Source organism: Poromitra crassiceps (genome assembly GCF_964638095.1).
Source record: "Poromitra crassiceps genome assembly, chromosome: 17".
NCBI classification, from domain to species: Eukaryota; Metazoa; Chordata; class Actinopteri; order Beryciformes; family Melamphaidae; genus Poromitra; species Poromitra crassiceps.
In genome coordinates this window covers 2576393-2707107 of record NC_139635.1, presented here as the reverse complement: position 1 = coordinate 2707107, position 130715 = coordinate 2576393, and the positions used below count along the sequence as shown (strand labels likewise).

General features: G+C 44.4%; 1 protein-coding gene across 1 annotated transcript; it reads right to left on the bottom strand.

The window, feature by feature from the left end:
• Positions 1-38418: 38418 nt before the first annotated feature.
• cul1a (cullin 1a) lies at positions 38419-128066 on the bottom strand. The gene is made up of 23 exons (XM_083653420.1): positions 127930-128066; positions 126653-126901; positions 122996-123045; positions 120551-120728; positions 111212-111379; positions 107273-107323; positions 104489-104579; positions 98100-98263; positions 93112-93274; positions 82353-82483; positions 80855-80962; positions 80314-80420; positions 79460-79508; positions 78984-79115; positions 66246-66363; positions 64859-64935; positions 62273-62404; positions 55532-55624; positions 51847-51894; positions 48555-48637; positions 43139-43244; positions 41653-41766; positions 38419-39298 (listed from the first exon to the last, which is right to left on the bottom strand). Exons 2-23 carry the CDS (start codon positions 126740-126742, stop codon positions 39218-39220), a joined length of 2334 nt encoding a protein of 777 aa, XP_083509546.1. The 5' UTR covers positions 126743-126901; positions 127930-128066; the 3' UTR covers positions 38419-39217.
• Between the last annotated feature and the right edge of the window lie 2649 nt (positions 128067-130715).

Below are 130715 nucleotides of genomic sequence, written 5' to 3'. Positions count from 1 at the left end.
TGCTACAACCCAGATTTTACGAGTGAGAACGAGAGCTCTCACTAGTGCCTACAACGCTGCGTACGCAGCCCTATGGAAGACTGTCATTTTGCTCCAAAATTACTTTTCATTAAAACCGACCACCCACCCGTAGGTGGCGTGGTGCCCCCCTGGGGCTGACGCGGATCCACGTGACTACGTCACGTCCTGTCAGCCCAGGGATAGCCACTCTACATTTCTTCCAGCCAGCTGAGATCCGACGCACCCCGTGACGCATCAACGCAGCAAGGCTGGGTAGTGAGAGCTCTCGTTCTCACTCGTAAAACCTGGGTTGTAGCACAACCCTAACGTTTTACTTCGTTTCGAACTCAAGCTCTCACTAGTGCCTTAATTCAACCGACCTTGCTGCCGGGGGCACCCCACAGGGCGACCCGAAAGGCACCGGTGAACCACGGCCGTATGGCAACGTTCATGCCTGACCGTCTGACATATTAGAGTGGCAACGATACTACTTCCTTGCAGGCACGTGCACACATAGACATGAAAGGGGGCTTGAGCCCCTGCCTTTTTTTCAGTCTGTAAAAAGTGCGTTTTTTTTTTTTTTTTTTTTTTTTTTTTTTTATTATTATAATACATTTTTCATTTTCATTCCAACAACACATGAACAAAACAAACAGCTCAGACACATTAAAAAATAAAATAAAAAGTGCCCTTTCCTGACCATGAATGCATTTCTAATGGTGCTTTGTATGGAAATTGCCCTTTCCATGCCGTCACTGAAGGCAGCATTCAAAGAGAAATGCCTTTTCCGAGCTCTCTTGGCCTTGAATGCAGCATTTGTAATAGGCCTCTGCATGGAGCAGTGTTTTTCTAAACTGCCCCTGAAGGCACCAACCCAAAAATTAACCCAAAAATGAATGAATAAATAAATAAATAAATAAATAAACCACCCAATAAATAAATAACCCAAATATAGGGAACAAATGCAGAATTGTTGCTCTTGAAAATATTTTTTACTTTACACTATTGGAAAGGGATGTTGTGTTGTTGAATCCGCAAAAAATAAAAAAAATTCTAATACACCTTATCTAAATCTTCTGTCTTGCTTTTTAGAATTATGGTTAAAATGCATGGTATATTACAAGCCTCACTCAGTATCGTTCAATGTTTCTGCCTGTGTTGCTACCTGTTGTAGTACAACAACCTAAAGGGAGAAAAGGAGCAAATACATATTGATGCTTAAATGATTTCACAACAGTATTGCAACAGCATGCAACTTTTATATACTAATATTATTCAGTTATGGAGTTATTTTTCCGTGACAAGTCTCATCCTAAAATGAGATATTCCTCTAAATCTGGTTAAAATCGGAATATTTAAAATGAGTTATACCCCTAAATTGGCCTTCAAATTGCCTCAAATTTCCTGTAGTGCCCTTTTATGAATTTGAGCCCCTGCCCCTCTAATGTTCTGTGCACGTCCCTGCTTCCTTGCCACCGGCAATACCGCGTGCGCGAACCGCGCACCAGACACGTCGAGACTGTAGTACCTAACAAACGCGTGATGAGAGGACCATGAGAGGACACATGTCCTCCCCTGAACACCGCGCAACAACGCAGAGGATGTCGCAACACCCCGCGTAGAATGCGCCTTGATACCCTCCGAGGGTATCTTACCCACGGCAGAGTATGCCAAAGCGATCACCTCCACTATCCAGTGTGATAAGCGATCCTTGGAAAGGAGGCCACCCTGGGCCTTCTGCCCAAAGCATACCAACAACTGGTTTGGAGTGCGTAATGAACGCGTCCTGGCCACATAGGCCGAGAGCGCCCTTACTGGGCACAGCATGTGCAAGCGTCACTCCTCACCCGAACTGAACGGCGGGGGACAGAATGCTGATAAGTCTATGACCATAGACCTAAAGCTGGGTTAGGTCGCAACGTAACCCTGCGCCCATCATTCCCAAAACCATACAGGCCTGCTGCACCGAGAGGGCAATCAGGTCACCAACTCTCTTTCCTGACGACAAGGCCAGCAGCAGCGCGCTCTTTAAAGACAGAACCTTTAAATCGGCGGAGTCCAAGGGCTCAAACAGATGACCCGTTAGCCCGTCCAGCACCGTAACCAGGTCCGATTTGGGAAAAAACGCACCGCGACGGCGGGCGCAGTTTACGCGCCCCCTTCATGAAGCACGAGACCAAAGGGTACGCCCCCACGGGGCTCCCTTCAATTCCCATGTGGCAAGCAGAAATCGCGGCTACGTACACCTTAAGCGACTGCGGGGACTGACCCGCGTCAAGCAGGCTCTGAAGGAAACAGAGAACTGGTCGCACACTGCAGTTCACTGGATCCACGCCCTTACTTGCTGCATAGTGCATACCACATTATCAGGCAAGCCCTGGGCTAGCAACTGGTCCCGTTCAGGAGCCAGACTGCTAGCTTCCACCTGCCTGGGGAGGGGTGGAACACCTCCCCCTCTGCCTGGGATAGGAGATCGGCCCGTACCAGCAACGCCCAGGGCGGATCTTGCGCCAGGGAGACCAGGTCCGCAAACCATGTCTGCCTGGGCCAAAACGGACTAAAACGAGCCGGAGGCGCTGTTCCCTCACCCTGTCCAACACCTGACGGATCAGGGGGGTCGGGGGAAACGCATAGAGCCCCTCCCCCGGCCACGCGTGCGCTAGCGCGTCATGACCTAACGGGGGCTGTCCTCCTGGATGGAGAACCACAGTGGGCAGTGTGTCGCGCGCCGCGATGCAAGAGATCGACGCGGGCGCAACCAAACCTGGCCCAAACCTGTTCCATCACCCGAGGGTGGAGGGACCACTCCGTATAACGGGGATTGCCTCGAGACAGCAGGTCGGTCGTAACTCAGCCGCGCTGCCATATTGTCCGAGCGAATCAGAACATGGTGCCCATGTGTGAGCCGCTGGAAGTGTTACCTCCGCAGGCTGGGGGGACTGCGGAGGCAACGTTCTCTTTCGAGTCTGGCCGCACGCGGACTTGTCCGGCAGTGCGGTCCCCAGGAGAGCTCCCAACCAACAATGGGCCCACGGCGCCATTGATGGTGGGCTTGTCCTGAAGCAGAGCCAGGCGAATCGCCTTCAGCTCTAGCACGTTTATGTCGCGAAGCTCCTGAGCCTCCCACCGGCCGTTCGCCGAAAAATGCCCGCAAATCGCACCCCCAGAGGGAGGCGTCTGTGCGAATCACCATCCTGAGCGGGACAGGGCCCAACCGAGTACCTCTCGAGAGGTAACGGGGGTCCGCCCATATGGCCAGCGCCTGCCAGGCCTGACCTGTCAGAGGAACCCTGCGATGACGGTCCCCGGCCGAGTCCAGGCGAAGCCTGAGAAACCAGATTTGGACCACGGGAGCATGTGTAGCCTCCCCAGCGGGATCACATGCAGTGCTGAGGCCATCAGGCCCAACATCACTGTGCACTGATGCACTGACACCGAGGGCACAGACCTAACGTCCTTGGTTTGCTGTCCGCACCGTGCGAGCCTGTCACTCTGGCGAAAGGCTCGCAGGAAGTCTAGCTCGAGCCCCAGGAAGGTCGCGGCCTGCGCTGGGACGAGGCAACTCTTCTGCCAGTTCACCAAAAAACCTAAGGTTTGCCGGTGATCGGTCACCACCTTGGTATGTTCCGTGGCACGGACCCTCGAGTCGGCCGCTAAGAGAACGTCGTCGAGATATAGGAAGACGCGGATCCCCCTCGCGCGGAGGGGAGCCAAGGCTGTCTCCACGCACACCGTGAGGGTTCGCGGGCTCAAAGACATGCCGAATGGCAAGACACAGAACTCGTAAGCCTTCCCCAGGAAGGGGAACCTCAGGTATTTCCTGTGTCTCCTGACCACGTGGACATGGAAGAACGCATCTTTCAGATGCCCGGAAGTAAGAAATCCCCCTGTCTCAACTCGTTGAACAGGCGGGGAAAGAGAGCATTCGGAACAGGACTTCCTCAGCGTCTTGTTGAGACGCCGAAGGTCCAATTTTGGACGCATGGAGCCGTCCTTCTTGGGCACGACAAAGTACCTGTGGTAGAAAACCCAAGCGCACATCTGCCTTGGGAACCGAGCGAATCGCCCCTTTGGCGAGGAACGAATAACCTCCTTGTGGAGTATGTCCATGGCCTCCCCCCTCCACGGCCGGATCGGGGGTCCCGTCGAACGTGGGTGTGGGCCTGGCAAACTGTAGAGCGTATCCCTTCTGGAGGGTGCGCCGTAATGGGGACGGGGAACATAGATGCTCCCAGGCATCGAGCCTGTTGGACAAGATGGTCTCTTGTGGCCAAAGGAGCGGAACCCGTCATGAGCATATTGTTGGGCACCGGGACCTTTTGATCCGGTACCCTGATGGGGGGGGCGGGACGTGAGAGGCTACGCCCCCCTGCCGCATGGTCAGTTCCGTAGAAGCTGTGCATGCTGGGGGAGAACTTCTTACGCAAGCTCCCCCCACTGACGCGCCCCGTGGGTGTGTTGTATCGAAGTAACCCCCCCCCCCCCCCTGCCGTGCGACTTTCGCAGGCTGGGGGGACTGCGGAGGTAACGTTCTCTCTCGAGACCGGCCGCACGTGGACTTGTCCGACAGTGCGGCCCCCCGGCGAGCTCCCGACCAGCAATGGGCCCTCGGTGCCATTGATGATGGGCTGTCCTAGGAGCCTCTAGCCGAGGCCAGGCTGTAGCCATGGACCAAGGCGAGCCTTGATGATGGGTATGAGACCCTGGGCGAGCTCCCGACCGAACTCGGGCCTTGGGCACCGAGGACGGTGGGTCTAAAGCTACAAGCCGCAGGCTGGAACTGAGCCCAGCCTTGGTGAGCCAACCGGTGGGCTTGACCTGAGCGCTGCCAACCGAGGCCAGGCCGTGGCCATGGACCAAGGTGCGCTGTGCCCCCTGCCAGGCTCCCTGCGCTTACAGGGGGCGCTCCAACAAGGGAGTGCGACCCATGGAGAGCTCCCAACCACCCCGGGCCTTGGGCACCAAGGGCGGTGGGCTTGTCCTTAGAGCTACAAGCCAAAGGCTGGCACTGAGCCCAGACCTTGGCGAGCTGTAACCCCTGCTGGACGCGTAGCGCCAGCAAGGGGCGGTACGTCTATTGTAGCGGAGGTAGCTCGCGCCCAATGTACTTAGCACACAGATACTAACTGCACAGGTGCACGCCAGCTATCTGCAACAATACTATCGTTCTGTGCTAAACAGTACTAATGCTATCTGCACGTATGCAAGCTAGCTTTCACACTCTTTTGAGAGCGGACCTTGGTCCGCTCTCAAGAGCTTAGCTGTGGCCCTGGGCATCGCCCCACGAACTGCTCCCTTGGAGGGCTCGCTCGTGAAGATAGCCCAGCAGCTGCAAGACCGAGGGTTCAAGGCGCCTGTGCAGCGTGCTCATGCCCAAGGCAGAACACGCACTTATCGTGCCGGTTCATACTCGGCCAATGTAGTAATACACACGGCCCATCCCCTCGCTGACTTTCCCTGCTAGTAGCAAGAGAAAGCAGGAAGCTAATCACTAATAGCAAGCTCCCGCAGGCCGCACCCTGTTAGCGGGAGTACCGTTTAAGCAAGCTAGCAGGCTAGCAAGAAGCACAGGCTAGACAGTAAGCAACCCGGAGGCTAGCGAACGTGCGCGTGCAACGGTAACGTAAGCGGCAATAGCCCAGCCCGAAGGGGAGGCAACAATACCCACAACCTGTTAACCCGAGAGAACAGGGGTGAACAAGCCACTAGCTAAGCTAACGTAAGCACTGAGAGACAAGCGTGCGCTAACACAAGCCTGCGCACAAGCCGGTGCAGCGAGTCTCTACCCTGAGTAACACGGGGAAGCAAGCGTGACCGCAAGCAGAGGCCAGCGGCCCGCGAAGCTAGTCAATCTCAGAAGAAACTCCTCAGAGGGAGTTACAATCTAGTAGATGCTATTTGCACGAGGCAAGCAACACTTAGCAGACAAGCAAGCTGGCTAAGATGGCGTAAGAACTGAGAGAAGCGGACACAACCTTTAGCTAGCGTACTCGCTCAGCTAATATCTCAGAGTGCCCCCTTCGGGGCCGACGCCAGTAATAGCTACACTACAAGCATTATGTAGGTCCCAGCAACGCCTGTGCAGCGTGTTCATGCCCTTAGGCAGTGCACACATTCATTTCATTGTGCCGGTCGTAACCGGCCAGCGTAGCCCCACAGCTAACACAGCACCTAGCTGTTCCCCCCTCTCTCTGCTAACAGGAATAACGGGGTTACCGTGTAAGCTATAGCCTGCAACGGTAAGAAGCTGGAGTGCTACACAACACTAGATACTGGCTGCACTGGAGCAAGCTAGCTATCTAGCTAACTGAAGAGCATGGCTTCTAGCTACTACTCTCGCTTAACGCGCGCCCTACACAGAGGTAGCTGGCGCCTAAAGTACTTAGCACACAGACACTAACTGCACGTGTGCACGCTAGCTATCTGCCACAAAACTGGGTGCGTTACCCTGTCTGGGGACGCAGCCAGATAGCTGGAGTGCTACAAGCTAGTCCAAGCTAGCTGCACTGAGCAACTAGCTAACTATCTATCTAACGTTACTCCTGGAGTAACGTGTGCGCTCTGACAATATAGCCGGTGCCTAATAACAAGCACATGGACGCTAACCACAAGGGTGCACGCTAGCTTATCTGCAAGAACTGGGCTAACTAGCCTATTGTTCTAGTGCTACACTGTAAGCTAATCGCACGAATGCAACCTAGCCTAACAGTTTTGAGCGCGGACCTGAGTCAGCCCTCAATCCGATAACGCTGCCCCATCGGGGAACGTTAAACACAGCTACACGGCAGTAGCAATAAAACAGTTAACTAAAAGAAGACACTCTTAGCTTTTAGATGACTTGATCCGACGCCGCTGGTGGAGAGAACAGGATCGGGTCCCCGAAGCCTGCTTTACCTCGTTCCACGCAAACCTCTTCAAGGTGGGCAAATAAGACGGAACGAGCCTAGTATCTAAAGCTATGTTAAGAGCGCTAACTCAGAGTTAACCGCAGAGCTTTTGAAAACACGTCTCCTCAGTGGCTGGAAGAAACGTAAAGTGGCTATCCCTGGGCTGACAGGACGTGACGTAGTCACGTGGATCCGCGTCAGCCCCAGGGGGGCACCACGCCACCTACGGGTGGGTGGTCGGTTTTAATGAAAAGTAATTTTGGAGCAAAATGACAGTCTTCCATAGGGCTGCGTACGCAGCGTTGTAGGCACTAGTGAGAGCTTGAGTTCGAAACGAAGTAAAACATGCACATCCAAGGACCGAGACTTCGGGTAGGTGCTGAGTCGAAAAAATATAACAGTGAAACAAATGAAGATACGCTCGCACACTACAAGGACTCCTTTTGAATAGCTTTATTGCACCAAGTGCAAGTGGTAACGTTTCGAGCTAACTAGCTCTTCGTCAGACGATGGTTGGTTTAATGGATTTTATACCTTTTGTGCATGGTGTCACACACGAAGTGACATAATTAGCAACAAGTATGATGTCACCACAGGAGATAGTGAAGTGGCAGGCCGCCCCAACAGTAGGGTGCAACAGGGTCAAGATGCCTGCCAAAGCACGTGACGTCTCTCGCCCTAGAAGTGAGTTTCCTTTCCGGGTTGACGGGATGAAGGAGTGAGTCGCTCGTCATGTGGACTCCCACATAGTAACTTATATATCTTGCCAAATACCTTGGAACTTAAAATTTATTTACTTCATGCCTGGTTGAGAGTTTTGTGAACACAATTGTGGAACGCTAAACAGAAGAAATATGGCAGGAAGGGGCAAGTCAACTCGGTCTACCACTAAAGACTCCCACGAGGACGCTAACTCGGCTACAAACATTGGCGCAGATGCCGCACAAACAATTCTCGATTCAATCTCCTCCCTTAAAGAAGACATCGGCGCAATTAAACAAGACATTTGTGCAACCATCGATGCCCGCATCACGGAGATGTCCAATACGCTCAGAACGGAGTTTTCGTCGTACCAAGCCGAGACGCAGATAGCCATAGCCTCACTGCAGAAAACAATGGACTCACACAGCGCCACAATGAAAGAGCTTGAGACTGAAGCCTCGCGCACAGCAGACCTAACAACGAATTCTGACAAAGAAATTAAACGTCTCTCAACTATGGTCAAAACCCTCGAAGACAAATGCGATTCACTAGAAGGACACTCACGAAGAAATAATCTCCGTATTATCGGACTGCCAGAGGGTCATGAGGGACAGCGTCCCACAAGCTTTGTGAGTGAACTCTTAAAAGATATGATGAGCCTTGACAACAAACCACTATTGGATCGAGCACATCGCTCTTTACAGAGCCGACCAAAGATCAACGAATCACCCAGGCCGATTATTGTTAAATGTCATTACTACCATGACTGTGAGGAGATTCTACAACGCGCCCGAACAAGGAACCATCAGCTCACATTCCGAGGACAAAAGCTGCACATCTTCCCGGACTATACCGCCAACGTTTCCAGAAAACGAGCAGCCTTCACAGACGTGAGACGCCTGCTGCGGGATACACCTGGGGTGAAATATGGGCTCATGTTTCCAGCCAGACTGAGGATCACTTTCCCTGGCCAAGAGGAGCGTAGCTTTACGGATGCAGATGAAGCGATGGACTACACAAAACGAAATATTAAATGACCATCATGAATGGTAAGATTGAGTAAGGTAGAAGGGAAAAAAAAGTTAAAAAAAGAGTAAAAAAAAAAAAAGAGTAAATAAATCAGACTGTTGAGGATTTAATTAAACAATATCCCATAGGAAATCACCACAAATACCTCTAATTAGATTAGAGAATACCCATGCATACTTTATTTTTCCTTAGTTAGCCTATGGGTCAGGCCCATTGATCTATGGGCAGACTACTTTTTATTAATATCATTAATATCTTTTTCCTTTTATTTTTACAAAGGTGTGTGTTTATGTGTGTGCGTGTGTGTGTGTGTGCGCGTGTGTGTGTGTGTGTGTGTGTGTGTGTGTGTGTGTGTGTGTGTGTGTGTGTGTGCTGGTGTATAAAACTGAATTGGGAATAATATGACTTATTTTGTGCCAAGAATACTAACCATATATGACGAGGAATAATCTTGCCTAACTTCATTTCCCTTAAATCCGATTTGGACAGACTTGCCTTTGCATTAGGCAAAACACTCCCCCCCCCCCCCCCATCCCCTCATCCCCTTCCCCCCTTTGTGAAATGTTTGGAGTTTTGTTTTTGTCTTTTCTTGCATGTTTTTTTGTTTTGTTTTGTTTTTTCTGTCTTGTATACCCCCCCCCCCCCTCGATCGGAATTATGCCCTCCCTTTTATAGTCTGATAAGCAGTCGATCTGGCAAAACTTCCGCCCCCCCCCCCCTGTGCAATGTTTGGGGCTGTGTTTTTGCATGTTTCTTTTTGTTCTTTAGCAGGCCACCACACACACATTTCCAATTGAGATTAATATGATTTATTATGTCCCAAGCACATCAAGGTATTAGTCATCTTGTGCACTATGTATTAATGTATTCATTTATTTACTTTTTTTTTTTTTTTTTATTGTATTTATTTATTTATTTATTTTATGATTATTATTATTATTATTTTTTTTTTTTCAATCCATCTCAGTATAAAGTTTGATCCAGCCACAATTGTTGGGGTAGAATACTCCCCCAATTTTCTCCCCTCCCTCCCCCCCCCCTTTTTTTTTGTTTTTTTTTTTGTGTTTGTTTGTTTGTTTGTTTTTGTTTGTTTTGTTCTCAATATGTGTGTTTATGGGTGGGTAGGTATGCAATGCGTATATACCCCATCTCTTTCCTTACCTGACAGGTGTATTTGTGCTCTTTCCTGTAATATAGCATACTCAGTTGCGATTGGAAAACTAGGCTCACCATCATTAGCAGCACAGCCAAGTATGCTGTCACTTTCCCAATTCTTCCCTCTTTCACTCAGTCTAAACTTATGTTCAGGAACTCTTACAAAGACTGTCAAATAGGTGTTACTTTAACTAATATAATGTGGGGGTCCCATGGCCCTGTCTGACTCTTCTCCCCTCCCAGGGAGTGTGGGTGACTGCTACGCAGTTAGACCCTTTTTCAATGTGGGAGTCGCGTCGTCGTTCTTTTTCTTCGGCTAGACATGTTTGGGTTTTTTTTCTTTCTTTTTGTTTTGTCTTTGATCACATTAAGTTTTGTTATTTGTTTTATTTTATAATTGTTTTTATTTTGGGGGTGGAAGAGAGATCCGATACAGCATATAGTAATATCCTAATCAAAACAGACAATGACAAGCAGAAGTAATATATAGGCGGCCCTGAAGGTGTAACCTTTGCTACTTTAAATGTGAAGGGTTTGAACCATCCTGTTAAAAGAGGAAGAATATTTGCATATCTCAACTCTTTGAAAGCCGATGTCATATTCCTACAAGAAACCCATCTTAAAGAAGTTGCCCATACTAGACTAAGAGCCAGATGGATAGGCCAAGCATATCATTCATCTTTCTCAACTAAAGCACGAGGGGTAGCTATTTTATTTAAGAAGAATGTACAATTTAAACACATTGACACTATTACAGATAACCAGGGTAGGTTTATAATTGTATTCCACTCCTGTAACTTTGCTGAATGTCTACGGCCCTAATTTTGATAATCCAAGTTTTTATAATAAAATATTCACCCTTATACCTGCTTCCACACCACAAACAAATCTAATAATAGGCGGAGACTTTAATTGTGCTCTGGATCCCTATCTGGATAAATCCTCACAGCTAAAACCTCGAAGGTCCAAAACAGCAGAATTGCTTAAATCCTTTGCCACAAACACAAACCTGATGGATATTTGGCGAGTTTTGAATCCTACAGGGCGAGACTATTCTTTCTTTTCTCCAGTTCATAATACATATAGCAGGATCGATTATTTCCTTATAGATGCCAAGACATTATCAAATGTGCAGGCTGTGAAATATCATAATATAGTAATCTCAGACCATGCTGCATTGTCTTTCACTATCAATATGACAGATAGCACTAAAAAACATTATAGATGGCGCCTTAATCCCATACTCCTTAAAGATCCCATATTCTGTGCAGATTTAGAAAAACAAATTAAGATATTTTATGAGACCAACCAAGGCCCAGATATATCTCCCTCATTACTATGGGATACCCTTAAAGCAGTCTTGAGAGGGCACATCATCTCTGTGGAAGCTTACAGGAATAAAGTAAATAAAAATAAATTAATTGGTATAGAAGAACAGATTGGCATATTAGATAAAGAAAACATACGAAAAAAGAAAAAAAAATACGAATATAATAAAATTATAACATCTAGTGTAAACAAATACTTGTTAAATAAGAAACAGGATTTTTTTGAATACGGTGATAAACCACATACATTGCTTGCAAGACAGATTAAAAAAGCAGAGAGTGATCGTGCTATACACAGTATTAAACACGAGACTGGAAAGACCCTTTACAACCCTGAAGAAATCAATGGCAGGTTTTTACAGTACTATGAAGACTTGTATCGTTCCAGAGCTGATGATAACACCACCACAATGCAAGATTTCCTGAAAAACAGTGATCTCCCAACCTTAAGTCAACAAGATATAGACTATTTAAATGAATCCATTATGGTAGAAGAAATTAAAAAGGCAATCAACTATGGGCTCAGAATCGGGCCAAAGGTCTTGATCATTTAACAGAAGTGAAAAACATAAACTTGAACCTGAAAGTCAATACAATGATGTTGAAAAATAAAAATGTTACCTGAAAGTCTCTTATTTTTATCTTGAACTTGAAAAATACCAAAATGTATTCAAGTTTTTTTCAGTTAAATTTTTTTTGAGTATTATTTTATTTTTTCAGTTTCAGATTTTTTTTTCCATTCAGATCTTTTATTTTTTTCATTCAGATCTTTTTTTTACAGATTCAAATCATATTTTTTCGGTTTCAGATGTTTGTTTTTTTTCGCTTCTAAGTTTCTCCATTTTCGGTGACGAAAAACTTTCAAGTTTAATTTGCCTCGATCTGACGTGGGGGCGGTGCCCTCAACCGAGAGGGGCGTGGAATAACTGAGTGACAGGTCGCCCCCCTCCCCCCGCCCTCCTGCCCTGTTACGTCATCGACCTGCTTGAAGCGCCCCTTGTTGTATGCTAACTAATGCTAATAACATAATGAACCGCTCGTGGCTTAATCCAGCCGCCACAAGACCAACATCAACTCCTGGTACCAGCAGCGTGCAAGTAAGAACTGTTTTTTAATAAATTAGATGCTGGTAGATTATTTAATTTAATTCGTTCGATTATCAGAGGTGTACATGCTGTGGGTGGTGAGAGTGAGTGCCAACCGACCATGGCACTTAACTACACTAACACTTATTGCGGAAAATCGCCATTTTCTCTGCAACCGTGCAACAGATTTAAAAACTGTTTGCACCCCTGAAAGCAGCATAACTTGTGCTAGCTAGTGCATGCAAGTTTCAGTAGCATTGATGCCTTTTAAAAGATCGTTAACTGCTGCTGCTGGGTGAGGATTTGTCAGCTATACAGACGTGACAACATGTAAACACTATGAAAATGGTGAGTCTGTGACTCTCATTGTTGTTTTAGTGTTAATCTACACAATCTATGGCATGTATTGGTGATTGGCAAACCAGTTTAGAGTAAGTAAAGTACGGTAACTGCAATGGAGCCACTTTCATTCATGGGCCATTCTTAAAAACAGCTGAATCTGATGGTTATTGAATACTTTAAACTGAATGTTTACATATTGGGAGTAGACCTACCTCAGATTAATAGTTTTGTTGGATGACACTGGGTGAGTTTTCACTGTGAGAGCTGCAGTGCATGTTATATTTTGTTGATATTGCTATTATGTAAAATGTCAGGCGCTATATCAAATGGAATAGAATTAATGTATTGTTTTTGTTGTTTGACAGAATGCTGCTGATTATAATGCAAGCGTGGCTCATAGGACACAGAACCTAATAAATGCCCTCTCTCAGAACGTCATGCCTGTTCCTTTGGATAACGAAATGAGCAGGTTTGAGATTTTATTCATTTTAATTTTCTATGTTTATTTAACCACTTGAATCTAAGTATCCCTATTCTGGGGCTAACACTCAGTGAAAATAGCAGCTCTACAAGCTCTCAATGCATCAGGCTGCAAGCATTGTGAGCTACCATTTTCAGACCTAATCTGATCTGAATGTGTTGTAATATCATGTTTTAAACTTTTAATGTATTTATTATGCAGATCCTTCAATTTTCTCCCCAAGAAAAGTTCCTTTCTTGGTAAGAGAAAGTTGCAGACTCCAAAGGCTGGCACAGCATCTCCAAGATGGAGGCCTTTTAGCTTTTATTTGTATTTATTACAAATTAATGCAGAGACTACCCCAAGCCCAGAGGAGGAGTGCAAGCTTGCCCAGACAGGACTTGGAAAAAGATATATCAATATATCCAGGGAGATGAGCCATGATGAGGTATGAAGATTGATTGATTACTTTATTAGTCAGTAATGTACACTTGTACAGTAAGACATTAACCATTTAGGCCTGAGGCCGATTCTAAAAACGCCTTCTAAATCCTGACCTAATTTTTCAGCTTCTATTTGAAGCATCCTAGTGTTAGGCTGTTCTTCAAGTATGTAGTAATCTGAGTTCCCAGAAGTTACTAGGGGAGTATGTTGACATCATTGTCCTTATGCTATTCTTTTAGTTCTCCCTACTACTGAAAGTGGAATATCCGAAGATGTCGGAACTCACAGGAGGCTATTATCTCTACAAGGCTACAGGTGGGGAAAACGTGTAACAACATCCATTGTAATACATTTCCATGAATATAACTAGCCCCAACAACCACAACTTAAATCCTAACAATGTTGCGTTACAGGTGGTCAGGGTAAACGAAAACTCATCATGATCTCGCCGGATTTCAATGAGGGATACACTGGGACCCTCATTCGCAGTGTTACAGGGGGAGGGAAAAACACCCTCTATGCAGTGCCATTGCAACACGCGTTCGACCTGACTCCATTAGCTCCAGACGCACTCGAGTTCCTTCACACACCTAAAGAACAGTGCAAAACCTGCAAGGTTACTTATCCTTTGCAGATTTTGCCCCTCCATGTTCAGCAGTGTGTGGAGACTCATTCGTCAGAGGATGACTATGATGATGATGAGGTAAATGTCACCATTAAATAGTTGTATCTATGTAATTTGTTTTGTCCCTTGGTAAAGTTTTCAAGCCTGTGCTAATTATAGTGACTGACAGGGACAGACATGTACAGTATTGTCTTATTTTGTTTATGGCATGTAAATAAATAATAATAATACACCACATGCACACAGTGTGGAAGAAGAAGTCAGAAAGTGGTGGTAACACAACATTTTTAAGCAGTCACAACTGACCGGAGTCAATCTATTTGGACTCAGCTAGATGTGACTATACTCTAATCAGGATAAATCATCCATTCCCCACACACATTGAGAGAGAGCCAATGACAACTATAAAGAAAACTATTAGGATGTGAGCAACTCTGAGCATTCAGTGTTCATCAAACAATATTTTTCAGAACTTGGGTTATAGTTATGATGTGAATGCACTTGAGCTAAATATGGATACATATATGGATATAGATTTCTATACAGCACTGAATTAAATATGACTTCAAAACCCTGCTATCGTATGTGCTCCACCATTATTTCAGTGCTGTATAGAAACCTACATCCAGCTGCTTATTTGTTAGGGTCGAGGGTCTCTCTGTGTGTGGGCCCAACAGATATGTAGTACACCCAGCTAGCCGGATGTGACACCCTTTACCCATTGTGAAACTGAATACAATACATATATTTTATATGACTGTATTCATATATTTTGACCGTTCATATTAGACTTGTCAAAGTGAGGTCGAGATCCTTTCTGTGACAGCAAACCCCCTGCACCATGAGACGGCACCTCCTTTGGACACAAAGACCTCTGTTGAAGAGGTATTGTACTTAATGTTTGTTTTGTGAAATGCCTGCATTAACCGTTTTGTGTGGGGCTGGGGCAGTTAATTTTCAAATTGTTAATCTTCATCAGGTTCAGAAGGTTCCGTGTCCTATCTGCTTCATGAAGTTCTCACCGCACATCCTGGAGATTCATGCTAGCACGTGTGGAGTAAGGTATTTGAGATACCTATGATTCTTTCCCTCTTAATCATCATAAATCATCTTGATCAATGTCTCACTTGTAGCTACCTTTATAGGGAGGACGTTGTTAGCAATGCTCAGACAACTGCCGTGGGCCAGGACGGTGTAGAGGAGCAGATGAAAAGGTAAATAATGTTGTCTAAATACATACAGTATGTTTTATAACATAAACTCGTTTACATGCCTTAATTATGAGTTGTCTGGCAGTGTTGATGAAGTACTGGACACCATCAGTGGAAGAGTTGACAAAGAGAACTTCTTCAAAGTCCAAATCTCCAGAACAAGCATTCTGGAGAGGGGGCTTCTGCAATGGCAGCGTCAAAAAAAGCATTCACCAGCTGCTACTCTGTACGTTACCTTCTTTGGGGAGGCAGGAGTGGACTCGGGTGCTCTCCGAAAATAATTTCTCACAGGTAAAACAAAAAGGAACATGTTTGGATTCTTATACTATTATACTAGTCCACTGAAACAGTTTTAGATGTCAGCTTATGAATGATATCAGTTATACAGAGACTGTCATACTTATTATACACAACAATACAATAGAAAAATACTTTATGTAGATGGCCCTTGAGCACCTGTTTATTCTTCTTGGTATAAAAGAGCTTACTTGGATACTTGTATAGACAATTTATTTACGAAGTATAGTACATCTGCACTGAGATAGTTGAAAAAATGTACATCTTCACAAATGAACGGGCACATGAACTGTGCCCGTTCGTTTCTGAAGATGTACAGTTTTTCAACTATCTCAGTGCAGATGTACTATACTTCGTAAATAAATTGTCTATACAAGTATCCAAGTATGTCTTTTCTTCTTTATTGTATTTTTGGCCTGCTGAGCTTTGCTTGTGCCACGCCCTTGCTTTTTCTTCTTGGTATAGAAATGGTTGCAGGAATCGAAGGACGTTTCTTTGAGGGACCACAAAATCGGAGGATCCCACGATATTCACTGACTGACTATGACCATGGCTTCTTCAGGTGTGTTAATTTCATATTAATCAATAAAAAGTATGGACAAACTATTCCTTAAATGTAAGTCAATGCATTCATGCTCAATGTGTGTAAACAGGACTGTTGGAGAGATTTTTGCTGTTAGTTTGGCACAAGGTGGCCCATCCCCTGCCTTCTTAAGCCCATGGACTTACAGCTACCTCTGCAGTGGGCAGATGAACGCAATGGATCTCGACCGTAACGCAGTGGCAGATGTACAGTCGCAGATGTTAATTGACAAGGTATGTCCTGTCCTTTGTACGATGGAAATGCTGGGTTATGTAACAATAAGGGGGGCATTCCCTGTCAATTTAAATTGTTGTGTTTACATGGAATATTGCTCAGGAATTTTCTTTGTGGTAATTTAATTTTCAGGTTGAGTCGGCGACAGAGGAATCAATTAAAGAGCAAGACCTCACTGATGAAATCTACAATCGAGGATATACTGGAAGTGTCTCATTTGAAAACAAGGAGTCCATTGTTCGGTAAGTCTTTCTGTTTGTATAGGAAGATATACTAGAGTGTGGTTTTGTAGCTAATTTTTTCTACTGTTGCAGTTCCATCATCCTCCATGCAGTGCTGAGGTTGCAGCCCATGTTGGATGAGCTAACGGAAGGCCTGAAGCTGTATGGCCTTCTCTCACTAATCAGGACGTACCCAGACATCTGCCAGCCCCTGTTTGTTCCTGGGGATGAAGTAAAAGTAAGCAAAAACTTTTAGAGTATTTCTCTGTTGTAATAATGCCACCTGGCAATAACGTTTATACCGTTGGAAAGCCTGTTTATTTCCATTTTTTAAATGGTGACCATTTGTAAGAGTATGCATTTGTGGGATGCGCAGATGTAGTTTTGAGCTTCCTTCCTCAGGTGCCCATGATACCAGGGGGGGCTTTGTGTCTCCCCATAGGATTCCACTCTGCACAAGAGTGGGAGACAGAGCCCAGGATGTCCTCGGCTGTTCCTTTTACTCCTCTCTGGGGAAAGCCTCCCCAAAATTGAGGAACCCAGGCTAGCAGGTGTATAGGGAAAATAATGGCCTGTCCCTCGGATAAGATTTAGAGGCCTGGAGGGATATACTAACCCCCCCACTTGTGTAACCTGTGTACTCCAGTCAAACAATTTGTGCTATGTTTTTAATGAACATAATTAGGATTGTATAATTTACATTATAACTTTCTCTCATCATAGGTCAATGCAGAGTTTTTCATGGCATCCATTCGTCCGGAACTGAGTGAAGAAGGGACTAACAGGCATCAGGTGGAGATGAAGATGATAGACTCCCTTCAGGACTTCCTTTATGAAGCAGAAGGTATGTCATTTCTGATTCCCTGCAAATCCCATATTCCGTTGTCAAATTGTCCCCTGCACCCTCCGACCTCTCCTTCTCTGTTCTCTCCTCCTCTCTGTCCTCTCTGGGGGGGGGGGGGGGGGGGGGGGGTGTGGAGGAGGAGGGAGCAGAGAGGTCTGTTCCCTCCCCCGCCTCCTCCTCTCGCGTTCCCCCTGCTCTCCCTCCCCGGCACCCTCCCACCTCTCCTTCTCTGTTCTCTCCTCCTCTCTGTCCTCTCCCCTCTCTCACACTCCCGCTGCACTCCTTCCCCTGCACCCTCCCACCTCTCCTTCTCTGTTCTCTCCTCCTCTCTGTCCTCTCTGGGGGGGGGGGGGGGGGATGTGGAGGAGGAGGGGGCGGAGAGGTCTGTTCCCTCCCCCGCCTCCTCCTCCCGCGTTCCCCCTGCTCTCCCTCCCCTGCACCCTCCCACCTCTCCTTCTCTGTTCTCTCCTCCTCTCTGTCCTCTCCCCTCTCTCACCTTCTTCCTGCACTCCTTCCCCTGCACCCTCCCACCTCTCCTTCTCTGTTCTCTCCTCCTCCCTGTCCTCTCTGGGGGGGGGGGGGGGGGGGATGTGGGGGAGGAGGGGACAGAGAGGTCTGTTCCCTTCCCCGCCTCCTCCTCTCGCGTTCCCCCTGCTCTCCCTCCCCTGCACCCTCCCACCTCTCCTTCTCTGTTCTCTCCTCCTCTCTGTCCTCTCCCCTCTCTCACATTCCCCCTGCACTCCCTCCCCTGCACCCTCCCACCTCTCCTTCTCTGTTCTCTCCTCCTCTCTGTCCTCTCTGGGGGGAGGGGGGGGGGGGTGGAGGAGGAGGGAACCCCGCCTCCTCCCTCTCGCGTTCCCCCTGCTCTCCCTCCCCTGCACCCTCCCATCTCTCCTTCTCTGTTCTCTCCTCCTCCACATGTCCCATTCTCTCCCCACCTCCTTCTCCCTCCCTCTGCTCCTCCTCCTTCTCCTCTTCTCCCCTATTTTCCCGAATCCCTGCCACTTCCTGCTCTCCCCTCTCTCATATTCCCCCTGCTCTCCTTCCCCTGCACCCTCCCGCCTCTCCTTCTCTGTTCTCTCCTCCTCCACATTTTTCATTTTCTCCCCCCCCTCCCCCTAATCCGGGCCCGTATCCTACTCCCTCCCCCCCCCCAACCCTAGACCCTACCTCTACCCTGGCTCTCCCTCCCCTGCACCCTCCCGTCTCTCCTTCTCTGTTCCCTCCTCCTCCGCATTTCCCCCTGCGTCTCTCCTTCTCTGTTCCCTCCTCCTCCGCGTTTCCCGTTTTCTCCCCGCCTCCTCCCTCCCTCACACTCCCCCTGCTTCTCTACCCTGGCTCTCCCTCCCCTGCACCCTCATCTCTCCTTCTCTGTTCTCTCCTCCTCCACATTTCCTATTTTCTCCCCACCTCCCCCCTCTCCTCCGTCTATATTGCTCATTCTCTCCCCACCTCCTCCCTCCCCCTGCTCTCTTCTCCGCCACACCTCCCCTCCCTTCCCCTCTCCTGCTCTCTCCTCTTGCTCCTTCCCCACCTCCTATACCCTCCAGCATCTCCCATTCCCTCCCCACCCCATCACTCTCTCACATTCCCCCTGCTCTTCTCCCTTCTCCTGCTCTCTCCTCTGCTCTCCCCTCATTCCTATATTTTCTATATTATCAATTGTTCAAATGTTATCTTTATTCTGTATATTCTTGTTACTGTTGTGTCAGCTAGAATTAGCTAGACATACTTTCTGTGAAGCCCTCTGAGACATGCTTGTGAATTAGGGCTATATAAATAAACTTGACTTGACTTGACTTGACTAGTGTTTTAATAATTGAATTTGATTGCTTGTAGTCTTAAAAACATATCCAAGTTTCACCTGCAGTTGCACTAAAATGTTTTGATGGGAATTATTTTCCAGGGTACCCTCCATTTTAACCCATTTAGGGCTGAGGCCGATTAAAAAAATGTCTTCCAAGTCAAACAGTTTTCTGAAAAACCTATGTTTCTATATCAGTGGTTCTCAAACTTCTTCATGTCAGGCAGGGCATCAGCTGTCATCTTGTGGCTGAGATTACCTTTGTGTAATTCACTAAATAGTAAGCAGTAAAAAGGACATTTAAACTGTCACATAACACTTAAATCTATTTGCGTCAAAGCTGAAGATCAGGGGCATGCAGATGACACCAACGGTCCAAGTCCCATCACACCTGCAAGGCTTCTTCAGTGGATCACAGGTCAAGGTCACATCCCACTACTTCCGTCAGAGAAGAAGGATTTTGGTGTAGTGATTGAGTTCAACCATGATTGCACTAAAGTCTTTGGAGCGGACCACACTGTCTGTTACCCTGTTGTGTCTGCATGTGCCAACACCATTTCGCTTCCTGTAAAACACATGAGCTCCTCTGCTCAATTCAAAGCGGTTCTAACAGAGGCTTTTCATCACGGTCAAGAATTTAGCTCTGTCTAAAGAATTGCCTTAAAATTTGAGATTTGTGGCTTTTCACTGTCAACTACCCCTCAAAGAAACCGACGTCGTTTCCTGCAACCATTTATAACCAACAGCCTTTTACTATGGCGCTCAAGGGCCATCTTTATAAAGTTTTATTGTTGTGGCCCTCTTAACTTGTCACAGCACAAAAAATAATAGACAATTTCTTTATAACAAAATATCCATATCGTTTTAATTTTGTTCAGACGAGTTCCACTACTTTAAAAGTACATTAGAGAAGGGTATTGGTCTGTATGACATGTTACACAGAATATTGTCTTCAAGATGTCTGAACATTTGGTTAGGTAGTAGGTACCCATACCGTCTACTATATGGGTTGTCATAGTATGACTGATATAATTCATTTATTTAGAATTTAGCACTGTCTAAAGAATGGCCTTTTTTCTTTCTATGTAGCTTTCATTGAAGTTGACCTCAGAAGCATTTTGGGGGGGGGGGGGGGGGGGGGCTGTCCATTCGGCTTTATTGAGATGATAAATGTGACATTTCCTATTCCATTCATTGATTTGATAGATTCATTCATACCATATGCGGCCATAAATCAATATGGTTGAAGCTGATGCTTCAGAAGGGTCACAGTTAGCATACTGATCACTCCTTTTACTTCATCTTTTGTCATCCACATTAGCTATCTTTACATGCTTGATTAATTTAGTTCTTAACCGCCGTTAATCATAACCCAGTTTTTGGTCAACACATTGTCAACATCAGAACTCTGTTATTAGAATAACCTGGTTAAGCTCCTACACCAATTATGAGAAACCTGGTTACGTTTCCTGGCTAACCCCAATATTTTTTTTTGATCAAAGTTTTTTTTATTGTTAATTACACAGTATTTGTATACAGGTGTTTGTTCTGTTTTCTTTTTCTTTTGAGATGTACAACCTCAGAAGCATTTTGAGATTTTATTATTTACCTGTAACTTTCAAAAGTTTATACAATGTTTTACTGTTTACATGTTTCTACATTTTTCTGATGTAAGAGGCAATTTACCATGTTGTGGCTGCACTGTTGTCAGTCACAACAAAATGCTGGTTCTGTTTACATTGTTCTATAAAGAACCAACAGGCACTTTACCATGTGGCTGCACTGTTGTCAGTCACAACAATTAAATGTTGGTTCTACAGTTTACATTTTCCATAAAGAACCAACAGGCACTTTACCATGTGACTAGCTGCTGCACTAACAGTGCAGTCACAATAAATACAAGTGGAATACATATGTTGTCAAGTTGTTTACTTGAGTTCTGATTAAAACCTTGAAACATTTGCATCTAAGGTACATGATTCAGTACATAGTTCAGTACAGCTAAATAAATATCTTTGCCGAAGGACTCTGATGGTCTTGTAACATCAATAGTGGCCGTGAGGCCGGCCAAATCCTGTTCACAGAGAGGACATTCAACACGTGGAAGAATCACTCCAGAGCTGGTCACATCCATCTCACTGGCAGTGTCGACAGGAAGAGTTGGATCCTCCATTCCCTAAATTTAAACAATCACATTTCAAAATGTCGTCGGGGAATAAAGGAAAGCACATTTAGATCAACATGTAAACATTATACTACATTGCAAGTATCAATATAGTATCTGGTCCTCTTTTTCTTCAATGTGTCCAAAGGAATAAGACTCATACAGCGTTTGAAGAGTGCTATCAGAGGTCATTTATAAGTCTTATACATAGGCCTTATTGTAAATGATATGCTGTGAATACATTTCATTTTAATGGTTTGGGTTTTAACCTTCAAGTTCTGGAAAAAATAACGTTTTATTGGTACCTCTGCCAGTTGTGGAGGATCTACAGGATTGTGGAGGAGTCCCATTGTCCACAGTTGTTGTGGAGACCTGTTGTGCTCTGTCCTCAGAGGGTGATGATCCCAACCCACCCTGAAGACATCTAGATCCTTCTGCAGACGTGGTAGAAATACATACTGGGCGCAGTACATGTGGATGCCGTCATCAGGATCAAGCACACCTTCGTCCTCAAGGCTGTGAAGAATCTCATAGTAGACGTTTGTAACGCCGTTCCAAACATCTCGCCACAAACGCTGTATTCTGTAAAAATATATATATATATATATATATATATATATATACATCATATAGCCTCAATTTCATAAAGTATCATTTTCACAGATTATGACACGGGTTGACTGAGGCAACATCTGAAGATTATATATACCTTTGATTATGCACACTCTTTCCTGACATGAAACTGCCCCTGCCGCAGCCCCTGATGGTGAACATACATCGTGCTATGCCAACATTTTCTACTCCTTGGTCACCTCTTACTCTAAAAGAGAATATATCACACAAAGACAAAAAGAAACATGATACATTAACTTTAAACACTCAACTTTAACAACTTTCCAAATCCATAGTCATTACCAGAATAGATGGAGGAGTGATTAGGTATTGTATACTCCGCAACATTACCATAGACATATATAGTTGACTTCTTGTGACAAAAACTGTGATATTATTGTAAGTCGCTTTGGATAAAAGCGTCTGCCAAATGACGAAATGTAATGTAATGTAATATAGGGCATAGCAGTTGGCATAGTTATCTGGTGCCTCTAAAAATCGACCATTAATTTTTCCCATAGAGATTTACAACAATATTGATATCACTTATTGTAAGCCTAGAATCAAGCTATCCAGGTGAATCATGACCATAAAATCTTTGATTCTGTGAAAATAAATTATGTTAAAAAAAACTGTAATAAGACTTGGATAGAATGTATCCGTGAAGAAGAAGCAGCACAGTAAAACACTGCTTGTCGAGTTAAAAACCTTTATGTTTATTCTATGTCTTTTGCAGACAATTCCTTAATTAAAATATTTGCACCTGGATCCGGCATGATCGTCATCATTCAAGTGCAACACTTACAATTGATATAAATATTTTTGTAAATCTCTATGGGAAAAATGAATGGTCAATTTGTTTTAGTGGCACCAGATAATCACGCCCACTGCAATTGCCTATAGTGATTTAATTTATCAACTTACAAAAATTTGAACAACTCACAAATTAAGCAATGACTATCATGGTGGCACACATATATTAGTTGGGATTACCTTAATGGAAAACCATACTTTTCCACTGCCTCCGAGAAGAAATCAAGTGCAGTGGATGCTTTATTGTCGGCTGCTGCACCCAGGTACATGATCTGGAGCAGACAATATTTTAATTCAGTGGAAAGCAATACAAGCATTTGAAGACCTGTGAATCTAGTCAATCCATGTTTTTATGCACCAGTCATTTGTTATGAATGAAGACGGCACCCGGGAGCAGTATGGGTTAGCGCCCCAGCCTGTGTCTTCCGTGAGGAAGAAGCCTAACAAACCCACGAGAGGCCTCTAGGAGGGCCATTCAACCCGCAAGTGGAGCCTGCAGTACCACCACGGCCCAAGAAACATTCACACCAGAATGAACTGTTTGGAGCGGAGAGTCTGGTACACCAGGTCCTGGACCTGGTGAGACGCAGGAGGAGCCCGGCCAGGAGGCAACCCACAGAGCCTTGTCCCTCCAAGTGCCAGACAAACCCCCCACCCCCCCCCCCCCCCCACCCCTTCCCGGTCCCGGCAGAGTAGTTCTGGAGCAGCAGATTGAGTGGCCCTGTCTTGCCCTACAGGCTGATCGTGGGTAGTTATTGGGACGTAAGTCGGGGCTTGATCAACCCCGGCTGGGTCACCTGGGTGAGGGTGTATGACGTTATGTTGCGAAACCAGACCCGAAACATCCTTTGACCCCAGGGTACATTACTGATGATACGTCCCAGTTGCATCCATGTGATGTTTTTCTCTTCTAGTTATGTGGTATAATATGCATACAGATAACAGTATACAGGTATAGTAGCCTATAGGCTCATTCCTTTTAGAATGTCCTACCCATAGCAAGTTTAGCAGTAGACCTAGAATTTTAAACTGTCATCTCAATTCATGTATGATTAATGATTATTAAATAAATTACCTTTCGTGAGAAGCCATCAACCCCTCCAAAGACAACAAGGCCATATCTTGGGGGGGAGATAGAATAAAAACACTTTAAATAAATTATCTCTGTATAGATTAGTTTGATGCAAAACAAGGGTGTTAAAATATCATAGGGAATAATAAATAAAATATTTAGCAAATGTACTGTACATCTAAAATATCATGTAAGCATTAAATGTATGGCCTACCTGATGAGTTTGTGGTTTGTATCGATATGTACCAAGTAAAGAGGACCCGGAACAGAATATGTCCTCCTTGCAACACACCCCATCGCTGACAATCGTGAGACTATGCCAACTGGGTCCACACGATGCATGGATGAATACACTCTCTTCCACTGGACACGGTGTCCCATGGCCCGCAGGATTCCTTTCATCATTCTGTATCCCACGTGTGGAGTTCTGGCCTTCACTGATCTCACCAAATGATCTAGTTGTTCATCACTTACGTTACTGTATGACTGGGTTATGGAAAGACCATTATCATGCATGCGCCGTTTCACTGTCCTTTCAGATACACCTAGAGTTCTTGCAATGCATGACACTGGTAGGGCCATTTCTATCAGGCTTTGTAGTGCCTGAGGACACACAACATATTTTGGCCGTCCCATTTCTCCTTGTAACACTGCTGGCACCTGACTCTCACTCTGGGTCTGATTAGTGTTGCCCTGTATATTGAGAAGCGTTGACAGTTCAGTGAACGTATTGATGACATCCTGTGGCATCTCAACCTGGCCTAACAATGATCTAAAAATAACCATCTCCTGGTTGACCACACATCTCAAGTAGTCCACATCTAGAGGCAGTCTTTGCATTATCTGGGAAACTTTAGTGAGTAGCCTCTGCTGAAAGTCTCTTTTCAGTTGGTCCTAGAAGAACAATCAAACAGGATTTCACATTAGTGTACTGGCTTAATACATTTGTTTAAGTCACACATACTGTACATTTAACAAACAGCATGCAATTTAACATTAAGTGTCTAGTGGGCAACCATAGACGTAGTCTAAGCCACTTCCAGCAAGACATAAGGGCTGCAACTAAAGGTGTCTTTTCCCTTTATTATAGTTATGATAATCCTATGACTTCCGTTGTAAACTAAGAATATTCATGTAATATTCAAACATGTATTGACAAAACCACCTGTGCCCAGAGATAGCCAACAAGAATGAAGTAAGACTTGTCGTGGTAAATAAATACATACATAGGCCTACACACACAGACACGTACATATAAATAGATAATAAATATAAATTAATAAGTATAGTTTTGTGGAAGTGCGGGAGAAAGACTCGAAACCAAAGTTGTATCCGACTGGATTTATTTTCTCACACTTCAACTGCGATCATACAGGTAAAAGTGGGCTGCTAACATGTTGCTTTGTAGGCTACTCCCCAAACCATCGTGCCACCTACCTGAACCCCCCGCCCCTGTTAAAGGGGCCCCTACCATCAGGTGAATGTCTTTCCCCATTGTCTCTGCTGTGGTACGCCACACACGCCCCCCCAGAATTCACCCAAACCCCACTCCTAATAACGGCGCGGAGGCCGGATCAGCCGACCGTAACGGCTCTGCTTCACAGGCACACTCTCAGAGTCCTGAACAGCAGACCCTCGGGGCCGAGGGGTGGCGGGGGACCTGCCCAGGTCTACGGGAAAAGAGTCAGCAGGGGGCAGCACAGCAAGGGGAAGGGGGACCACAAGCTTGTTGGGAGGTCGCCCACGCCGTGGGGGAAGCGCCACCTCCACCGACTTGCTTAAATCCAAATGGGCGGGCTTCAGGCGGTCCACCGAAACGTGCTCCTTCCTCCCCCCTATGTCCAGCACAAAATACTTGGTCCCTGCTTCCAGAACGCGAAAGGGGCCGTCATAGGGGGGCTGCAGCGGCGACCGGTGCGCGTCATGCCGCACGAAGACATAACCCGCCGAGAGCAGATCCGGCGGCATGTGCACCTCCGGCACGTCGTGTCTCGAAGTGGGGACAGGGACAAAATCCTTGGCCACGTCCAGGAGCGCCGCCCGCTGACGAGCGGCCGACCAGGGAGCGTCAACCCCTGGAATGAACTCTCCCGGCACTCGTAATGGCTGGCCATACACCAACTCAGCAGATGAAGACTGCAGGTCCTCTTTGGGGGCCGTCCGCAGGCCCAGCATGACCCACGGAAGCCTGTCCACCCAGCCACCATCCACGAGGCTAGCCCGGAGAGCGGCTTTCATAGAACGGTGAAACCTCTCGCACAGTCCATTCGCCGGCGGGTGGTAGGCTGTGGTGCGGTGAAGCTTCGTGCCCAGCCCCTCTGCCATAGCACCCCAGAGCTCCGACGTGAACTGTGGACCACGGTCCGAAGTGAGGTCAGCCGGCGCGCCGAACCTGGCGACCCACGACCCGATGAAGGCCCTAGTCACCTCTGCCGTTGTGGTCGACGACAACGGCACCGCCTCCGGCCACCGGGTGGTCCTGTCCACCATCGTGAGGAGGTGAGTGAACCCATGGGAGGAGGGAAGTGGCCCCACCAGGTCCACGTTGACGTGGTCAAACCGCCGCTCCGGAACCAGGAACGGGGCCCAGGGGGCTTTGGTGTGGCGATGAACTTTAGCCCGCTGGCAGGCTACACACTGTCTAGCCCAATCTCGTACTTCCTTCTTCAGGCCTGGCCAGACGAACTTGGCCGCTACCAGCTTCACAGACGACTTCACCCCCGGGTGTGAAAGTCCATGCATGGCGTCGAAAACCTGCCGGCGCCACTCGACTGGAACCAAGGGCCTCGCCAGCCCCGTAGAGACATCGCACAGGAGCGTGGCGCCGACGTCACCAAACGCCACCTCCTGTAGCCGCAGCCCGGTCTCCGCTGACCGGCAGGCCTGCACTCCCGCGTCGTTGGCCTGATCCGCGGCCATGCCGGCGTAGTCGAGCCCCAGGTGCACGGCGCCCGCCACCGCCCGGGAGAGGCAGTCTGCCACAAAGTTGTGCTTTCCCGCCACGTGCTGGATGTCTGTGGTGTACTCTGAGATCTCAGCCAGTTGACGCTGCTGGCGTCCGGTCCTGGGTGGCTCCGCCTTGGACATAGCGGATGCCAGTGGCTTATGATCCACGTACGCAGTGAACCGACGCCCCTCCAGCAGGAACCTGAAGTGCCGGACCGCCAGGAACAAACCCAGGAGTTCACGATCGAAAGTGCTATACTTCCTCTCATTGTCCCGTAACTTCCTGCTAAAGAAAGCCAATGGCTGCCAGGCACCACTCACCCACTGCTCATAAACCGCCCCCACCGCGTAGTCCGATGCGTCGGTGGTGAGGGCGACTGGGTGCCAGCAAGGCAGCGTCGGCCAGCACGTCCTTAGCGTCCTGGAACGCTTTGTCCCGCTCCGAGGACCAGTCCACCGCGGCCTTGGGGTCGCGACCCCGCAGTGCGTCGTACAGAGACCGCATGTGATGTGCCGCCCGAGGGATGAACCTGTTGTAAAAATTTACCATCCCCAAGAACTCCTGCAGCGCTTTCACAGTCCGGGGGCGTGGGAACGTGGCCACGGCGTCCACCTTGGCGGGCAGAGGAACAGAGCCCTCCGCGGTGACTCTGTGCCCCAGGAAGTCGATGACCGCCACGCCGAACCGACACTTGGCTGGATTTATGATGAGCCCGTGCTCCCCGAGCCGCACGAACAACTGTCGAAGGTGGCCCATGTGCTGCTCCGGCGACGCACTTGCCACCAGGATATCATCCAAGTACACGAACAAAAACGGCATGCTCCGCAACACAGAGTCCATCAGCCGTTGAAATGTCTGCGCTGCCCCCTTGAGGCCAAAGGGCATACGCAGAAACTCGAACAGTCCGAATGGAGTTATTACCGCTGTCTTAGGCACATCCTGCGGGCGCACCGGGACCTGATGATAGCCCCGCACTAGATCCACCTTAGAAAACATTGTTGCCCCCGCCAAGTGGGCCGAGAAGTCTTGTATGTGCGGGACTGGATAGCGGTCAGGCGTCGTGGCGTTGTTGAGGCGGCGGTAGTCCCCGCACGGGCGCCACCCGCCATCGGCCTTCGTCACCATATGCAGCGGGGAAGCCCACGGGCTGTCGGAGCGACGAACGATCCCCAGGCGCTCCATAGCTGCAAACTCCTCTCTGGCAATGGCGAGCTTGGCTGGATCCAGGCGGCGCGCGCGCGCGTAGACCGGGGGGCCAGTGGTGGCGATGTAATGTTCGACTCCATGCTTAGCCACCACCGCTGAGAAAGTGGGGGTGGTGAGAACTGGGAAGTCACTGAGGAGGCGCTGGTACTCGTCACCGGTGGCGAGCACATTGGACAGCCCGATCGTCCCCACGTCGCCCCGTGAACACGGGTAGGAACAGAATGAAGTGGCGTCAATCAGGCGGCGGTTCTTAACGTCCACTAATAATCCGAATGCACACAGAAAGTCCGCACCGAGCAGGGGTAGCGACACCCTCGCCCTGACAAAATCCCAGCCAAAACGGCGACCGGCAAAACACACCTCCACATACCTTGTGCCAAAAGTACATATGGGCGTGCCATTTGCAGCGACCAGGGCGGGGCCTGCCACCCCAGCCATGTCCTCCATTGCAGACGCGGGCAAAATGCTATGCTGAGCGCCAGAGTCCACCAGCAATCGCCTGCCTGAAACAGTGTCTCTGATAAACAGCAGCTTGCCAGCCTCACCAACGCTCATCGCTGCTGCTGAACGCTGGCTCTCCCGTTTCCCTGGGCGCCAAACTTGCAGGGCGGCCGGCACTGCTTTGCCTTAGCTCCAAACCTCCTGTGGAAATAACACAGCCCGTCGTCCTCCCTGCGGTGGCCGCCTGCTGCCGCCACTGCATACGCCGCATCCTCCGGTGGCGCCGTCCAGACTGGCGCGGGATGCAGCGCGTGCACGTGCAGCTGACGAGTGGCGAGGAAAATCCTGTCCGCCTCGGCCGCCAACGCACGGTAGTCCCTGGAGGCAGAAAGCGGGGACCCTGCCAGGACAGCACGCACAGAGCTTGGCAGCTGCCGCAGGAATATATGCGTGAGGAGGAAAGCCGGATCCGACGAGCCCAGCGTGGCCAAAATCTTATCCATTAACTCAGACGGCTTGCTGTCGCCAAGTCCATTCAGAGACAGAATCCGCTCTGCCTTCTCCACCTCTGACAGTTCAAATGTTCTCAACAGCAAAGCCTTGATGGCCTCGTACTTGCCAGTGGGAGGGGGGTCGTCAAGCAGCTCCAACACTCGGCCGGTTACCGAATTGTCCAACGCGGCCACCACGTAATAGTACCTTGTGGTGTCATCCACAATCCGCTTTAGTCCAAACTGCGCCTCAATGTGGCGAAACCACGAGCGCGGACTGGCATGCCAGAACGGTGGAAGTTTCACGGAGCCCGTGCCAACATTAGCGGCCAACCCGGCACCGCTGCCCGGGCTGTCGGAGACGTCCTCATCGCCGCTTACGTCAGGCCCAGGGCTGAATCCCTTCCTGGGCTTATTTTTTTTCGGCATCGTTCAATCAATAACGGTGCTCAATCGGAGCCCCGTCCAGGGTCACCAATGTGGAAGTGCGGGAGAAAGACTCAAAACCAAAGTTGTATCCGACTGGATTTATTTTCTCACACTTCAACTGCGATCATACAGGTAAAAGTGGGCTGCTAACATGTTGCTTTGTAGGCTACTCCCCAAACCATCGTGCCACCTACCTGAACCCCCCGCCCCTGTTAAAGGGGCCCCTACCATCAGGTGAATGTCTTTCCCCATTGTCTCTGCTGTGGTACGCCACAGTTTCAACATTTAATCCTCATAAGGGGTGTTGATGAAGATGCGCGATACATCATGATCCAAGTGTTAATGTCACATTACCATTGGTCTTCCCAAGTCCCTCTCAGGACTGCTAACCTAGCTACGTTAGCTAGGTTCGCAGTCCTGAGAGGGGCTAGTCTTCCCAATGGTAAGGTTTGTCCTTGTCCCAGAGTAATTGCAATTATAATTGTAATAATTATTATTAGTAGTAGTAGAAGTACTAGTAGTGGTAGTGGTAGTAGTAGTATTACCTGAACTGGGGTACCCGCAGATACTGGCGTTTGGGCATGTGTTTGGGCCATTGTATAAAGCTAACGTTGATCTTCTTCTATGGAAACGTTTCTTCTTCTACAAATCTGTAGACATCTTTACATTAATCTGGGCCATACTGCCGCCTAGTGGCAGGTCAAGGATATGGTTGTTGGTAGCGCAGGTTGATGACGTAACATGGCAGGAGGGCGGGGGGAGGGGGGCGACCTGTCACTCAGTTATTCCACGCCCCTCTCGGTTGAGGGCACCGCCCCCACGTCAGATCGAGGCCAAATGAAACTTGAAAGTTTTTCGTCGCCGAAAGTGGAGAAACTTAGAAGCGAAAAAAAACAAAATCTGAAACCGAAAAAATATGATTTGAATCTGTAAAACAAAGATCTGAATGAAAAAAATAAAAGATCTGAATGGAAAAAAAAATCTGAAACTGAAAAAATAAAATAATACTAAAAAAAAATTAACTGAAAAAAACTTTTGAATACATTTTGGTATTTTTCAAGTTCAAGATAAAAATAAGAGACTTTCGGGTAACATTTTTATTTTTCAACATCATTGTATTGACGTTCAGGTTCAAGTTTATGTTTTTCACTTCTGTTAAATGATCAAGACCTTTGGCCCGATTCTGAGCCCATAATCAACGGCTTAAAAAGTGGTAAAGCTCCTGGACCAGACGGATATACGGCAAAGTACTATAAAAAAATGTCACCAATTCTCCTCCCTTACCTTCACCGTCTGCTCTCATGTGCATTGGTGAACGAGGGCTTACCCCAAACAATGTATGAGGCAGTCATAACTGTAATTCCCAAAAAGGGAAAAGACCCCCAAGAAGTGGGCTCATATAGACCCCTATCACTGCTTAATCTAGATAATCGATTGCTAGCTAAAATATTAGCCCTTAGATTAAATAAAGTAATTAGTAAACTCATACATCCAGATCAGACGGGATTCATTCCAAACAGACACTCTTTTTTCAATTTGCGGCGTTTATTTAATATCATGTACTCTAAACGCTTCCCAGAGGATGACCTGGTCATTGCCTCTCTTGATGCCGAAAAAGCATTTGATCAAGTTGAATGGAATTACTTATTCTCTGTACTACATAAATTTAAAATAGGAGAAACATTCATCAAATATGTGAAATTACTTTATAAATGCCCTAAAGCTAGAATTATTACAAATCAAACTATATCTTCTGAATTCCCACTTCATAGGGGGACAAAACAAGGCTGCGTTCTCTCTCCTCTCCTGTTCGCTCTAGCCATTGAACCATTGGCGGAGTTGATACGATCTGACCCTTTTATCCATGGTTATGACACAGGTATGACACAAAACAGAATTTCTTTGTATGCAGATGACATCTTATTATATATTAAGAAACCTGAGATTAGCATCCTTCGTATTCTGGACCGAATCAAATTTTTTGGCAGTTTTTCTGGCTACCGTATCAATTGGACCAAAAGTGAATTGATGCCCATTAAACTGCAAGACCCAATATTTTTAAATTCAATACCTTTTAAGATAGCTACTAATAAATTTACATACAGCTGAGAAAAGCCCTGTGCACAGCAGTGCTCTGCTCCTGGGTGCTGGCTGGTGCAGGGTGAATCACAAAAGTAAAAAAGAAGTTATCCAGCGCACACCAGGGTAGGAAAATAGACACTTTATTAGGCTACATTAAAAACAAGAGACAAGACTTGTCTCTTGTTTTTAATGTAGCCTAATAAAGTGTCTATTTTCCTACCCTGGTGTGCGCTGGATAACTTCTTTTTTACTTTAATAAATTTACATATTTAGGCATCCACATTACAAAAAGATACTGTGACTTATATAAAGAAAACTTCCCACCATTTCTTACGAAACTACAGATGTCTCTGAGGTACTGGCAAACCCTCCCTCTCTCCCTTATTGGTAGAGCGAATACAATCAAAATGATCAGCCTCCCTCAAATATTATATCTCTTTCAAAATCTGCCAGTCTACATAACTAAGAATATCTTAAAAAAATTAGACTCAATAATTAATCCTTTTCTGTGGAACAATAAAAGCCATCGGATCAAAAAGAGTCATCTATGTAAACCTAAATGTGAGGGCGGGCTGGGTTTGCCAGATTTCATTAGATATTATTATGCAGCCAATGCCAGAGTTATTATGTTTTATTTTCATACCATCCAACATTCCCCTACATGGTTGACATTAGAAAGGGAAGACTGTTATCCATATAAACCAGAGACTATCCTTCTGGCCTCATCCAGAGTACAACGTTCTAAGTATAATGACAACCTGTTAATACGTACATCAGATGACATCTGGAAACAGATATGCAAACACAATGATTGGAGTTCATTATATCTATTGATGCCAATAACAGGGAACCCTTTATTCCCCCCATCCATTTCTGATCCAACCTTTAAGACCTGGGAAAGAGCGGGTATTGTGACTATTTCAGATCTGTATGTTGATGATGTTTTCCCCTCATTTCAACAACTTACCCATAAAATAGGATTGCCTAGACAAGACTTCTTTAGGTATTTGCAGATAAGGGATTATGTTCAGAAACATGTTCCTTCTTATAAGACACTGGCCCATTCTACAATCAGAGAAATAATGAGACGCTCCCCCTATTCTCCTCACCTTATATCAGACTTTTATTTGAATACACGACAGGGTGGAGCTGGTACATCCAATATACGGGCACAATGGGAAAGAGAACTGGATGTCCAAATCACAGAAGAACAGTGGAGCCGTAGTCTTGTGCAGATACATAGATGCTCTATAAATGTCAGACACTGCCTCATGCAATTTAAAATTGTACATAGGCTACACTACTCAAGGGTGAAATTGCATAGGTTATTTCCCTGTCTCACCTACATGTGAGAAATGTGAGACTAACGAGGCCACGCTTGCCCACAGCTTTATACTTTGCCCCAAGATCGAGAATTACTGGATTAATGTTTTTAACACAATCTCTGAAATACTTGCACACCAAGTGAAACCAGACCGACAAACCATTATTTTTAACGTTTCAGAAATGATAGACGGACACTCAACAGCCCATCAACATTTTCTTAATTTTTGTCTTATGTCTGCTAAGAAATGTATACTAAGACTTTGGAAGGGGAAAGAGCTTCCCAATGTAAAAATGTGGCTCGCTGACCTCGTAAACACTTTGGAAGTGGAAAGGATCAGATATCTCAGGTTGGATCAGACAGATAGGTTTGATTTAATATGGCAACCTCTCATTCAACACCTGCAGGGCGCCTCTAATAGAGACTAGTATGCCTTATTTTAAGTATTGTCACCCTAGGATATTCTCTTCCACCCCCCCCCCCCCATAGTCCTTCTCCCCCCCAATACACTTTTTCTTTTTCCCTCATTTTTTTTTTGTTTTCTTTTTGTTTTTCTTGTGTGTTTACTGTTTTTTTTTGTTTTGTTTAGTTTTTGCTTTGGGGTGTACGATATGTGTATAAAAAACAAAAAAAACAAGCTTCATGACACTCAATCCTTTATGCCCAAGAATATATGTGTGGCTAACATGTCAAATTATCTCCAGATACATAAACAATTTGTTATAGTTTCAGAAAATATCGCTTTGCTAGTTTTCACTGTCAATGTTTTTTTTTTGTTTTTTGTTTCTGAACTATTGATTGGTATCTGTAAAAGAGAAACAGCAATCACATGCTGGGTTGACACATGGTGAAAAAACAAAGTGATGTGTGTACATGTGCTTGAATAAATAAACAAAAAGAAAAAGAAAAAAAGATGCCTGCCAAAGCACACGGAGAGGCGCACGAGGGGGGGGGGATTGTTCCTGTCTATAGTGGGCCATGCCTGGCTGGGGGTGTCATGGCGCAGCATCTGACCGATGAAGTCCACCTCGTAGTAATCCAAACCACGTGGTGGACGTATCTGATACTTCAGGCAACCTCCTTCTTTGTCGTACTCGCTGCTATCTGGCTCAAAGGATCAAAATGTTGAGAAGATCTGGCAGGACCTGCTGCTTGGGAGGCAGAGATCCAGCACGAGGGATCAGGTGTTCCACGGTTGGAACCAATGGATGCCTAGGTCTTCTCAAGTTGTCATATGACACCAGCGTTGGCCTTGACGCTACACTTTACCACTTGGTGTTGGTGTCGTCTACACTACAGCATACAAACTTGTGACAACCCCCACAAAAGAACGCCCAATTAGACTGCGGTGGTTAAGTGTGAGGGTCAGGGCAATGGCAGAATGAAAGGAGGAGGAAGGAGCTGATGCTGCGACGAAAGGAGTTGGGGATCCTCGAGCCTGGCTGGGTCTCAGTTCCTAAGGAGCAGCGCTGGTACCATTTCCACATCCCAGGATTTCAAAGACAAGGCCAATGCATTCCTTTCCAAGCCCATGCCACAAAGTTTTGTCTATTTTGCCTGTGTAGTCGGGATTGGAGACAAGTGAGAGCCCAGGCTGGCCATCAGTTTGATCATCTCTGGGTTCTGCTTAATGCTGGTTGGCTATTACTGTATCCTGCCTGTCTGGTTCAGCAGCACCATCCGCAGGGTCAGAACAGCTGTCCACTGGTCTTTTAAAATGTCCAGACATATTGCTCCTGTACTGATGTTAGGATGCCAGATCTTAGTGATGAATCACACCTTTGGTGGTTTAAAAGGATATGTTTCAGAGATTTTTATTTCAAGTTGATAACTGCCAGTGCGTCTGGTGGACCTATCTCCCCTCTCAGTTCTGTGAAGTTCTCATCCACCAAAACACCCTGTTACTCGGCTCTTCGCTTTTGAGAACTTCTTTGAACTCCCGCTCGACAATTGGAAAACAATGTTAGCCATCACTGTCTTCTTTGCTACTCAAAGCTGCACCGAGCTAGATCGACCCAGGCTTGCCTCTCAGGGTTAGGACACTATTATCGATGTTCAGGTGAGAGTACTGTGAGCGGGGTACTCAAATCTCTGGAAGTTGGCTCTTAGGTCTTGTGGTGACTTAGCGAAGAGGTGAGATATATGTGAGGGAACACACCTCAACAGTGCTACTGGTTCTCTTTTGTCTACCGAGGGAAGAGCTCTGGTTCCTTGGTTGGAACTTGTGCTTTTCCGCCGTCTACTGGGCCTAGTCATACCACCTGCAGGGTGGCATACTGACATCACAGATGATGTCACTGTGTGTTTTATTACATCCCTGATGATGTGTGTGTGTTATTTTTTTTAATGATTTATTTATGGGATTTTTCAAGTTTACACAAACAAAACACGTACATCACAACACAACACACATAAGTTCACAGTTACATCAAAACAACATATCCACGAAGGGGGGGATACCATACAGAGAAAAAAGTAAATAAATTATATTAAATAAGATAAACAACAAAGGGGGGGGGGTAGACAGAATTAAGGATAAAAAGAGGTCAGTAGAAGTAGCTTATACAGAGGTCAGATACTGTGGGTCGGGGTCAAGACTAGATCAAGAGGGACCAAAGGTTCTTCGGTCCGGATAATTTGGATGCCATTTATATATTCTGAAAAAGGCTGCCAGATTTTATAGTACTTGTGCAGGGCCTGATGATGTGTTCTATGACATCACCAATGTCAGAAGGCTGACAGCCACCAGCCAGCTGAGGGAAGGGAAATGAGACAGGAGACAGAAACACAGCGAAGCAGGTCAGGGAAACAACCAAAAAACAGTCAAAATATCTCTTTGTAACAAACTCAACCTCAACAAGGTGGACATCAATGGGAAGCATGTAGGGGTGTCACGATAATTCGTCGCACGATATATCGCGATATCGAAACGTCACGATATGCGTATCGTCAGAAAAAAATGATATCGTAAAAAAAATATATATATATATATATATTTTTGCTCCTGAATAATAATAGAACAAATTTAGCAGAATCAACACGCATGAGTGAGGGGGTAGACTACTACTGGCATGGCAAAACAGCTCAAGGGGTACATAAGATTACATAAGTTTAGGGACCATTGAGCATGAGTTATTTAAGAAATAGATTGTATACTTTATTTTTCTTTCACCATGCAACAAACATTTAGTTTGTGACAGTGTGACACATTCTATTGCAAGAGAAGCATTATCTTCCATGTTGTTTTATAGTTATTATAATAACAATTTCCAAAAACAGCATTTGTTTTGTATTTTGTGTATTTCAAATGAAAGACTATTTTTCCAGTATTTTCCCAGGGCTCCCTTGAAAAGAGGTTTCGATTTCAACAGGACTCACATGGTTAAATAAATGATAAATAAATACAAAAGTATTTACTTTTGTTAAAAAGAATATTGTTAAAATCGTATCGTTATCGTGAACCCAATATCGTGTATCGTATCGTGAAATTAGTATCGTGACACCCCTAGAAGCATGTCATCATCAGGGTTGACTTCAACGTGCCAATGAAGGACAAGCACGTGCTGATGATCCACCTGGGAACCCCCTGCCCCCCCAGGTGACGTCTTCTTCTACTCCTTGCGGTGTGACATTGATGTCTTTCAGAGGCTGTAGCGGGCTCAGATTTAAAACTAGAGTGAAGATACTGGGATCATATGAAGCTAGAAGACCTAAGGTGTCCCATTGGTAACCATGTCATGATAGCTTGTCGGCAAGGGGGTGCAATACTGCTCCAAATTTAGGCAAAACTTTGGCGAGGGAAAAACTGCAATTTTCAAATTGCCCCCTCACAATTTTTAACTGCCCCTTCAGTCACTTCATCCTGGAGTCGGGGCCTGGCTTGGCACCCAACCCAACTGGATCAGGCCAGAGCCATGTAGATAGAAGAGTCCCGACATCTCCATTCACTCCAATGGACCAGTTTTTTACTCTCGAGTTCCAGGAAGTAGAGTTGCAGCAAAATAGACAGTTTGTGTTGTACTCTGAAAGGTTTTTTTCCCCCTTGAATCAAATTGTACATTATCAGCTTTATTTTAGCATGCAAAAGTAGCGCGAGACCCATTCCTGGCTGTTCATTGGCTAATGAGTCTCGCATTTTGGTCCTCCGCTGACGCCACTCTCTCTCTAGAGCAGAGGTTCTCAAATGTTTTTCAGCCAAGGACCCCTTACAAGATAGAAAATATACCGGGGACCCCCTCATTCTGATTTGCGATTTTGGGCTAAGCTTAATTGTTTCCACGGTAACGTGCTTGACTTTTAATTTGATAGGTTTGTTATTAGAATGTAATCCATGAACCATTTTAGATTTAAAGCATAAACTATTTTCGTTGAACTATGAAGATTTTGCAAAAAAAAAATATATATATATTTTTTTTATTACATTACATTACGTCATTTAGCAGACACTTTTGTTTTGTCCAAAGCGACTTACAATATCACAATTTGTCAACAGTAGCCTACAGAAAACCACTATGCAACACAATCAATGACAGCCAAGATATTTTGATAGACTAGCACCATGTAGGAAGTAGTTTGAGAAGGAATAATTAACATGTAGCATTTTATTTTTTAATAAAACATTTTTTTTTTTTACTTGAAAACTTTTCGCGGACCCCCTGGCAAAGTGCCCTGGGGGTCCGTGGACCCCCATTTGAGAACCACTGCTCTAGAGGACACGAGATCAGGCTAAGTAAGGGGTCCTGTGATCCAACGGGCCTGTGACGACAAGAGACCAGCACAGAATACACACACACAAAGACGAGAGACCAGCACAGAATACACAGACACACACGAAGACGAGACACCAGCACAGAATACACAGACACACACACACACATGAAGACGAGAGACCAGCACAGAACACACACACACACAAAGACGAGACACCAGCAAAGAATACAGAAAGCTTGACTTTTTATTGACCACACATTAAAAAAAAGTCAACCACACTACACTGTACACGTGTCCACTGACTGTCAAACAATTCACCTGGAGCTTCTTTACATGGCTCCATGGCTCTACCAATTGGCCTACCAGTCTCTTCCACTTGTGCTATTTCCTGTTTCCTGTCCCGGACTGAGTTGCACCCATTGCAACTCGAGCGGGCAACTCATAGATGTCTTGCGTCAAAATGCGGGTAGGCATGCAAACCCCTCCCCCCCCCCAACTCAGGATCCAGTGAGGGCTTTTATTTTTGGCTGGGGGATTATTGGGCCTTTTTAAAGGAACGTGGCAATATTTTGGAAGATTCGACTATTTGCCATACTAGGCATCTCTCTATGCGTGCTCGATTCCTAGGCTCGCCCGCAGCTCTGCTGCTGTGTGGCCTTGCCTGCGCTATTGGCGTGCAGGTGTGTGTGAGTTGCTCACAAAATGTAGTTTACATGTGCGCGGGTGCATGTCTTATGACATCACAATGACTCATATGACATCATCAGTGGGGGAAAAAATTAAACAGAAGAAACAAACATTGCCCATATGCTCCCTTTTATATATATATATATATATATATATATATATATAGATAGATATAGATAGATATAGATATAGATATAGATATAGATATAGATAGATTCCGGATAGTGAGATGAGAAGATAGATGCCCTTCTCTTCTCTGTGCTTGCAGTAGAAAAGTAGTCCCTCCTGGTAGTTAGCTTAGCACATTGATTGATAGTCTGCGGAACGGGCTAGCCTAATCCCATTAAGTCACCAAATACAAATTTCAACAGCATCAAAACGCTCTTATGTACATGTAGTCATCATGTACTCACGATGCAATGAAATAATAATGTAAAATTACGAGACATTGTAATTTTCGAAGCAAATAAAGCAAACTACTTCCTGACAAAACCGGAAGTTCAAGTTATGTATTTTTCTTTTCTACTACACGCACAGAGAAGAGCATCTATCTTCTCGTCTTACTATTGGGAAGATGGCAAAGGCGAATCTCCCAAAATGACGGCAATTTCCTTTAAGATCAAGATAGAGGGGGTAGTGTCTGTGAGAGAGACCTCTGTGTTCTTTACACAGGACGTGATCGTGAGCAGTCCTGATGGGATTTAACGGCCTTTCCCATTGCTGAGTTTTAGAAGGATGGGGGCCTGGTGTCTGATCATGCCGTGGCCATTCTCAAAAGGTCAATGACAAAGATCCCTCCGCCATCTCTCCCACTCTTTCTATGTTAATACATCCATTCGTGCTTGCATTGCCAACATCACTGATGAAGGGTATGGTGCAAATCATGTCCCTGTCCTTGTTGGTGGAAATTACTTTTGGAAAAATAAACGGGGGAAAAAAAAAAGACAAATTTGGTGGTATGATGCTGTGAGGCGTAGAGGAGGCGGAGCTAAGCCAGGTAGCTGTAAGTGTCTTTCTCTCCGTCTACTCGTTCCAGGTACTCCTTCTCTATTAGGATGTCGATACATTTCTGAAAAACAACAACACATCAACTGAGATAAACAGCGTCATTACTGACACAAAAACATCTACTGAGATAAACAGCATCATTACTGACACACAAAACATCTACTGAGATAAACAGCGTCATTACTGACACAAAAACATCTACTGAGATAAACAGCATCATTACTGACACACAAAACATCTACTGAGATAAACAGCGTCATTACTGACACAAAAACATCTACTGAGATAAACAGCGTCATTACTGACACAAAAACATCTACTGAGATAAACAGCATCATTACTGATACACAAAACATCTACTGAGATAAACAGCGTCATTACTGACACACAAAACATCTACTGAGATAAACAGCGTCATTACTGATGCACAAAACATCTACTGAGATAAACAGCGTCATTACTGACACAAAAACATCTACTGAGATAAACAGCGTCATTACTGACACACAAAACATCTACTGAGATAAACAGCGTCATTACTGATGCACAAAACATCCAATGAGATAAACAGCGTCATTACTGACACAAAAACATCTACTGAGATAAACGGCATCATTATTGACACACAAAACATCTACTGAGATAAACGGCATCATTACTGACACACAAAACATCTACTGAGATAAACAGCGTCATTACTGACGCACAAAACATCTACTGAGATAAACGGCATCATTATTGACACACAAAACATCTACTGAGATAAACAGCGTCATTACTGACACACAAAACATCCACTGAGATAAACAGCGTCATTACTGACACACAAAACATCTACTGAGATAAACAGCGTCGTTACTGACACACAAAACATCTACTGAGATAAACAGCGTCATTACTGACACACAAAAACATCTACTGAGATAAACAGCATCATTACTGACACACAAAACATCTACTGAGATAAACAGCGTCATTACTGACACACAAAACATCTACTGAGATAAACAGCGTCATTACTGACGCACAAAACATCTACTGAGATAAACAGCGTCATTACTGACACAAAAACATCTACTGAGATAAACGGCATCATTATTGACACACAAAACATCTACTGAGATAAACAGCGTCATTACTGACACACAAAACATCTACTGAGATAAACAGCGTCATTACTGACACAAAAACATCTACTGAGATAAACAGCATCATTACTGACACAAAAACATCTACTGAGATAAACAGCGTCATTACTGACACACAAAACATCTACTGAGATAAACAGCATCATTACTGATGCACAAAACATCTACTGAGATAAACAGCATCATTACTGACACACAAAAAATCTACTGATATAAATAGCATCATTATTGACACACAAAACACATCTGAGATAAACATTAATTTTCCCTTTTCCCTCACCCCCCCTCAGGCCCGGCTCCAGACCCAAGTTACAGAGGGGGCCTGCCCCTAGCTTGGGGGGGCCAAGCTACCCAAGGGGGGTCCGGGGGGATTCTCCCCCGGAAGAAGATTTTGTACATTTTAAAGTAAAAATCGTCAACCTGGTGCATTTGAGAGCAAAATGAAGAGGCTAAATCTATGAAGAACTACACACATCTCTAATGTGTTGTGACTTTACAAATAATTAGGCCTAAACAATTAACATTAAGTGTATTTACACATTGTGCACAAATTGCATTCATTGTGACAAATTTACAATAGTTAATATCCAGCCAGAATCATTGCAAATGGATGTTCAAAGTAACAGTTAGCAATAGCATTCAGTTAATCAATGCCTAATGACAGCCAGATTCCATGTTAAACTTTAAAACAGAAAAACAGAAAAACGTTTTTAGCAAAAAAAAAAAAAAAATTTTTTTTTTTTTTTGAATGGGGGGGCCAGTTTGTTGAATGGGGGGGCCCGGCCCGGTCAGGCCCGCCCATAATGCCGGGCCTGCCCCCCCTCCTCCAATATCCTCATAGCCACTATTCCTACCCACCCCTCGAATCCTGACTCTCTACCATCTTCCTATCACTAGCCCTTTAACCACTCAACTCAGTGACTGACTGACTGAGTAAGTGACTGTTCCAAACCCCTGACACTGGCGGGGCCGCTGGCCCAGCACCGTGGAAAAAAGAGTCGATTGATACCATCTTTCCCATGCCTCCAATTCTGAAAACATTCAGGTTATCAAAAGGTTCATGTAGAGCCACGTTGGTGCCTTTATACAAATCTGAGGGGGCACGGTGGTAGCACTATCGTCTCACAGCAAGAAGGTCCTGGGTTCGAGTCCTGCCTGAGATGCTGTTGCTACTGGGGGTATGTCTCCCCATGCCTTCGGCTCACTTTGTGATTTGGCTCACTTTGCCAAGGATAGTATGTGTACATCAGTGTCAGTGTGCATGTACCTTAATAACAGGAACTCTAGGTTTGAACCTAGAGGATAACTGGTTGAGGACTTCTGCCAGCAGCTGTTGGTGTTTCAACACTTTACGCATCTTCATAATCCTCACAATGGCGGCCTGATGAGAGAGAAACAACACGAGGATGAGGAGAGAGACACATACAGAGAGAAGGAAGGAGGGTTAGAAGACAGAGGGAGGGAGAGGAAGAGAGAGATGGCAAAACCAGAAAGAGTACTGTCTGTGTAGTGTTTATTTTCTATACTAGATTATCAGGCCACTATGCAGCCTGATAATCTAGTTTGGTGGGACTCCAGCCCGGTGTTTTGTTGTGTGTGTAAGGTCTGTGTGTGTTGTCTGTGTGGGGCTTTTGGGGGGGGGGGGGGGGGGGGGTTGGGTGGCGCCGTATTGGTCCGTGTCACTTCCATGACACAAAACGTGATGCAAATCGTGACTCACAGACACCGCCTGCCCGCCTGTCCACCTAGGCAATTTCATTATAGGATGGGTATCTAATTTTAGGCCGGCATGATGGCCTCGTTGGATTTACAAGCCGATTTGGCTTTGGCCAATCCTGGCGGGGCCGGGGTCTGAATTCGGCCTAATGCGGTGGACTCGTCTGCCATTCGCCTGCTCGTCAATGCTTGTTTTGCAGTGCCCGTTCGCCTTTCACTGAAAAGTGTCTAAATTTGACAATTTATGGTGTTTTCTTTGGACTATGTGGGTGGCACTTGTTTCTAAACTGTGTTGTGTTGATGTTGTTGTGTGGATGTGTGGAGTGCATTGTCTGGTTTTTGCTGTTTGCTGGACAATTGCCTTATAAGGGAGAGGGATTCTGTGCTCAGCTGATGGCATGATGCTTATCCACTCTTGCTTTCAACCTATTTGGAGTTACTACTGAAGTTTGTGTGTTTGATGTTCACTGACTGCTAAGTCACCTAGGAAGCTTCTGTGATGACGTGGACTTGATTTCCACAAAAATCAGAAGAAAACTGCACTGCTGGATAATTTTTTGTAATCACATTTTAGTGGTGGAAGTAGGCCATTTTTAGAGCAATTGAGTTTCACAGTCTTTTCCATTTTCAAATTTTTCATCATAGTAAACACAAATTTCTCCAAATAGTTTAAATTCTGGCATAATGTAGATAATGATTGTTAAAACAAATCTATGTTCAACAACAATGAACGTTATGTCCACCTTCGGACGCTCTGAATAGCGCATCATACGTTATTCAGACTGATGAATAGCGTATGATGCACTAAAGTAACGTCATGCCCAAACGGAGATCAACTTCACATATAACTTGTGAAACTACTATAGCAATCTCGACAATTAACATGCATGTCCACAGATTGCATAACATTTACGAATGGTTTATTGAAATAAACATTAAGTGACTGATACAAGTGACAGAGAGCCCAGCTGTACCTGGATCAGTCTCTAAAGTGCTGAAACAGTGGACAGAGAGCCCAGCTGAGCAGACAGCTGTACCTGGATCAGCAGTTTCCTGTCCTCCTCAATGTTCTTGTGAGTGGTTTCTTGCTCCTGCTTCTGCTCCGTCTTCATCGGCACATTGATGTTCACCCGCAGCTTCTTACTAGAGGGTACAGAGACACACAGAGCATTCACTTTTATTGCCAGTAAGTAATCAGATTACATACAAGGAATTTGACTTAGTGTAAGTATGCAGCGCAGCGGTCACATCAATAGTCAAAAGACAAAAACAAGAAAAAAAGACAAGCAGAAAAAATATATATACATGTATTAAAAAATAAGGTGCAGTCCAATGTATCTTTGAAATGACAAGAGATTGACAGAGAGCTTAAAGTATAGTATAGTACTGGGTTTGTATGAAGAAAGAAAGAATAATGGTACCGCAGCCAGCGGTGGTAAACCCACAGGAGGCAGCCATATTGATTTGAAGCATAAACATTAACTTACTAACCCTAAGACAGCTCCTTGCTGATGTCCAGTCATTCATCATCACCCCGGCGATTCCTTGTCACCCTGGCCCAATACCCGCTACTTCTTTGCCTGCTTGTCGCCTCATCACCACCACTGACTCCTATCCTCCCCCCCTCTCCCCTCTCAATGCCCTCCTGGAACTCTCAGATCGCCCTCAACTCTTCCTTTTTACACTTTCAACTTTCTTCCCTGAACTTATGAACATTTAACACATTGACTGCCAGCCATTTTTTTTTTGCTGTAGGTAGCTTCTGCCAAGCCGTTTTTTGAGGATTCTGGCTCATTTTACAAGAGCCGAGGATTCTTTTCTGCTTGGAGTTTGTGAACACAAAGTTCACAAAAGTACTAATAGAATGTGTGCTTTCTCTGTCTAAAAGAGTTAGTTTGTAGAGTTAGTAGTTATGTAGATATTAGCCGTTGAGTACAGCATGGTTTCAGCGTCTGAGAGTGAAAGCTGAGATAATCGCAGTTTTGTGAAATTCAATCAAACAGGCAGAACAGTCACTTTAACCATTTATTTTTGGCATCAGTGAGAGATCAGACATCCAAACAATATAGTTCCGAACGCCCTCTCCTTCAAACTCCTCCCCCCGTGGGCGTGTCTGGTGGCTTTCAGCCTGCGTTTGTCACAAGCGAGTGCTCTGCTGCTGCTGCTGCGAGTTTGAGCAGCCTCCCTCCCTGGCAGCGAGTGTGGATAGGGCCAGTGGTGTAGTCTACCTTTTTTCAGAGGGTATACTGTGACTCTGACCCCCCCCCCCCCCCGGAAGTGTGCGGAGATTCGACCCATTTCTTGTTGTTGTTCCTCCCCAAATTTACAGAATAGCTTCAGCCATCAGCTTCATCTTGCTTCTTCGGTCGCTATTCTGTCTCCTGAAGATTTGTTTGCCGACGGGGAGAAAGCCCCACGTGATAGCCACCCGTCAATCTCTCTCTCTCTCTCTGCTCAACGCTGTAACACCATTTTATTTTGAAATTCAGTTGACTGCCATTTCCCACGGATATTGTCGCGTTTTTCTTTCCTGGCTTGACAGAAAAAGTCTGCCTTCACGCGCCTTGTCGGCTTGAAAATAGAACTCATGTAAAAATCGGCGCAGCTCAGGCGAGGCGTGGGTACACAGAAGGTTCACGTTGAGGCGCCCTGTGTACACAGCCTCATTGACTAAAAAGGACGCCTTTAAAAGCGTGGGTAAAGGCAATGCTTGGGTGCTGTGTGTGGACGTAGGGTAACACACAGAGCGCACAGGGTGAATTTTATGAATGGAAATTGAAAACGATACGTATCATAGCGCATTTCCCAGTGCGCCAACGCAAATCTGAGTAATTTCGCAGTGTGTAGATTGCGTCTACCTGCGTTGCACGTAGACTACACCACTGGATAGGGCTCACTTGTCTCTTGGGTTTGAGAGCCCCGATGAAGCCCCGTGCGACTCTAGGCTTTATGCTGCCCACCCAGTCCATTTCTGGAACCCCCACCGCCGTGCGCCCGTGCGCAGCAGCGCGAAAGCGTCCCCGCCTACAGTATGAGAATGAGGCTCGTTCGTTTCTGGGTTTTCGGAATGCGTGCGATTCTGGCCTTTCTGCGGGTGTTTCAAAGTGTGTTTCACCCATAATCTATTATTTCCAATTTGCAATCCCCCACGCCAGCACCCAGGCACCGCTCTCCGCTCTCGGTGTGCTGCTCTGCTGGCGCGGCCGCTCTCGGGCGAGTCTGGTGACTGATGACTGTAAAATCGCCAAGCCATTTCCTTGAGAATGGCTTCATCCCGCGGCTGTTTTTGGTTGGCTTTCTCTCTGTCGGGGGAGCACTGTCGCCACTTAGTTGGTCGGTAAAATAGATTATACACATTCAATACTTCCAATATTTTTATAGGAGACGTGGGGAGCATTGATCCACGTAGCACCGTCAAAAATTTTTTTTTTTTTTTTTTGACGTCTCAACTCGTCATTGGCAGTGAACGGTTGGATTGTGTTTGACGAGTCAACTCGCCATTGGCAGTGAACGTGTTAAAGAAAACATTTTCTTATTCCTTTTTTGGACTCTTCCTTATTTACATTTTCAACATCCTGTTCTTTTGTAAATTTGATTTCTATATCTGAAACTCTGTAAAATGTTTAGCCCGGCTGGGGTCCATAGTTGGGCCCCTACGGTACATCGGCCCTCACAAGGTTCCTCCTCAGCCAGTCACTGAGGCAATCCATGAGGTGGAAAGGTTTCCTTGTGCGCCTGGCCTTCTCTCTCACGCCTTGTGTGTGTGGGGCCGGGGCCGGGGGTGGGGTGCATCAGTGCTCTCCATCACTGGTCAAGGGATGCCGGCAGGTCAGAAGAGCTTAGGCTAGGCTATAGATTAGCTACAGCCCAACTGTAGGCTGTAGTCCAGAGGTTTCCAAAGTCTGAGACCATGGGCCTTCTCTCAGAAATAGCATGGAAAAAGCTCCATGAAAAAGTTGCCTTCACTCTTATTCAAATTATTAAATTAACTATAACTGAAAGCAAAATATTTCATTCACTGAGCCTCCCCTCAAACTGTTTGAGCCCCCCTGGGGGGCCCACCTCCCACTTTGGAATCCTCAGAACTGGGGTGTTACAGTGTTCAGGCTAAGATCAGGCTAGAATGAGTAGGACAGGGCAGACTAGGCTGTAGATTAGCTAGATTCCTTGCTAGTTAGTTCAGGTTAATGGTTAGAGTAGTCAGATTGTCTGAGCTGCTGCTCATTTGGCCTGGCCGCTCTGCTGCTGGTTCCAGTGTGCCGCTGCAGCGGGATGGCCGGATGGATTGAGTAGCTGCTGTATATTGTATCTGCTCTGCTCTCCTCTGTCCCCCTTCCCCTGCTGCCCCCCCCCCCCCACCTCCTCCCTTTCCCTGCTCTCTCCTCCCCCACATTCCCTGTTCCCCTGCTCCCCCTTTCCCTGCTCTCTCCTCCCCCACATGTTGCGTTCCCTCCCCACCTCCTCCCTTTCCCTGCTCTCTCCCCCCCACATTCCCCTGTTCCCTCCCCACCCCCTCCCTTTCCCTGCTCTCTACTCCCCCACATTTCCCTCCCCGTTTCTCCATTTCTTTCTGTCTCTATCATATGATTGTTCAATCATGTTGTTATTATTACTACTGTAATGAATGGATAACGATGAATTTCCCCAAGGGGATAAATAAAGGATAACTTAACTTAACTTAATCGTTATTGTTGTGTCAGCTAGATTTAGCTAGACATATTCTCTGTGAAGTCCTCTGAGACATGCTTGTGAATTAGGGCTATACAAATAAACTTGACTTGACTTGCAAGGTCCATGTAGTTGTATTATTTTAACCAATGGCATTCACTCTCATTCAGAAATATGACGGCCATGTTCAAACACATACTGTAGTTACAATATTCAAACCTATGATTTCACTTGTCTGCTGGAGCACATCAACTTCTCTGACCAAAATATCTACTTGTCCTTGACAAACGTTAATGTGAAGCCCAGTCAAAAATATGGCACTTGCAGGGTTTTTCCTACATTGAGAGGTGGACACCGCTGTCAAATTTAGTGTCACCTCCAGCTCTCGACAAAACTCTGACAGGTGACTTCATAGAAAACACTACTTTCTAACAAGGTGGATTTCTGTCATTTGTAATTAAGGCATTACGCCGATGTGTTGACAATTTAATGTAAAGTCATGGCCGGGCCGCCGCCCCTTTGTGCATGTCTGGGTTTGCCACAGCTGCGGCCTCGTTGCTGAACGGCGCCCTGGGCGACACAGCTCTGACTTTTCATGTGTTTTGGACACTGCACAAATGAGTTACATGCTACTTCCTGCGTCCAATATGTGGCGCTAGAGAAGACCAAATAATTATACGTCATGTTGCTGTATATCATGCGTAAAGCAGACCATGTAAATTGCATCTAAATGGGATGCTGTTTGTCACATAAGGTTCAATTTGTGTTGCGAGTAGGTAAGTAAGTGGGGCATTAATGCAGTAATACATTTAGTGGAGGTCGCCTGACATGCATAAGTACAGTTTACAGTCAAACATTTTGATGTACTCATGCTCAATTTTTTATCAATCAAAAATCTGTTTGATACTTTTGTGTAGGACAGTCTGACGATGCAGATGCAGAAGTTTGGTGTCGTTTTAAGAAAAAAAATGTGGGAGGAGTAGGGTTTAATTCGTTTGATAGTTTTTGCAGTTTTTGGACTCCATAATTTGCTATAGGTTGGAGTGTACAAAGGTTTCTCCTCACTTGGGCCTACATTTTGGTGAAAGTTGCAAAGTCGTAGCACATATTGATTTTAATTAATTTATTAATTTATTTGAGGGGCAATGCACATTAATGCACATTACTGTAAATGCGCCAGTGTTAGCCAGATGGATAATTTTCAACTGCTGTCCCTTGGAACTCCAGTTCGAATTGCCAGTGTGTCCCACACACTGACCAAAGTATTAACCCAAACATACATGTCTTTGAGGCCTGATTTGTTATGAATTTTCAGTTTGAAACTTTGGAAGGTTGCTGTAGCGCCACCATCAGGACTTTGTTAATAACAAAGTTATTAACAAAGTAACAAAGTTTGGCATGGGACTGGACCTTTGTGCAAAGTTTGGCTTATTTTCATGCATGGGAAGTTGGATTTCCTCAGAAGAAGAAGAATATAGGCAAATACAAGTAGTGTCTGGCAGCACAGCTGGCCCGGCCACTAAATATTTGGAGTACCTTCGCATAGTCATATGCACATAGAAAACGTCTATTTTCATTCCAACTAAACAAAAGCATTATATTCGCCGCCTATTGGTAATCTGTGAAGTTTTCCTCACTAAAATCAGTATCCCCTATTGGTCAGGCTCTAGAGTCTAGTACCACCTCCGCCTCATTTTGAGCCAGGAAAAACCCTGACCTGTGTTTCCAAATACATACATAACAGAAAAAGACACAAGCCAAACCTGGCTATTAGGCAGGACTTACTTCTTGTAACCCAGGAAGAGCTTGATCAGAGTGTCTGGTTTGAAGTCCACCTCATCCACATTGGCGTTCTCATCCTCCAACACCTCCACATACACAAAACCCCAAAACAAAGATTTAGCATAGCCAGAATAAAACACACTCTACATCTCAACGCACATAGGAAATGAAATCGTCTTGCATTGACACAGCTTTTTACACAAAACATTCAAAAATGTGGAGTGGTTCAACAGCTGGTGCATAAACAAATTAATGAATAACCTCTTTAGTTCAATGAGAGGGACCTGGTCACCTAGCCCGGTTAAAACCATTGTGATCATGGGCCCGCAAATCCTGTTTCATTCCACAGATCGGTGTGGACTTTCAGACTCCCACATCTGAAATTACAACGTAACCGGGCCAATCAGGGACTGCGTCATACTTGATGACGTAACTGGCCAATCAGGGACTCCGCTAGCAAAACACAGAGTGTGTTTACATGGACATGAATATACCAGTTATGATCTGGGTTTTTGAAGTATCCTGTTTTTGTGTTTGCACATGTAAACATCATATCCTGATTTCAGAAACCCTTATCCCGGTTTTGAGAAACCTGATTATGCGAGCTGGAGTACTCCGAAAGAAACCGGGATACTGTTGCATAAACAACAAGAGTATGCACAAGCAGAGTTTCTCGGCGGAAAAGACATTTTCACTGTTCTTTCACCTGGATTTGGAGACGCTGATTGACTGAAGGAGTTTGTCGGTCAAGGCAAGTACTCCCACCCACTGAAATCACTGGAAGTCCAGACTGATACGTAGAGCAAAACAGAATGTGAGGTCGCGTTATCAGGATGGTTTTAACAAGGATAACAGCGACCTTGACCTAAAAGTGATAACCAAATTGTAACCAGTTCATCCGTCCAAGTGGACGTTTGTGCCAAATTTGAAGAAATTCCCTCAAGGAGTTTGTGAGATGTCACATTAAGGAGAATGGGACTGACAACCTGAAAACACGGCTGTCCCCGGCACCGAGGCATAGTGAAAGTATACTTTCCCCTACCTAACTAATTTAAAAACCTTGGAAACTAAAAATAAATGTTTTGAGTTCGTCAGACCACAGGAAAATGTGTTATTAACTACCCAGCCAAATTAAACGATTAATATTTGAAGTACCGTAAATTCCGGACTATAAGACGCACCGGTCTATAAGCCGCACCTTCAAAGGTGACTATTTTTTTCTTCTATAAGCCGCACCGGTCTATAAGCCGCGGGTGTTTTGATGTTTAATTACCATATGTAAGGCTTCGTGCACAGAGGGGATTGTCGGGAATAGATGGCTGTTTGGGGAAGCTCCCATTTATTAACATTTCAACAAAACAAAAGTCAGGTCACTAATCCCCAGACAAAATCACACATTGTGGTATTTTTTGTTTTTTTTACAGTGCACACAGTGTCCGTGGTGTGGTGAAAAGAGGGCAAGAGAGGAAATTAAAACAGAAGTGGATTTATAGTTAGAAAGAGTGCTAAAGAAGAGAGAATTCCGTTTTTTATTTTTTTATTTTAGTTACTCACAGTACTATTGACCAGTCCAACTCAAAAGATATTCGGCAGTTTCACTTTGAGCTCTTGTTCCGCCGCTGGGCACACAGTGTCCGCGGTGTGGTCAAAAGAGGGCAAGAGAGGAAATTAAAACAGAAGTGGATTTATAGTTAGAAAGAGTGCTAAAGATAGTCCGGTCTGGTTATGACGAGTCTCGCTGGGTACAGTACGCCAAAGCGATATCCATTGACTCGATGATGCTGTTGTATGTTGCGCGTTTCTGTTGCACCAACGCGGAGAGGTCCTGCTGGACGAAAAAGCGCGTACCCTCCCAGGTGAGGGGCTTCTTCCCCGCAGCCTGGAGGATGAGTTGACGGTCGGGCCAGCGGAGTAGGCAGATGAAGATGGCCCTCGGTGGCAGGCCGGGGTCTGGACGTGGCCGAGGCGCCCGGTGTGCGGGAGAAAGGAGGAGCAGGAGAAACCGCCACCTCCACAGCCAGCCACCTCACACACCCCAACTGTTTAATAGTGCCCGGCTCGCATGCCTCTCGGTCGGCTGGCCGGACAATATGCACCCCGCTGCAGCAGCAGCTTCGGGAGGTTTTCTCACTGTGTTCGGGACTTCGGCTCTAACTCGGCCAGATGGCTGGACACGAGTGAAACTCTTCACGGTTGCATTATTTTCTTTAGTGAGTGAGTGGATGGACTTCTGCACGTTTTCAAACTTGTTTTCAAGCTGCTCAAAACCTCTGAGCGATGTCGGACTTAATCGATAGTGTTTCACGGAGTAAAAGTTTAGCCCAAGCGGTGTATCTCCAGCCTCCAGCAGGTGAGTCATTTCCTCATTCATGGCGTGATTGCTTCGTCTTTTTCTTTCTGCTTACCTGTGTTGTGTTATGTTATGTTATGTTATGTTGTTAAAAGAGGGCAAGAGAGGAAATTAAAACAGAAGTGGATTTATAGTTAGAAAGAGTGCTAAAAAAGAGAGATTTTTTTTTTTTTTTGGAAAAAATCCATAGATAAGACGCACCGTTATATAAGCCGCAGGGGGCAAAGAAGGCCAAAAAACGGGAAAAAAGCCGCGGCTTATAGTCCGGAATTTACGGTATATAAAATTTGTTTTCAAAATCATGAAAAACTAAGCAGGATTCTCTGCGCTGAAACTGTGGGGGCGTGTCTGCTGAAGCGTTCCCAGTGCCTCCCCCCCCCCCCGCAGTGCTGCACAACTTGATAAAGTCTGACGCATTTTTTGAATTTGCAGGGTAGAGGCACTTCAGAGGAGCTTATTGTGTAATAAATCTGGACAGGAGCATAACCACGCCCACTTCAAACTAAATGGCAATATTTAGGATTTGGATTTAAACTAATGTTTAATACTTTTAGATGCTTACTATTATGCACATAATACCCTAAATTACATAAGGTTATTATGAATTTGGGTTTCTAGAGACTTTAATGCCTGCTCTGGATCACTGGGTCCAGACAAGTGTTTCTAACCTTAGACAGGCTTCACAGAGCTGGTTGATGTACGTGTATTACGTAAGCAGAGAACTTGACCATGTGGCCAACTTGTGTTAACGTATACAGTAAGTGCCTTGTGTTAACTATGGACCAAGCCTTGGAGATGTGTCTCCTGCTTAAGTTACTGAAGGGAGATTAGCACTGAAAAGCTCAAGCAGCTACAGGAGTAGCTATTTGTGTTTGTTCTGATCGTTGGATTCACAACTGGTCATAACCCGTGTGCCATAACAGGCCATTATGAAACATGACCTACCAGGAGTTTAGACTTCAACAGTATCTGAAGAACCTGAACCAAGATGTCCTGAAAGCAGAAAATGTGTGGTAAATACACAGAACAATTTCCAAACAGACAATATTCAAGAGGCGATCGTAACGCCAGCAGTCACACAAATAAAAAGGTCTTTAAAGCCCCCCTCCAGTCAGATGCCATACCTGTTTAACGGTTAGTGTTATTTTTCTAATGCCTGATTCTGCGCTATACACCAAGGGGATATGCCTGGAAAAACTGCATAAGTTATGCCGGAAACAGTATTCCTCTGTAGCTTAGCTGCAATAAAATAATAATATTTATAAAAAAAATAAAAAAAATTGCTATAGCCACATTATTGCTGAGATCTCAACAAACGGCCATCGGACTTCAAAACTGATGAGCTTATTGGAATCGGCGTGAATCGAAATCGAAACAAGCAAATGTTTTGGTCACTCAGTGGCGTTTTGAGCCTGACGAACATTGTTACAGCAGCAGGCAGTGGGCTTAGCTAATGTAGCTAACAGCTAGCTAGTTAACATGCCAGCTCGTCTTCAGTCAGAATCAAATTGTCACAAGTATAATTATAGCGTTCCATTGAGTCATACATCAACGTTCCATTTTAGCAACTAACAACTTTTTGAACTTGAGCACAAAATTTAAGTTATTGGCAAAAAATATTTGGCGAACAGTGTGGCTCATCAACATTGTCAGAACATGACTCAAACATATGAAATATCTTAAAAATTAGAAAATATAACGGGGGGGGGGGGGGGGGCTTTAATCTTCAAGTGTTAAAGCATTTTAGGGTGGATTGTTCCTTTAAATCAAAAAGACTCCTCACAAGCGTTTTTAATGTCTTATCAAGCTTCTACAAGTCATTCTTTTTGCCAGGTCAGATATAGATTTTCATTTAAACTGGATAATTGTGTGGCCAAAGAGTGGGCTCCACATCATTTATTTGTTTACCGGTATTTGTTTATTAAAAAGGATCCCCATTTCCTTGACAGCTACTCTTCCTGGGGTCCAAGACAACAACATACATTACATACAAACAATGAAATAAGAGTGCAAAAAACATAACATAAGCCAAAACCATACAGATGTTGTGGAGTTCAGGAAGACCTGCCGCCGCCTTTTGCTGCGGTGTAATGCAATGGTTAAAAAATCTAGGCTGCAGTAATATTTGTTAGACAATAGGTGGCAGCAGAGCACTTAAATCCTTTTAGGACGATACACTCTGTGACCACAACACGGTTTCAATGGCAAAGTGCCGCTGTCCGTTTTTCTGTTCATTAGCTGTGTTTCCATTACAGTTTTTCGCAAAATAATTGCGATATTTCTACAATTTTGACAAAGTACAATTGCGACTTGCAGGCGTTTCCATTGAAGTTTAGTTTGAAGTCCCGTCTCGCGAGATCTCGTAAAATCTCTTCTCGCGAGACTCCACTTTAAGGAAGATGGACCCAGAGCCTACTGCGTAAGCTCCTTGGTGTTTGCACTGTGATTTCAGTTGCTGCTGCTGCCGTGACTATTTTAACACATTCACTGCCAGCCGTTTTTTCAATACTGTAGGTAGGTTCTGCCAAGTTTTTTTTTTGAGGATTCTGGCTCATCTTTCAAGAGCCGAGGATTCTTTTCTGCTAAGATTTTGTGAACACAAATGATCTCAAAAGAACTAATAGAATGTGTGCTTTCTCTGTCTAAAAGAGTTAGTTTGTAGAGTTAGTAGTTATGTAGGCATTAGCAGTAGAATACAGCATGGTTTCAGCGTCTGAAAATTTATTCTGAGATAAATTGTTTTTTTGTGAAATTCGATAGAACAGTCACTTTAACCATTTATTTTTGGCGTAAGACGTCAGACATCTAAACAATAGTTTTGAACAGTAATTTCCTCCATAGCAGCAGGAAACCCCCCTCTCCTTCAAACTCCTCCCTCCATGTGTGTTCTCCTCCTGCCTCCCTGGCTCTGCAGCGGGCGTGTCACAAGCGAGTTGCTGCTGCTGCTGCTGCCTGTCTGCTGGCGGCCGCTCTTTGGGCGAGTCTGGTGGGCTCGCTCGTTTCTTGGGGTTTCGGTTGAGAGCTTTGATGAAGCTTTTGCGATTCTGGTCTTATTTATGCTGCGTGTTTCAAAGTGTGTTCCACCCGTAATCTATTATGCAAATTTGCAATCCCCCACCGCCAGCTCCCTGCGCGAAAGCGAAAGCGTTTTCGCCAATCCATTTTCATGAGAATGGCTTCCTCACGCGGCTGTTTTTGCTTAGCTTTCTCTCGTCTGGAGAGCACTGTCGCCACTTAGTGGGTCGGTAAAATAGATTATACACATTCAATACCTCCCATATTTTAATATGAGATGTAAAAGGGGTTGATCGACGTCCCACCGTCAATTTTTTTTTTTTTTTAAGACGAGATATCTCGTCATTGGCAGTCAACCGTTGGATTTTTTAAGACGAGATATCTCGTCAATGGCAGTGAACGTGTTAAAATACTGAACCAAACGTCGTCGAAGTTGGCACATGTCTTAATTATAGTTAGTTTCCTGCTGAATGTGTCATTACTTTATTAATATCTTACCTGGATAAGCTCAAGTGATGATGTTTATATTATCAGTCCGAGTTGGAAGCACTCTCTCGCGGCCAGTCAGGCGGGAGAGAGTCGTACTGCATCCTCATGCACGAGCCCCAAGCGGGGGCGCGCGCAGCAGCAGCTGTGCTCTCTGTGCTCAGAGCAGTCAGCACAGTCTGACATTTCCGCAAACAAATCTCATCGCAGTTTAGCGCACATGTAAAATATAACGCTATACTACGACGTGACAACGTGACAAAGCTTCTCTAAACACATCGGCTACTATAATATATTTCCCTGCATCCCTCCTACTGAGATTATATCGGTATTGAGTTTGGACAGACTGAATGGGCTGACTGAGGAGGAGAAGAGCTCTGCAGCTCAGCCCTGCGCTGCCTGCGCCAGTGCGCCCTGAGAGGAAAAATCAGAGGTGCTGTAACTTTTAACAAGAATCACGAAAAGCCCCAAAACGCAAATTAAAAACGGATTTCATTGCGCGGTTTATCGCTAGTTAGACGAGGGAATGACGTGGAGAAATCTCGCATTGTGTTACCCCAGAGCGGGGGGTTTGTCCTATTGTGCGGTGTGCTGCGGTAACGAGCCTCGCCTCACTTTGCTCTTATCGATAGATACAGACGCCCACACACACATACATGGAGAAAAATAATTAAATTTCTAGTTCGCCACTGAATTACCAAATTGATATAACTTTCAACCATTTTGAGCAACACTGTTTCCATACATGCCACCAGCGTTGGCTAGTTGTTGATATTTATAAAGATATTGCCCCTCTCAAATAAATTATTTTTGAGGCAGTGGGCAAACTGTAATAGCGTCGATTTCCGAAAAAAAAACTTGACTTGAACACAGCCAAAGAGTTTAGTATAGACAAGAGCATATGTCATTTCTTGGTTTTTTCCATAGGTATTTTCAAATCACTGTTCTGATACATATCTAGGGGGTAAGTCCTCCTTTAAACAGGTAATCGTTTTATCCCTATAGGCAGCCATACGCACACCTTGAGATTTCAGTTGTATTTTAAAGTGTGCTATATGTGTGCTGCATTCACTATTTTTCTTTTTTATTATTATTATTAGTGTCTGTGTGTGGGTGGGTGTGTACTCACCATTTTGATGTGTGTGCTGTCTGTGAGCTGTTGGACTGTGTAAACATCCTCAGTGTTGTACTGTAGCAGGATGGCCATCTGGAAGGTCGACGCCTGCAGAAACGAGGTAAAGTACATCAGCCAACCACCAGCCTCTCCACCTTCTTTTCATCTGTGGTTGACGGACATGGTCTCAGTTACAGTGAGTATACGGATGGAGGACCAACTCACTTAAAATATTCTGAACTATCTGGGACCCTTTTCTGGCATACTTTGACAAGGTTAAAACCGACAAGTGACTCGCCCAGCTGATTTCTCATGGACCCCTTGCATGGGACCCCATGCACAACATATCATACAAGCACATAAGCGCCTCACGCGGCTGGTACCACCACGTTGTAATATTGTTATGTTGATAATATATGTATGCCTTTTCTTTCTTTTCTTTTCCTGTGTCTGAGCTTGTTCATTTCTTTGTGTTGTTCTACGAAAAACTGAAAAATAAAATATTGGAAAACAAGACATTATGGTCTCAGTAGCTAATTTCACTTATTCAATCATCAATCAATCAATCAATGTTTTATTTTGAGTGCAACTCACACCAAGGTGTCTCAATACACTTTCCAATAAACAACAGAACAATAAAATATTCAGTTAAAATACAAGGAACAGTGAATACAATGAACAGCAAAAACAAAAGTCAATACAGGAAAAACTTAAATCAAGGGTAGGTAAGAGTAAGAGAAAGGACAGAAAGCAGGGATAAGACAGGCAGACAGACAGACATGAAGACAGAATGTTAGGGTAGGAGAAAGGTCTGTGTCGAGCCCAAGCCAACAGTGCTAAGGTAAGTTATATGACTGTGAAACCAAGTAGGTTTTGAGTGTAGATTTAAAAATTTCAACTGAAGTAGCTTCCCTGACTGTAAGTGGTAGCTTGTTCCAGAGATAGGGAGCTCGGTAGGAGAACGCTCTACTGCCTGCTGATTTTTTCTTGATTCTAGGGACAGTAAGGTAGCCTGCTTCTTGAGAACATAAGGGGAATATAAGGGACGATGAGGTCAGAAAGACATGAAGGTGCAAGCCCATGTAATGATTTAAATGCTAACAGGAGGACCTTAAAGTCAGATCTGGCTTGAATTGGGAGCCAGTGAAGGGAGATTAGAATTGGAGTAATGTGATACAATTATCTAGTTATTGTGCTTGCTGACAAGCAAGGCACAATCTTGAAATCCCACATACTTATTCATATTATTATTATTATATCTGCCAAAAAGTTTGGCGCGTAATAACTCCCTCAATTTTTGCGCCACATAGACATGCCAGACCTCAAAATGACCGGCTCATTGAGGACATGTATGCTATGACTTTGCTAAGGGTTTGTGAAAGCGGTTTGGCCGCAATTCGCCATTAAGCGCCATTTTTTTCCCCATTGACTTGCATGGGGTTTGGAAAAATCTTGCAAAATCTTGCAGTAAATTAGCTGTAATTCAGAAACCATAACCACTACAGCTACCAAACTTGGTAGGGAGGTGCACTGAGGGGTCTTTTACTATCCCCGAAAAAATTGCACCAATTGACCATATGGTGGCGCTATAACAGCCCTCCTTACCTTTTGGTCCATAACTTTTGAACCGTAGGGTCTATCATCAAAATTCTTTTTTCCCTGGATTCCTTGGGTCCTCCCGCATCTACTCAACTAGGCCACGCCCATTTCCGTCTGACTAGATTTTCCGCCATTTTGCATTTTGTCCAAAACCGTTTTTTTGCCATTTCTCCTTGAAATTTTGTCCAATCTTCACCAAACCAACGCACACATCATGTGGGGACTGTCCTGCACAACACTGATTTGGAAGTTTTTGAAAAAAACACACCGTTGCCATATAATCGACTTCCAACTTTCTGTGGGTGGGGCCTATTTCACAAAGATCGTCCGATGCTAACCAAACTTGGTACAGGTGTGGAGGGATGTACTCTGAGCCTATATCAGAAGTATTTTGTCATTTAGCCTTTAGGGGGCGCTATAGCAGCATTCAGTGCCTGTCCCTTCTAAATGGTTTTATTTTGAAGGGCGGCAGGAAGTGCGGATTCATTCTCATTATGGCCAGCCTTCCTTCTTGTATGACACTTGACACTTGTCACTTGTCGCACGCACGCTATTATACAGACAACAGACACACCTATGCTTGTATCTCAGTGGGTATATCACTCATGGTCTCACTCTCATTTGCATACTGTATGTTTTCAGCAGCTCCAACTCTTCTCTGTTAAAAACCAAATGCTAAAAGTGTACTGGAAACAGGAATCCGGTGAGATTTGACCAGATTAATAGAGCTAAAGAGCAGCTCTGAGCAGCAGCGTTGCATGTTGGGTAGAGCAGTGTTGCATCTTGGGTAGAGAGAATGATATACACTTGTCGCCAACCATGGGAGGCCTGTCTGTTCTGTTAGCTGCTGTGTTAATGTAGCATGGTAACATGTCCAGAAAACAATGAATGAACAAAATGAACTGAACCCATGGGTAAGTGTCACCACTTTGTGGTTGTCCTTTTTTACAGCCAGCTGGGTTTGAAAACATAATGGAAGAGATAGCCTAGTGTGAATAGCCTAGTGTGAATGGAGGCTGTTAGCCACAACAACTGTGCCTTATAGGCTAACCTCAGCCAGCCAAAACAAACACCTTGTCCCCCTGGCGTTAGGACACACTGTTCATCAATGTTTGGGACTAGTTGCATCAAGCTAATTGAGCTAATGCTAGCGTTAGGCCAGCGTTTCTCAACTGGTGGGTAGCGTCGCGGGGCCGTTTTGATTGGGTCGCGGACATTTACAGTACAGTACTTTTTTTTTTTTTTTTTTTTTTCAGATTATTGAAACTGGATTAGCCTGACCAGTTTCACTTGTTTAACAAGCTGAAGCATATGCTCTGCCTGTAATTCAAGAGAAGTCTGCCTTTTCATTTCATATTTAATTTTAGTTCAATTCAGATGATTGAAACTGGATTAGCATGGCCCCAGTTTAATTAAAAGTTATGACCAGTTTAACTAAAAAGCATATAGTCTGCCTGTGATTCAAGAAAAGTCTGCCTTTTATTACATATTTCATACAGTTCAAATAAGACTTTCTGACCATGACCAGTTTGACTTGTTTAAATTTAAAAACATATAGGCCTGTAATTCAAGTCTGCCTTATTTCAATTGGTTTTTAGCCCTAGTTGCACTTCTTTTGCACTTTTTTGTTCATTTGACAGTGCATGAAGGCATTGTGTATTAAATAAATGCGCTATTTTTTGTTCAATAAATTTGAGTGGTTTAAAAAAAAATCTGAAATTTGGGTCGCGACTTCATGACAAGGAAAATAGTGGGTCCTGAGGCTACACCAGTTGAGAACCACTGCGTTAGGCGTTAGTTAGCATGCTACCCAAGCAGCTTCTCTGGCTGACTGGACACATGACAACCGATCAGCAACTCTGTAACAAAACTAAAAGGGTAACATTACTTTGGTGACCAGGGACTATTATCAGTACATTTGACTTCTTACACTAACATAATGGAAGATAGCCTACATTAGTTACTGGCTGATTAGATGCAGCCATTGATAGCTTTTCACTTGTGTGTTTGCAGCTCTGGTAAGCCTGCTAGTTTTGTAAACAGTTGTTGTCGCAACCATAAACATGAATGACACTACAAGGAATACTACTTCTCTGGAGGTTATCATGTCCTATTTTCCTTGAGACAGTTGGAGACATTTACAATACATGGTAATTATTGATGCTGTAGTTTGCAGGTAATGTAGTTTTAGATTGCAGAGATTGGGCCAGCCTTTTGTGTCTCTCTAGTAGGCTACAACCAGTCTGACTTCCCCACCTACCAAGTACTTCTACTCCAAAGTCCTTTTACTCACATAGGCACCCCCATAACTACTTAGTCCCCCTAGGTCCATGGGCGGGGACTTTGGAAGCCAGGCGGTGCATGGCGAGGACAGCAAGCACAATTACATTTTCGTTAGGAAATGTAGACATTCTAGTTCTAGTTAGTATTCTGGCAGCAGCATTTTGGACAATTTGTAGTTTTTTAATGGTGTAGTTTGGTAGGTCAGAGAATAAGACATTACAATCTTGATGAAACAAAAGTGTGTATCAAGGTTTCAGCATCCGTCGTATTCCGCAGGGAGCGGATCCTCGAGATGATGGTGGAAAAATCCTATTTTAGTGATTTCTTTAATGTGAGCATCAAATGAGAGTGCTGAGTCAAAAATAACACAAAGGTTTTTAACTGTGGGACACTGCGTAATTAAGCAATCCCCAATGTTTAGGGTGAGGTCTGCAAGAAGAGACAGGTTGGTTTTTGGACTACAAATTATTTATTTTTATATTTTATTTAAAGTTTTGTTGGAGTTGCAAGAAATTATGAGACATCTAATTGGTGAAAGAGATTAGGCATGATTCAAGGTTTGTAATTTGGGAACGGTCATCAGGTGTAAGTGGTATGTAAATCTGGGTATCGTCTGCATATAAATGAAATTTGACACCATAGCTGTGGAGAATATGACCAAGGGGCAGCATGTACAGGGAGAAAAGCAAGGGGCCCAGCACAGAGCCCTGCGGTACACCAAAGTTAACTGTGGAATAATCAGATATAGAATTTGTATGCAAGACACAGTGTGTTCTATCAGAAATGTAAGAAGTTAGCCAAGAGAGTGCAGAGTCACGGATGCCAACTGGTATAAGAGGATTGTATGATTGTCTGACTGTATCGAATGCCGCGCTCAAATCGAGTAGGATGAGGATAGAAGAAGAATCTGAGGCAAGAAGTAGGTCGTTTACGACTTTTGTGAGAGCAGTCTCTGTGCTATGAAGAGACCTAAAGCCAGACTGAAAGGGTTAGAAAAGACTGTTAAATACGAGAAGAAAGTCAGTTAGTTGGCCAAAAACAATAATTTCAAGAACATCAGGATCAAGGTTTTTTGAGGAGCGGTTTTATTACAGCTGATTTGAAGGAGGATGGCACAGAGCCGGAAGAAAGAGAGGTGTTAATGATGTTGAATAGGCGGGGGGAGGGGTAATATTTGGAGAATTTCCTTCATCAGCTTGGCGGGAAGAAGGTCAGATAGGCAGGTTGTGGGTTTGGAGGAAAGCAACAATTTAGAGAATGTGTCAGAAGAGACAGTCTCAAACTGTGAGAGCACGGCATTGGTCTCAATTTCACCCAATGCTAAATTAGTAAGTAATCAACACCAACAGTCGATAAAGAGTTGTTAATCTCATCTCTAATAAGGTCAATTTTGTGATTAAAGAAGTTCAAAAACTCAGTAGCAGTAAATTGAGAGCTCACGATAGGAGAGGGTTTGCGGGTAAGTTTTGCTACTGTGTCAAAAATAAACTTTGGGTTATCTTTGTTAGTGTTAATAAGATTTGAAAAATAGGAGGCTCTAGCAGCGGAGAGGATAAGCTTGTTAAGTTCTTAGGCTATCACTCCATGCAAGCCGAAAGACCTCCAGTTTGGAGGAACGCTATTTGCGTCAAAGTGGAGCCTAAAAAGATGTGTTTTTAATTGTTGGCGGAAGGAGGGGCGAGGTGTCCTGCACTAGTGGAGGGGCGGAGGGAGCGGTGAGAGGTTTGGAATCTGACCATGGATTGTAGGTACGGAGGGTGAACTGCCCTGTAGGCCAGTACTAGAGTCTTCAATTTGATAGGTGCCAAGATGGGAAGCCAATGAAGGTCACGGAAGAGGGGAGTGACATGGGAGAATTTAGTTTGATTGAAAACCAGACGGGCTGCAGCGTTCTGAATGAGCTGAAGCGGTTGAATAACAGAGGCAGGGAGGCCGGCCAAAAGAACGTTGAAATAGTCAAGGCGAGACATGACAAGTGACTGGACCAGGAGTTGTGTCGCTTTTTAGTTAGAAACGGGCGGATTTTGTGGATGTTGTAAAGGGAGAACCTACATGAGCGTGCTGTCGCTGCAATGTAGGCAGAAAAAGACAACTGGTTGTCAAGAGTCACTCCAAGGTTCTTAGCTGTTTGAGAGGTTACTACAGTAGTGTTGTCAATGGAGATGGAGAGGTCAGTCAGAGGGCAGTCTTTGCTAGGGAGGAAGAGGAGCTCAGTTTTTCAAAGATTAAGCCTGAGATGGTGAGCAGACATCCAGTCACCAATGTCTTTCAGGCAAGCAGAGATCCATGACTCGATTTGGGTGTCTGAGGGGGGGAATGAAAGGTAGAGCTGAGTGTCGTCTGCGTAAGAATGATAGGAAAAGCTACTCTTCAATTAGTTCTTCAATCAAAATTTGGACTTGATCTGTGTGCTCCAGTGCCATACTTTGATTAACTGAACTAAAGTCTCTCCTTCATCCGTTATTATTCATGAGTTGAGTTGGGGAGGTTTTTCATATCCGCGCGATTATTACGCAGCTCTGAGCTTCCAGTTCATAGCTCACCTGATCCAGAGCAGAGGATTTTATCTGTTACAGCCAGTAAATCACATGGACTCATTAACAGTGCGTCGGAATGCATCGGGAACTTCGCAGTGAGACAGAATTCTGTGCATTATGGAGTGGAGAAAAGTGTTGTGCAGAGAATGTGGTGTTGTGGATGCAATGTATGGAGAGCTGTGTGCACGTTTTGAGTGCCAATTCTGTTCCTTTCTGTGCACTCTCTCTCTCTGCTTGTGTGCGTACCTGCTTGTCTGTTTTCTCTTGGAGAGAAAAGTGGCAGAGCGCCGCTCCGGTGCATTCCGGCAGCACTACACCCGTGTGTGTGTCACATTACCTGCAGTGTGTATCTGTTCTTGAAGCAGTTGGTGACCAGTTCCCCTTTAGACAGATGGTAGAGCCAGGTGAGCTTCCTCCCACTGTGTCTGCTGGCATAGAAGGCTGTGAATCGCTGGTAGCTCCGCTCCAGCTGAGACAGAGAGAGGGAGTGATTCAGGTATTTAGGCATTATAAACTCGCAGCAGCTTCCATCTTAAAAATTACTCCAATTTCAGAAGTCAGATTTTCCTAGATTTTTAGTATGTGATTTAACATGTCCAATGGTAGTAGAATCCATTGAAAAACTGTATCAATTTGTTCAGGGTTCAACCATATAATGACTGACTGAGGCCCTATCTTGGAAATATGGAAATTAGGGGTCCAGACACACCCAATGATATAGATAATCATTCCAACGTGTTTCTGTCTGTCTGTCTGTGTGTGTGTGTGTGTGTGTGTGTGTGTGTGTGTGTGTGTGTGTGAGCAGAATTGTGTTCGGCCACGACTATGCCATTTTACGTGCAATCACGCTGAATCTTTCAGGAAGTGTAAGGAACACCCCTGCCGGTGACTTAAAGGAGCTGGATTTTTGAATTAGCTAATTAGGACTGATTAATTGCCCTAATTACCTAATGATTGCCGGAATGGGCCTTTTTCACAGCCGCCATTTTGTGTCTAAAAGGCAGGGTAAACACAGGTACAACCAAATAATTAATTAGGACCCCAGGCAGCATTGGAACACCTAAATGGTTGGAAATCCTAATTGTTATGGTGCACCTGTGTTACTTCATGCCACACAAAATGGCTGCCCTGAAAAAAGGCCTATTACCTAATGATGTGATGTCACTCGAGCAATGATGACCCCATCTGGTGACATCATCACCTGGTGATGACATCACCAATTCTATACGTGATGTCAGTGATTTATGATTAATTTGACTGTGTCCCGGAGGCTTTAGAGACCACTGTGTTCCAGAGCACGGGGGGGGTCTCACTCCCAGGGGTCGAATAGAAGTAAAAAAACATAAAATAGACCAAGTTTGCATTTGTGGCTCATCTGTTAGAAAGTTATAGCTGAAACCATTTCAGGGTATATGCAGGAATCCTGAAGTTAAATTCAATACCTTTTAAGACCTTATTTAAGACTTTTTCAACGCCACTTTCGTCACATCCGCGATAGGGGTGTAAATCACAAGTTTCATCACGATACAATAGTATATAGATTCTTTGGACAACGATACGGTATTTGCTGATATCACAAAGTCTGCGTGATTCAATTAAGGGGTCTGCAATCGATATGGGACAATATCATACATTTATTTAACACCATCAGCACAATAGCTACAACATTTGTCATGACTCCACGACCTGTCCTTGTGTGAGCGGTGGAGGCTGAGCAGCCATCCCCTGCAGTGTAGTCTAAAAGAGGTGTTTTCTCTACTGGGGTGCAGATCAACTGTCAGAGACTTATGTAAAAAAGAAAGAATAAGTACCGGTATATTTATTTATTGATATTATGCTTGCATTACCATGATCATTTCTGTCGATGTTAGAATCCAGTTTTGTCAGCAATTGTCTTCAATTCCACATTGACATGCCAGCAAAGTGTGCGGGAATAATGTGTAACGTCATATTAAATGCCACACTTAGAAACAGTGTGAACGTGTTCATGGTGGATAAAGTACATTACGTGGCTGGATATGCAGATGCCTTGAATGCAAAGCATGCTGCTTTGATTTAAATAGCCTGTACACAATGACACCTTTAATTTGGTGTCTGAAGCCTCCCTGCAGAACGTGATGTGTGCTGCCAGGCTGGGCAGCGGGGACAGAATAGTTAGTTTCCGTGACCCATAAATATCGTCAAATTCATGGGAAATAGCTCCCCAACAGAGACCAAAACATGGGCATATCTGTGTTTGATGTACATACAATGAACTGGTGCGCTCGGATTTGTGAAACAGGTATTTTTCTGTGATTTTCCTCTTTGTGGAGCTGCAAGTGTATCCTCCAACTGAACGTGCTTCACTTCAGCCATAATTATACAGTCTATGCTGCAGCCAGACTGCGGGCGCCGGTGCAGGCTGTGTAGAATGGGCAAGTTGTGCATTTGGTAATTCATTGGCCCTAATTACCTAATTAAAGAATATGTCTCCGTTAGGTCACCTGCAGGGATGATCTTTACACTTCCTGAAAGTTTCAGCCCGATCGCACGTAAAATGGCATAGCTGTGGCCGAACAAAATTCTGCTCGCTCACTCACTCACTCACTCACTCACTCACTCACACACACAGAAACGTATCATTCTTGCCATGTTAAATAAACATGACAACATGAAGGTATTTAGAGAGGGAAAGACTCCCGTCTATGTTGTTACTGCAATCAAATGGTCGTTCCAGCTCAGACAAGTTGCTGGGGTTTAGCGGCTCATTTGTAAACATTTTTCACATACCCCCAGGTTGGTTCCGCCTCCATTAGTTAACCCTATACTGGCTGTTTTATTTTTTGCTTTTTTGAGAATGGATCATTTTTATTGGGTGGGAAAAAAAATAATTCCTGTGACTAGTTTGGGAGTAGCCTTGAATGCCCTAGTGTGGGTAGCCTACCTCTGAGGGAAGAGCAAAGGTACAGGACTGCTGGAATGGCCAAGAACCAGAACTCAGGACCTGGATGCTGAAATCCACTGCAACACGCACACGCACACACCCACACACACACACACACACACACACACACACACACACACACACACGTTTATTTCATGCATTCATATTTCAATAATTCCTCACATCAACTCCATCTCCCATAATATATTTTGTCTCCTATCAGCTTACTGGTTGGAATGCTTTGTAATCACTGTGTTAAAGGAACACACCAACATTGAAATAGTGACCCGCCTCCTCCAGCTAGTTTAGCACAATGAATGGTAGTCATTGGAACTGGCTAGCCTACCCCCGTTAACACCAACATCAAAGAAAAGGGGTGTGTTTCGAGCACGGGCTGGGGGACTGCGGCGGCGGCAGAGAATGGTCCCATACTGGTCACCTGGCATAATCCAAGTCTCCAGAAGCTCTGAGATGCCAAGTTGACTTGAAAAATGTCATTTACACCCTGTTTTTAGCTGAAATCGGCACTGTAGCAAGGTGCTGCACAATGGTGGCTGGTGCATACCGTCGCCTGCTATTATTTTGGTTGCTCTTTTGTTTTCCTTATATTGTTCTTTTCTTTTTTACTATTTCTTGTTTTTTTCTTATTTATTGTTTGCGTGTTTCTTTTTACGTGTGTTTGTTTATATTGTATGCTTTGTAGGGATTATTATTAATATTGGTTTAATTTCTGAGGTAGAGACCCAGAATAAGCCCATAGGACGAATCAGCGTGACATCACAACCACCCAGAAATGCGGAACCCCGCGGCAGTTAACTAGTATGAGTTGTGCAAAACAAACGTTAATATCTCAAAAATTATACATCACATCGCTTATATTTGACATTCTGAGTGAGAGCAGAATTAGCTCAAGAGTTTGATGTATAATATATGCATATCCTGTTAAAGTTGTGTGAACTGCTGCAGTTTTTAAAATGTAAACAGGGTCAGCGGGCTAGAGTCAGACACTCAAGCTCAGGCTCCATAGGTGCCGTTTCCACCCAGTTTGTTTACCAAAATGCTGCTTGGCTGATCCCTCGTATAGGGTTTCCTGTCTTTACCTGCACATGCACATGCTTTTTGTTGATTTCCTTTTCTCGTTTCTGCTTATTTATTCATGTGCAAATAAATAAATATTGTTGGACTACAGTACACTTCTGCTTATTTATTCATGTGCAAATAAATAAATATTGTTCGACTACAGTACCCGCACAGAGAAAAGAAGGGCTTCTATCTTCTCGTCTTTCTAATCTTACAAATCTCCCAACATGTTGGCGTGTAGCTTTAAATGTGATACAGCTGTTTGGAATGATTAGTAATCAGTGTGTTAAAAAACACTCGTGCTCACAGTCTAAGGCCTCGGAGTTGATGAGATGTCTCTTGAACTGTTCGTTGAGGTCTTTGCTGACTCCAATGTCCTGAAACATGCGCTGGAGCTTGGAGGTGTACTCAAAGCCACATGCTTGCTGTTGGGAAGGGAAGGAAAGGAAAGTTGTTCATCTTCGGCGTTGGATGGAAACATAGACACCAAAGTTAACCATATGTCTGTCCCCAGTATATCATTGTCTCTGGTGCTCCAGGCTAACACTTAAAGTTGAGCTGACATGAAAAATGACTTCACTATTTTAGATCACATCCCTTGTCATAGAGTGCACCTATTTAACACTAGGCTTGGCCTACTTGCCTGCCCTATTGGCGTGTGCCCCCCATGACATCACTGATCAGTCTTGTCACAGTGCCTCATTGTGTGTGTGACATCACTGATGATCAGTCTTGTCACAATGCCTCCTTGTGTGTGTGTGTGCACACTTATGACATCACTTTTGACATCATCGCTGATGACATCATCACTGATGACATGATGACATCATTAACTAATTAGCCTAATTAAAAAGGACAAAACAATTGAGTGTACAGTGCTCATTTCACCTATAAAAGGATTATTTACCTCCATGTCCAGAGCAGAGGAAAACCCATGTACTGAAGAGCACTGCTGTGCCAAAACCCATGGTACGAGAGACTAGTACCTAAATCTAACCATGTTGTCAGTTAAAAAAATAAAATAAAAATACATAGCCTATATAGGCTACTCGGCAGCAGTAGCTCTCCAACTCTGTTTTTTTTTTTGGATCAAATTTTTATTTTATGTCATGCTCTCCAACTCTGTTGATCTTCTTGCTCCGTCTCTCTCTCTCTCCCTGCCCATTCTAGGTTGATCTGTTAAGTTCCTCATCTGTGTATTCAGGTTCATAAAGACATCCCAGGTTCATAAAGACATCCCCTCAAATCTGGTGTAAACGGCATATCTTCATCGCTTTCATAGTCACACATGTTTAGTATGTTTTAGTAGCCTGTTTACAGAGCGCGCTGTGTCTGACACACCTGTACACAGTGTTAGTGACCAGCGTGGATGCAGTGTGGAGCCAGAAAGTAGTGCCAATAAATAGCGCGGTCTGATCAACAGCAAGACTGCGGTTTTATTGATGAAATGAGATGTCATAACACATGCATGCTTTCTTTAGGAGTAAAACTTGATAACTCCGTGACCCTAGAATGTCCGTCGGGACTCGTTTTTCTCCATTCAGATCAAGATAGAGCTCCGCCCACGGGACTCATGGATCAGCAAGTTAGCTTCCCATACACTCTACAACTGGTATGGAGTTCATACAACTTTATGTCCAATAATCCGCACTATCCCTTTAACTGCTCCTTCTATCGAAGAACAGCGGATGGGAGACAGCTGGCCGTCAAGTTGGGACTCCAGCCAGCCTATCTCCCTTCGCTCAAGTGGCGGAGACCGGCTCCAGGACGAAACTGTTTTCTATTACTCTTGGAAGAGAAACTAAGGAGATCTGCTAGCCTCGGCTAGCTGCTTGTGTAGGGCCGCTAGTTGCCACTCCAACAATATACTAAATCCTATGCAATCGGGATTCAGACCTGGGCATAGCACCGTTTCTGCTAGTCTTAAAGTATTAGATGATATTAAGGCTGCCATTGACAAGAAATCTGTTTGTGTTGCGTTATTTGTTGATTTAACCAAGGCTTTTGATACAGTTGATCATGCTATTTTAATTGACATTCTTTTGAAGGCGGGCTTCTGTCAGAATGCGGCTGATTGGTTTCAGAGTTATTTGTCCGACCGCACACAATCTGTAAGGTTTGGTAATGTTGTTTCAGATCCTGTTGTCTTGGAGAAAGGGGTTCCCCAAGGTTCCGTCTTGGGGCCTCTTCTCTTCCTCTTATATGTAAACAAAATTTGTGACCGTCTGAAATACTCACAGTACCACATGTACGCGGACGATACTGTTCTGTACTCCTCTGCTCCTTCCTGTGAAGCTGCTATCGCCAATCTCCAATCTGATTTCACCTCTTTGCAGCACGAGCTTATCGAAGCTAAGCTGCTCTTAAATGCCAGCAAAACTAAGACAATGTTATTTGCACATAGCAGCACTGTGGCTCCTCCGCTTGCTATCCACACACTTGAAGGGACAGCCATTGAGTATGTGGATACTTATAAATACTTAGGCTTTTGGCTGGATAAGGACCTAAATTTTAAACACCATATTGCAATTCTGTCCAGGAAGCTCAAATTCACCTTGGGCTCCTTGTATAGATTGAAATCGTGTTTTTCTATGCCTTCTCGTAAACGCCTGGTGGCAAGCCTGTTCATGTCTCAGTTAGACTATGGCGACACTATCTATAGATTCGCGTGTCCTACTACCCTGGCCAAACTTGATCCACTTTTTCATGCTGCTTTGAGATATATTTCCACCTCAGGCTACAGGACCCATCACTGTATCTTGTACAATCTAGTCGGATGGTCCTCCCTGACTATGCGTAGGATGCAGCATTGGTATATTCTCATGTATAAGACCATTCTGGGTAAGTTACCCTCTTACTTATGCTCTAAATTTGTGTCCATAACTACCTCGTATAATCTCAGATCCAACTGGTTGCGCTTTAAAGTGCCTCCTGTACGGACTGAGGCTGGTAAAAGAAGCTTGTCTTATTTTGGTCCCTGGTCCTGGAACGACCTGCAGACACGTTTTAAGTTGGTTTCTTTGATTTCGTTGTCCAGTTTTAAACACAAGTTGTCAGAGGTTCTTGTCTCGAGCTGCTCCTGTGGCAACATTTAAACTTCCACTGTGCACTTTGTCTCTTTATGCACTTTATGCCTCTTGTAGCAATACTTATACTCCTCTGTGCACAATATGCCTCTGCACTTTATGTCTCTCTTTTATCATCATTTTATGACTATGATTTTAGGTTGTAAATCGTAATATACGATTTTATTTCGTATGCTTCTTATTATTACTTCTGATGCAGTGTTGGTGTAGTCTGTGCTCTGTTTTAATTAGTTTTTGTATCTTGTATGTAAATGTGTGTATGATCTGATCTGTAACTTGCTGCCTTCTTGGCCAGGTCGCAATTGTAAAAGAGATTTCGTATCTCAATTTGTTTTACCTGGTTAAATAAAGGTTATAATAATCCTCCTCGTGGTGTGAAGGAGCTAGAGTAGCTCCGCCGGCCTGGGCTTATACGCTAGCTACTAGTTAGCTTAGCTTCAGAGCGGACTCCGTTAGCTTCCGCGAGCCTTCCCCATCCTAGGGCAGCTAGTCACTTAGCCATTCTACACGTGGGGTCTTGTTCTTGCTATTGAGCGCGCTAGCGTAGCTAGTAATCTCATCCTAGGACCCCTAGTCAGCTAGCCATCCTGGTTCCTCATGGTCATTGTGCTCGCTAGCCTTAGCTAGTCTTCCCGTTACTAGTTGGCTAGCCATTCTAAACGGGGCTGGCTTGCTAGCCCTCGGCGTACTACTTAGCCCCACTCTTGGCTGTTACACCGGGCTGGGCTGCTTAGCATCCCGCCTTTGCTTGTGTTGTTATGGATCTGGCAGCAGAGACGCTGCAGCTATACACCAAGTGACGGTGCTAGCTTGGTACCCTATGATTTCCATGATGCCATGCTTATTAGGCATGGCTTGCTAGCCCTCGGCATACTAGGCCAATTGGCTTAGCTAAATAGTCTGGGTGGAAGGCTTGTAGCCTTTTCGATTTGAGGGCCGCTGGTTAGCCCCCTCTCCGCTGGATTTTATGCCGCTAGCTTGTCGCTACCCACCACCTGTTGACCACAGCTATCCCTACTGGCATAGTAGCTGGCACGAAGCGGTGCGCCCGTGTATCAATTGTGCGCATTCGCAGTCTATGTCTGCCACACCGCTTGCATACTCTGCCTGGGTCCCAGGCATGTGGAGCGGGCAAAGGGGGACCCCACCTACTGCGTTACTGTTACCACTCGCTGTTATCCCAACTCCCCCCCCCCCTCGGGGTCAAGTGGGCTGGCTGCTGATTGATTTCACTCTCATCACACTTGATGCCGAAGATGTCATCTCTCTCCATCTGGATGCGAGTGAGATGCAGGGGGAACCCGGGGCACCGGAGGCAGGTGTGGAGAAACCTCCACGTGCCTTCAGGTGGGAGCTCTATCACAGGGACGTAACCCTAACCCCCCCCACCCCCCGGCTCCATGCTCCGGGGGCGTTTTTTTCCCAGGCCCATAGCTCCACCACGGAGCTAGGTAAGTAATGATTGCCTCCCCCCATGGGGGTGGGGAGGCGGAGCCGACTTTTGTCTGGACTAGCGTCCCACATCAGTCGGGAGCTCTGAGGAGGGAAATGTTCCCTCGCCATGATTTCCCCCACAATTCCCCTCACGGTCAAACTGTGTCCATAACTTCCAAACGCCCATTCACAGTCATGGGAAGTCATTACATTCGCCGCTGCCCCGAGGGCCCTGGCATATAAAGAAAAAGAAAACAAGAGGGGACATCGGCAGCCGAAGGCAGGACAGGACGCACCTTGAATCAGCTCTTGGTTTGCTTTGGGTCACGGGCCCTGAGTAGGGCCCTGTCCAAAGAGCGCTTGTCACACTGGATAGTGGAGGCCATTGCCTCGGCCTACTCTTCCGCGGGAAAGGTTCCCCTGGAGGATATTAAGGCCCACTCCACGCGAGGTGTCGTGACGTCATGGGCGTTGTTGCGCGGTGTGTCGGTGGAGGACATGTGTGCTGCGACCTCATGGTCTACTCATCACACCTTTGTGAGGTACTATAGCCTTGATGTGGCCAGCATGCCCTTCGCGTACACTGTCTTGTCAGCCACCAGGCGTTAGTGCCTTACGGTCACTCGTATGCTGCCCCAGGTTGCCATGGGCTCTTGCCATGTTGCCCCGTGCTGCTATGTCTCAGGGTCACACTGGGTGCTCCCTTAGCAGCAAGGATGGTTGGACATCAGCAATGGCATATGTGAGAATCCGAGTTTGAAACAAAGTAAAACTTTGGGGTTGTCACATTTTACGTCATTTGGAAATGGAAGTGAAGAGCTGTTCCGCTCGAGAGAGGCTGTTCCAAATACAGATTGTTTATTTATTTGTTTCTGCTGCATGCATCCACGGAATATTGCACTGAGAGCCGTAATGAGCATTAATGAACCATATCAGCTGGTGGGGGCAGGGATGGGAGGCTCCATGCTAAAGGCCATTAATTACATTGTGGCTCTGTGGAGGCAAGTATGGTATACGGTCTGGCACTACCAGATCCTCTCGACACAGGGACAGCTTCTTCCCAACTGCCATCTGCCTCTTCAATGAGAACGAAATCACCCCACAGATCAGGACTTTGTCACTGAATGGAGGCCTTTTTTAATATAAAAAGGAAGGTAAAAAATGATGATAGAATTACTCCAAGCATTTTGAAGCCATTCAATTGCTTGAATGTCGGTCTAAAGGTCCAATATTTACGGTACCTCATAATCTCTCATCTCTGCACTTTTCTTCTGACACCAACAGTCGCTACTACAGCAAGTAGCAAGTGTCTTCAAATGCAGTTAGAAAGCTTGTAATTATGGATAGAGTGTACTTGAATGACCCTTGAATGGCATAATTACATTCCCTCAAAATAAGTCGTCAATCAAACTAGTGTTATTTTGTGACAAGCAAAGTTTTTTCACCGTCAGTTTGACGCGCAGACCCTCTGCCAACTTAATGTAAGTCATGATGCTGTTTAATAATAGGGAAGGGACTTTCTGGTCAAAGCCTTCTGACCGTAGTCAGATGACCCAGAGAATGTTGACAGATTATCACTTTTCTTCTTAGAGCAACGAAGCTTGAAACGTTTTTTGTGTTCTTTTATTAACATAACTCCGACAATCTCAGCAGCATTCTTTACATATGTTTGTGTCTAAAGGGCGGGACATACTCCAGGCGCGCTCCCAAGCGCGAGGCGCGCAAATTGACGTCATCGCGCTGGGGGCAAGGCTCTGCTGCCGTAAGCGCGTGTTGACAGATTTTTCTAGCAGCGCCCCGCTCTGCAGCTCCCCTGGGAGAGCTGCGCTTTGCACCGAGATACAGGAAGAGAAATTAATTAAGAGGTAAGTACACTGAGCCATGTTTTGACCACATTTCTTGACCCATGTGGTCAACTTTGATTTCTAACTGTTCGTTTTTAGTCATTTCAAGTAATGTGCTGTGTTGAGAGAGAGATCCGCACAAATAGCCATATATATATAGCGATTTACATTCATTACAGTACTGAACATATAATGGCATTTCATTTATTTTTAATGGCATTCCATTGACTTTTCATGGACCGTTCACTATGTAAACAGCAGTGCTCTGAGCAGCGCTCTGAGCATGAACACCTCGGCCCCAGCGCGAGTGTGCACCCGGTCTGCGGAGCTCTGCCTCGCGCTGCCTTCCTGGAGTATGTCTAAGCTTAACTCCCCCACTTCACGTCTTTTTCGTGTCAAGCTAGCCAGCCTCAATCACCACCATTTCCTGTTTCTAACAAAATTTCAAAATAAAATACATTTGGCGTTTCTTTTAATAATAGCAAAGTAAAAAAATTATGACTACAGTGACATGCTAGACAAGAAACACAGGTTGGTCAAGTGAAAGTCGATCCCTTGATTTAGAGTCAACCACAAGGCATTTAAGCAACCTGAATTCCTGCAAAATAGTGAAAGTGAGTGATTAAAATTAAAACAGCTGACCTCAGGCTCATTTAACTTCACAAGATGCATTTACATCATAAAGAAGTTGAAAGCAGTGATTATAATCAATGAAATATAATGTTTTTCTGCAAATAGCATCATTGGGAGGTTGAGTCTGGCACTGAATATTAGGGGTGGGCAATATATAAATGTTATATCAATATTGTGATATGAGACTATATTTAAGCAATATAGCATGAGAGCAAGTGTGTTGTGGAGAATATATCCCGCTGATAAGCTGTTATCCCACGAGGCCGCAGACCGAGTGGAATAACAGCTTATCAGCGGGATATATTCCACAACACCACGCAGCTCGAGTGCTATATTGCTTTTATAAAACGGTTTCCAAGTATAATAATATAATAATAATAATACTATAAGTCCGACTGGCATTTTATTCTGATAGAGTCAGTTGAAACACTACTGTAAGGCGGGACCTCTAGCAAGAAGATAGACGTGCGGGTGATTTGATTGGATCGTTCTGGAGACTGAAGTCGACATTGGCCAATCCTGGCGCTTGCTGAGAGCTTTTGCAAAGCCCGACACCAGAGCCGTATGCCGACACCAAGTAACGTTACGTCTTATTTAGAAATGCGGGGTTAAGAGTGAGGGCGCGCGAGAGAGGGGTTAAGACATTAGCCCGCGTCTATTCTTGTACAAAACATCATTTTCTGCGAAGTATTAGTAAAGTTATAAGCGAAGATCGATTCACAAGGATCTGGAAGTTGTCTCCGCCATTTTGTTTTTGAGGTACTTTTAGTAAGAGAGTTGCGCCATCATGCGTCCATAATGACTCATTGTAAGGACTAGTGACCCTCCATACAGCAGATCAGGAGAAAGCTGTTTGGCTCGAGCGCAGCGCTGCCTTTTAGTAAGAGAGTTGCCATGGCAACCAATAACCCATGGCCATGGGTTATTGAACTCGGTTACTGGAATTATACAATGGCTGTGAACCAATCAGATTGCTTGATTTGAGAGAGCCGTTTTATAAATGGTCTTATAAAATGGCTCTCTCAAATCAAGCAATCTGATTGGTTCACAGCCATTGTATAATTCCAGTAACCGAGTTCAATAACCCATGGCCATGGGTTATTGGTTGCCATGGCAACTCTCTTACTAAGAGAGTAATAATAAGGCTTACCTCAAATGACAACGTAGAAAAAAAAATGGCGGAGACAGCTGTCAGATCCTTGTGAATCGATCTTCGCTTATAACTTTACTAATACTTCGCAGAAAATGATGTTTTGTACAAGAATAGATGCGGGCTAATGTCTTCTTTGCAAAAGAAAGGCTGTTAACCCCGCATTTAACCCCGCATTTAACCCCGTAACGTTAGTTGGTGTCGGGGTTTGCAGAAAGCTCTCAGCTACTCAGCAAGCGCCAGGATTGGCCAATGTCAACTTCAGTCTCCAGAACGATCCAATCAAATCACCCGCATGTTCTTGCGGTCCCGCCTTACAGTAGTGTTTCAACTGACTCTATCAGAATGACATGCCAGTCGGAGTCGGACTTATAGTATTATTATTATTATTATATTATCATACTTGGAAACCGTTTTATAAAAGCAATATAGCACTCGAGCTGCGTGTGTTGTGGAATATATCCCCCTGCTCAGCAGTTATCCCACTCGGCCTGCGGCCTCGTGGGATAACAGCTGATCAGGGGGATATATTCTTCACAACACACTGGCTCTCATGCTATATTGCTTAATTAGATGCTGGATATGGTAATATGGTGATACGGCATAAATGTTGTCTTTTCCTGGTTTTAAAGCTTGCATTACAGTAAGTGAAGTGTAGGCTAGTGACATTTTAAAGTAGAATGTTGTAACTCACTCACTTTTTCATGTACCGTATACACTGAGACTTCACCTAATTTCCCCTCCAAAATCAGATGGACTCCTCTCCAAAATCACCCCAATCATTCCAGATGTATTTTCTTTAAAATAGAGCTATTCTGGTAATCTGGTGAAAATGTCAGTTTTTTCCAATATCGTGCAGCCCTAATCCAAATCTTGGTCAAAACTTGCCGTTTTCAACATGTAGGTTCCTAGCTTGCTAGCTAGCGATCTTGTTGATGTTTCACAGCAGCGGAGGCATTTAGGAGCGACATGCAGGGAGCGGAAAGGGATTTCCCTTCACTCTGACTGATATGGTCAGAAGCAATGGCAGAGCTTATGTCCGGATCCTGCTTCCAGTGAGTCAGACTAGATCACTGTAGACCGACAAGAGCTCCAGGAGTGAGGATAATCTAGGAGATGATGAGGTGAATATAGGACGTTTGGAGTCGCTTGCCTTCACAACACTTGGATTATGCCATTTACAATAGTTTTGTGGTCCTTTTTTGCCCTTTTTGGAACTTTAAACTATCTCAATTCACTGCACCCATTTCACTGTTGTTTCTACTGCAGTGATCCCCAAAGTGTGATCATAATATGCTAGCTTGTCGGGAAGGGGGCTAAATAACGCTGCACATGTAGGTTAAATTTGGGGGAGGGAAAACTATTTCAAAGGGGTCCTTGACCTCTCAGCTCAATTTATCTGAATAAAAATTGGTTCAATAGGTACCACACGTCTCCCCTGTACAGATAAGGTAGCATTTTTCACAGCTTAGCATTAATAGCTTGTTGATTGATTTCTTCTGTTGTTGCTTATCACATTTTGTCTCAACAAATGTGTTATACATGCAAATACTTGATGAGTAAGGGGGGAGAAAATATTGACAATGAATCTGCTTTTGGGTATTTTGCCGAAATGTTTTTGTATGTGGATGGATTATTAATTTCCCTTATGCCCAAGTTCACATGCTCTGTTAATAAAATAAAAAATATAAAAAACAAATAAGGAAATACATAATCTTTAGGCTGTTACACACCAAGAGCGATGCGAATATAAAGCACGAAATTGCGATGCGAATTTTGACCCACCTGTCAATCACAGCAACAGATGTGTACATGTCGGAAGCGAATTTCTGAAAAATCGACCTTGGTTCCGAAAAAATAAACGCCGCAATAACGATCAGTGAGTGCGTTTACATGCAGACAATAAACAGTTTATTAGCGGATTTCTGGAGTTACCTGATTATTCAAATGGTCATGTAAACAGCATGAACCGATAAGCTTTATCCATTTATGGCCGTTATCAGGTTATGAATAAACCGATAAACATACCTAGGTTTTTGGCCAATAACCCGTCTTGTGAGTGCATGTATACAGCGTATCAGGTTTCTTGTGGGTTTATACATCTGCGCATGTACACTGCGCATGTACAAGTTGCAGCCGATGCGGAAGTGAAAACTAAAAGCAACATGGCGAGCGGCGGCAGTAGTGGCAAGGCTAAAACCAAAGCCCACTTTTCACACAGTTTCATAGTTAGAGTTCTCTCTCCATTCTCTATCAGATAATTCCTTTAACACCACCCTTTCCCACCAGTCCTTACTCTGAATGCGCATCCAGCAAGAGCAGGTCTTTGGTGGTAGTGGAGGAAGACCTAACGTTAACGTTATGCTGCTGAGTCCAAGTTCGGGGAAGCCAGCGTCGATCTCTTCGCCTCGCGGCTCGCACACCATTGCCCCAGTGGTTTTCCATCCTCGTGGACGATCCACCGTTGGGCCACGACGCGCTGGCGCACGTCTGGCCGAGGGCGGCCCTCTATGCGTTCCCCCCAATCGCACTGATTCCCCAGGTGCTGGCCAGGGTGAGACAGCAAGGGCTACAGCTCATTCTGGTAGCCCCGCACTGGCCGTCGCAGGTCTGGTTTGCGGATCTGATCACTCTGACGAGAGGTCCTCCGTGGCTGCTGCCGCGTCGGAAGGACCTGCTGTCGCAGGCGGGCGGAGAGATACTCCACCCATCCCCACACAAGTGGAAGCTGGCCGCTTGGTCCCTGAACGGGAACGGTTGCTAGCCCAGGGCCTGCCTGCGAACGTGGTGCAAACCATACAGAGTGCTAGAGCCACCTCGACTCGCACTCAGTACACCTACAAGTGGCGGTCCTTCTCACGCTGGTGCGCAGAAAGGAACCTGGACCCGGTGACCTGCGACGTTCGGCCCATTCTCTGCTTCCTCCAGGGTCTGTACGAAGCAGGCCAGTCGCCGCAGTCCCTTAAGGTTTATGTGGCCGCCATCTCGGCCTGCCACATGGACATCGAGGGCAAGACAGTGGGAGGCCTGTCTTTGGTCTCTCGTTTCATGACGGGTGTGCGCAAGCTTCGCCCCCAGACAAGGAACATCTTTCCCAAGTGGGACTTGGTCACGGTCTTGGATGGCCTCTCGAGGCCTCCGTTTGAACCACTCGACGCTGCCGACCTGAAACACCTCTCGCTGAAGACGGCATTGCTTCTCGCTTTGTCTTCCGGCAAGAGAGTGGGAGACTTGATTGCCCTGTCAGTGCAACAATCGTGCATGGTGTTCTCTAACGATGGGCGCAGGGCCACGCTCCGCCCGAACCCTGCTTATCAGCCTAAGTGTATTGGGGCTGGCTTCAGGTCCATGACCATAGACCTGGTCGCGTTTGAGCCTTCTGCCTCTTCTTCGGCGGAAGAGAGGAGACTTCGGTCGCTCTGCCCCGTGCAGGTGCTCCGTGCCTATGTGGCCAAGACGCGTACTTTGCGTACGTCTAACCAGCTTCTGGTGTGCCATGGGGCTAAGGCTCTGGGCAAGCCGTTGTCCAAACAGCGTCTATCGCACTGGATAGTGGAGGCCATTAACTTGGCCTATTCTGCCGCTGGGAAGGTTCCACCGGAAGGAATTAAGGCCCACTCTACTCGGGGCGTGGCTTCTTCCTGGGCGCTGTTGCGCGGTGTGACGGTGGAAGATATGTGCGCAGCCGCGTCATGGTCGACTCACCATACCTTTGTGAGGTTTTATAGTCTGGATGTGGGAGGCGCGACATTCGCTCATGCGGTTCTGTCTGCCTCCGCGGACTAGTTGCCTCGCTGACTGCTCCCCAATCCTTATCGGGTTCCCATGCGCTATAAGCCGTGACGGCCCATTTTTCGATCGAGAGTCGCAAGGTCGGGCACTTAGGTGCTCCTTTGCAGCAAGGTCGGTTGTAAGGTGGCAATAGGTGGGAGCCGAGCTTCAACGAAATAAAACTAAGGGGTTGTCCTACAACCCAGGTTTTATGAGTGAAGCGAGGCTCCCACCTCAGGTGCCTTGCTGCCAGTCTGTCTGGTTGTGGCCGAATGCCGGGTGAGTGGTGTTTTCCCGGTCCAATTCCAGGCGTGAGGGCTTGTGCCCGCCTCTACTCCTGCTATTGGATCGGAGACCATGAGACCGTCAGGATCGCCCCGGATTTTCCAAGGGTCCAGTCTGCATCCTGTCAACGGTCTAATGGATGGTTGGAAAGGACACTTTTAAAGTAATAAAAGGTAAGAGCATTCGATAGCGTGTACCACGCAGAGATGGCAATAGGTGGGAGCCTCGCTTCACTCATAAAACCTGGGTTGTAGGACAACCCCTTAGTTTTTCCTATTGTCGGATTATTAAAGTGCATGTAAACGCAGAAATCAGATTATTGCCATAAACTGATTACTCACAGTTATCAGTTTATTGGTGTGCATGTAAACGCACTCAATGAAACTTCACCGTTGGTATGCATGGTTGCATTGACTGATTTAGGTTCGGAAAATATTATTGACATGTGAATTAATGGCACAGAAAAAATGCTCTCAATGTGTAAGAACCTTTAGTCTCGTGTGTTGATCAGAGTTGTGATTAAATGGTTGGGTGGGCCCAGGAAGATTTTCATTTCAAAGTGGGCCGCGGCATTCTTAAGTTTGGGAACCCCTGGTCTACTGTGTAATAGCATCATCGGTTTAACTTACTAACCACAAACTTACTGGATGCACTAACCAAATTCTGTGACATTTGATAGGTGTGGCCTAGATCAAACCCTGGCCTATACCTGTGCATCAGTGGTCTGAATGTGGGTCAAGACGTGTTTTATGTGTGTTCCATCTCTCTCCTCTAAATCTAATGAAACAGAAATGGATACATTGTTACACTAATGCAACAACATCATCATAAACGTACAATACCTTGAGTTTGGAGATCATGCTAGCCTCGGCATCGTCGCTGGCGCTGTTCTGATGAACGAGCCTCTTGGCGAGCATTTTAGCGTAGAACTTCTGGAAGACATCTTTGTCTTCTATGTACTTAAACACCACCATCTAACAAAGGGATGGAGGAGTTGTATTCAGTCAGAATGAAAATATGACAATCTATAATCAACTTACAGAGTAACTAAACACCAAATAGCCAACAGCAGGTGGCAATTTCAGTAGCATGTCTTTAGATGCCAGGGTTTACACAGATCCGAGTGTGGTGTTAAGTTACTTCCCTGAGGGCTAGGGTTACCATCTTGTCTGTCATACGGAAAAAAAGGCAGAAAATATTGGAAGGCAAGAAAATGAAATGGAGAGTTGGGTCAAACTACATAGTCCTCCATCTATGTTCTTGTACTGAGTTTAGGGTGAGAACACAACTCCGTTAATTTCTCTCTTCTATAACTCACCACTTGGTTGAGAGTGTCTTCAAGTTCTGCCTCTTCTGGGTTTTTAGAGCTGGAAAGCCAGACAATAACATCAATTACAAACTTTTGGGTAATGATGCCCCTTCTGTGTCTAAAGATTCACCTATCATTCGTCAACCTCAAATATGACTCATCATCTGAAACATTCAAGTGGCATAATGGTAGCCACCTAGCTAAATATTTTTATGGGCTACCGTGAACCAGAGAGTATTTCAGTGTTTGTGACTACAAGCAGCCTTGACCCAGGGGTGTCCCCTCCTCGACCCGGTTGTGCCCCTTCCTCGACCCTCCATCATGCCAATTTGCACATCAATAATAACAATACCAATATCAGTCTCCGCTCGCAGTGGAGAGAGTGGGGCTGCGCTATGTATTGGAAGTGGTGTGATGCGATCATGTTTAAGCATGGTGATTGGCCTGAAGGTCCAAACACCGCCCAGACAGGAAACTAGAGGTCATCTCACAAAGTGACACCTCTGAATTGCACACAGTAACACAGCACGGTTGTGGTGGTTGCTTGGCATCCACCATGGTTGGCTTGTCTATAGCACGGCTGGTTATTGTGACAGTAAGAAAGTAACCGGCTGGAAATGTTTTAATGTCTGGCCATTTACCTGGCAGCTGGCGCTTATGGAAAACCCTACATCTTTGGCTGGGGATCTGAAAGGTTAACATTTCTTTCAAGCCAGAAGAAGTCTTATATTATCATGGTGAAGCTGCATGTTTCATCTTCAATATGATGTATTCGTATGATAGTAATGTAAAGGGTTGTTTGCTGCTGAAATGATGCCATGTCCCGTGTGTAAACTGAAGGTATGAACAGACAGGAGGCCCACCTCTTCTTGAGCAGGGAGTCACAGTATCTGGCCAGCAGCTCGGGGGACTTACTGGACGACTGGACCATCTTGGTCACAGCGTTGTTGTTAATGAAGCGACCGCACGCCTGGGGGAGACATAACCAGGGAATGGTTAATTTGAAGAGAGTCGCATGGTGTAAATAAGTGTTCACATTTCTGGAGATATTGAAATCCTTGTCACTCTGTTTTCTGTAGCCGATGTTGGAAGACAATGATTCGCACAATACAGTGCAGGTAGAACTAACTCTTTAGTCAAATAAAATGTTTACATTATTTGTGAGTTTCCTGCAATTTGTTTAAATTATTTAAAAGGTCACATTAGTCATATGCACACAATAAAGCCACTATTGCCCCTGACAGCTGCCAATGCTTCCTGACACAATAATCTAATTCTGCCCAGCATCAAAGACTATTCAAAAGACTACATCATGGAGCCTTAAAAAGACCACTCAAAATCCATCTTTCTGTGCATGCAAATCTCTGTGTCTTGACAGTATGAGAGTAGGCAGAGCAGGCTAACCTTGTCCAGAGCAGCTACAAAGCCAGCATCATTGTTAAAGGCCGACATGACTAAGGCGTTGTATTTTTTATGGACGTCCAGGATGGTCTGGACGTACATCTTAGGGTCCTAAAGGAGGAGACAATAACAAAAGAGACAAAATTAGGGAGTTAGTAAAAAAAAAAATTCACTAAATAGACAGTAGCTTGGTTTCTAATCCTTTTTTGTGTGTGCAAATTATGATGTGTAGAATTAGAAAAGCTGAATGGAGTTTTTGCATCTATTGGAGGTAGATCATAAAAGGCAGGTAATACAATTCTCTCAACATAAAAAAAGCTTTTAAACTCACTAAGCAGAAAGGTTTTTGTTAATAAACAAGACAGAGTCTAATAACACGCTGTTTTTGGATGCAATGTGGATGCGGGGGAATGTTGGCTTGTTATACAATCTCTGCACTTCCACGTGACAGAGAGCTTAAAGTCAAGCTCAAACAGCATTGTGAGGGTCGCAAGTTCGAGCCCCCGTATTACCTTCGGCTGGGCAGATGATTCCGACAGGCACAATTGGCCGTGTCTGCGGGTGGGAAGCCGGGGGGGTATGAGTCCTGGTCGCTGCACTAATGCCTCCTCTGGTCAGGTGAGGGGCCTGTTTGGGGGAGGGGAACTGGGAGGAATAGTGCAATCCTCCCATGCGCTACGTCCTGGCGGGGAAACCCCTCGCTGTCAGGTGAAAAGAAGCGGCTGCCGACTGCACATGTATCAGAGAAAGCATTTGCTAGGCTACTACTGATCGGCAGAGGGGGTGGAGCAATAACCGGGACAGCATGGGGAATTGGACAAGTACAATTGGGAGAGAAAACGGGAGGAGGGAATCAGAACAAAAGAAGATAAAAAAAACATGGATAAGAACCCCCTGTAAAAACATGCAAGAAGATGGTCACCTGACCAGCGATGACATTAAAAGAAGTAGGTTCACGGGCGCTGTCACCACTCCTGGCCTGCCCCGTGGAAGAACCACAGACGGAAAAAGCGGAGAACAAATTTCACAGCTTAGGGCCTGTGTGTGTGAGTGTGTCGGCCACAGTGTGGATGTGTTGCATGTGACGGATAAAGACGGGGGTGTGTGTGTGTGTGTGTGTGTGTGTGTGTGTGTTTTTATAAATACGCAACGGGAGTGAAAAAACAGTGCAGATTCCTCAACAGTTACTCAGTCTTTCTCCTGTGTTGAGCTCTTTCCTTTGTTGAGAGCTCCCTCCTTACATTGAGAGCTCCCTCCTTACATTGAGAGCTCCCTCCTTACATTGAGGGATCTCTCCTTACATTGAGAGCTCCCTCCTTACATTGAGAGCTCTCTCCTTACATTGAGAGCTCTCTCCTTACATTGAGAGCTCCCTCCTTACATTGAGAGCTCTCTCCTTACATTGAGAGCTCCCTCCTTACATTGAGAGCTCCCTCCTTACATTGAGAGCTCCCTCCTTACATTGAGGGATCTCTCCTTACATTGAGAGCTCTCTCCTTACATTGAGAGCCGAGTCGCCACACTTCTCGATGGCAGCCAGGCCCTGGTTGTAGATATGAGCCTCCAGCAGCTTCTTCAGTTCCCCAAGACCATCGCTGATCCGCGACACCAGGTTGTACATCCGCCCCAAGTCTGAAGGACAGAAAGAGAGGGACACAGGGAAGAAAAGGGAAAGGTGACATTAGTGGTAAAGCTGAAAGGGATATGGCCCATTTGCCGTATCGCCCATACATAACCAAGATACACAATGCCTTTACAGTCACTCTCCAAAATCGCTTGACGCTCCAAAATCGAAACAGGTTCGGAGTATGGCCGGGCGTCAAGGCAGTTTGTTTGTTTCTGTCCATTGCTCCAGGATAATCTTAATTATATCCTGTAGTGTGTGGTGCGCCAGTATTTACAAATCTTGTAGTGTGTGCATGTTTTGAGATTATAGGGAAGATCATCTGGGAAGATTTTTCCTTATGTGCGTGTCACAGCCAGATTTCAAAATCGGCTAGGATTTTCAAAATCCTGTAGTCTGAGCCAGCCTTAAAGGTGGGCTCAGACTACAGGATTTTGAAAATCCTAGCCGATGCTCACTCAGGGGTCTGCGATCAATATGGACCCGTGGGAGTTGGAAATTCTGCTCACACGCACGCATGCATGCACACACACACACGGACACTTCTCAAATTGTAATAAGATACTAGGCATTGATTCCTAGGCTCGCCCGCGCTCGCCAACCCTGCAGCTTGCCAAGCTGGCCCTGCAGCTTGCATACGCAGCTCGACCGCTGTGCCGGCTCACCTGCTCTTATGGCATCACTGCCACTGTGCGGGCTCAGTTTGGCTCATGACATCACTGATGATGTCACAACTTCGCATCACTGATGACATCCCAATTGCTCTTATGACATTACTGATGATGTCACAATTAGGGATGCAGCGGTTAACCGGTTTGACTATTAATATAGTCTATTCATAGATCTATTGACTATTGATATCCTCTATTTGCACTTGCACACCTGTTTGCGCATGCCTTAAGGCAGGGAAGATAGCAGTCCGCCTTGCGCTAGTGTCCAGGTGTTATGCAGAGTTTTGCACCCCCGCCCGGGAGCAGCTAAACGCATCCCCACCTCACGGGAGCATATTGTAATGATTGATACAGAAATTTAACTGTTTTGATATAATTGTCTGGGTAGACGTGACCTCCCTGTTTTCTAAGTTAAAACAGCCTCGAAATATGGTGGAGATGCAATTCTCGGCGGGGATGGGAACGTTCACGGCACGTGCCGCAGGGGCAAATTAGAGCCGTGCCAAATCATCTGCGCCCCCAAAATGCCAGTGTAAACGGGATTTGGGCTTAAGTACCAGAATTATTCACAGGTGTGGCCAGGCAATGCAAAGCAATATGCTGTAATTCTCTCCATGCGTAATAGAGTGGACTCACTTGTTTTCTCACTTGGACAGAGAGGATGGAGAAAGCTTGTTGACAGATCGTCTGTGGTGCCAACGACCCTCCGGGTTATGGGATAGGTGAAGGTGAATAGCCTATGTCCATTGTCCAACAAGTTTTCTCAATTAATTTCCCTCTTTGCGATGTGATAAAAGTTTCTCAGTGAGTGAAGCAGCCAGTCAGCAGGCTTTCAATGGTGCCTCTGTAGAAGTCCCTGAGGATTTTTGGCCTTAGCCCAAATTTCTTCAGGCGCCTGAGTCCGTGTAGTCGCTGTTGGGCCTTTTTGACAACAGTGGTGGTGTGGCTGGCCCATGTCAAGTCCTGGTGGATGTTGACTCCCAGGTACTTGAAGCTGTCCACCCTTTCAACCACTGTGCCGTTGATGGTGATTGGGAGGTGTGCGCCCCCCCCCCCCTCCTGTCTACAATGATCTCCTTGGTCTTGGAGACATTTAGAGAGAGGTGGTTCTCCTGGCACCATTGTTCCAGGGCCTCCACCTCCTCTCTGTAGGCCGTCTCGTCGCTCCTGGAGATCAGCCCCACGACTGCTGTGTCGTCTGCAAACTTCACGATGGTGTTCGAAGTTTACACATATTATCTTCCCATGTGTCCACTGTCAACGGGTGTGGGATAGACACTCTTTCATTAGATAGGAGACTCGCAGAATGATCCCAAGTTTGCATTTTTTCAGCGGTCGCTATGGCTACTACGGTAGTACGCTACGCTTCTCCGTATTCACAAACACCGGAAGCGACAGACACGATCGCGGCCGAGTCCGGAAGCAAACCGGAAGTGCCCAGGAAACTTGTCTATTCTTATGCAAATTACGAGATGCATGTAAACACAATGGGCAATTATCGAGGTAAGCGAGGTTGAAGTTGAAGTTGACTCCCGCGCAGTTGTAATTAGCGACGCTCACTGTAGCCTACTGTACGTTCATGTATTTGCAAAAGGTGGTCTCTGTATTAATTTGTCCTATCTTGCGAACAGCGAGTGGATTATTAGTGTCTTTAATCTTTGGGTTTGGAGCAGGGGCGTAGGCAGAAATTCAATTATGGGTGGGCCTGGAGAAAATTGGGTGGGCCTGGAGAAAATTGGTGGGGCAATTGCATGACGAAATTTTGCGCGGGGAAGCGCGCAAAATTCCTAGATGTCATGAAGTCGTCATGCATTAGACTCTGGAGATGATGTACCCTGCTTTTTTAAGCTACAAAACCATTAGCTAGCAAGGCAGCAGCAAGTTTGCCTCTAGAAAACAACCAATTCATTTTTTTTTCTTTTTTGGGTGGGCCTGTGCCTACCCAGGCCCACCCGTAGAAACGCCCCTGGTTTGGAGGAAGGTATCAAGTCTTTTCAAGTCAAAAGGCTCAATTCCAAGTCAAGTCACGAGTCATTGGTGTTCAAGTCCAAGTCGAGTTGCAAGTCTTTGTTGATTTTGTCAAGTCGAGTCCAAAGGCGTCCAAGACCTCTGCTAATACCCAATTTTAACAGCAGAATTTGATGTCCTGGCGTGGCAAGGCTGTACGTAATGACATATCCAAAAGGGACTTTACTCTGCACTGCGCTGCGCATGACAGAGATTATGGTGCGCTCAAGCGCAGCGTGGTATTTAGATGCATAAGAGGTGCTTTTAAAAGCTCTTAGCGCAAAGTAATTGCGCGCTGCTGACGATAGGATAATGCCATCTATCCCCACGTTTTTGCGCCGAAACGCCTGGTTTGGCATGTGGCACGCCTATGTCCAGTACAATTATAACAGGCATGCGCTTGTGCACGCTCCCAATTTGCATTGCGCGCGGCGAAGATAGGGCCCTATAGTAGAGCGGATAAGCACAATAATTGTGGACTTTTTGAAAGAAACGTGAAATTTCACACATACCGTAGTTAGGGAATACCATAAGGTTTATTTTCAGAGTGGGAGGGAAAGCGGATTTGACCGCAAATCCAAGATGGCCACCATTTCCCCAAGTCCAATGTACAAATGTGCTTATAAAAATTGTGCACCTTTTCAGAGAAGCATGAAATGTCTCACATAGTGAGTGAATACCATAAGGTTTATTGTCAGATGTGGAGGGAAGGCGGATTTACAATCGCCACTAGCCAAAATGTTTTTCTTGAAATAAACCAGAATATGATTCGGTTAATTTAAGGATAAGTATCAGTAAGTGGCCCAGGATTATCAAAGCCTGTGTTGAGGGTCACACGAACAAAAATGCACTCTTGAAGCTAAATAAATCCTAAACCAATGAGTTAAATATTTACATTTTTACTTCAATGTAGAACAGTCATTTCTTACACATGAGATTACTTTTAGCGTTTTAGTCATAAAGATTATTGAAAGATATTCCATATTCCAGACTGAAATGTTATAATAGAAGTGGAGTATTGGCCAGAATGACATGCATTTGGACACTTATTCAGCGGGTATCTTGCATGTTGCGTTCAGGTGCACTGTAAAAAAAAAGAAAAATAATTGCAATTCCAGCACGGGCCACACAGGGGGGCCGCCAGTTGCCCAGGTCTGGTGGTGTACACTAAACCCATTAAAAACCACCAGAATTTTTTAAAATTGGACACAAATTTTATCGCTAAAATTGTATTCCTTGGCCCTGAAAATGTATGTGTAGACATTGAGATTGTGATCCTAAGTGATTTAGAAGCTGAGATATTGTAAGAAAGGTTTTGTTATGACGTGATTTTGAAATTCCAAGATGGCCGCCATAACATACTTTTTGGAAGTGGATCCTATCAAAAATGGAACGGCAACGTAATTCTCAGTAAGTACATTTTTGTTTTTTGCTTTTGTCAGAAACGTCCACATCCAGCTCAAATCAAGTGCTTAGCCGCCTGACTACTAGGGGGGTCCCGGGGAATGCTCCGCCGGGAAGATTTTCTTTTAAATATCAGCTTTAAAAGGTTGATTTACATTGATTTTAGAATGACGATATAGGGAAAAACTCACCCTAGAATTAATGTAGTTTCACTGCTACATTAAAGGGACATCAGTTTAGGGCAGAGCCAGGTGCAAAAATGATGCACAACTGGAATGTAACAGCATATTTCACAGTATTATTAAAGAACAAACCAGGATTCCAGACTAACTTTTCCACTGGTCCATAGTTGGATAGGCAGTGAACCCTATGCATATACAGGGCTCCAGACTAAAGGTCCTTATCATAGACCAGTGATCCTCAAAGTCCGGACTCCGGTCCGCATCCGGACCCAGACGCCATCCTATCCGGACCGAGCCCTATAACCTACAAATCACTGAATAGTTACATTTTCACGGAGCATTTCTATTTTAACCGGCACATGCTTTTCTAGCCTTTACGGTACTGGTTTATCTGTCAGGAAGCTCACAGACCAATGCATGCTCTGTAAATCATCACACGTGATGCTACTCAGCCAATCAACAAGCGAATCGATTCTGCCTGCTGCTGCTGCGGGAGAGTTGACACACGGCGGAGGAGAGGTGAGACTCAGAGAAATGCGAGAGAAGTATTTCACATCGCGTGCTCAAAAGAAACGAGTAGACCGCGAAAACAAAGCTTTAGTTTTAATCCAGAGCAGGCAGACTCATGTTCATTCATTGGTCTCACGAGCAGTTCAAAACCAGTATGTCTCGTGAAGTGTGATGCGATCCTGACCAGCTGTCTATGGAAGTGCCACACATGAGCACACACACACTCAAATCCAGGGCGCACACACACCGGCATGCAAAGTTTGCATTGCAAGCGACCGATAGATAGAAAGACAGACAGACAGGCAGGCAGGCACAGACAGAGTGGGAGCTCACTTCTATCAAGAGAAAAGGAGGTTTGTTGGCTGAGAGCCTGACTGATAAAATGTGAAATGGAGTTAAGAAAAGGAAGACAAGGGGGAACTTATTTTTCTAAAATTAAAGCACTTTATTTTAAGATGCAAATTTTTCCAAAGCACTCTGTTGTGTTATTTCTAAATGCAGCCATTATTTTACTTGAAATGAGAAAAGAACATGTATTTATTATTAGTGTAGGCTAGTTATTTATAATTAATCCAGTTAAATATGAAAACTGTAAATAAACATTATTGATGTTTATTTTGATTTAACAGTCAGTCATTGACTACATACAGACGTTGTACCATTAGGCTACTGCAATCATTGAAGTAGCCTAAGTTCAATGGGACTGAATCATAACGCAAGCTCAATGTTCCGGACCTTCGCTTGAGGACATTTTCTCTATCTGGACCTCTTAGAATTTTAATTGAGTGCCCCTGTCATAGACTGTAAATATAATGGACATAACATCTCTGCAATCTATTGATTTGTATTTGTTTTATATCTGTATTTGTTATTGTTATTTAGTTTGTTTACTGTATTACTTTTCTATGTATTGTAAAGCATCTTTGAGTTCCCCAGAAAAGCGCTATATAAAACATATGTATTATTATTATTATTATTATAACTATCGCATTGAATTTCTTCTCCCTGGCGGAGTTCAAGCCATAGACTAGGTGGGTGTCGCCATCTTGGTTTTAGTATGAAGGTGGGGGTTGAGAGGGTGGAGCTAGGGGGGCGTGAGATGAGCACCGATTAGCATAACGTATGGGGGTGATCTTACGCGCTGACAAACATGCCCACCTTAGTTCTCTTCAAGCTAGATGAAGCTAGGTCAGACTTCTAGCAAGCTAGCTAACAGGTTACGGCTACATCCAGGCCATCCACCTCTGTTCTCCTTGCTCCGGTCGGGACCGTGAGGAGATGAAGAGTCGTCGTCCTACATTCACATTACGTTGAGGTAGTTACGTTGAGGTAGGCGAAATTAACATGAAACTACAATAAAAGTTTAACCAAAGATATACATCTTTGGTTAAACTTTTATTGTAGTTTCATGTTATTGACATTATCGCTATTATAACATACTAAGCATATAGTGGGGAATTGCAGAATTATGGCCAGATATTAGCTACTGTGAAACAACATTAATGTTGATCAATGTATAGCCACCCCATTATGTAATTTTTTCAGGAGATTCCCTGAAGCATACATTTTATTTTACTTCTACAGCAGTGTTGATCTTGGGTGAGTGTGGCACTGTGGCGTGCTGCAAGGTCTTGGGGATCAGCTTCAGGTGGATTGGTCTTCGGTCTCCCCTCCTTTTTCCACGTCCAGCAGCTGCAGATGTCATCATCGACATCATCATCATCATCGAAGTCTTTATCCACGTTATTGATGATTATTTATAAAAAAATCTCACTGTGTAAATATTTTGTGAAAGCACCACTAGTCAGAGAAGGAAACCTCTCTCTGCATTTTATTTTGGTTGGTGTTTTAATAAAAGTACTTGTGATATCTCACATGTGGCTTTGATTTACCATTGCAAATGTAGCCCAATTTGTAGAAAATGCAGATGTGAACAGGTCTAGGTATGCTAATGACAAGTATGGAATATCACCCAAGGAAATACCACGGTTTAATGCCAACAGATAAACCATACAGATTTTTTGTAATTGTAAACACAAATAAGGGAGCAGAGACATGGTTTTCAAGTATAACACATAGGGCCCTATCTTCGTACAGGCGATATCCCCTATTAGCGCTTGCGCACCGGTTTGCGTGTGCCTTAACGCAGGCAAGATAACAGTCCGCCTTGCGCATTTGTCCAGGTGGTATGCCCAGTTTTGCACCCCCACCCAGCAGCAAAAAAAAACATCCTCACCTCACGGGAGCATAATTGTAATGATTTATACAGAAATGTAACTGCTTAAAAGTGACAATTGTCTGGTAGACGTGACCTCCGTGATTTCTAAGTTAAAGTAGCCCCGAAATATGTTGGGGATGCAATTCTCGGCGGGGATGCGGAAACGTTCACAGCATGTGTCGCAGGCACAAATTAGAGCCTTGCTAAAATCATCTGCGCCCCAAAATGCCTGCGCAAACGGGATTTGGGTGGTCTTAAAGGGATAGTTCGGTTTGTTTGAAGTGGGGTCCTATCAGCTAGTTCCATACACTAACTGAAATTGGTAAAGCGTTCTGTACGCTGAGCACACCGTGTATCGAGACCCGGCACTCTGAAGCAGCAGCCTCCAGAGCTCTCTCTCTCTAGTTCAGGGGGCCAGGAACTAAAACGTAATTTAGCCACCTAAAACAACGGCCACCTAAACAAATCAATATCAGTGTACATGTACGCTCTATTTTGACCATTTTCAGCGCTTTACTTTACCGTCAAACAGCCCTCTCATTCAGCACTACATTTCCTCCCAACTGCAGAACTACCGTATTCCTCCGCTTCTTTCCAACCCAGTGTGAGTAACGTTACAAGTGTGACGTTTTTGACCCAATCCGATTTGATTATCGTTATCGTTGTCTAGGGGCGGACTGGATCAATACTCACACGCTGAAATATGGAACGTTACACAGGCTGGATTTGTCAGAGAAGAGGTAGGTACTCACTCAGGCTAGCAGGTCGCTCCTGGCTTGGAGACCTCTTCTCCTGCCAGCTCGCTCTGCTGTTTGCAGGAGGCATCCATGATTGCCTCTTGCCATCAGATGGGTCCAGACGTGGACCAAAATAATAATCCTTAAAACAGTGCTCCAATACTATCCTACTATGAGCTGGTAACACGCAGTCCTCCGCGAAGATGTTGTGTGTGGACAACTGAGCCCTCCTCAGCTAGCGTGAGGCTTTCTCACTGGGCTTCCCTGGCTCTACCTGTGTGAAACACCTCTCTGCTTGCCTGGCATGACGGCGGCCATTTTTATAAACTATCTGGCAACCCCCATATGTGTGCACTAGGGCTGTCACTTTTCATTCGAAATTCGAATGCAACTTCGAATGTGGGGGAGGGGTTCGTGTTCGATATGTAAATTGACTGTTCGAATTTTTTTTTTTTTTATTTTTTTTTTTTTATTTTTTTTTTTTTTTTTATGAACCAAAATTAACCAACTGCTGCTTGCTGGTAATGTTAATCCCATGTCAGAAAAAGTCTCCAGATTTGTCGCGTTAGTCTCTTCTGAGAAAGATTGTCTCCAGGGTCTGAAAAGTTGTCTCGAGTTGGATGCAGCCAAGTTTGTGAGGCAGTGTTGTGACTGTGAGCGTCCAAGCTAACACGTCAGGCTGATGCCCGGTGGCCTGCAGTGGGTTGCACCAGCTGTGCGTAAGTTGAAACGTAAGCTAGTTTGAACGTAAAGTCTCACTAAGTCCGAGTTTACGCACTACTAAAAATATTTGGGTTGCACCAAGTGAAATAGTTACAACGTAGGCATAAGTTAGAACTTAAAATTTACACCTACGTCTTACTAGGTGTAAAGTCCTCCGTAAAATAGCAGTTGGCACGGATTGCAACTTGGCACCGTGGCGCATCGTTGTTTTGCGTCCGCAACGCGCTCTCCGTGATAAATTACACCCTTTGATATTTATGACTCACGCTTTTGTTTCCCACAAGCTGCAGCACTGCATACAAATTAAAATAACCGCAACAATTTAGTGAGGCAGGATGGTGGTATAGCCTACAATACTGATGAAGAGCTCACAGATAAACGTTAACAGTAATATGAACCTAAACGAACTTTACTCAATAACGTTCTCATTTGATTAGTGTTGATGAAATATGAAAGCACTAATTTGCGGTGGGCAACTTGTCCTGTTTTCACTCCACTTACTTAAACAACCGTAAATAAACACCGTTTCCACCGTGCTTTTCACTGATTGGTCACAGATACTGTACACGTCATCGTCTGCGACACTATTTTGGTTAGTATGGACTTTAGGGTCTACTAGTTAAGATGTACCTTACGTCTCCGTGGTGCAACCAAACAAAGACACAACTTTAGTGTCAAACTAACTAGTTTGAATGTAGCAGTTAGTGTGGACTTTACACCCTAACTTAAGACAGAACTTACGTTCAGCTGGTGCAACAGGCTGCTGGACTGGAAAAAAAAAAAATTAATTAATTAATTAATTAATTAATTAACCAAAAAACTTCGAATATATTCTAACGAATTTCGGGCAATTAAAGTTCGTTCAAATTTTATTTTGGGAAAAAGTGACAGCCCTAGTGTGCACAAGGGCACCACCTGCCGTTAGAATTGTACACCACACATTTCTTCACAGACAAGATCCAGCCATTATAATTAAGAAAGGAATATTATGATATCTATACGTGAAAGGCGACTGAGGGTGAACCGTCACACAAGTGAATTCAAGTCGTTTAATTTGTTTATAAGGTTATGAATTAGCAGCAGTCACAGATACTAACGTGAACCTGTGGATCTGTCTATCACATGGATGTACATACAGCCGGAGCGCATGTCATATTAGGATTATCAACACGTGGAACGTGTTTGTTAGTATAACGTTAAATTCACAACATTTCCTGGCAAATACTAATATCCACACGTCGGACTCAGAGCAGTTGAGGAGCAGATGAGCGTTTTGTCAGAAGCCTGGAAGGAATGGTGCTGAGCTGAGAGTGCTTTCAACTCTGTGAGTAGCCTACAACATGTTTGTTTGTTCCCCAGCGGGATCGCCACAGCCAAGAACACGCACAACACTACTGGAGTTTTTATTTTTTGTGTGAACGCCCCTCCCCCCCCCCCCCCCCCCCCAAAGAAAAAAGAAGACTGGCGTAGAAGCTTCGATTATGATAGATTTTACGCATTGACGCTCTAAAGATGGTATTCGGGACAGCCCTAGTTGTTGGCCTAACTTTATGTAATGCTGTGGTGGAAAATGTCCTTGAATTGACGGACAGGTCGTGATTGTGAACATTCACGTTACTGTGATTAGTGACACTGTGGGATATGTCATGCTTTAAAAGTGAAAATCGCTGAGCAGATCGTGGATGTTGAGTATCCATCTACAAAATAACCCTTCAGCCGGAGGCTGAACTCGACATCTTCGGCTGCTCTGAATCCTCTCTGAATCTCACTACGGCTGTGCAACAGTCTCTGACACAGGGGACGACTGTCGCCAAGGAAGCCCCCTCTCCACCTTCATTTCAGCTGCGGCTGATAGACATGGTCTCAGTTATACGGATGGAGAAACCCAGGTTTGTGAGGATCAACTCACTTAAAAGATTCTCATCTGGGACCCATTTCTGGGCTACTTTGAAGAGGTTAAAAGCGACAAGTGACTGGCCCAGCTGATTTCTCATGGACCCCTTGCATGAGATCCCATGCACATAAGCACCTTACGTGGCTGGTAGCACCACATTGGAATATTGGAATATCAATAATATAGATATGCCTTTTCTTTCATTTCCTTTCTTGTCCCTGAGCTTGTTCGTCCCCCCCCCCTTTGTATTGTTCTAAGAAAAATAAAAAAGTAAACAACAACTCCAGTACCTTGGTTCTTGTCGGCGTCCAGGAGGTTCTGGAACTCTTGGTGGAAGATCTCAAGGTGTTTCTCAATGAGGACCTGCTCACACTTCCTGGCCAGCTCGTCCTGAGTGGACTCGTGGAGGTAGACCTGGACACGACGCTGCTCTTCTAGAAGACGGCCTTCCGCCTGGTGACACACAAATAGAGATGCACTTCTCAGCTGTGCAGTGATGACAGACAGCGGAACGTAGCCTAGTTAAGTTTCAAAAATGTCAAAAGAACTTCAATTTCTATTTCTATTCTTGCAACAAAAAAAAACTTCAAGCATTTTCAATGACGCAGGTTTATTTCTGCCTATTAAAAAAACTTTCAAGGCCTTGATTTTTTTCTCTCTCAAATTCACAAACTTTCAAGGATTTCAAGGACCCATGAGAACAACACCCATTACTGATTTTGGAAATTAGCAAAATGTAAAAAATGTCAATGATTGAAGTTAATTAGCTTTCCCTTTTCATGCATAGTAGGGATACACAATAAACAGCAATCATATTGGTATCAGCCGATTTTAGTAATTGTTTTAATATCGGTATCGGTCCGATGAGCAAAATACCAGCAACGTTAATATCGGTTATCTTATAGGCCAAAATTGTCATATTGAGGGGAAACATAATTTATGGGCTTTTCCACATGTTGTGGAAATAAAGGAAGACATTATGTTTTTCACAATGTACAAAATGTGATTCTCATAGAAACTTGTTTTTATACAGATCACATCGACATCACATGATGAGTAAATACATGTATCAGTTATCGGCCATAACAGCAATGTTGTTGCAGTTTCATGTAGGGCAATAGAGAGCCGCAGGGATGATGTATTTTTGTAGTCGGAACGCGGAACGCAGGTTCTTCACTGTTTCTGCCTATGGGATTTTTGAATGGGTTTTTGCCGCGATGCTTCAAATAAGGTCTCTGGGCAACGCAAGCTTAATCAAACGCGAACCAGTGTTCAGCCGGATAATCTTCACAAATGAGGACCACTTTCATGAGTTTTGAAGCGTAAATGCGAGCCCTAGAACTACACACAGTAGTACACACATAGGCTTCCCCATCACGTCACCACTCAACCTGGACTGTTGTTGATGTGTGCGCTGCTGTGCACTGATTACCCCGGGCTGAACGGGCTGAACCAGGTGAGGTAAAGAGAATTTCTGTGTTCGTCCTTTGAAGTGATGACGTTATTGACGTATAATATCCCCGTCGACTCAACAGTGTAGTCTCATTTAGCCGTTTGCTAGCTAGCCGCCCGTTTAACGGCACGTAAAAGCTTCAAAACTCATAAAAGTGGTCCTCATGTGTGAAGATTACTAAACACTGGTTCGCGTTTGATTAAGCTTGCGTTGCCCAGAGACCTTATTCAAAACCCATTCAAAAATCCCATAGGCGAAAACAGTGAAGAACCAGGAGTGTTAGCATCGATGATTTCCGGACTCGTTCCTGCGGCTCTCTATTGGGAGCAATTCAGGGTTCAGTGTCTTGCCCAAGGACACTTCGACATGTGGACTGGAGATGCTGGGGATTGAAAAACCAACCTTCTGATTAGTGGACTCTACCTCCTGAGCCACAGCCGTCCATAGATTGTATATTAAATAGGAAACAAAGATTTATATTTTTATACTTGAAGTCCCAAGTCCACCTATCTGTATTCACACATTTTTGGGTGGATTTGCAATGGAGCGCTATATGGAGCCCCCTGTTTATTATTTATGTTTCACATCCCCATTGCACTTTCTCTTTACTTATACGTAGGTTGAGTAGCGAATAGGGGTGTCACGATACACTCAGTTCACGATACGATACGTATCACGATACTGGGTTCACGATAACGATACGATACGATACGATTTTAACAATATTTTTTTAAACTTGAATAATGACAATATATGACTGGAAAAGTAGTATTTTATTTGAAATGCACAAATACAAAACATGCTGTTGTGGGAAATTGTTATTACAATAACAACTAGAAAAAACATGAGATTGGAGATAAGGCTTATCTTGAAATAGAATGAGTTACACCGTCACTTAGATTTACTTTGAACTAAAAGGTTTCTCAGCAGTATAAATTCTCATTATGCATCTTCAGTTTTTCTTCAAACTCAAACAACAAGACTTTTCTTAGTCTATTTTTTATGCTTCAGTTTTTCCTGTCAAGTAAACAGTTTTGCCAGAAACTCAATTGAATGGTTTCTCTCCTGTATAACTTCTCATGTGTCTCTTCAGAGACTTGTTCAACTGAACTACTTTCCACACATTGAACTTCAACAAACAAAGACGTTTCTTAGTCTATTTTTGGAAAAAAAAAAAAAAAAAAAAAATTTTTTTTTTTTTTTTTTGCGATATGATATTTCATCTCAACGATACATATCGTGACGTTTTACTATCGCGAAATTTCGTGGGACGATATATTGTGACACCCCTAGTAGCGAACTCTGTAATTTTACAGGTACCGACGGAATGACGATAAAAACATGATTTCAGACGGACAAGCCCGTCTTTATTGTCACACGATTACAATCAACACATGCCGGGGGGCCACAACACACACATGCTGACGGTGGCCGGTGAAATTTGTCCTCTGCATTTAACCCATCCTGGCTTTGTCCTTTCCTCCGGGGGGCAGGCCAGGAGCAGTGGTCGCTTTCTCGTACAGCGCCCGGGGACCGACTTCGGATGTTGTCGTCACTGGTCAGATGACGATGACGATCTGATCTTCTGCATGTTTTTTAATGGGGGGGGGGGGGGGGGGGGTTATATATACGGAGGAACCCCCCTGGGGGAGCACGGGGAGAACATGCAAACTCCACACAGACAGAAAGGCCCTTACGACGAGATACCCCACCTGGGCAGTAGGCACTGAAGATATGGGGGGGAACACAACCACAGCGCCCACAGTGTCCCAGGCGAGAATCGAACTCAGGACCTTCTGACTGCGAGGCGACAGTTCTACCACTGAACCACCGTGCCCCCTCGACGTCAGTACTACCGAGTATCAGTTCACATAAAATCAAACGGTGCCAAATTTCGATACCTGAACGCATCTGAGTGATAGAAAGAGAGCGAGTTATATAGAAATTCCAATGCGTACCTGAAGGCAACACGCGAGAGCGAGTTACATCAATGCGTCACCCTGCCTGAACAAACGTCAACAAACTGTGGTTACACTTTTCCAAGAGAAGACAACGCTCGCTGCAACATTTGCGACGCGACATGATAAGCTGGCCAGGGAAACACCTCAAATGCTTTTAAACCATTAATGTCCTCGTGCTATTTAATAAATTCATGAATGGACGTAGTTACGTGGCTGGATTATTTGGAAGAGAGCCAAATTGGTGAGTAAACAAGTAAAAGTTGAATTGTTTATTTTCCTCCATTTGCCAGTTTGATAGTGATGCAAGGAGATCATACTGCATTAGGTTATTGGGTGATAAGTGCCCACTATTAGCGTTCATACATATTGTGGGGAGAAATAAATTTAAAAGTAGTCAGATATACAGTGGGAGGAAGACTTGGACACAGAGCTCTCTGACGAAATCTGGGAAAAAATCAGTAAAATACATAAATCTTCTGTCTGTATCAGACATGGTGTGTTACAGTTTAAGATACTCCACCGCTTACACCTTTGTAAAGCCAAACTGGCCCGGATACATCCTGGCTCAGACCCAAATTGCATCAGATGCCATCAGTTTCCGGGTACTCTAGGCCACACATTTTGGACTTGCCCAAAATTGTACACATTCTGGTCAGACATTTTTAATACATTCTCATATATATGTCAAAAACAGATTGACCCAGATCCAATTACCGTACTGCAATATTTGGGGTTGCCCCTAGCAACAGTGGGATATCCAGACATCAATCAGATCTAATGGCCTTTTCAACATTACTAGCTTGCCGGCTTATTCTTTTTAGCTGGAAATCGCCCACACCTCCATCACACTCACGCTGGATTCGTGAGGTAATGTCATTTCTTAAACTAGAAAAAGTCAGATGCACAGTCCAGGGATCTCTGGAAAAGTTTGAAATGACTTGGCACCCCTTCTTAGATTATTATCATAAGGAATTTGACGCAAGAACTTTAGATTAGTAGCCCCCAACATCTCTACCCTACCCTCTTCCCACCCCCCTCTTGTTCTTTCCTTGTCTCTATTATTTTGGTTTTATTTTTACACTTGGTTGTCATTGCATCACAATTATTCAGGAGATTGTATACATGTATGACGTCATGCAACCATGCACCTATTTTGTATTGTCTGTCTTCTACGGGTTTTGTTTTTTCTTGTTTGTATTGCTTAAAAACGAATAAAAACAATTTGAAATGAGAAAACTTCTAAAATCACTCTGTTTAACGTTAGTGCGACGACTATTTTGACTGGCGGCTTTTGGGCGATGTAACAAGTGCTCACTTTTTGGCACATTGCCACCCAACGTTACCACCTGAATGATCCGGGTTTTTTTTAGGGAGTTGAGAATTGCTGTCTGAAATATATCTGATGTTGAGCTGAGGCTCTGATCTTCCAGTTCATAGCTCACCTGATCCAGAGCAGAGAACTGTAGCCTATACTGTATGTTACAGCCACGCTGCCCCCCAAATCACATGCCGAAAATATGGACTCGTTAAGAGTGCATCGGAATGCATCGGGAACTTCACAGTGAGACATGTGCATTATGGAGCGGAGAAAAGTGTTGCGTAGAGATCTCGTGTTGTGGATGCAGTTTATGGAGGAGAGCTGTGCAGCAGGGTTAGGGTTAGGTGAGAGCTGTGCGCTCTCTCTCTGCAGCAGCACCACTGTGCAGCACACGTAATGCCCCGCCCACTCTACTCAGCCAAAAAACAGGATCCTTTCTTCATGTTTTTAGAAACAATGATCCCTCATGTCTGGAAGGGAAAATACCTGGACCTGATTTATGGGGCATAGTCCAGACTTCATGTGTGGAAATGGCTAGAGACTCACCTTCTTCATGTACTCGGTGACAGGGTTCTGTTGGAGGAAGTCAGTGCTCTCTCTGGTGTAGAAGCGCTCGGTGTCGGCCAGGAACTGGGACTCAAAGTGCTCCTTGTACACAGACAGTGTCGGGCCTTTAGCAAACGCATCGTCTTCATTCAGACCCAGCTCCACTGGAGAGGTGACAAGAAGATTATTAAAAAAGACATATTGCCTCGCCGAATAATCTGCTGGTTACCCAATTTTAGCAGCAGAATTTGATGTCCTGGCGTGGACCGTCCGTGCGTAATGACGTTTCTGCGCTGCGCAGCGCGGAGATTATGGTCCGCGATCAAGCGCAGCGAGTGTTTTTGCGCCTAAGAGGTGGTTTTCAAAGCTCTTAGCGCAAAGTAATTGTGCACTGCTGACGATAGGATAATGCCATCTATCCCCACATTTTAGCACTGAAACGCCTGCTTTGGCATGTGGCACGCCTATGCCCAGTACAATTATAACAGGCATGCGCTTGTGCCCGCCCCCAATTTGCATTGCGCACGGCAATCCTTTGATATCGATTCATATGTCCAGAGATCAATTTTCTTTATTAAAAAAAAATAATAATAATAAACATATGCTATAATATTATAGGCTGTGTGTGGTAGTTGAAACATAGTTTCAAGTTGATGTTTATTTATGTTTGTAGTTGAAACAAAAACAAATAGTGTAGGCTACATAAATGGAAATGTTTGATCATCAATATCTACTTTTAGAAATTATATAGGCTGAAATCAAATCACTGTGCATAATTGTGAAAGTGTCTTTATTGACAGATGAAAAGGCTGTTATTTACCCTTTGTCACCACCTGGTGAGTAAATATATGTGTAACTAAAACCATTAAAATTGATAACCGGTCCGCAACTTTTTTCCCCATGTATCTACTGGTCCTTGGCGCAAAAAAGGTTGGGAACCCCTGTGTTACATAACTGGACAGTCATGTAATTCACGTTACAGCTCAAAAACATGTTTTAGTATCACTAACCAAATCGATATTGAAATTAATCGAATCGGAATCTAATCGAATGGGGATTAATCGATTCGGAACCTTGTGAATCGGAATCGAATCAATTCTTGAAATTTGAACCAATACCCAGCCCTAGTGATGACATGACAGTAATAGATAGATTTACACGACAGTAGCAGCATATTATATGTTCCCTTTATTCTTTTTTTTTTTTTTTTTTTATCAGCTCACAAGCCAGACAGTGGTTGCATTGTATTACGCGAGCCAACACAAGTTTAGAGCGGGCGGCCGCGGTACGGAGTGGAGGCTGGAATCTCCGCAAACACTGGGATATATGCAACGTCTCAGCTGCCTGCGGTTACAGACGGCATGGATGTGCAAGTAAGTCAATTAAGTTCAAGTTATCCGGGCCTTCTAGTAAATTCGGCGTGCAAATGGTCCACCAAGCAGCGCTATTTGTTTTCGTATTAATATGTTTCATGCTGCATAGCCTGTCATTTTGCAAATAAAAACGGCAACCTTAAACTCCCACATTTATAAACTGAATTTGCCCGGTACATCTACGACTGACAGCGAGCTCATTTTTCAAGCTAGAGTGATGATCTTTATACCATATGAAAGTATAAGAAATAAGGAATCGATTGGGACCAACTTCCAAGCATGTCAACCTAGCATGTTGGGAAGGGGGGGTAAATAATGCGTCAAAGTTTGAGTATGTTGGTATTAAGTTGATGACAGTAGCTGATAGTCACTCCCCCTGTCTTTACGACAGCTACTGTCACCAGTTGCAATCACCCACTGAGGGTGATTGCCCCTCAGTGTATTCCAATGAAATTGACTCTTTTCGGGCCTGGTGTGAACAGAATCATCTCACCCTGAACATCTCCAAAACCAAAGAGATGATCTTTGACCCCCGTGAAGTGAACGTACACGCCCCCATTATCATGAATGATACTGTAATTGAGCAGGTCGGCTCATATAAATACCTGGGAGCACAGTTTGATAACCAACTTAAATGGAGCACGCATGTTGATTTCCTGTGTGGAAAACTGGCTCAAAGACTTCATTTCCTCCGCCGACTCCGATTGTTCGGAGTGAGCAGTACAAACATGCTAACATTCTACAATGCCGTCCTCGGTAGCCTGATTAGATATGGCTTAGCTTCATGGTTTGGCTCCCTCACCATCCAAAGTAAATCCAAGCTTGAAAAGATGGTGAAAGCCGCTATGAAGGTGATCGGAATCAAAAACTTCCCGTCCCTTCAATCAATTTTCGAGGAAAGCGTGATTAGGCAGTCCCATCGCATTCTCGATGATCCTATTCTCAGAATATGAACTCTTACCTTCTGGAAGGCGATACAGAGCATGTAGGTACAAGTCTAACCGCTACAAGCTCTCCTTCCTCCCAACATCAATCGCGCTTCTGAACAAACAACCTGCTTAATCTAAAATTCTGAACACTGTAAAGGGTTTTTTATTTTATTTTATTCTTTCTATTTGAATTTTTATTATTTGAATTTTACCATGTTTTAACACATTCACTGCCAGCCGTTTTTTTTTTTTACTGTAGGTAGGTTCTGCCAGAGGGTTTTTTTGAGGATTCTGGCTCATCTTTCAAGACCCGAGGATTCTTTTCTGCTAAGATTTTGTGAACACACAATATCTCAAAAGAACTAATAGAATGTGTGCTTTCTCTGTCTAAAAGAGTTAGTTTGTAGAGTTAGTAGTTATGTAAGCATTAGCAGTTGAATACAGCATGGTTTCAGCGTCAGAAAAATTATTCTGAGTTAAACGGCTTTTTGTGAAATTCGATAGAACAGTCACTTTAACCATTCATTTTTGGCATCAGTAAGACGTCAGACATCTAAACAATAGTTTTGAACAGTAATTTCCTCCATAACAGCAGGAAACCCCCCTCTGCTTCCAACTCCTCCCTCCGTGTGTCTTCTTGGCTGCAGCGGCCGTGTCACAAGCTCGTTGCTGCTGCTGTAACCTCGCGTCACCAGGCTCATTGCTTTGCTGCTGCTGTGCCTGTCTGCGCGGCCGCTCTTTGAGGAAGTCTGGATCGGCTCGCTCGTTTCTTGGAGTTTTGGTTGAGAGCTTTGATGAAGCTTTTGCGATTCTGGTCATATTTATGCTGCGTGTTTCAAAGTGTGTTCCACCCGTAATCTATTATGCAAATTTGCAATCCCGCACCGCCAGCAATCAGCGCGAAAACGAAAGCGTTTTCGCCAATCCATTTTCATGAGAATGGCTTCGAGGAAACTGCTTTTTGCTTGCCTTCCTCTAGTCTGGGAGAGCACTGTCGCCACTTAGTGGGTCGGTGGAATGGGTTGTAAACGTTCGGTGGCTTCAATAATTATATAAGAGATGTAAAAGGGTTAGATGCACATCCCACGGTCAAATTTTTTTTTTTCATTTTTTTGACGGAGTAATACGTCATTGGCAGTGAACCGTTGGATTTTTTTTGACGGGGTAATACGTCGTTGGCAGTGAACGTGTTAATAATTCTTGCACTTTATCATTATTTATTTTTTTAAACATGTGATCATGCTGTGGTCTTACTATTTTATTGGTTTCATTATTATATTGCTTTTATTACCTTGCCATTTGTTTTAATTGTAAGCCACTTTTGCACAGTAGCATTGGTCACTTTATCTAGTCTTCCACCGATTTCTTTGCACAGGTCATCTCAGTGCAATTTTATTTTACTTTAAGGCTGGCTCACACTACAGGATTTTCGGGCCGATTTATGCCCGATTCACCCCTCCCGAGAATCGGAGGAGAAATCTGGCCTGGCAGCTTGCCAAGCTTGGTCGGGCCCGACGTTCGGCACCGATTATCTTGTAGTGTAAGCTGTTTGCAGATCCAATCTTAAGCCTCCCGATCTGCTCAAAGCCTCATCGGGGCCGTCCCGATCATATCAAACATGTTTGATATTTAGGACTGAAAATCTGCGCGAATACATCATTCTGCTGCTGCGCCAGACTCCCGTCGTTAATTGACGCGGCTCATTTGATGCGCTGAACTGCAGGCATTATAGGCTACCAAATACCAACAGCACAGAACCACGAGTATTTGGGGGAAAATGTCACTCATTTATATCACAATGAATGACCAATGAATAAAAAGTTGTTATATCGTAGTTTTGAGCCCCTGCCAGTCAGAGGCTGTAATCTCCTACCTGTCTATCAGCCAGGCAGTGTGGGGGGAAAAGGCATTGCTGCTGCGGGAAGCAATCCAGTCTATCCAAACTTTTGCCGATCTCATGACATGCAGCAGGGGAATATATTTTGGTAGGCCATGTGTTTGTGTTCTCACTTGTACAGACAATAGAGTCGCGTTGTTTACACGCATGCTAACTACCGTGAGATTCATTTGTTTGGCGAGACGGGCATGAAAATGAGGAAACGAGAGAGAGAGGTGAGGTGGGGGCGGAGCGCTTTGGTCACTGCTGGAACCCCAAAAACGAAACAGGTTCGTACGGCCTGGCATCAAGGTGATTATCCTGCCGATAATCTTAATAATATCCTGTAGTGCGTGGTGCGCCACATTTACAAATCTTGTAGTGTGTGCATGTCTGAGATTCTAGGGAAGATAATCTGGGAAGATTCTCCTGTAGTGCGTGTCACAGCCAGATTTCAAAATCGGCTAAGATTGTCAGAATCCTGTAGTCTGAGCCCAGCTTTACGGGTCTTTTGACGGGTCAGTTGAAATACAACTCCATGCACTTCAAACGTAAGGTGCAATTTATTCACGTAAAATGTGTAGACCTCTGTTGTCCCTGCTATGTCACACCTGTTATTGTCATTTGTATTGTCTTCTTTGATACACAGCTGTATGTAGCACTGCTGTCCAAGACAAATTTCCTCTTGGGGACAATAAAGTATATCCTGATCCTGATGCTGAGGTGCATATACTTCTGGGAAATTATTCCCAGATCAACTCTGTTTCTCCTGGGCCTAAAATGCACTAGATGACAGCTGTTTAATCCATCTTATTTGTTTGTTTAAATAATGCAGATTGTTTAATCAATCATTGAAAATGTGCAAAAATTCACCAGCTTCTCACAACAGTTGTAGCCAGTTGTTTTCAAAGTAACACAATCTAAGCTAGTGTAGAAGTGAGTAACTAAGCTAATAATAACCATAACAGCACAAATAATTGACAAAAATCTCGAAATAAATATGCAGTATTTACTGTGAGAAATGAAATAATGAGAAAAGGAACAATTATTGATGGTTAAAACTGAATAATGACATCACAACAGTCTAACCCTAATGCTAAATTAAAATGAGATATTCCTCTAAATCTGTCTTCAAACTGCAAAAGAAAAGAAAAAACACCCACATTTTTTGCTTGAAAGCAAGGGAGCCGCCACTGATATATATATATATATACCGGTGTATATATATATATATTAGGGATGTAACGATAACCGGTTTTAGTAATAACCGTGATAAAATTCCTCATGATAACCATACCGTTTCAAACTTTCATTATCATTAAAACCGTGGTACCGTGATTACAGTGCTTTGAAAAACATGATAAATATCATCAACCAAAATTGGCAACAGTCTCCCAGATGCAAACGTGCAGCCTTGGAGAAATGATTTCAGTGAGTGTATCAATCCTTTTTGGGTCTGAGTTTTCAATATAAAACGTAAAAATGATTTCAGTGAGTCTCTCAGTACTTTTTGAACATTGTATATACAGTATATGTATATATATATATATATATATATATATATATATATACACATATACACATACTAATCAGTTCACCCTGTCCAAGTCGATGTTTGAGGCAAATTTGATGAAATTCCGTCAAGGCATTCGTAAGATATCGTGTTAATAAGCTGGAAAATGGTGTTCGAGAGGTCACAGTGACCTTGGCCTTTGACCACGAAAATCTAATCAGTTCATGCTTGAGTCCAAGTTGATGTTTGAGGCAATTTGATGAAATTCCGTCAAGGCATTCCTGAGATGTTGCGCTAACAAGCTTGAAAATGGCGTTCGAGAGGTCACAGTGACCTTGACCACCAAAATCTAATCAGATCATCCTTGAGTCTAAGTCGATGTTTGAGGCAGATCTGATGAAATTCCGTCAAGGCTTTCCTCAGATATCGCGTTAACGAACATCGTCCGCGGATCCATAATGCCTCCGGCCTGGCTATCGCCTGCGGGGGCATAAAAACTCCCTGCTGGAAGCGTGGATAAGAGCACTGAGGTGTCTCGAAGTGTTTTTGCTAGAAATGCCCATCCCTAGTGATAACTATAAGATGATATGGTGATAGGGTGATGGTGATAAGATGATATGGTGATAAGTTGATAAGATGGGAACTCAACCATAACCTGCCTAAGTGGTAGAAGTGTTGTGTGTCAAAGCAGTATCTACCGTATGACTGGATCACTCCACTGATGAGCCGGGTGTTGATGGTCTCTCCATTACGCTCCTTCTCAATCAGCTTCAGGACAGCATTGGTTACCTGGACACAACACACAGCATTCAGACTAGTTAGGGCTGGGCAATTAACTGCAAACCCACATTTAGAACCTCTAACCCACATGCCAATTCATTGAATTCATTTATTAAATTAATTAATTAATGTTAATTCAGCTGATGCATTCCCAAATGCGTGCATACGAAAAAAAAAAAAAAACGATTTCAGACGGCAGCCCGTCTTTATTGTCACACAACACACTACAACACATGCACGGAGGGCCACAACACACACATGCTGACGGTGGCCGGTGAAATTTGTCCTCTGCATTTAACCCATCCTGGCTTTGTCCTTTCCTCCTGGGGCAGGCCAGGAGCAGTGGTCGATTTCTCGTACAGCGCCCGGGGACCGACTTCGGATGTTGTCGTCACTGGTCGGATGACGATGACGATCTGATCTTCTGCATGTTTTTAGTGGGGGGGGGGGTTATATACGGAGGAACCCCCCTGGGGGAGCACGGGGAGAACATGCAAACTCCACACAGACAGAAAGGCCCTTACGACGAGCAGGGTTGGGTAGGTTACTTTTAAATAGGAATCCCTTAAAGTTACTTGTTACTTGTTAAAAATTGTACTTAGTAACTTAATCCGATTACCACTATTTAAAAGTAAAGTAGGGATTACTTTCAGTTACTTTTGGATTACTTTTTTTTTTTTAATCCAGGAATGTCCCATTGGGATACAAGATCTCTTCTTCCAGGGAGTCCTGGTCAAGAGTCCTGGCTAAAACCCTTATTTAACTAGATGAAGCATGTTTTAGCATTGATAACCAGATAAGAATGTTTATACCAACATGAAGTTAAGGAGAATACAACAAGAGTTATTTTTAAGACCACTTTAATTTACGTTATGGGTATTTTTCATGATGTGGAGTGGAAGACGCAGCTTGTTGCTTTAATCTTGAAACACGACGTGAAACACTAAGTGAAAGTAAAAACCTCTCGCTCCATGCAGAGTTGGCATGCAGATTTTCCACTGCCTGGCAGCTCATAACGTTCAGAAGCGCCTTCCACATGGATTCTACTGAAAATATCATTTTCAGTAGAATCCATGTGGAAGACGCTTGATCTGTCTAAACACTGAGCAAAGGTAAAAGTGAAATGCTTGTTATATTTCCATGACGTGGTGAATGCACTCGTGGGAGGAGGCACCACAGGCGCGGGTGCCTCTGTCATCATGTTTGCTGCCTGCAGCTGCTGCTGTTGCTCCGCCTCGCTCGTCCTCATCTGTCCCAGCATGCATTGCGCTTCTCCATTTCGCTACTAAATAGCAACCAAATGAGCCGAAATAAAGGTCGATCTAAATAATGTGTAATGGTAACACAACCTGCAATTGTAGGACATTTCAATATTGGACCAAATAAAACAGCGAAATGAAAACACCACCCTATGTGAAACATATATGTCATCCTGGGCCTATATATATCCCTCGTTGATTTAACGTGATTTAGATAAGTGACAGCGTAACGGCTTCATGTGCTATATTGTGAGGTGGGCAACACCGTTTTTTGTTGTTATTTTGTAAAATTAATGAAGAGGCAAGGGCGAATGTAATCCCGCCTGTAACGCCGTTACTATACCCCCGTTACTGTAATCTAGATTACACATCTTAAAATGTACTGTGACAGATTACAGTTACCGTTTTTTTGTAATCAGATTACGTAACGGCGTTACATGTAATCCGTTACTCCCCAACCCTGACGACGAGATACCCCACCTGGGCAGTAGGCACTGAAGATATGGGGGGGAACACAACCACAGCGCCCACAGTGTCCCAGGCGAGAATCGAACTCAGGACCTTCTGACTGCGAGGCGACAGCTCTACCACTGAGCCACCGTGCCCCTATACATGAACTGATGAAATAAATACTACATTGTGTTCAGTCACGTGCCTCCACCCTGTCTAGATAACGAGACTTACTCTCTGACTCTTAAAAAAAAGGCATAAAATAAATAATCGTTCATTAATCGTAATCGAGCTAAAAGTTTTAAATAATCGTGCTATTGATTTGGAGTCATATCACCTAGCCCTAATATTCATTCATTCAAATTATCACAACATAAAGCTAATTTAGAAAAAACAACAGAAACTGGATATTGACATAAGAGCAGAAATAAAGCAATGATTGTTCTGATTAAACATCACAGAAAACAGGGCGTCCGGGTAGTGTAGCGGTAGATTCCCTGCCTACCAACACGAGGGGCGCAGGTTCGTGTCCTCGTGTTATCTCCGGCTTGGTCGGGCGTTCATACAGGCACGATTGGCTGGCGGTGCACGATCTGCAGGTGGGAAGCCGGAAGAGGGTATTTTGTCCTGGTCGGTCGGGGCGCCTGGTCAGAGTGGAAGGGAACTGGGGGGAATAGCGTGATCCTCCCGGTAAAGCTCCCGCTGTCCCGCAGCTGGCTACTGCGCATGTCTCAGAGGAAGCATGGTGCTAGTCTACGGCTCTCCCCAGATCGGCAGAGGGTGGAGCAGCGACCGGCGCAACAGAGGGAAAAATTGGCCAAATACAATTGGGGAGAAAATGGAGGGGAAATCGGAAGAAAAAAAATCACAGAAAACAACTTTATTTCAGTAAAATAACTTTCCACATTTTTTATGTGGACTTAACATAATGTTAGGTAACACAAAAATATCCATGCTTGCCGTAGCAGATGTTGAGTTTTAGCGTTGACTTACCTGTTTATTCAAAGGCCTAAAGAGACATTCCCTCCATGTGACTAGAGCGAGCTGGAGGGAGAGAGAACATTAGCAAGGAGTTAAACACAAAGTTAAGTTAAGTGTTCCATTAACATCTGCTACCTGATCCAGACAGAGCAGGGAGCACATTTAACAATTAGCTGTCATGAAACAGGTACAGAACCAACATCCCATCCCTCTTTGACACTCCACAGTAATAGCACAAATTAAATTCTGGTGTCAGTATGGACATGCATTGGTGGGTATGGGAGTCACGATTGGATTAGATTTTCGATTTAGGCTTAAAAAAAAAAAGTTTTTTGTATGACTATCAAGTCTTGATTTGTACAGATCAAGACTCAATGATTATATTCTAGGCGTGTTTTTTTAGAACAATATACAAGACAAACAGGCTCAGACACCGGAAATGAAAAGAAAAAAGAAAAAACGAACATACATGTGCTACCAGCCGCACAAAGTGTCCATGTGTTTACAAGAGACGTGTATAGAGACGTGTATATAGAGACGTGTATAGGATGGGATCTCACCTATGAGTCTGGTTTTTTACCCCCCGGACCTTATTTCCAGCTTAAAATATGATGTTTTACTCACCCAGAGAACTTTGGTTTCATTCTGATCGCCATAGAAGATATTCATATATTCACGTATGCCCCAAAACGGGGCATACGTAGACGTAGTACACACTGTAATTAACGAATTTTCTGCAACGTAGCGGTTCATATCCTCATAATATCCTCATAGGAATGCCTCTGTTGGATTCACAGACCCCGGATGAGTTAACCGAGGATGCCCGAAGCTGCCTGAGGCTGCCCGGAGGAGACTAGACGGATTCACGTTCATTTACGGATGAGATATTATGAGGATATGAACCACTACATTACAGATTTTTTTTTATTTACAGTGTGTACGTATCTACGTATGCCCCGTTTTGGCGAGTTCGAACTCTACTCGGACCTGAATATCTTCTATGGCGATCAGAATGAAACCAACGTTCTCTGGGTGAGTAAAACATATTTTAAGCTGGAAATAAGGTCTGGGGTGTAAAAAACCGGAATTCTCCCTTAAACAGCATCTCCAGAGTATTTAACTTCCTTATTGTGACGTATTTCCCAGTGAAACTTTGACGGTAGGGCGGACCAGAGCCAGGAAGGAATTTGATTGGACAACAGGCTGCTAGAGAGCGGGACATAATGTTTTGAGGAATTTCAATTGGACTGTTGACAAGTGAGAGAACAAACCAAAACAAATATGGAGTCTAACAGTGATGAGTGGGATGCTAGCTAGGAGGACGAGGCAGAGGATTACTATCTAGTCCTGGGAGTGAGGCCGCTTAGCTAGTTAACGTTAGCTCTGTGTCAGCACCACACAGTTGCCGGAGAATGACAGCAGATTGCAGATTGACTGACAGCTGCCGGATGGCATATGTGACACGGACTGGTTTTTTCACTACAAACTCGTCAGGTTGAAATCGCGCAATTCGAGGTGAAAGGTTGTTTTGTGAAAAAAGTTTTTTTTCGTTTTTTTCCATTAATAGTACACAAAGAAGAGGATGAACACATAAAATAGAGTCGTTTAAGAATCAGTAAATAGGTATATTTTGTAAGATAAAGACTGACTCTGAGAGAGAAATTACTTCTCTCTGGACACAGCTGGTATTCATTTGCATGCGGCGTTTCACTGGCTAATGTCTGCTATTGTTTCGAGTTTCGAGTTTTCACATCAATAGAATCCAGCGTGTTAGATGGGGCCAGGATGCATCTCTGTTTACAAGAGAGACAACACGGAGAGCCACTGAGGACAGTCAGTGTGGATACATTTTTTTGAAACTTTATCTGCGAGACGAGTGCAGTCCGGCCACTTCATCTGACAACATGGTGGCTTTTCCTCCTAGTCCTAGGTGACTTTAATCATGATCCCTGACCCTAACCAACCATTGTTTCTGTTTCTTGTATCTGTTTTAGAGACTGTGCGACCATCTAGTTGTGGTTGGATGTGTGTTTAGTATGTTTTATCGCATTCTGATGTGTGTGTAGTCAAACAGTAACAAAGAGTATTGAAGGCAGTGTTGCCAGATGGCAAATGTTGAATTATCGTACCAGAGGGTCAAAATTATCGTTTTTGGAGTGAAATTATCGTACGCCCCCTCCCCAGCGCGGCGCGCCGATGTCGGGGGGGCTGCGGCTGATCACAGGCTACTTTTTGGACTTGGCATGATTTTTCAACACTGTGATCTCAGCCTGCGTTGCGACAACAACAAAACACCCTGCACGTATTGGCTGCAAATATGTTGTTTGAAGAGATGATTGTATAAACAGATAGAGTGATAGACGTAGGATTCGTCTAAGTGTCACAAAATGATGAAATTATCGTACATTTGGGGGATTTTGGGATTATTGATCGTACATCATACAGAGGTCGAAATTATCGTACAAATACGATAATTATCGTACGTCTGGCAACGCTGATTGAAGGAAAGAAGTGGCAATTTACAACAGCACCACTGTAGGTTACTGTAGGTTCACAGGGTGGGCGGAGCTAACACAATAGACTCACTCTGATAGGTTACTGTAGGTTCACAGGGCGGGCGGAGCTAACACAATAGACTCACTCTGATAGGTTACTGTAGGTTCACAGGGTGGGTGGAGCTAACACAATATACTCACTCTGTAGGTTACTGTAGGTTCACAGGGTGGGCGGAGCTAACACAATAGACTCACTCTGTAGGTTACTGTAGGTTCACAGGGTGGGCGGAGCTAACACAATAGACTCACTCTGATAGGTTACTGTAGGTTCACAGGGTGGGCGGAGCTAACACAATAGACTCACTCTGTAGGTTACTGTAGGTTCACAGGGTGGGCGGAGCTAACACAACAGACTGACTCTGTAGGTTACTGTAGGTTCCTGACAACTCTTGTGTGAAGTAGGATAACAAGCTACTTTTTTCCGGGCTCTGCCAGCGTTACGGGTGGTTACTCTGGCCGAACAAACTGAGTAATGTCACATTATAACACTGTTTGGATCTCACCTGCAATTACCACTAATCGGCAATAGGTATCACCCAAGAGAACAAACTGAAATCTTCCGTATTATCACTTTAAATAGGTGTACTCTATGACCAGGGATGTGATCTAAAATAGTTAAAAAGTCATTTTTCATTTCAGCTAGACTTTAAAGGGCCCATATTTTGCTAATATAATGTATTATTATTTTATTGTTGGCCTCCAGTAGAAAAAAACTCATTGTTTATCTTGCACTGGCTCTCACTGCCCCCTTCAGTTCACCCTCTGTCTAAAACGCGATTGACGTGAGTGACGTTTTTTTTGGTGTGCCGTTTTCCTCCAGGCAGCCTGACGCTGATTTCCCCCCTCTAAACAGAGCTCGATTTAAGTTGTTATTTCGGTCTTTTTCAAAATTATTTTTTCATTTTGTAGTAGTAATGGTGCATATTTATCGATACAATCAGTGTTTTTATTCCAACATGAACCAATAGTATGTTTAATACTAGATTGAAATGAGGCCAGAATGCAGAAATTCCTTGTGATTACACTGTCGTGGCAGTCTACTGGAATGTCAGAACAGGGAAGGGAGGCTAGGCTTGGCAAAGTTGTCATCACCATGGTAACAAGTCTTACCTGACGTCACTAGAACTATTGCTCTCGCACAAATCGGCACAAATCCATGTCCTCTCGTCTACGAGACTTCATGGGGGGGGGGGGGGGGGGTTCATGGGGGTAACATTCAAACACTTTCACCTATTTATTTGAAGCTTAGACCATGTTTAATATGACCATCCAAGATTGTAACAACATATATATGATACAAAATTAAGAAATGCATAATATGGCCCCTTTAAATAAAAGGTAAAAGGAAAGAATAGAAAGAAGAGAGAAGAGGAGGAGTAAGAAATTGTGGTTTCACCGAGTAGATTTCGTAGATGCCCTTGCGCCCCTCGTCACACTCGCGGCGGACCCAGTGGCGGTTGAGGTAGGCACAGATCCCATTCAGCACCTTGCTGGAGAAGCGATAGTCCTCCCACTGCTGCGTGTAGAACTTCAACACCCCCTCATCCATCAAGTCCTCCCCGTCCTGCCCGGGGGGGGGGGGGGGGGGGGGGGGGGGGGGGGTAGAGTAGGGATGGGTGTAGAGTAGGGATGGGTAGAGGGACAGAGAGGGAACAGGTCAGTGTGGTATAATCGTAACTTTAACACTACATATTATATTATATCTGATATTATAAAACGGCTCTCTCAAATCAAGCAATCTGATTGGTTCACAGCCATTGTATAATTCCAGTAACCGAGTTCAATAACCCATGGCCATGGGTTATTGGTTGCCATGGCAACTCTCTTACTAAGAGAGTAATAATAAGGCTTACCTCAAATGACAACGTAGGAAAAAAAAATGGCGGAGACAGCTGTCAGATCCTTGTGAATCGATCTTCGCTTATAACTTTACTAATACTTCGCAGAAAATGATGTTTTGTACAAGAATAGATGCGGGCTAATGTCTTCTTTGCAAAAGAAAGGCTGTTAACCCCGCATTTAACCCCGCATTTAACCCCGTAACGTTAGTTGGTGTCGGGCTTTGCAGAAAGCATTCAGCTTCTCAGCAAGCGCTGAGAATGCAATGCTGCGCTCGAGCTGCCTGTCGGGGTTTCCCAGAAAGCTCTCAGCTACTCAGCAAGCGCCAGGATTGGCCAATGTCAACTTCAGTCTCCAGAACGATCCAATCAAATCACCCGCATGTTCTTGCGGTCCCGCCTTACAGTAGTGTTTCAACTGACTCTATCAGAATGACATGCCAGTCGGAGTCGGACTTATAGTATTATTATTATTATTATATTATCATACTTGGAAACCGTTTTATAAAAGCAATATAGCACTCGAGCTGCGTGTGTTGTGGAATATATCCCCCTGCTCAGCAGTTATCCCACTCGGCCTGCGGCCTCGTGGGATAACAGCTGATCAGGGGGATATATTTGGCACAACACACTGGCTCTCATGCTATATTGCTTAATTATACATCAGACCCTTGAGCTACTTCTGCTAACACTCCCAAAGTCAAAACATAAGCGATGTGATGTCTAGTTTTTGAGATATTAACGTTTGTTTGGTACAGCTTTTCAGCTTTATTTCATACTAGTTAATTGCTGCAGTGCAATAGGCAGCGTTTCGACCGGACTCTTTTTTCAAACGCGCAATCTGGATTGAGACAACGGGGCTGGAGAAACAAAAGTGACTATAATTTTGATTATTTTTGCAGAAGCAGGGTCTAAAAAAACTAGTTTATATGATGTAGGCACCCTGAACCTAGCCCTCAACAGGTGGCGGCGGTGGATGTGCCAGGGTCTGAGAGCACATTAAAGCTATATTCAGCAATGTTTTTGTGATAAAATAAGTGTTAACTCATTGAGTGCCAGCCACTTTTGGAGAACGGACGCTCCCAGTGCCAGAGTTTCAGAGCGTTTTCAGTGATTTCTCGAGGCCCACAGAATATTGTGTGATATTACTATGTAAACACCGAACACGCACAAAGAACGATGAGACTATATTGTATCAGCAGCAAAAAAAAGTTTATTGATATCATTTTCCGTTCTTTACTTATCAGCCGGAGAAGATAGGTCAAAAACAGAAAAAATTGGCGTTTCCATCTAGAAGCTGAGATATTGAGCCTTTTGTGAAATATGGCATTTCAAGCAAATCACTGACTCTGAAACTAATATTTTCTGACCTGAAACATCTGAACAGTAATTTCCTTCAATATAACAGCACCCCCACCCCCCCTCTACTGCAAACTCCTCCTCCGTGGGTGTGTCATGATGTTGCTGCTCGCTCTGAGTGCTGCTTGTGTCAGGCGAGTCTGCTGCCTGGATGGCGGCCGCTCGTCGGGGCAGTGTGGATCGGGCTCGCTCGTTTCTGGGGTTTCAGTTGTGAGCTGTGAAGCTGCGTCCGATTCTGGGCTTTCTGGGCTTTCTGCTGCCCTGCGTGCCCCACCCCCCTCCTCCTCCCCCTTGGAGTGTCTCTGGGCTGCTGCGTTTGCTCTCGCTCTGCTTTTGCTCTGACTCTGCACTGCACGCTGCATCCCCCCGCTTTTTCACATCATGTCGCCGGCTCCCAGCTGAGAATAATGTAACTTTTCAGAAAGACGCTGGTGTCGCCAACTAAATCATATGGAGGGGCTATTGCAGCGGAGACGGAGGGGCTGTGGCAGCAGATTGACTGCTGTTCACAGGCACAGCTAACGTTATGCTTCATGCATATCGATGCGATTTCCGTTTCCCCATTACTTCTTCTCTCTTTTCTCCTGGCCTTTCTCTAATCTGGAGAGCACTGTCGCCACCTAATGGGTCCCTAAAATAGCTTTTACACATTCAACAGCCACCATACTTTCACAGGAGATGGATCTGGCTTTGATGCACGTCCCACCGCCAAAAAACGCAATTGACGACTTTAGTCGTCTTTGGCACTCAACGTTACTAAAGCAATTGACGACTAAAGTCGTCATTGGCACTCAATGAGTTAAATGGCTCTATATTCTGACAGCAATCACTGAAATAGAGTGTTTGGTCAGTAACTTGAAACCCCCAACCCCTCACTGTCCTCTATCTCTCTCCTGTAGTCCTGCAAGCAGGGCGGATGTATCTCCACAACCATAACTCGTAGAGACTCATGGATGGCGGCGTTGGATTCAGGGTAAAAATACACATAATTGTCAATTAAATGCATCGCGATCTGACCTTCCGTTTTCCAGAAAATGTCAACATTTCTCTGATTGGATACAAATTTGACGTCGACCTCCCACTATCCACTATCCTGACTATTGAAGCACTTTCAATGACTTTCAAGACATTGGATTTTCTCAAATTCACAAACTTTCAAGGACCCATGGAAACCCTGTTTATGACATCACTGATGATTTCTATGACCTCAATAACATGGTCTATGACATCAGTGATTTATGACATAACAAGGTCTATGACATCACTGATGATGTGACAATGCTGGTACGGTAGCTAGCCAGCTAGTTGTTTGATGACCATCAAATAGCGTCGAACAAAAATATCCAACCGTTCCCTTTTGATGTTGTTATTGTCATCATGTTGAAATCTAAAACATTAGTTAAGACCCAATCAGGCAGGGTGATGGGAATAGTGTGTGAACACTATTTGAGAGATATTTGGTACAGAAGTGAAGTTTGCACTGAATGCAAACAAGAGTCATTCGTAACGTGATCATCTTCCAGACTGTTCTCAATAAGGTCCTCCACCGCAGAGCACCAGTCTACAAACGCCGGAAGGACATCATTCACGATAAAGAGCAACCCTTCTATACTTTAAGCAACAAACACCAGAGAGACTTTCATTCAGTGTGAGTCGAGACTGGAGGGAGCGCCAACATGAGACATCAACACAATCAACATCGACCATCCTGATGATGTCATGACCCACTGAATATGTCATGACCCACAATCGTCAAGTGGTTGGCAGAACAATGACAGAACAATGACATCATCGTCATTGTCGAGTGGTGTTTAGAGGTGGCTGATGCCACACTGATTGATGATGCCATACCAACTAATGTCATAGTAGTAGACATTGTGACATCAGTGATGCCATAGACCAGTGGTTCCCAACCTTTTTACACCAAGTACCACCTGAGAAAGTAGTTGGCTCTCCAAGTACCACCATATGACCGACGTTAAAATACAGTCTTTTCAGCTATGCACAGTTCACGCAGGAGGCAAATTTATTCCAACCTGCAGCCTATGTGCAACCTGCAGCAGCTGCACTTGTGCTGGGTTGACTGCTGTCTTCACCTCCTTGTGCTTCATCGTTGCTGCTCTCCTCTACTACAGCTCTTTTACGATTCCCTCCCGTTTTGATCCACTTTAGCATCCCTCCTCGTCTTTGTTCACCACTTGTGTAACCATGCGGGCGGGCAGGTAATTGTGCATGCGCAACAGGTATAGTGTCCGTCAGAAACAAATATTTGTTTCTAAATCTCAAGACAACAAAATAAACCTCAATTTCAATGATCACAAGTTTATTTTCATTCGTAGTATTATTCTGATAGATAAACATGTTTTACAATTGATTTTAAAGTTGGGTTTATTTCATAATTTAAACATTGGGATTCCAGGGATCAAGTACCACCAGCAGGGGGGGGGGGGCGCAAGTACCACCTACCTTGAGAAACACTGCCAATAATATTAATAATTATTATTATTATTTCACTTTCACATGTTTGAAAACTACTACTAATGACCACCATGGATTTTGCACAAAAACTACAAAAAAATTTTTTTTTTTTTTTTTTTTAATTTTCACAGAGCCTTCCAAGTACCACCAGCAGGGGGCGCAAGTACCACCTACGGTACGCGTACCGTAGGTTGGGAACCACTGCCATAGACTGAATTGTAATGCATCAGTGATTTAAGAAATCTGTGATTTAAGAAATCACTGATGATGCCATACGCACTAATGTCATAGACATTGTGATATCAGTGATGTCATAAACTAAATTGTGATGTCATATACCCATTAATGTCATAGACATTGTGACATCATCAGAGATGTCCTAGACTGAATGTCATAATCCCTTCCCTGCTGAGGTTATAAATTGGACACTCTTGCTCACAGCTCAGCCAATCAAGCCTTAACCTGCGACAACAACATGGACCAGTGGCACTTGTGGCACTTGGGAGTTGCAAGGCGCACCGTTGCTCCGATCACCTCCAAAATTTGCCAAAACACTTTTCAGGGGTCTGGCATGGAACAGTTCGGAAACAAGGGCAAATTCGGCCCCAGACCACGTGTGGCGTGTGGCAACCACGAGGGCAGGCATCCCTGGGTTGTGGCTCGATGGGGTATAGCCACGGATGGAGTGACGCAAAATCATGGCAATTGTTATTCCATGTAATTTGTGTTACTTCTTATATAGTGTCATGATGAAAGCAAAGAAACAACAGGTCAGGGTGAGATAAAGGATACATCCCCCTAATATTCAAGTAGCCTATTGTGTGTGTGTGCATGTGTGTGTGTGTGTGTGTGTGTGTGTGTGTGTGTGTGTGTGTGTGTGTGTGTGTGTGTGTGTGTGTGTGTGTGTGTGTGTGTGTGTGTGTGAGTATCCCGCTACAATGATGATCACAGGTACCAAATACATTAGATACAGGGCGCATGATGTTGCCCCCATTCACTTCTATAGTAAACTTTGGTTGACTAATGAAGTTCATATCCAAAATATAACTTAAAATAAAGACTGTTTTTCAACCAACTCAATGATCATGGTGTTTAACACCTTACTCTCTATAGAAAAGAGACGAAGGCCCAATCCCCAAAAATCTACAAACAGCTACAAACCGCTACTTGATTATTAACTGGCCCCTGGCCTCCTGTCATTTTGCAAAAGTGGCCCCCGGGCAAATCAAGTTGAGTATCCCTGGTATAGCCTATTCAAATTGATTGAGTTGATGATTCTGACCTACAGTATATAGGCTAGCCTATATAGGCCAGGATAGTATAGCCTATTCAAATTGATTGAGTTGATATTGTATCTACATAATATTCTGTTGTTGTTTTTTATTCTGGCGATTGGGTTGCTTCATAATCGGGACATTAAACTATCCCATGTGGTTTTCGCTGGGTCGGGTGTCCAAAAAACACTATTTTGCAGCTCCATAGTCACGTTTCAGTGTTACAGCTTTTTACACAGATCTGCTGGTGGGCTGGCTGGCTGGTGCTTGAAGTGGGCGGCCATACCGTCTATGTTAAAATAGTCGCAAAATACCAAACCAAAACTTACAAAAATAAATTAATGTCTTCCTTTAATGTCGATACAAAGGATCACTGGGTCGGAATGTTGAAACACGCATTTCAGAACTCGATATTTGCAAAGATTGCTGTCCCTCTTCCACAAGGAGGAAACCAGTGCCTACAGCTAATGCAATTGAAAACACGACCAAACATATCAGTAACGTCCGCTAATTCATCAAGAAACAAATTCTACACAGCCAGAGCATCCTGAGTCCTTTGTATCGACATTAACTCATTGAGTGCCAATGACGACTTTAGTCGTCAATTCAAATAGTGACGTAGAGTGCCAAAGACGACTAAAGTCGTCAATTGCGTTTTTTGACGGGGGGATGCCGATCTAAGCCTCTTACATCGCCTCTTACAATATGGGAGCTATTGAATGTGTCTAACCTATTTTACAGAACCCTTAGGTGGCGACAGTGCTCTCCAGATAACAGAAAGGCAAGGAAAAAACAAAGAAGAAGTCGTTGGGGAAACGGAAATCGCATCGCATCCGTATGCATCGATATGCATGAAGCATAACGTTACTGTAGCTGTGCCTGCAGCAGCCGATCTGCTGCCACAATTGAGCCGCTCCGTGTCCGTTGCGACAGCACATCCGCATGATCAGCTGTGGAGTTGTTATTATTCTCAACTGGAAGCATGGGAGCCGGTGACAAACACACGCGGAACGCTGTAAAAAAGCTGGATGTCGCGCACCCTTCACTGTGCACAGCAAACTCAGCAGAGAGCCACCAGAGACACTCCCATACGGAGGAGGAGTGTGCAGTTGAGGCGGGGGGGGGGGGGGGGGGGGCCACGCAGAGCAGCACACAACACCCAGACAGACCCAGACAGCAGGACAGGATTGGCAAACGCAAGCCAGAATATCCGATGCCCACCAGCAGCAAATCAAGACCAGCAAGAAGCTGCAACCAGCAGCGCACGCAGGGGCCAGTGCTGCTGGTTGCAGCTAAAAAATATTATTCTGCCAAACAAAATTCCCTGGCCTTCACTGTTTTATTGAAGGAAATTATTTTTGAGGTGTGACTACATTAGAAAATATTAGCTTCAGAGTCAGTGATGTGCTTGAAATGTTTAATTTCACAAAAGGCTCATTATCTCAGCTTCTAGAAAAGAATTGCTGTTTTTGGTTAAATCAAGCTATCTTCTCCGGCTCATAACTAAAGAACGGAAAATGGGATCAATAAACTTTTTTTTGCAGATGATAGAAGAGAGTCTCATCGTTCTTTGTGCGTGTTCAGTGTTTACATAGTAATATCACACAATATTCTGTGGGCCTCGAGATATCACTGAAAACGCTCTGAAACTCTGGCACTGGGAGCGTCCGTTCTCCAAAAGTGGCTGGCACTCAATGAGTTAAACTCAGAAGTTGACGTTTGTTTGTAATGTCTTTCTTTCAGCCCTTGGTGTTTAGCCATTGTTTAGCACTGTGGGTCGTGCCGCAGTCCATGTGTGTGTGTGTGTGCGTGTGTGTGTGTGTGTGTCTGAGCGAGAGAGTGTGGAGGTGTGTGTGTGTGTGTCAGTGTGTGCTCGTCGAAAAGAAGGCAGCGTCCCATGCGGGCGGGGTCAGGCGTGTATTGAAACACACCACCCCTTCGGGAAACGACAGTGAAAGTCATCCAGCGTCCCCACACAAGAAAAGCGTCCTTTCCGTTCCAAATGACTGACTGATGTTGAAATAATCGCGTGTTGACCAGCGTGCTATCGCACGTGGTAAAAATACAGTGTTATTGGTATATGATGCGATGGTGTTGATGCGATGTATGATGTATGTGAAAATTATGAGGTCAAAATGTTTTGCTAGTGTTGGGTTCTCCACACTGCGAAGGGTATAAAGGAAGTGAGAGATGGAATCTGATTGGTCTGTTTGATGTAATGCCCAGAGTTTGGCCTTCACATTAATCAGACCAATCGGTGTGGCCTGCATCATTTTCACTATAACCACACCCATTTAAAGCTTTTGCGCGCACCGCAGAGGCATTTTGCACAGGAGGGAGAATACCAATGCGTGTGGGCTAGGGATGGGCACCGAACTCGGTACTTTTACAGGCACCGACCGAAATACGTCGGTACTGCCCCGTACCAGTTCACATAAAAACGAACGGTACCTAATTTCGGTACTTGAACGCATCTGAGTAATAGAAAGAGAGTGGGTAAAATAGAAATTCCGACGGAACCTTAAGGCAACACGCGAGAGCGCGTTACGTCAGTACATCACTCTACCTGAAGGTCCTGAAAGCAAAACAGGGCCAGCCGAAAGCGGTCCAAAAATGTGGCTACACTTTACCAAGTTGCAACATTTGTGATGTGAATTGCAAAGCTGACTAGTAGGGAAACACCTCAAACTTGAGGAAGCATGGTCAAACACAAGATGTATTTAGCTAAATGCTGAAGACTGTAACGTCTTAGATAGGCTGAGGGTGAATGAAGCAGGCAGCGCACCACAGCTAACGTTAGCAGCACCTCCTCAGCTGTAACGTTGAGAGAGGCATCGACTTATACAACATCAGGTAACGTTATAGCTAGCCTAGCGTTAGCTGGATAAGTTGTTTCACTGCCGTTTTCACTGTCTTCACAACGACTGCAAACGTTACTACGTTAAACGTTAAACGCTAACGTTACTCTTGCTGCAGTAATTGTCAAGGGTTCAACAGAACGTATTTCCTCAGCCTGTATAGTAGCTATCAACATGAAATAAAAAGCATTTGAGAGCTTAAACCGGTGGCTTTTTATTGGGAAGGGTTACATTTGCCATAATCTTTATTAACATTTCTTAAAATGCATTAGAATATTTTTATTTTTAGGGGTTAAAGATAAAACATTTTTTTAATGAACATTAGGGCAAATATAATACAAAAAGCCAAAGGGTTAAGCTCTCAAATGCTTTTTATTTTATGTTTCTATGTGCTACAGAGCCTGAGATATGAAGGCTTTAGAGAAGTTTGGATTTTCTTTTTTTTACAACTGTAATTTTTTTTGTTATTAGAGCGTGTAAAGTACCGAAAATGGTACCGTTTTGGGTACCGTACCGAATTCCAGGTACCGGTATCGTACCGGTATCGGTTCAAATGTGAACGGTACCCATCCCTAGTGTGGGCACACCCCCAATTTGCGCTGTGCCCACGCGCAAGCACTAAATTACCGCTTTTGCCAAGGTAGGCCCCTATGCCTCCAGCCATGGTTATCGCTGGCAGAAGCATAAAAAACACTTTGATGGACACATGGTCTAACTCATAATAAGTTTAGTCTATCTGACCCCTACTGGCTGATAGGAGACATGGTAATGTCTACAGCGTGGCCTCCTCTCTGCATACTGCTCGACTACGTAGGGTGCTTTATGACACAGTGTACTGTGTACTAAACCATGTTTAAGTGTTTGGAGTTAGCTTTTGGCTACAGAACCCCTCCCACAGCCACATGCCGTCCTCCTGGATTGTTGTTACCTTGAGCAGGTTGATGAGGTAGGACTTGAGGAACTCCTTCAGCCTCTTGTAGAGCTCCAAACCGACAAACTGGGCCCCTCCAGGGGTGGGAGACTTCTTGGAAGGCTTGGGTGGTGGTGGGCCACCCCCCCGTGGCTGGTTAGACTGGTGAACACTGGTGCAGTAGTTATAGACATGTCTGGGTGGACATTGGGTCAAGGCTAAGAAACAGAAGCAAGGAAAATAACTGGCAAAAATAACTGGATCTCTGTCAAAAGACCCAGCAGGAATAAAGCCAAGAATGTTCCAGGACATTATTAGTGTCAACCTTTTCCTCAAACTCCCATTTTCATCATTCCATTCTATGAAAGTTAGGGGTGGGAATCACCAGATGCCCCACGATACGATATTATCACGATACTTATGTCACGATACGATAGTATTGCGATATTGCAATATGCTAGTATTGCGATATATTGAGTATTGCGATATTGCAATATATTGTGATTTATTACCTTTTTTCAAATGCAAATTATGTCCCCAAAGGAAAAAACTTGGTCAACATCTGTTTTATCTCATGAGATAACGTTTCCAGTCTGTTCATCTCACTTTAATCATTTTTATTGCAGTAAAATGGCATTGTCAAGCAGACAGACTGACCAACACATAAATCTTGCATGTACTTGGCAAATTTGTATAATAAAATGATAGTAAAAAAAATAAAAAAAATATCATGATACTTGGCATTCGTGTGATACAATATATTGCCACAGAAAATATCGCAATACTATGTTGTATCGATTTTTCCCCCCCACCCCTAGTGAAAGTCATTCATAAAAGACACCGTGCCACCAAAAACTAGGGCCATATGAGTTGCGCAAAACGAAAAAAACAGACGGGAATAATATGGTAATAAAAATGAAATCAAAACTTGGAATATTGCAGAATTTTCCATAAGTTTGGCTGAAATGGATAAACGTAGGCCTAATTATCAAAATCAAAAGTAGACCTAATTATTGTAGTAACCTAAATCAGTGGTTCTCAACTGGTCTATGAGGAGGAAAGTAGAGCGTGCACATCCACTCAATAGGCAGGTGCCAGACAATTAGATAAACTATAAAAAAGAAATAAGGTCCACTATGTGGATATAGTGTCAGGCTCCCAGTCAGTTTATTGACATTTCTTCAAATTTCGTTTTTTTATACCACTCAAATTTATTTCACAAAAAATTGTGCAGTAATACACAATGCCTTCATGCACCGTTAAAAACATGAAATATACAACAAAGTGCAACAAAATTGCAACGAGGGCTAAAAACTAGGGGTGGGGGAAAAAATCGATTCACCTAAGTATCGCGATTTTTAATGTCACGATTTTTTTAATCGATCTTTTATTCCAGAATCGATAATCGCAAAAAAAAAAAAAAAAAAAAAAAAAAAAAATTGGGTGCTTGCAGTCAGGCCACTCACTGAACAGCAGGCCAGGCGCCGCCTACTGGTTTACTAGTGGTTTTATTACTTTATTAGTTAGTCTGAAATAATAATTACACTTCAGGGTTAAAGTGGGTGCATCTCATTGTAAAATTGGACTTCAAACGGCCCAAATCTGGCTTCAAATGGCCCAAATTGGGCTTCAAACGGCCCAAATTTCACGCGCGATGTTCAACTTTTCCCATGTTCTAATCTAGTGTAAAAAAGCAAACAAACTGAAAAAAGAAAAGAAAAAAAGAAACAAAAATCGCAATAAATCGTAATATCGAATCGCAATAATCGTAGAATCGCAATACTTAAGAATCGCAATATAAATCGAATCGGCACCCAAGAATCGTGATAGTATCGAATCGGGAGATAAGTGAATCGCCACAGCCCTACTAAAAACCCAATGAAATAAAAAGGCAGACTTATCTTGAATTACAGGCTTATATGTTTTTTAAACAAGTTAAATTGGTTTCAGACAACATTTGGGAATATTTGGATTTTTCCTTCGCCATGGGCATCAGCGACCCACTCAAAATGGCCCCGTGACCCATGTTTGGGTCGCGACCCATCAGTTGAGAAACCCTGACCTAAATGATCTCATAATTAGTAGGCCGAGAAATGTATTCAGTTTTTGTTTATGGTGTTTTGAGAGGGGGGTCGGTCTTGCGTGGGACCCTTACATCACCTCACAAATTGGTCACTTTGAGAATCATGTCCAAGAGGCGGTCCGAGAGAGACAAGTTATCAAAAGAAAAAAGAAAAAAATATCGACCCTAAGCCCTGAATTAAAATTAAAATGGAAAAAAATGAAAAATAAAACGGAATTGCCCAAAAATTACCCATCTCACACACACACACACACACACACACACACACACACACACACACTTTATTTACGTCCCTGGCCCACATTGGTTTCAAGTCACGGTCGTCAGAGCTGGTGTGGTCTATAGTTGGTTTTCTGGTTGGTCAGATGTTGGAAGGATACGTGTAGAGTTCCATGTAGCGTGACTTCAGCATGCTTTGTCTGGTATAGACCTAGTTCAAATAATAATAATAATAATAATAAAGAGTTACTAAACCATGCTACTCAAATTGCCGTCTAGTTATACTTCTATTCTGTGGTGAAAGGGGACCTTCTATATCTATCTATCTATCTATCTATCTATCTATCTATCTATATATATATATATATATATATATATATATATATATATATATATATATATATACTTTTGGCAATGTGGACTGTCTGTCTCTCTGTTTGTTTCAAGAATTTTGTCCGGCCACAGCTATGCCGTTTTACGTGCGATCGGGCTGAAACTTTCAGAAGTGTAAAAGGCACCCGATTTTTTTTAAATTAGGGCAGATTAATTTCCGTAAGGCTGATTGCCCTAAGGCTGAGGCTATATTTCAGTGATGATGTCATCGATGATGTCATCAGTGTGAGGCTAATGAGTGATGGTAGTCTAAGTAGGTAGAATCGGGAGGAACCAGATGGAGACGATGCCTTCCGCCCCTGGGCTGTGCGGGTGACCCGACAGAGCCGGATTTTTTAATTAGGTGATTGCCCTAATTACGATGTCATAGAGCAGGCGAGGCCACGATGCGCAGTGGTCATCAGTGATGTCATAAGAGCAGGTGAGCCCGCACAGCAGTCGAGCTGCCACGCAGCGGCCGAGCTGCATATGGAAGCTCGCCGCGAAGCGGGCGAGCCTAGGAATCGAGCGTGTGTAGCGCACGAGATGCCTAGTAGAGTAAAATAGGCTGTGAAGGAGAAAACTTGCATATTGTATCTGTACAGAATGAATAAATTGATGAATGAATTACTACAAATCACACATCTGAATAAAACCGTAACACTATGAATTGCAGGTCAGACATAGCAATTCTCACTAAAAAATAATTACCCTTCACACACAAAAGAGTCTGTCTAATGTGGTCCTCTTAGAAACAAGTATCCAAACAAAAAGCATTTTAGCAGTGAAACTTGCCCGAGGACATAGACCAGCTTCAAGATGTCACCCAATCTGCATTCAATTGCATCGAGCACAAGTTCAGTCGCAAAGCATTCAACACTGACTTGTGTGTGAGTCCACCTGATCACATATCATGGCTTCATTCTTCATGTGTCATGCAGCACTTGTAAGCAGGTTCTCCACAACCAGTGCATGCCTGCCACACTCCTCATTTACGCCGAAGTCTCCCGATTTTTAACCCTTTCTCCCGCTGTGCTCCTGCTTGGTCATTTCTCTTTCTAATCTCCCAATTTGTAGGATATGTGTTGTGGTACCTGGCAACCCAACCCAGATGCAGCGACGAGTCGAGTGAGTGACGCACTACGTCACTGTGCTCGCAGCTCTCAGGTGAGGAACACCATCATTATGTATACGGTCAATGGGCTCTGCTCGCTTTGCCACTGAGAATGCATGAAACACGTCACAAGAAGAAGAGATACGCTGCCAAATTTCAGGCCACTTGGTGCGAGATCTTCCCGCTTCTAACCGCTAGCCACATTAGCAAACACCATGAGTTTTGAAAGCTATGTCAGGCTGACTTTAGCGTAGAACACGACGGGGGAAATGACGTTAGTAAACATGCTAAACATGCCGCGGAACCACAGAGGGGAACTGCTAAGTTAACATTTCCATATTCACTGACACTCACAATGTTTGCACTTGATATTTTTTGTGATGTAAATTTTAGATGCTGACTTTTGATGACATCTTTTGTAGATTTTGTATGTTTATTTTATGTTATTATTTATTTTACTGTGCGCTACGAATTTAAGACTAATTAAAAGTAATTTACTTTACACCCTTGTATTTATTCTATTAATTTGTGGTGTAGGGTTATATGGGGGATGTTGAGGGTGGGCCATTCACCGATACCCCAGACAATCTCTGACTATTTCACAGCCCAATGTTGGCAGGTATGCAAGTGTCAAAAATAAAAAAGTTTCTTCAAAAGGCATAAAAGTTATTCACGTTTGTGAGGAGTATCACGCTGAACCCAAATTTGCGTTCCCATAAACTTTTGTTAACCACAGACCTTATTTTATGCATTTAAAGGATGGCTTTACCGGTAATCAACCCACTTTGTATCATAATCTCGGTATTATAAGCACATGGGCAGTGTTTTGCCTTCTCTCTCCGTTTACCTTACGGAGAAAATGCTCCTAGCTCCTGTCTGCAGAAACTCGCCCCCACCAAGTCATTAACTCATTGAGTGCCATGGACGAGTATGTTCGTCAATTGGTTTAGTAACGTAGAGTGCCAAGGACGAGTATGTTCGTCAATTGCGTTTTTTGACGGTGGGACGTGCATCAAAGCCAGATCCATCTCCTGTGAAAGTATGGTGGCTGTTGAATGTGTAAAAGCTATTTTAGGGACCCATTAGGTGGCGACAGTGCTCTCCAGATTACAGAAAGGCGAGGAAAAAACAGAGAAGAAGTCGTTGGGGAAACGGAAATCGCATCGCATCCGTATGCATCGATATGCATGAAGCATAACGTTAGCTGTGCCTGCAGCAGCCAATCTGCTGCCACAATTGAGCACCTCCGTGTCCGCTGCGATAGCCCATCCGCATGATTTTGTTAAAGCCCCAGAGACACTCCCATACGGAGGAGGAGTGTGCAGTTGAGGGGGGGGGGGGGCACGCAGAGCAGCATACAACACTGACCCAGACAGACCCAGACAGCAGGACAGGATTGGCAAACGCAAGCTAGAATATCTGATGCCCACCAGCAGTAAATCAAGACCAGCAAGAAGCTGCAACCAGCAGCGCACGCAGGGGCCAGCGCTGCTGGTTGCAGCTAAAAAATATTATTTTGCCAAACAAAATTCCTTGGTTTTCGCTGTTCTATTGAAGGAAATTATTACCATACATCAGAAAATATTAGCTTCAGTCAGTGATGTGCATGAAATGTTTAATTTCACAAAAGGCTCATTATCTCAGCTTCTAGAAAAAAACAGCTGTTTTTGGTTAAATCACGCTATCTTCTCCGGCTGATAACTAAAGAACGGAAAATGATATCAATAAACCTGTTTTTGCTGATGATAGAAGAGAGTCTCATCGTTCTTTTTGCGTGTTCGGTGTTTACATAGTAATATCACACAATATTCTGTGGGCCTCGAGAAATCACTGAAAACGCTCTGAAACTCTGGCACTGGGAGCGTCCGTTCTCCAAAAGTGGCTGGCACTCAATGAGTTAAGGCTCGTTAAGGCTCTCAATGTATTCTCTGCGGATGTGTGCATACTTAAAAAATAAAAATAAACAATAACAGCCGCCCTCAAAGCAGATTCTGCCTCTCCAGCAGAACTTCCGCAGCTCCGTCCTGATGCGTTGTGACGTAAAACGCGTCAGAACAGAGCGCTTTGGCAGAGGAGGAAATGGGAGATCTCCATAAGGAAAACACAGAGAGAGGTCAACACTGCGCATGTGCTTATATTACGGAGATTATTAACGGTACAAAGTGGGTTGATTACCAGTAAAGCCATCCTTCAAGTGAAATCCCCATTCTAAAACCCCATAGACTTCTCCACTGAAGAACCAAATGGCGGCGATTTCTGGATAAAGCCTACAAAAATACGTCATCCCTGCAGTACTCTATTGACGCAGGGATGAAGGTGACATGACACAGACCTGCTGTATGCCTGCCCTCAGGTCATCCCAGATCTGGTCCAAGCCGATCTGCTTCAGCCCGTGAGGGTTCTGGCTCCTGTTGGAGGACATGATGGTTGTCCTCTCCAATCAGGCCACTTTACAATGTCTGGAATGAAGCTTCCTCAGTCCATAGAAAGAGCAGGGGAGGGGGCAGACATGAAAGCTTAGAGGTTCTTGGTTTATCCCCCAAGTTCAAGTGGTGATCAGGGGTCCCCTCTGCCTACAGACCTACAGTGAATACAGAAACACATACTGTAATACATCAGAATCAACTTTAAAGGGTCTATTTATTCACCTTTCATGATTTTGTCTTGAAATAGGCAATGATTCCCAAATGGTGGTCCGCGAGGCTCCACCTGGGGGTACTAAAGAGCTGCTGAATGCCATCAGCCTATCAGCAAATACGATATTTATCTTTTGTTTCGCTTCAATTTTGCGGTGGCTGATGCTATTGCATGGTTAAATCAGTTAATTTCTATTTTATGGAGAGAGAAAAAGTTCTTATCCCCAGTGTGAAGTGGTACTTGGGGAATTTGGTTTGGTACATAGTGGTACTTGTTCGGAAAAGTTTGGGAACCTTTGTGCTATGGGATTCCTCCCACAGGTCTTTGGCCAACCTTTCAGTCCATCTCCTCTGACAGCATTTTTTGACATAGCTCCAGCTTCCAGGGACCATTGCTATTGCCTTTGCCTCTTTGATCACTTGGTCAAACACTTAATCACGTAATGTCTTTTCTGTAATCTGGTGGGAGAATTTTTCAATCAAAGGTGAAACCACACACAGATGATGGTTTATAGTGGGACATACCGTGCCCATTAGTGGTCTACTTGGTTGTGAATGTACATATTTTGAAGCAAACTTTACCTAAATATTATGAGCTGCTCCCAGTAGCTAGCTACTCAAGTAACGTTAGAGGGCGAGGTTATGTTTAATTTCACCTAGAAACGCTGCTTTTAGTAAGCTTCTTTGCACCTAGTATTAAAATGCTACTGACAGAAACTACATGTAGTTAACGTTAATATTTTCCAGCTAGCTAAAGCCAGATGATGTCCAGTCAGACAGACAGACAGACAGACAGACAGACAGACAGACAGACAGACAGACAGACAGAGCATGCCAACAGCTCCCAGATCAGCTGTTCCGTTAGACTTTAGTTAGCCAGGTAACGTTAGCTGGCAATAACGTATGGTGAAGCTAACGCTAACGTTAACTAGATGACGACATTAGCATCAGGCTAACAGGTTATAGCTCTTACCATGTTGGGACTTCTTCGTCCTTCAGCTGTCCAGATAACAAAGCAGGATAACCACCACAGTTGCGGTAATGTTTTAAACGAACAAGCTGAACAGTGTCTTTAAAACTCAGTAGAAACTGTCACTGCTAGCTCTGACAGTGCCACAACAAAGCTGGAAGCACTTCCCTGTCAATAGTCCACGGAATATCTGTCCCTCTGGAAAACAATTCGTCACGTTGGTTCCGCTTGCGGGCAAAGGACACTACACAAATAACCTCGCGTCACCAGGCTCTTCTCAGCCAGAAAGAGCCTGGCCTCCGTTTACAAGGGATTTTGTCACTCGGCCTGTTTCCGGCCTAGAGCCCGCCCTAGACAGGAAACAAGCAGCGGAAATAGCTCGTTCACTTGAGAATCAGACACAACGAATAAGAAAATAAAACGGCAAACAACTAGCCTCAACGCCGAGACTCATCAGTCAAGGTTAGGGTTAGTTACCCTAACCCAAAAGATGGACGTCGTTTTTTTTATTAGAAGTTCTTGTAGAAACATTGCGGAATTGCAATATCACATATTTCACTTATTTATTTATTTATTTTCAAAATAATTGCCCCCTCAGTTACAATGGGCATGACCATCGACATATAAAGATGGACGCCGCCTCGGGTCCCGTTCAGTGAAGCCGCTGCATGTTAGATCGCCGCTCTGGCGGCTGTAGCCAGTATTAGGTCACAAGGCCCGCCTCCCCCATGTTAGTGGATGGGAAAATCACAACAGAAATAATCACAGTATACGTCAGATAAAGTTTTTTCCAAAGGTGGTTTGTATCATTTTAGATAGTCATTATCATGCTAATGCCTGTGCAAGTGGTCATTTTTCTGATCAGTTTGTTTTTAAGTAGTTATTTGACATATAAAAAGGGATAAAAATGGAGGATTGACAGCTGTGGCAGCCAGTCTCAAGCCGTCATTGGCTGGACAGGCTCTTCATATTATAGAGCTAGCGTTAGTTTGACATAGACAGGACACAGTGCTGCTTTCATCATGTTATCTACCAGACATATCGATGGACCGCAATAAAAAGGACATTGTTTTGAGAAACGTGTGCGAGGAAGTAACGTTGGTTGGGGACTGAAGTAAGTTCAGAAAATATGTGTTTTATTAGTTACTCCAGCAGCTACGTTATCGGTACACAATGGTTTTTAACATGCAGGCTAGCATTAGCGTTAGCTGCTTGCGCTAGTCGGCTGTTTTTCATTATTTATCGGCTTAATATTACTATAACTTAACAACCGATAACGATAGCTGGAATAACACAATAATAGACATATTTTCAGAACTGACCAGAGCCCTGTACTACGAAACTAGTTTAACAGATCCGCGATAAGTCCCTTTGATCTGGTTTGACTGAACAGGATCAAAGCTATCTAGTTAACTGATACTACGACGCTGGTTTTTTACTAGGTAAGTGGACCTGGGATCTGCCTGTGCACGCGCACGTTTTTCGCTCGTGCACAGGCGCGCGTCCACGCGAAAGAGGTGCGCCAGCCAATCACATTATGAACAGCTGAGTTTATCCACGCCCACACCCATTTCCACACCCATTTCCTCGTTCAATGAAGCACAGTGCATGATCAGAGTTTTAGCGGATATTTAATGTATCCGCGATTTAATGTCAGAATGAAAATCCGCGTTGGATAGTCTGCTGAAGGGCTGTCTAAAGCAGCAGCTTGTATTCACATCAGTCATTTGATTTACTTTGATCAGCGATTGATACAGCTGCATTGATACAGGCAGCAGCAACAAATCTAAATGTGTAATCTCAGTCTATACATTTCCACAATCTGTAAGCCTATTTAGACCATAGATTTAGAAACGCATGCTCAATGAATAATGATCTCTATCACTCATGTGTGTGGTTGCACTGATCGAATAATTCATATATAAAATAGCCTAGTATAAAGCCTAATAGCCTACTATAAAAGAGAAAACTGCTGAACTGAATTGAGACGACACCCTCACTCCATTTGAGGGTCCATTCATGATATGCGCCGCTGTGATTAATAGTGATCATATTTCTCCACGCATCGTTGAGCTGTTAAGACATAAAGTGGTAAGTAGGCTTAATTTAATTATGTAGCCTACAGAGCCACAAATGTTTTTCTTGTTATATTCTCAGTTGACTGCAATCTATTTTTCATATGGCGATCTTATATGAACGGTGAGTGACTCCAGAGAGCCGATTATATGGGTCTGTCATGGATTTTGATCTTATCCTCTGAAGCTAACCTGGTCGCGACCAGGTTAGCTTTGCAGCCTCAGTTGCCATGGTGATTGAAAGTTAACTTGCTTTGTAGTACGGCTAAACCAGGTTTAAACTCAAACTTACTCGGATAAGGCATTAAACTAGCTTCGTAGTACAGGCTACAGGTTGTCCAACTGACAGGAAATGTGTTTTATAACGTTAACTCCCGTCCCGGGTATAAGATGAGGCCTAGTATACAACCACCAGCCATTAGCTCATCGCTAACGGGTTAGCATCACATACAAACAGAGGTTTTATTTTTTGTAGGCTATTAAAGCAACAAACGTTTTTATATGCATATCTCGGGGAAATGCTTTGACTGTGGGGATGTTCGTTCCTCACAAGCTCCTCTCTTAGTAACGATATACCATTGGCATAAATAAGATATAGCTCAGTGGGATATACAGAGTATAGACCAGGCAGCCTGGCTTATGCACTGGGCTAACGTTAGGTTTGGCTGCCCTACCCACACTGTACCGGGGGGGTACACTCACGGTTAGATTTGT

Coding starts and splice junctions, on each gene's coding strand:
- cul1a (XM_083653420.1), bottom strand. CDS start 126,742: ATGTCCTCCAACAGGAGCCAGAACCCTCACGGGCTGAAGCAGATCGGC. Junction 82,484..93,111: donor GGACGCCGACAAGAACCAAG/GTACTGGAGTTG, acceptor TCTGTCCTTCAG/ACTTGGGGCGGATGTACAAC. Junction 51,895..55,531: donor ACAGCACACACATCAAAATG/GTGAGTACACAC, acceptor TTCTGCTTTCAG/GACATCTTGGTTCAGGTTCT.